General features: G+C 39.8%; 2 protein-coding genes across 11 annotated transcripts; one reads left to right on the plus strand and one right to left on the minus strand.

Moving 5' to 3' along the window:
* The first annotated feature begins 7117 nt into the window (after nt 1–7117).
* Nucleotides 7118–121125, plus strand: clip2 (CAP-GLY domain containing linker protein 2). Of its 9 annotated transcripts, XM_069184167.1 has the most exons (21): nt 7118–7219; nt 8960–9031; nt 19058–19160; nt 20291–20438; nt 46951–47094; nt 93708–93924; nt 97530–98098; nt 106640–106764; nt 107462–107675; nt 108304–108501; nt 109040–109143; nt 109952–110012; nt 110777–110881; nt 112927–113874; nt 114211–114268; nt 115123–115206; nt 115612–115768; nt 116968–117127; nt 117485–117673; nt 117940–118002; nt 118745–121125. In XM_069184167.1, exons 6-21 carry the CDS (start codon nt 93810–93812, stop codon nt 118754–118756), a joined length of 3162 nt encoding a protein of 1053 aa, XP_069040268.1. In that variant the 5' UTR covers nt 7118–7219; nt 8960–9031; nt 19058–19160; nt 20291–20438; nt 46951–47094; nt 93708–93809; the 3' UTR covers nt 118757–121125. The 9 variants fall into 9 exon arrangements, with proteins under 9 accessions (XP_069040268.1, XP_069040270.1, XP_069040269.1 ...); XM_069184164.1 differs by lacking the exons at nt 7118–7219; nt 8960–9031; nt 19058–19160; nt 20291–20438 and adding exons at nt 23077–23156; nt 28521–28649; nt 32735–32778; XM_069184165.1 differs by lacking the exons at nt 7118–7219; nt 8960–9031; nt 19058–19160; nt 20291–20438; nt 46951–47094 and adding exons at nt 23077–23156; nt 28521–28649; nt 32735–32778.
* Nucleotides 80956–84690, minus strand: LOC102683275 (zinc finger and BTB domain-containing protein 26-like). Of its 2 annotated transcripts, none has more exons than XM_015367742.2 (2): nt 84414–84690; nt 80956–83022 (listed from the first exon to the last, which is right to left on the minus strand). In XM_015367742.2, the coding sequence occupies exon 2, from the start codon at nt 82977–82979 to the stop codon at nt 81792–81794; it is 1188 nt and encodes a 395-aa protein (XP_015223228.1). In that variant the 5' UTR covers nt 82980–83022; nt 84414–84690; the 3' UTR covers nt 80956–81791. The 2 variants fall into 2 exon arrangements, with proteins under 2 accessions (XP_015223228.1, XP_015223229.1); XM_015367743.2 differs by lacking the exon at nt 84414–84690 and adding an exon at nt 83720–84397.
* Nucleotides 121126–123217: the final 2092 nt, after the last annotated feature.

Below are 123217 nucleotides of genomic sequence, written 5' to 3' on the forward strand. Positions count from 1 at the left end.
TCTATATATCTAGTTCTACATTTTTCAGTATTGTAGTCAGCAGCTTAATTTTATCTACTGTATGTACAGTATACTGGGAGGTACTGTATTAAAATACAACAAAGTTCCATTGTTATTTGGTGTGTTTTAATGCCTTAGGGTGTATATACTGTTTGGTATATATACAACCACCCTCCCCTACAATGATCTGTTTAAACCAATACATGTTTTTACGTATTAATGACATGTACTTTAGTTTCTTAGGAGGAATTTTTACATCTCTATGAGCCACAGAACGATATTACCAACAGAATCAAGCAATGTTTTCTCAAACCAATTACTACCGAGTATATAATTGAACAGACTTTTTTTTCCATCAAATTAACTTACAGTTTCCATGACACTGACATATGATTGCTCATCATCTTTGCATGCTGAAAGCTTCACATTTTGTACATGTAAGATGTGGCACATTAGCATTTACAATCCCCAATACACTCAATATTACATTCTGCATACATCACTCCCTGAACCTTGGATTTTGACGGCTGTATGCTTGAGTTCAGCACAATGGCCAAGAATCTTGCTGACCCTGAAGAAAGCACGGAAGTAGGTTTCCCATCAATCATTTACCGACACATCATTTATTTTCCCTTTCCTCCAAACGTAATGTCTCACAGTTTTCCATTTTTGAGAAAAATGGTGCATAAGGGGCTATCTGTTGGATATCCGATCAGAAGGCTGCCTGAACGAAAGCAGCACATACTATAAATTATACAGTGCATTGCACTCATTTTCATGGTGTCCATCTTGTGATATTACAAAATGAGGCACACGCATTTCTTTAAATTTTTAATTCAAAACCTGAATGCTCAAACTGAACACATATAAGAGTACAATAAGTGAAAGTAAATATCAGCAAAAACTAACAAGACAAAAGATGGTATACAGTATGTTAATTGCAGAAGTATTCATACCTGTGAACTCATTATTTGGTGGAAGCCTGTTTGGCTGAAATTACAGACATCTACCAAGTTTGTACACTGGCTTGATATAATTTACAGCCATTCGTCTTGGCAGATTTGCAGAAGCTGCATCTGTCCATCAATTTTCTAACCATTCACTGCTGGTGAGGGTCACAGTTGTAACAGGCTGAGCATTTCAGACCATACTCTCCTTCCCCTACAACTGTGTCCAGCTCCTCCTGGGGGATTCTGTCATGCCCTGTACACCTAGAGGGCGTTCTACTTCTGTCCTGTTCCTACTTCCCTGTGATGATTCATGTCTTTCTGGTGTGTCCTGTTGTGTAGCCTATATACTTCCTGCTCTGCTCCTGGCTCATACCGCCTAGTACCAGGTCACCTCTTCCGTGGCCTGAGGGCATGGGTTTCTACCCCGGCATCGTCTGACCCCCTGGCCCGGGCTAATCTTCGTGTTGCCTCTTTCACTGCCCCTTTCACAGGGTCTCTACTGCTCTCCTGGTCTTTCCACAACTTGCCCTTCCGACATCCGTGACGGATTCCCAGGCTCTCCCAAGCCAGCTGAGAGATATAGTCCTACCAGCTTGTCCTGGGTCTGCCCAGGGGTCTCCTCCTAGGGGGCCGTGCCTGCAACACTTCCCCGGGAAGACTTCCATGGGGCATCCTCACCAGATGCCAAAACCACATCAAATGGCTCGTCTCAATCCAGAGAAACAGCACCTCCACTCTAAGGTATGGATTGCAAAGCTCTTTACCTTGTAATGGAAAGTATGCCCAGCAGCCCTGTAGAGAAACCTCATTTCTCCTTGAGGTGTTTTTGAAATCTCATGGCTGAGACTTTGTTTGAAATTTACTACCAGACCAAGGGACCTCATGGAGACAGGTGTTTTTAATCTGAAATCATGAGAAACACCATTATTCTACACTGACAAGGGCCCCTCAATTATTTGTGTGGCTCATCAAAGTAATGTTGTGCACCTAAATAAATTTAGTTTTCCTCAGCATCTTCTTTGAATACTCATGCAATCACATATTTTCCATTTATTTTTTATATTATCTATTTGCTTTCTCCTTTTTTCCTTTGATTACATGGAGTAGATTGTATACAGTATATTGCCAATATTCATAGCACTTTCAAATAAGGTACCAATAATAAGGGTTAGTAAATGCTGGGTTAATAGTAAATTAATAAGGATTCATAGTTTATTGACCATGAACTAATAATTAATTAGGGTTTGACAGAAATGTAATAATTCCCTTATTAAGTTTGATATTCATGGTTTGTAAGGTTTTCAAAAAAGGAATAAACACACATTCATATGTTATAGAGAATGAACAACTTTAATATATTTCAGTTTATCTTTGCTAAACATGAAATGTATGCTCTATACTGTATCAGCACCTTAGTATTGATACTTTATTTGCAAATATTATAGTGCTAACCAAATCTTAATTTCTATTTAAAAGTGTCATGACTGCAAGCCTTGTGAACAGTATGCAGGGATATATATATACACAGCTGAATTGTAGTTTCTTTACAATGGAATGAACCTTTACCTGTCCCTTTGCAGCCTGTGTATGCTGACACAGCTCCCTCATCGAACCTCTCTCTATTTATCCTCAGTGTCACAACTTGGTGGTCCTGAGTCATTTTTAAATCACCAGGAAAACTTACCATCATCTTGTCACAAAAAGTTAAGTAGCAGGGAGGTTTAGCATCATTACCTGTTTCCATTATCTCAGTATGAATCATGCACAGGTCATCAGTAAAAAGACTTAATTGTTTGGCCCCAAGTGTATACATGATTTCTCGCCAGGCAAAAAGTCACTGACTCAAACTTAGGATTTTTAAAAGGCTAAATCAAGTCTGAAAATTGATGGTGATGGGTTTTCCACATTAGCATCAGAGCATGGCTCTGGAAAAGCAATGTAGCTACAACTGTCTGTGTGGATGAAAAGGGTTATGTTAAGGGCTGACTGCCCAACATTAGCATTGAATTATCATTGTGCTTTATCCGTTTGAGGGATACTGACTTGTGCTCCATTCAATCTTTGTCATTTCTGACTGCTGCACACATATCCCAGAGGCAGTATGTACTTCTGTGAAACTACATGTTGTGCCTGTGTGAAACGTACACACAAATCTATTTCTAGAAGTACATTAGAAAGTAGCCTTGGGTTTAACTGGTTTCTCCTCCTTATCTTTTATAGAGTATCTCCGTATATAATACACGGGGGCTAAAAAGGACATTTTGTTTTCTATCCTTTTCGAAAGTCTCACAGCAATTTATCCTTTTAGATTTTTTATTTAAAAACATTGTCCTTCATTCTTAAAAAGTCAGTTACAATGCAAATAAGATGCTGTTATACTATACAACAAGTCGAACTCGATTTATTTAGCCAGAGAAGCACTAAGAGATTTGTTATCTATCTTGGTAATGAGACAAGAGGACACCCTCCCCTGTGGACACACAGAATCACTGACTGCAAAGCATCTTAAAATAAAGTACAAATATTAATTTAAGACTTACAAATTAGCAGGGAAAAACATTAAAAATACGAGAACCATTATGGGACAAAGATTTAATGCTCTGGACCTAAAGGCTCAGCTGTCTTTGTCATTGGGTGTTCTTTGAATGAGAAAACCAAGATATCAGAGAGGGTTTATGTTTCTTTCTTCTGTGATCACTCAGTTTAGGGTAAATCCATACACTATACTAGCCCTCTTGAGTGCCTGGCAATTAATCACTGTTGAGCCTTCCTTGTCCTTCTTAGACCTGGTGGGCTTGCATAATCAATACATGCTCCTCACAGCACGGAAAGGAAGAAAACACCCTTCTTCTGTTAACATCTCACTACCAGCTCGTTGGGTGGGCAATCTGAGCTTGAATAATAATAGTGTTTCTACATCTGAGAGACACCTGCAACACACAGTCTTCAGGGAAACACTTTGCTCTGTACAGAAACTAAAGCAAGACCATTTTAAGGTTAATTTTGTGCAAACAAAGCAGGGTTCTCTGGTGATTCATTCCATTCTCTGTGTTAATTAACCACGTAGATTATTGATGCACACTGAGAAACAGGATGTTCAGTCAACATTCATTTTACTTAGAGACCAGGCAACACAGCATGAAAACTGAACACTACTAAAGAGGATAGTACAAGAAACAAATCTGGTTAATTTGAGTGTAAGCAAATCAGATCAATCAAGATTAGTCTCAGTCTCAGTCTCAGTATTTAAACTTTAATTTCAAGATTTTGTGCATATGCTCATACTTTACATGCCAGGCTTATACTGTATAATAATATATGGACCATATATTTTACATTTACATCAATGGGTTTCAGTGAATTGAACTTGTTTCGTAGAATTCATGTCAGCATACAGCATCAGTGTATACATTTATGTAAACACTTTCTTGAACATTTTCTGCAAATAGTATGCATGTTAAAATAAATATGAAAAAATATACTGTATATGCTTTTATGGCTGAAAGTTTAATTAAGCACTCAAAAGCCTAGAAGGTAATGAAACACAACTACACAGCCCTGGAAAACCACTGTTACCCATCTCTGCTCAAAAACAGGCTGAAAGCCAATTAAATAAAGACTGAAATGAAATGTCTTCACTTCATTTGTTTTGTTGTTTAATATCCATGTGAAGAAGATGCAAATTCTCTCATTACACAATCTGCCCAACATTGGAAAATGTTCTTCACAGAAAACAAAGTTAATCAATTCGTAAATACATTAATAAATTATAATTTATTAAAATGTAATACATTAATAAATCACAAAAGATGAAGTTGTGACCAGCTGACTTTCTTATTAACTACTAAAATTACTGAAGTTATGAAATGTAGCATGCCTTAAAGAATTGTTAAAGCACTGCACTTGGAAAAAATGTAATGCTATAATTCTCTCTGAATTCTCATTCTTTGTACAATATGACCTTCTTTAATAATCCCACAGCCTTTCATGACATTCAAGAGTAATATTAACCTTCTTAAATAAGGACTGTATTATCATCTAAAATATATAGAATCACAAAGAAAGGAAGAAAAAAAGAATTGGAATAAAGGGTTTTTTCAAAGACCATAATTCCATGAAAGTAAATCACTTTTTAACGTGCAATATACAATCTATATTTTCAAGCTTTCAAAGCAGACAAACAGATAACTGAAGGGAACTTAGCAAGGGGTCTCAACTTGCTACTATATTTTGAATTACAATCACAGCCAAAACTAAAACTCTAATTAGGAGTCTGTGACTAAAAACCAGAACACACAAAGTTCTCAAATCAAATACAACTTTTGAGTCACAGTTTAGCAAATTGTAGAAGTACATTTAAGTGACTTGACCACTTACAATATGTGACAAGCTAAACTTTGACGACAAGAACAGACCATTCAGACTGATCACTGTACCTCTTTTTCTTACATGCCAAGTGAAAACAGTATACTGAATTCCATTATCAAGGCTGGGCTTAACATTTCCCAGCGCTATACTGTATGTGCTGGTATTGCATTCCATGCATTGATGCAGAAAATACAGTACCTTGGGTGCCAAAATATTCTGCTATGTCCCTGCAGTCTGCTTACTAAATTTAACTTGAAAACCTATCAGCTCCTTACTGCCAATAAGACTGAGATCTGAATCTTACTGATGCAGGGATGCAGGTAGTCACAATGTAGTTTTGGTGACATCGATTTATTTTGAAATAAGTTTATTTCAAAGCTCCCTGGAGCCCTGAGTAGACAGACGCCAGCGTTCTCTCATGCGCTCAACTCTGAAGCACTGGCATTTCTGAGGCCTTTTTTACATTAGTTGTAGCAACAAACACCTGCTTGTCTCACCCATATACAGACTGCAATGTGTATAATGAATGCATTTTAACACTAGCATTCAAATGCAAGATTCTACAGGGCTCCTGGCAAGATTGATAAAGAGCCCAAAATCAAAACAAGTTGCTTATTTTCTATACAGTACATGAAAAAAAAAATTGATTCTGAATAAACTTTACACTGATTCCCCTTATAATTTTGAACACTTCAACCAGATTCCCATGATTAAACTCCATTAGTCTTCTAACTAATCTTTGAAACCTTGGATTGTATCTTCCTCATTGGACTTCTCTGTACTACTAATGCTGGACTCCAATGTCTTACAAAATGTACAGTGAAGCCTATAATGACCTGGTTCAGTATATCCCTTTCTTTTTATACAGTACTTTGGCAATAATCTTATTTCCTGGAATTTTTGCATTTTATACAGTATTGGCTAACAAAACAAAGTGAGTGGTTTGTAAATTATCAGACTGTATCATAAATACTTTCTGGATCTAGGCACTTAACAGTTTTGTTCTGATAGTTCAAAGTTTTCTTTGCTCACATATAGATATCTGTAGCAAACAGCATATCTTCATTAGTAAAGAAAATAGTGAAGCAATCATTGGGCTTATTTGCAATTTCAGTACTTTCAGTACTCATCAACACACATTATTTCACCCCTATAATTTTTAGTGCACCATACTGAACCCTCCTCCTTAACCTTTCTGTTCCTGCTAAAATACTGCAAGTATATTAAATTGATGCACTTAAAAGTACTTAATTTCTAATGTATTTTTAGCCATTTTTATTTACTGTTTCAAAAGAGGTAATATTTAGGTAGACAGCATACTGAGACACACATAATATGGGATGTTATAAACAAGTTGTCTTTTTGATGATAGAAGTATGTTTTGAAAATTGTTACCTATTATTTTTAACATCTGTGTGAATAGCCTATAGTTTAATGTTGCTGTTTCCTCTGGTGGAAATGTTTTATACAACTTCACACAAACCTGTACTGTATAAAATATAGAATATGCTAATGCATTTTATATCAATGGATTTTCTTTACCTACCACATCAGTGGTAAAACAGTAATACTTTGTGTCACTGATTAAATTTAAGAAGCTAAGCTAAGGAGCTTCTTCTATACTATTTTATTATTATTTTTAATATCGTCCATTTTTTAAGAAATAGTCAGAAGAGTTAATCATTTGTAACTAAGAGCAACCTTTTGTCCACAAATAGAAAAACTGCAGCTTTGAACCTCAAGCCTGCCAATGTTTTTAAAACTCAAATAGACAAATTTCCTTGTGGATTTTGCCCTTAACTCAGTTTTCAGATTACTGATCCTGGAAATGCTGCACTTTTTAATGTCTCATATGCTGCTATCTTCAAAGCTGCCTCTATGCAGAAGTATTTTCTCTTAGGGTAAGTTTCCTCTAGTCCTTGCCTTGTGAGGAAGATTTGAATGTTAAGTGAATGATTCTAAAAACATAACTGTATAAAAACTGAACGATTTCTGTAAAATACATTCTTAATTTAGAGATTTCTATGCTCAAGAGAAAAGATTGGATTGGTAACAGTTATATAAAACAGTCAGACATGTTCATAGTCTCACAGGTACTGTACCTCAATGGCACACACTGAATGACAAAACTATATGTATGACATAGCTCTACATATCAATTCTAACTCTCTTTACAGATAGGACAGTATAGTGGAATGCTAGTAAGAGCTACAATTGATGGTTATTGTCATTTGTGCAGTATGTAAAACTTTGAGAATTCTTCTGAACAACATGAATTTACAGTACACATAATATGATAAAGAACACAGGGTGGTTACCTGGGATTATATTCACCGTTAAAAAAAAAACAAGCAGTGTACCTTATGACTCTCTTTGACAGGTATATATTGGTATAGTACAACTACAGTAGATGCTGAAAACAATCATAAAAAACATTATGTCCAAAGTTTGACACAGGAAAACACTAAGCCAAAGGATATTGCTGTGGGCATTTGGAAGTATGTTCTCTAAGCATCAAAATTTGATGAAAGCGTGATGCTGTGCTTTGATTTTCAACATCAATTATGGATTACTGTAAGCACAAAGCCTAAATAGCAGTCACTAGAATACTGGGACTTGACTACTTAAGTGTACATAACATGAATTATAAATAAGTAATCACAATAGCAACATAGAGTTAAGCAAGAGGCTTTTGCAACATAGCATTTGCGTAATGCACTAGCAAGTCCTACTATGATTAATAGCCCACAAAAACTAAGAGAATAAATCTTACATACAACAGAAGACTATAAGACTAGAAGACTATTGAAATAATGTCAATGCAACTAATTCAAGCACCATCTGTATCCTGAGAAGACAGACAGAAGACAGTTGAGCAACTGCCACTAATCTGACACAGGAACTAGATGAAAAGAGTGGATACTATGGGGAAAGGAGAACAGGTGACAGGTTATTGCACAAAGGGTTTATGGAGTCTGGAATATGCTACCGTGCCATGTTTTTTAATCTGATACCCTGGCTTCTTTGAAGAACAAGCAGTTTTAGATCCCTTAATCTCCTTGCACCTAATGAACACGATGGTCTGAATGATCTCTCTTTTTAACCTTTCCTATGTTCTTATTAACTTCCGTTTGCTCCCTCTTTCAATAGTGAGCTTTAAGTTGTTTGTCAAGTTGACCTGAAGTGCAGACAGCAGTATAGCATTAAAGTTTTCAAATTATGAATGACAGCATCTAAATATCTTGTTCATGCTGACTTTAGATGGATCTAACAGATGTGTTATTGGGTTCAGAAATGTTTAATCGGCCTTATAATATTGGAGGTTCAAAATATTCTGTAATGCCTATTGCACACAACAGTAATTTAAACAGTTTTCAAGAGCCTTATCTTGTCAATTTCATTTCCTAGGGTAAAAGCAAACACTAAAACTGCTGTGTCAGCTACATACTGTAAATCCCATACACTACAACAGTTGAGTCACAATATCATAAATCGAGATCTGTTACTCTCAGCTCTTCCACAGTACTGTACTTCACGTTATAGTTTATAACCTGTGACTTATCTACCAAGTACAGTAACCTAACAGTAACAGTACTGTACTTGAACTGTGTGGAAAACATGTGTTTAACTCCCTTTTTCAGAACCTACCACAGATCAGCCTCACCTTTGCAGACATCAAGCAAATGCAAAACTAACACCAAAGGTTACATTTGGTATGGCAATACAATTTCTTCATTACCTTTCGTCTTGAACTATTTTTTCTTTAAAACAGAAAAATGTATAGACACAACCATATATCTGCATGCCCTGCTGTAACTAAGATAAGCTAATGGTGCTGAACTGCATAAGACCAGAGAGGTTTAAGGCTTAAATGTGCTATTAATCTTTCCATTTTGATGCAGAGCTCAAGTGCAATGTGTCACTGGGGATACAATGGAGCTAGTTTCAATGCCTTGATTATTTTGTATGTAAATGTCCCCCTAGTTAAAATGAATATTGTATTTACCTTTTGAAGCAAATTTTCTTTTTACCACCTTGTAGAACACACCAACAGCAATAAAACAAGATATTTTATTTTCTCTTTAGCTTTCCTGCATTTTGTTATTTGAAGAAAAAGGTTTCTCCTCCCACCCCCTTTGAAAAATGTCAAAATGAAATCAAGCAGAATGTGGTTGCATGTTAAATTATACAAGACCATAGTATTGCCTAGGCCAGTACCTGGTCAATGGCAGTGTTAACTCAGGGTTCTGGGTGATTTGGTTGTTTCATTATACAGAAACTCATCTGCCAGCCAGACTATCTCAGCTCATCCAATGTTCTCCCTCAGTGCCTATGGGGACCTGCTTCCTTGTTCTTTCCAACATCCCCGGGAAATGTTGGCTTGAAAATAACTCACTGGCATCAAGGTACTCTAAGAAAAGAACTGCTGGAGAAGAACAAGCTCAGCATATGCATATTTATGACTCCCTTCAGTCTACCTTCAGCTCTCCAATGTGCCGGTTAAAGTCAGGCAGCAGCGTGCATGTGGCTCGGTGTGAACTCTCTGGGCTGTCACATTGGTTTCAGACAGCATGACAAGATTTCCTTTTCGTTATGACGTTCTCCTGGCTCTTCCTCCAGTTTCAAGACATCTCTCTCTCTCTCTCTCTCTCTCTCTCTCTCTCTCTCTCTCTCTCTCTCTCTCTTGAGCCTATTGCAGCAATCAACAGGTGCCAGGCAGGATACACTCTGGGTGGGACGTCAGTCCATCTCAGATCATAATTATTAATAATACAATTTTATTTAACTATAATTTAAAAATTCCAGTTTACAGTGTTTTCATCCCAAAAGATCCTACAGAAGGTGCCCTTTTTCATCCAGCACTGAAATGCAGAACATATCTGGGTGACATTTAGCAGCCATTTTGTGCCTGCGGTCTCACTAACACCGCAGATCAGGTAGAAAGGAGAGAAATTACTATTTAAGGAGTCAAGAAAATAAAAGGGCCATATGATAGCTGATATTTACTGAATAATTTGGTTAAAAGGTTTTTTTTGTTTTCGTTTTTAAGATAACATTTTAGTAACTTTTACCTAATATTATACTTATTGGCTTAGGCATGATTTCAATTCAGGAACTTAAAGCTCAGCTGGACTGAAAACCAGGAGGCATTGTACATTAATCATGAGGACCAGGGCTGGTCCTAGCTAGTGATAAGAAGACACTGGACAGATGGAAATGGAAAATGACATTCACTACCTACTGTAACTGAGCTAGTGCAAGCAGTCACCGTGTGATCTCAACCAGTCATTCAATGTCACCACAAATTCGATATAATTAGCAGGGGTGAATGTCAGTTATCTTTTATAATACATGGTATCGAATACAAAAGTGATTAATTTTTTTTACTTGTCAGCACTAACAAATTGTTAACAACCTATTGGTACAGATAATAATTTGTGTTTATGCTTAGTAATGGTGAGCTAAGTACAGTATTTTAGTAGAATTGCTCACTACTGATAAAATGCCAGCTTAAAACAATATGGAAAACATACTTCCTAAATACAAGCCAAGAAATGATTTGAAATCACAATTTCAAATGACTACTGATAGCTATTTAAAAGTAAATAAAATTATGAACCATATTCCTATTTATTTGCAGTGTACTCTAAATGACAACAATTCATTCATAGAAAGATACAGAATATGTTTTATCCTAGTACTGAATCACTGGACTATAAACTATATAAATGAGTCTACTAAAAATTGTTTTCTACATTTTCATCAAACAGATGAAAGTATAAATACAATTTTACTTGACAGACGGAATTTGTTTCTGTGGAAAAATGAAAAATTGAATTTTACAATTCAAGTTTGAGAGTACTTCTTGTTCTGTTTTTAAGAAACACCCAGAAGTGCATTATCAGTAATCCATGGCAATAATATGAGTCATATTTATGACTGAAACAAATTAATAAATTAATTTCATAATCACAGCAACAATAAGAATTAAATAAGAATGGTAGTGATCACCATCAATAGAATCATCATAATAAAAATTAGAGTAAACAACCAGGTGATGACATAAAAGCATAATAATTATCATAATTACTCCTACAATGACAGTGACATTAATAAAAGCATTGAACAATTCAAGAAATAACAGGGCACATTAGAAAGAATCTGCATTAATTTCTCAGCTCATTCTCTTGCACTTGAGGACTGGCAAATGGGATGAAAGTTCTGATTCTCCTATTGGGAATCAGCAGGGGTTCTCTGGTAAGCAGAACTTCACTCGTCTGTTAATGAATATGGCCTGTGCTCTAGCTTGTGTGTGTGCCCTGCTACTGCTCTGCATTGACTGCTGCGGGGTTAGTACAGTTTCCCTGTCACAAGGCCGCCCCCTACTGCACAATGGAAAACAAAACTGAAAAAGTGGATACACAGCCTTGAACATTACACAGCACTGAAACTGCATGAAACTTCAAACGTATGGCTTAAACCAGCAGCACATGTAGTTAAACATGAAATATAACAGGCAAGAAAGAGGCAATTAATCTGATATTACAGGTTACCAGGCTGAATATAAATCCATGATTTGTAATATGTAGTGCATTTTCTAACCCACATTCATGGTTTTCAATTCATACCAACTAATCCAAGAAAGCAGGTATGCTGTTGGAAGCGTTGAGATAAAGTGTTGAGAATAAACAAAGTCAATGAAATAAAGCAGGAATCACACACTCCAAACCATGTTCCTCTTATTGTATAAATACTATACATAGCAGGATAAGGGCTATCATCTTTCTGATACAGCCAATACAGATCTCTGTCAGGATTAGCTTCAGCATGTTGACAATGCCTCAGGATATACTGATGTCTTGAGTGTTTCAGCTCTACAGTAGATAGTACTCTTCCCTGTGGACCACAGTTTCGAAGTCAGTGTCTCATTATTTTGACAGGGTGTCTTGCACTGTATGAGGTGAAATCTGGGATGAAATGTGAGACTGAGATCCTGTCTGAGTGTCATGGTCTCTTAGATATGTGGCATGGACTTAGGCATTTGTGTGGATGTACCTGTAACATTGTCTTGGTGTTATGAATGCTGAGGAGGAATACAAAGTGAGGAATGCCAATTTCACACAATTGATAAGCAGATATCATCGATTTAGCCGATTGTTTGCAGTCACAATGTCATGTTTAGTTATTTCCTCCTGTCTATAACTCAGACAGGAGAATGAGAGACTTTCTGTCTAATACTTATTCCAGGATTTCATTTAAACACACAGAGCTCCTGATCCCTCTAGGACTGAGCTCATCCTGAGCCTTATTCACGTGTTATCTAGCCACAGTAGAACATCCTTCCCTGCAGGATCCCTTTGGAAATTATCATCTTTCTGATGATGATATTTGAGACCACCTAATTTGCACAGTATGGCACTTCTGTGATGGGGTTGCTCTATGGTGCCTCTCTAATCATCTTTAGAATCATCTTCTATTTTTACACTCTTGAAAAGTAATGTGCTTCTGATATATTTCCCCTTACAGAAGGTTATTGGCAGCCTTCTTACAAAGCAGATGAATGGAAGGATGTAGACACAGATTTAAAGTACAAATAAATCAACCATCTTGTTCATTTGGTTACTGTTAAATAATGAATCATGGATATGAATATTAATGTCACAGTTGTCGGACTGGACTGTTTTGGACCAGATCACTTCCATTACTTTCCCCTGTCTGTAATCCCGTCCATTCCTTGATGTGTCTTCCCTGATATCCTTCTCTAGTCACTTCAGGATTATATCGTCATGCATTGGGTCTTTAACAATGCACTTCATGTGAGTCAGAACCGGCTCCCGTGACAACAAGATTAATTCCATCAGGGACTTCTTTTTACCTTTGACTACCTACAGTACCTGTAAAATCTGATCCCTATCGAGGCCATACGTTGACTGAGTTCATGTATTTCTGAAAATGACTGTTGGTTAAAGAAAAAGAAATTCAGTGTGTGTGCTTAGGGATCCATGGATAGAATAAATCAGTCTGTTGACAGCTTGTCATAAATCAGATGGTGTTCAGCCTTATTTAAAACGCCTTGTCATGGTTTTATTTTATCCTAATGATTTATCATTTTTCAGGAACCTCACAGAGACTTACTCTCATTTCCTAGTGTTGCAACAAAGATGTCTGCTTACTATACCATTCTGTTCTTAATTCCTCAGAGTGAAAGACTAGTTCATATCCACGTCTCATTGTTATTTCTTCCCTTACTTGTTGAATTTGCAGTGAGTCACTCCCTGCTCTTGTTTCCTCCCTTGTTCTTATATGAAAAACCAGCAAACTGTTTGAACAAAAGCAGCATTTTGAAAAGATTTATCATTGCCAGAAAGGGTAAGAGGAAGCAAAGAAGCACAACAAACCAAAGGAAGTAGTTAAAAATAGGCTAGAGGTCTTAAAACTCATATTCCTTCCATCCATTTATTTTTAACCACTTTATCGAATACAGGGTCACAGAGCAGCCTGAGCCTATCCTGTCAAGCAACACGGGTCAAGTCAGGATACACTCTAGACAGGATTCCAGTTCATCACAGGGCACACACAGAGAGAAACACACACACTCACACCAGGAGCAATTTTCCCAGAAGCCACAATGCCACCCCTTCATATACACTAGGTAATATCTTATTTCTTACTAAACAGCTTCTAAAACTTGGTTCTAATTAGTTCTTCTTTACACAATTTCTTACGAAAAGTAGGATGTGACAGCGCGGTGGAGTAGGTGCCGTGGCAAACACCGGTAATAAGTCAATGCCCTGGGTTAAGGGAAGTAAGCACAGGTGTGAGTTAAGCAGGGACCAAAATAATACAAAAAGAGGTGAAAAATAAACAAAAAGCAAAAAGAAAGTGTACTGCTGTGCCTCATGACCTCCAGGTCAGCACACCAGTGACCAGGCTGGATTTACACTATTTCCCCCATTTAATGGGGTCCAGTCTGGTAGAGCAGGGTGTGTAAGGCCAAAAAATAAAATAAAAACTTGAGGAAAAAGGAACAGCCTGCCCAGGTGGTACTGCACAGCGGATCAGGCGAAAAAAGAAAGAGAAAAGAAAAAGGACACCTTACGCGGGTGCAATCCCCTTTCGGGACTGTCAGTGTAAAACTCCCCCTTCCGGGGTGTCCCTGCTCATCCCCTCGGGGGGTGTCCAGTGTGCCTTTATAGGACCTGCCCAGCTGGGGCTCATCCTCTAGAAGCAAGGACAGCTGGGACTACAAAGGCGAAGCATCGTCCTTCTACCTGGGCTCCGCCCCCACAATGGGCACGCCCCCGCATAGTGCCACAAGGATAATTTGAAAATGTGGAAAAAGATAATTAGGGCACATTCATATAAAAACTCCACACCGATCCATTTAAGAACATTTTGAGTTCCAAAGTCTCATGCAGTAATTTTGAGATATCACCTATCTCTGAATAATTCAGTGTTGCATACCTAATGTACTCAGGCAGAAAAAAAATGGTGGGGGTCAGCAGCCATTTTTCCCCCTAGGAGCAGAGATACTGTACTTGCTCCCTGTCCTGTCCAGTTTGCTCCATTACAGAACTCCTCAAGTGTTTGAAAATTGATAATTACCAGGATCAACATAGCTTGCTGCATCAAGGAACTGCAATGGACTTTGGCGATTAGAGAGATCAAAGGTATATATTTGAGTTAATTACTAATTCATCACACAATTATAGAGCTGGCTGTTCCAGACACTTGCAGTAGCACAGATTGGAAATCTGAAATCTGAGTAACAGGATCCTAGACTACAGGGGGTTTAAGAATCCAACAGGTTTAAAACGTCTGTATAAATCACCAACACCTTTCAGATGTATCAGAAAGTTATTCACATTTTGAGTCACAGGCTCTTTTGCAAAGAACATCAGTGAGATGATAATGCACAGGAAGGAATACTACATGTATCTGTGAGTACTCAATGGACTGACCAACCTTAAATGAAGTGCAGTTGTGCTGGAGGGTGGAGGTCCTGAATGATTGATTGACTGGTATGAAAATACAGATTCACTGTGATCTCAGGGCACTGCATTTGACTGGTTAGGCTCTGCTTGGCCTAACCTCTAGTCAACTCATTGGGCTTTTTTATAAAACAAGTTCAAATAGTGGAGAAACTTTAATATTTGTGTGTCACTTGAACGAAGCAACAAGCAATATGAAATGAAGCAAAGTTCATTATGATGTGCAATAGGAAGATGTACTGTACCTACATCTTCCTACTGCACATCATAATGGACCTCGCTTCATTTCTTCAGAACTACTGTATGCAAGCCTGACCCTGTCAAAATATCCATGTCATGTTTTGAATTTTACTATTGCATTTTGTTGTTCTGCTAAATTACTGATTTTAGGAGGTAATCTGTCTTTTAGCTCAAAACACCACATCCTGTAGAGGAGCCACCTCAGCACATACAGAGGATCTGGTTCACGAGTTAATTGCGGTCATACTCCATTTGACTTCTGATGCAAAGACAAAGAGTGCACCGCTCTCACGGCTGTATTAAAGCACAGTTTGAAACCAGCTACCCTTGTAGCTCAACAGCTGAAACAAAGCCTTTTCTACTGAACAGCGATTGACCATACTGTTTATATTGTTATACTGCTTACACTGAAATACATGATGTCTGTGAGCATTTAATTTGATAAATTATTATAGGTAATTGCTTCCTTTTTGACAAATTGGGCAATTTTGCAGAAAACAGAAGTTGGCAATACAAATACAGAAAATGCAAAACAACACACATTACTTGTATGTAGCAATTCACGCCGGGATCTGCCAGACCTTTTTATATTCTAGCAACAAAGAATTATATTTTTTAACATTTTAACTGCTAGAACAATAATCAATGCAATGTCTTTAGTCTATCACAATTTTAGATGGATTTCTGAAAATACAGTACAAATATTGTACATTTGTAAATCTCAGTAAAGAGTTTGCAAGACTTCTTTTAAAGGCCATTACACAATCCAAGAGGACAAATACAGTATGTAATCTCAAATTCATAAGTCAGCAGCATGAATCAGTGCTGAATAGTTTTGCTGTTTTTCACTGAAGAGGTTTTTTTAATGTTTCTGTTTACTCAAAGAGACAGGAGCAGATCATTAATCTTGTATTCCAAGTAATATGAATTGCAGATTAATGATGTGATACAGCTTAAACTGGCAGAATTGCAACTTGGCAGTGATCTGGAGAAAGGTACAAAAACCAAAGCTCAAAACAGATCTGAAATCTTTATGATTAGCATCCAGAAGTAAACCTGCTTTATTACAACTGCTTTATAAATAAACCTGCTTTATTACAAATTCTTCTCATTGCTTCCAACTTGAGTCAGGAGTACATTGCATTTCACAAACATTTTGGCTTAGACGCTCAACAAGGCTTCAGGAATCCAGGTCATGCACACCCATCCAAAAGTCTTGAGTTCTGAGTGCAAACCCCTAAACTCAACAAAGGCTTGTAAATGAACAGAAAACCAAGATTCTGAACAACCCACCAGTGTTTGGGAGGAGGATCAGTCTATAGTGTCAGCCCAGTGGGATGCAAAATGACAGGACTGGAAGATACAGAACAACAGATCAGCATGGAATTGCAAAGTGGTCATTTAACACTAGCATGAATGAAGGATGGACGTTTTGAGGAGCCTGAAAAAGCTCATTAAACTGCAGTGCATCGCGGCTGCCAAGATGCAAATGCAGAAGAGCTCATGCTGGGGACCCCGACCCTGATGAGAAATGAAATGGGACGAAGAGCTCGGGGAGACAAGCAGGCAAGGAACATCAGTCACGACAGCAGCAACTCGTACTCCGCTCATCAGAGCGAGAATGAAATATTTACACAATCGGCGCAGAAAATAAACATTATTAAACAGTTAGTTAAATAACCAATTAGTTACTGGAACATCCAGGCAGCTGGGAATCACAGGAGTGCACTTTGCAAATGGTTCTTGGAAGTGAAGCATTTGCACAGCCATTACACATCATGCATTGGAAGTTGTTTGTTAAATTAGTCTGGCATAGCAAATACCAATGGACTCTTTATTTAGTTAATGATGGCCCCAACAGTGTTTCTTGACTCTGTTTCTCTATTTGCGAATTGTGAAACCTGGGCTTCTTTCCACTGTTTCTCTATGCATCCTGCCACCAATGCATTATTAATATGAGAAGGCCTAGAGAACACTGCATTCTTATCGGCAGTAATCAGAATTTGGAATTAATCACCATGAAGACTGAATTTAAATCAGGATTGTTCTGATGGGAACGGAGGGTGTTATTGTCTCAGGGTCCAATCAAATCTTAGACGGAAACCTGGATGTCAAAACAAAGAGCTGTTGTCCAGCTTGTGTTTACTAATGCATCTTAGCCTTTTTCAATGAAGTAGTAATGCAAATCAGAACAAAGTGTAGGGCCTGAATGATTGAGGCCATTCTCACAGGAGAGTACTCATGATAAAGATGGGTGTCAGAGAGGAGTAAAGCAAAACAAATTGCCCTAGTGAAGCATCTCCAGCAAGCTGCACTCATTTTGCAAAGCTGATTTAATTCTGTGTTCTGGAAAGAAGGTTTTAAGAATTCTGATTACCTCAGAGCATTCCAAAATTAAAAATCTGTCTTCCCCTTTCTTCTGGGAGCTACAGAATCAGAACAAGTAAGCATCTACGAATTACTGCATCTACTAATTTCTGCCTAGCATAAGCCAATAAAACAATTTGTTATTTAACTACACTACAGTATATGGTTTGAAGAGAAGCGCATTTCACTTAATCTGTACAATAAGCTGCAATTAAAAAACCAACTAATCAGAACTAAGCATGATCTTTTACTGATGTTCCAGAAATGTGGAATCATTTCAGAGTATTTCACCACTACCTCCACTGAAAAGGGGGCATTTAAAACAATGTCATCTCATTGGGGAATTAAAATAATGCATTGTGGGTAATGTACCATGCATTATAAACCCAGTTATTCAGTGACTTCATAGTTTGCGCAGTGTTCTAAGGCGAACAACACAAGTTTACTGGGCTCCATGATGCTCCAGGACTTTACCAAACCTCTTAACTCCACAACCATTTCTCATTGAGATCATCTTTTGACAGTATAATAAACCAGCCGTGGACATTAAATAACATGAAATACTGCAGGTCAACATGGTTGCTCAGCATCCCAGCAGTACAGGTAGACATGTATAGCAAAAACAGTAGATGCACGACAGTGCTTACAGTAAGTTACTTAAATATTGTAGTGTTTCACCCCCCCCCCAACTCCACCCTGAAATTATGGATTATGCCATTGCCCCATGACCTTGAGTGTAGAAGCTTCTCCTCCACCACTGTACCCTATAAAATGGGGGCTCCCCTTAATACTCGCTCTCTTTGCACCGCATGGCTAGTTGTGAGAAACTGTGCTCCTCCCTTCTCTCTACATGCATTCTCTCTCTGTCCCCTTATCTCCTCCTGGTGAACAGCACACCTCTGTAACTAAAAGGGCAATAAACCCTCTGCCTTTGTGAAGCTGCAAACCTGCCTCCTGCCTGTTCTCTATTGCCTTCCTCTCTGCCAAACTGGGTTTGGGCTGATTCGCCACTATGCAGTAGACATTTCCAAGCTACTTGAGAGCGTGCCATTAGATGCACAGAAACACCTGTTACAAGAGCCGAGGTCTATTGTACTATTTCACGCTGGTACAAATTCAGTCTTGCTTTCTATTGTTCAGGCAGTGACACTGGTAGGCCAGGGAAGTGATACCTGATGCAACAGCAAGAGACTGAGCTCCCTTCATTGCCGTCCTGTGTGGGGGGCTTTTTTCCATACTGCAGGTAGGAGTTATTGCTTTCAGAACGCCGGTTCAGATTTCTAGCAAAAGGCCAACTGCGGCAGATGCACTGAAAAAGGGGGAAGCTTTCAAATAGGCAGATGGGAGAATGGAAATGAAATGGAAGAAATGCTCGCACAAATGTCAGCATGTGGGCAGTTTCTTGTTCGGATAAAAAGAAAAACAACAAAGCATGGAAAGAATGAAGACTGAATCACCGACAAGAGCCTGTTAGGCAAAATCTCATGTCTCTCCCTCTGTGGTACATCACAGCTTGGCTGTGACAACAGAAAGCTCCTTAAGTTTCAGCTGAATGCCTTCTTACACAGAGGCAAAAGAAACTGAAGGGCACATAGGGTTTGTTCTCTAGCCTGTTGTTTTCAGTCAGGTATCCAGAGACCCCTGGAGGTCCTCAGAGAAATTACAAGGAGCCCAGGTAACTTTGGAATTGGACTTGATTTGAGAACACATACTGTATGGTGGACACATTGACAGACTTTTAACATTTTACAATTAATAATATAATTATTCCTTATTAGATATACCATTAGATTGTGTTTAAGCTGGGGTCTTTGTTGGAAGTGATTAGTTGGGTCCTGGAGCTAAAAGCAGCTAAATCCTGTGCTCTGAATATATGGGGAACACAAAATGTACCCTGAACAACAGCAGTCTTAGACCATTCATGTAACTTTAAGCACCACTGGCTTTGCCCTCAGCTATGTTTTCAGTCAAATTTAATTAAAACTTAAATGTTCAAATTTTTGGAGAAAAAATGAATGACTTATGTGGTGCAACTGGGCATACAAACACATGAGCTGATTAACATCTGGGCTGGAGTGTGACCCAATTTGCAATCACAGTCCCTTCACCAGCAAACTGAGCCACTTACTGTCTGTCCTTCAGAAAGTGGTGTGTGGGCACAAGGCTCACTGGACCTACTGTATCCCCAGGTGAATAATACTATAGTCCCTAGAAAATGGTTGTGTGTGAACAAGGTTTAGCTGGAATTACAAACATTAAAGTTTAACTTCACTCTGCAGTTGTGGTGCAATTTCATTAGCAACCCAGTATCTTAAATGATACCAATGTTTTTTCATATAAAGGATACTTACTGTATACAGTATCTCTCAACAGGAGCTCCAAAGGTTCTGCTTAGTGTGGTTTCTGTGACCCCTCTTTGCAAGAAGCTTTAAATCTGCTGTCACCTGTCACAGAAAACACAGAACTCAAACAGCTAAGGAGGACTAACATTAAAATGTCACTTGACAAGAAAACATCTTTGGTAAGACAAAATAATAGCATTGACATAGTAGCATTTCAATTCATTTTATATGCCTTGCTTTACTGTTACCAATGTACAGTAAAAAATGAATATACTTATATAATGAGAACATTGGAAAATCAGAAATTGGGAGTGTCCTGGATAATTCTGGAATGGTGGTGTCAATCAATTAGTAGTTCTGCTCTATGGATCAAAGTGGAATCAAAGTGGGGAAGCTTCATTTAGAACCCTGATTTCTCACAGTTTATCTGTAAACCACAGCCCATTCTTGAAGATAAGGCTTGCGGATTTCTGGCCTTTAAGATGGTGGCTCAGGTGGACAGGTTGTGCTTAAAACCGAATTAAAACCCATGCTTGAGCCATTTTAAGGACACCAGGCTAACATCACTGCTGGGTTTTTTTTTTGGTTAATGATAGGACAGTTTAACAGTGGGTTTATAGACTCTGTTGCCTGTCAATATCACTTGGTTTCCTCCTTGAATTGAATCCTTATGACACAGTGTCTAATTGTTGACATTAACGCAAAAGGAAGAGGATGTGAGGTAGGGTATGGAAGTTCTTCCATTAAATGATCCCAAAGGGAGAATAAAGCCTTGACAGTATAGACCTTTTCCTGTTGGATCTGAGGCATCAGTTATCATCTGTCATGCACAAAGCCCTGCATCGAGTTTTGTCGCACATACAGTACTGTAAGCATTGAAATCATGTTTGAATATTCATTTTGGGTGAAGCTGTATCTTTCAGTTGTTGCAGCAGCAATAAAGTAAATGTGACACTTCTCTTAAGAAGATGACAAAACCTTGAAACACGGCCATGCTGGGCACGCCAAAAATACGAAGGAGGTTCACACAGCTGTAAGGAGATTTACAGGCTGATTCAGAAGTTTAGATGGAAAGCTGAAAGCTTCCTCATTAATCTGCGATTGTCAGTAATTCATTCTGAGCAGCTGTTAAATACATGCACATGCTGAAGACCAATTTTAGAGAAACTATCTAGACAGAACAAAGCCTGTCTTTATGTTGAAATACTGTATTTGCACTACTGTGATAAAGTTGCAGTATTTATCAAATTAGTATTTAACTTATGTTCAGTATTTCTACCAAAACATGAATTTTCAGATTTGAAAAAGTGTATTTTTGCAGCTTTTCTGGTAAATCTACAGGACGTAGTGTTTTACAGGCAATAGATGAGTATTGTATTAAGCGTAAGCCATTAAGCAAAGGCTAATCAGTCTGTAAAGTGAGCTAATTTTGGCTCTTAACTAGGGGATAACTCTAGCATGAGAATCTTGATTTCACCTTTAACTTGTTAACCCAATAATTACTTTTTTATTAGATACTAAAAATTCAATTTGATTACTTTACATGGGCATCCCGTCCAATGTGTATCCCACCTTGTGCCTGTTTCTTGCTGAGAGGCTCCACCGGAGCTGGACGGATTTTAATATGTAGGACAGAAACTATTCACCACTGAAATACAGCGCCCACCTGGGTGAAGCAAATAGCCACTCTGCTTGCTCCAGCAGTTCCGAAACAGAGTACATTAGTGCAAGAAGTGAGAATTTACCTTACCCTACCAAAGGGGATCTTTAGCGATGCCATATTGAACAAGCCCATAGTGGAATTTAGCCCAAATGCTGGGATTAATTGTAATTCATAAATTTCTGTGTGTTTTAAGACATACTCAAAGAAAAAGGTCACATAGTCAATAACTATAATCCATTCATCTATTCATTTTATAATCACTTTATCCAAAACCAGATCACAGGGGAGCCAGAGCCTATCCTGGCAAGCAACAGACACAAGGCAGGACACACCTGGATGGGATGCCAGTCCATTGCAGGGCACACACAGACTTACACACACACCGGGGCCAACTTTCCCAGAAGCCAATTAACCTAACTGTATGTTTTTGGACTGTGGGAGAACTGGAGCACCCAGAGGAAACTCACACGGACACAGGGAAAATATACAAGCTCCACACAGACAGCACCCCGGTAATTGAACCCAGGGCCCAAGAGCTGAGAGGCAGCAATGCTAACCCCTGTGCCACTGTACTGCCCTCAATAACTATAATAATAACCAATACTTATTATAATCACTTAATGGGAGAAAAGTGTAGTAGTGTTTTTCTTATTCATTCTTGTCACACAAACACCTCCTGTGTGGGTAGTGTTGGCCGTAGGACGTTTTGTTCACAGAGAGAAAATAATACACGATGGCAAGTCAGTCAAGTCAATACTCTTCTCAAGTATTAAATAAACAAATAAAGCAACAACCTTTTTATAATATCCACTCACACCTTGCTCTTATTTCTAAACTCCTAACCCATGACTCCAAACGACCCCAAGTGCTCAACATACCCTTAAAATAGGATTTGGGTTGTACTATTATGGATACACTAGGTGTAAAACATAAAATTCACAAGAAACAACACATAACACAGTAGTCCAGACTACTTGGACACACAAATACATGAAACCCTTAACAATACACAGGACAGACATTCATTAGGTCTTCTATACCTGGTTGCCATTTTTAGCATTAGCCTTAGGCTCTGATAACCTCCCCTCTCAGCATTCCAGCAATGGTATGTTCCACTAGCTAAGTTTCAGGCATATTACCAGTCTCCTATGTGTTTGCAACCTTTTGACCTTTCTGAGGACCCCCTACAAACAAGTAGGCATTGGCTTCTCCTCTCATGCAGTGCTGTTAAGAGGTAAGCTATTGACATTCTACACTGTTTTGTTTCTTTCGTGCCATTTCTCTAAACATAATGTTCTCTACCAGTACTTTCTCCTCCTTTCCTCAACCTGCGTGTGTACCCACAGGCTGAGAGACAAACAGGGTAGATTGGTGAGATCTGATGCACTCTGGTGTTTTAGAAAAACATAAGCCTGTTAAGTTCTGCCACCCCTGTCCTAGCATGTTCCATTTGCCACAGTGACAGACTGCTCTGTCACAGTTTTGTTACTAGTAATGAAAATGTTAAAAACAATGTTATTTCCATTGCAGGTCCTAAAATAGAACTTGCAATAACTCAGGTGTTCCTGAGAGAACACACAATTTGTGAGGTAGAAGGTATAGAACCTCATCATACCTTCAGAAGCATATTTTCATGAGTTATTGAAAATGCTATTATTTTTATTGTTTTTATTGACACTAACAATGAATAACCATATAGAAATTATATTCTTTTGCAACCTACTCATTACTTGGGAAGTCATACAACCACCAAGAAAATCTTGGTCTTTTTGTTTGACAGAACTCAAGGGCACATCTCTCAAGCTTATTTTACAACATGAGAAAATGTTGGTTTAATTACAAAATGTAATTTACTTTGAATTTCTCATTTATTTTTCTCTTCATTATCTGCATTCTGATATTTTTTCAATTCATATTGGAATATTTGTACTGATATCCTTCAGAAACTGTAAATTGGATTTGTGTTTTTTTTCTCACTGCTTTCAGTGCACAGTATGAGCTAATTAAGTGTGGAACGCTTCAAGGAGTATTTGACCTCTCACTCTTTTTTCTGTTATTTCATGATTTCATCCTCTCTTGCATTTAACAATATGTAATCTGCAAACGTTTCTGAGGTTTCTGCTTAAAACATTTGTTCCAGCACAAAAGAAATCAATCTGTTTGTGAGGACATGAAGCAAGGGAATTTCACTAGGATTCTGTCACTAGGGAGCCCTCAAGCTGCTCAACCGGTGAATGCAGAGTCTATGGCTGGGCGGGGCTGGACATGCGAGGGCGGGGCTTGGCTGGGCGGGGCAGGACATGGGAAGGTGGGGCATTGAGGCCGTTGGGCAGTGTGCTCTGGTCTTCATTTCTCTCTTCGTTCTGGAGGATGTTCGCAGGCTTTCAACACCACTCTGCATTTAAAAGCCTAATTCATTAATGCCTTAATTGGACCAATTTGATAATTCTCATAGCTTTTCAGGTTCTTACAGTATGACCATGGTTGACTAAATATCCCTGCTGTTTGTAGGGCTCGAGTATTCTTGACTTTGAATACAGGAGCAACTTCTATGACTTGGCGAGAATTTATTTCGAATGCGTCTATCACTTTTCTTATTGATCACTCTGGTGTGGGCACTGGGATAAAAATGACTATATAAAGGCAATGAATTATTAATTATTATTGTTACTGTCCTGAAAGTATAGTGTACAAGGTGGGATTTTAACCTACACAGAATGCCAGTTCATTGCAGGGCACACAATTTAGAGATACCAATTAACCTTGTTAGTATCTGTGGAAAGTGGGAGAAAATGGGAGCACATGAAAAAGATGTAAACACTAGAGGAACACCCACACAGAAGGCAAGCATGTCTGGAATTCAGCTGGAATGGTAGATGGTGCACATTTCATATGAAAGCATACGTGGTCCTTATCTCTTCTCTCCTGCTCGAAGCAGTGAGCGGAGCTAATTAGCAGTTCATTATTCCGAACTGGTAGGCTATAAGAAAGCTCATTGGCATATCTCATTTGACCAAATATTAAAGAATCGCTGAAGCAAATTAGTTTCCAAGAAATAAGGACAAAATGTTATATACTGTACATCTTTTCCTCATCTTGAGTTTATTGTGGACTTCCTGACATTTAGCTATAAATAATATAAATATGCAAATGCTATTCTCTTAAGACTTCCACTTGTAAAATATGTAAGACAATGACAGAGCCATCATTTTTTCATCACATCAACTTCATTAACTGTGAGCAGTTTGGAACATGTATTAACAATATTAGACTTTATGGACAGCCAGTAGATGGAAGGAAACTGGAAAAGCCAAAGTCCAGATTGCTTCCCTTTTTCTGTGAGACAATGAAATATGACATAACTTGTGGAAGAACATCACAAACAAATTCAGCCCTTCAGATGAATGAACAGTTGGTTGCATTCTAATGATCTGATAAAATGCCAGCAGAACTGTGCTAAACCTCTAATAATTATCACGAAGGGGTAATAATTGGCTTTCAAGTTGCCATTAATAATGACCTGAATACTGCACTCTCTTTTCTTCATTTCTAAGCTTATGACATTACAGGATTCCTGCATTTTCATAGTGACAGTGACCCACTGGTTACTTCACTACACATGATTGTGCCATACTGGGGACTAGATTAAAGGCAATCTTCAGCCACTCATCAACAGCCTGTTCCAAACTTCATGGTGGTGTTTGGCAGAGCCCTTTTGGACCCAGCCAAAGGAAAGCTGTGAGCAAGGACAGGGCTGGCAAATGTGACAGTTGGATGGAGGCTTTATTTTAATGTGGATTTAAAACAGATTGATCCTGGCCTAAATTTAACAGGAATACAAAGATATGTGAAACAAAAGACATAATGGATCATTCTGATGTTCCATTAAACATTGTTTTAGGAGCTAGGCTTTCAAGAATTGGAAGAACTTTTATCAGGACAAGCATATCCCTTCAGCATAGGATGGAAGTAAAGAGATGCATTCCCCAATAAAATGTTTGCACGTAGCTTTTGAAAGTTCAACATTTAAATTAAGCAATCAATATGGGTAATGGCAAGTATTCACATGAAACATACAGCACCATTGAATGATAGCAAGTCTGTAATTATGCACCAACATTGACTCAATTAGTAAACCAAGGCAGACTAATTACATGATTTTTTTTAGACCGGTAAACGCATAATTACAAAATGCAAACCAAAAAAGTGAAAAAATGTTATTAAAGAATGAAGTGGTCACATCCTTATTAAATGGATTGCATTTATCTTTATAATATGTGGGAAAGGAAGACATCAGTTGCTGTACCAAAACATTTAACTTAGTACACATCAAGAACTGGCTTAATGAGGCTCTTGGGTACAAGCAAACACAAAATCATTACAGTCATACAGTGCCTTCTCATCTGAAATGTCCCATGTGCTCTGAATTTTTTAAGTGTCATGTGAACTACATAATAACACAAGGCTTAGCAGTTTCAATCATTTCTGCTGAAACAGCTCGGAACAATGTTTTTCAGTGGTGACTATATGGACTGCATTATGGACATCTTACCAAAGCATGCTTCATCCCGCAAGATAGGGGCCTGTCTCATGGTGACTACATCAGTACATCAATATAGCAGCCGCTGTTAGTTTTATTATACAACTGCATTTGTACACACACATCCATGCCATCAGTATGGGGAGTAGTGCCCCCCGTCCAAATTTGTAAGCAAAGAGCATCTAATCAAGAATCAGTTAGCTATGATAAAGGCACTGTGTACTAAGCAGCCCTTAGGAATTCTATATGAGATAATATATACAGTATAAATGTTTAGCGTGCACTGCCAATGAAATACATGCAAAATAAAGGAACTCAAAACCAATATTTTTATTTCCCCCCAGTGACTAGAATAAAAGCACAGAAACCGCCAGTGTTAATGAAATGTGATAAAGAATGGGATGTGTGAGAGAAATACAAAGAAGACACCAGGAGGGTATTATAGACTTGAGATTATAGTGCTGTGAATGTCAATAACCTACTTATTTAAGTAGGAAAAACATAAACTGCAGCACTTATATTATAGTGTGCAGGGCCTGTGCAATGTTTTACCATGTAATTATCCCCTCCAGTGACAAAAGCATGGGAATGTAGCTGTTAATCAGAGGCCTGACCTAAAGAGACAAGAGTAAGGAAACATTAGGTACAGTAGTATTACAATTGGGATAACAGAATTATTGAAGCTAGTTTAACCAGATCACCGGCTTTTTAAAAGCAAATGATCCCTCCTCAATGGCACATAACTGGAGCTTTTAAAGAACACTGGTCTGGACAAGCATCAGTTGCTGTGATAATAGTACATTTCTAAACTTACTGACCTGAACTTAAGTTTAAAAGTGTGATGTTTTTGTAAACAAAAAATGGCCTTTTTGAAGTAAAGTCCTTTCCAGGAAGGAGACGCATGCTGTGGAAAGAATGGTGAAAATGATACTTCTCAATTTAGTGGAAACAAAAAGGCGATTCTGTGTTCTGCAGGTTTATAAGTTTGAATTCCAGAGAGATCATTACAAATTGATGTGGGAGTCAAAGTCACAAACTTGACAAGATCTTATTGGAACCAGGAAAGCCTGATGTGGGTCATAGTAGTCTAGGGTTTGCTGTGCAGCGGTTGCACTGACCATTGTATTAGAATTTGTCAGCCTTGAAGGTCCCTGTTGAACCCTCTGACTCGAATGGTCCTGTACTCCGTTCTCTCTGTTAACTTTGGACAAGTGTAGTGTCAACAATTGAGCTCAAGTTTAAGTATGTTTGTCAATATGGAAGCCAAGGTTTTCTTACATAATCAAAAAAATGTTGACATTTTTGGTCGATTGTTCTCTAGATGTCTTTATTTTGCATCAAATCACCTTCTGCTGCAGACGATCCTGATATTTAAACAACCCCCCCCCCCCTTTCCCAGCCAAGGTCGTTCCTACATGAATCAATCAAAATGTGCCACATGCAGCAGTGCGAGATCCTGCTCCTTTCCTGTCTGCTCAGTCTGACCCAGTGCAGACCAGAATATCAATGTTCCTTAAGGTCAGGACCCCACGTGTCCTTGCCAAGCAGCGCCAGTGCCAGTGGCAATGTGTTCAGCGGACAGGCGAACTTAATTTGATTGCTGCTGTGCTGCGAAGCTCTCCTTATCTCCTGCTTCCACAGGACAGCGTTTTAAAAAGGCACAGTGACACACAGCCCGGGCAGCCAGTAATCAGCTTAAATTTGTAGTTTCTTGTTCCTCTTTATAGAATCAGTTCACCTTAGATAGAGGGGGTGGGGGTCTGATTGTCCACTGCAGCAAAAAGATATTGTGTTCATCCGTGTTATTTTACAAATAAATCTTTTACAATACTGCAAAAGACACAACTTACTGCATCTGAAATCTGAGGCAAATGTCTACATTATTTTTTTCAAAATGTAGATAGGTGGGAATGCAAATAATGTGTTCTTTATTTATCCAGTGTACACCGCTGCATCCTGTTATATTTAAGGACTTGACATAAAATTGTAGATTTACAGAACAGTGCTACTCATTAATTTCCTGATGCAGTCGTGCTCATCCCGGATTTTGCTCTGCAGGGCAATCTAGCTGCGATGCGGCAGCTGGCTACATCATTGTCAACCTGTCTCTCTGCAGCGGCTGCTGCAGAATTTCATCACCTGGACACTTGGAGCACCTGGAGTCAGTTCGCCACCATGCCTGTCCAGGTGCCCTTCAGAATAAATATCCGGGCCTTTGAGTTTCGATACACGAGCCCCTCTAGCTTTGTGTCTGTGTCTGTTCCTGGGTTTGGCTTTGCTTGTGTTGCCTTGCCTGCTTTCTGCGTTGCAACCTTCTGCTTCGTCTCCTGATTGTGTTCCACAGTCACCCGCCTGGCTTCATTTACTGTGCGTCTCTCGGCTTTGACCCTGGCTGTTAACTTGGACTGAAACCCAGCCGATCTCCCAGACCCTCCCTTGTGTACGTATTCTCTACAGCTACGACCCACACTTGTTTCGGATTACGACCCTGGCCTGTCAGCCTGTACCACATTCCATTTCCCCAGACTGCTCCAACAACATAGTTCCTGCACAGCCCTGTTCCTGCCGCACGCAGCCCAGCCCAGCTGTTCGCTGTCAGCCCACTGCTGGGTGTCTTTGGCCCAGCACGTTGGTTCTTAACATAACGGTTTCACTGCAGATTCCAGAGCAATTGTGTAAAAAAAAAAAAATCAGTGTTTGGGAATAAGGAAATTTTCCCAACACCAGAGATTTTTCCTCTTGTGTTATTTTCTTCTTGTATAACTGTAGACGCAAGCAGTGACCAATTTTCCAGTTTTTAATCCAGAAACTTTAATTTCTCTTCAGTGAATAGGCAGGGCCCATACTGTTCCCCATTCTTAAAACATTTCACTCAGATCTTGTAATAATGAATTCCTCTTGCATTTCTAAAACATCTGTTCAAAGTAGGGTTGACAAAACGTGGGAAAGAACGTGCTCAGAGGTAATGACAAGTCACGTCAAGGCTCACCTTGACTTGAAATGTGAAAAGAAATGTGTTGGATGCCTCCCCTGCAATACAGATACGAGATGCTCTCTGTTCAGCCCTCATGGCTGCCTCTTCACAGTCCTGGAAAGTGGAGGAAGCTGGCAGCTGCATACTGTCATCTTATTTTATCCAATTGAGCAAAACATGTCAAGTGGCCTCATTGTTGCAGCAGAACATGATTTGTAATGAAGGACAAATCTTTCATTGTCTGGTACTGTATATCCAAATCCTATACCAACATGTCAAGATGGATTGCTCTGCCCCCCTTTCCTATACTGTATGATGGTTTTTGCTTTTCTTTGTGAATGTAGCAGAACTGACAGTCTGGAGATAACTTATTCTAAATGATTCCACAGTTGGGTCCAACACCAGGAAATAGTGTGAACACCCGCATACAGTAGCATCCTAAAAATGAACCTTAAATTTGTCAGTAGTGGATAGACCTTAAACAGCAGTTCAGAGTTCAGGCACTTTTAAATACATTTGATTTTGCTTATGGTTTTGTTGAAGAATCTTGTGTGCTGTTTTCTATTTGTCCTGGGACAAAAATGACAAATTAAGTTCAGAAGCTTTCAAGACAGAGAACAGTAGATACTTGCAGGAATTGCAATTGTGTGGAACCAACTCCTTATTGCAGCTGACTTGTGTGGAATCCTTTTAGAAGAGGATAGGTTGTATTCATGCATCTTTAATAGCAACAACGCAAGCAAGATGGTCTGAATGGACTGAATGTGTATAAGCTTTCTACCATTCTTATAATTCTTAAGTATTACATTGCCACTTTTTCATATTCTCTTTTGTGAACGCTTCTACACTGGAATTTGTGGATAATACAACTGCATTTCCCTTATACACTGAATTGGAATGAAGACTTCCTGGGCTAAAATACATCAGAAACTAAATTATTCCCACCTCTTGACCCGTTTTGATGGATTCTCCTCATTTTAACCACATGTGCATCAATGTTGTCAATGGTTGTTGGTTAAGACAGCAACGTCTTAAGCTTTTATCCAATCTAACTGACAAAGTGCAAAGAGCAGCTGTTTTAAGAAAGCAACATTAAAACATGTATGCAGCCTTTCTAAAAATAAAGGAAGATTGAACGATTATCATAATGCATACCAAGTGGTGTGTTTTAATTAAGTAGTTCAACGTGATCCTAATTAATATGAGAGAGGAACAAATGTATTAGCTATTGTTTGGTGTAACTCACTGAAAAAACAGCCTGACTAAACCACCCCCCTCACTTTCTCAAGGAATGAGCTAGGGAGCCGCTGCAAGGGTGGAGATGGGGAGGCAGAAATGAGAAATGTATAAAGGGAAGTTCCATATACTGAATGTAAGAGAGGTTAGGATCTAACCTTCCTCCTGAACATTTGCTATAAACACCATTAAGCAGTGACCTACCACAATTATAGATATACCACATTCTTAAAAAACGTTTACTGTGCTGTTGTAGATACTGTAGTGATGGGTATCATTGATAAGAATGAAATGTGCTCTGTTTCTTGGAAAAGCTTAAAATTGAATCTGACAAATCCTGATTGGAAACATTAACTACTGTCATCCATCACAGGTATTTTTTTGTAATTCATTGGTGTCACTATCCAACCTACTGTATAGCATTGGGATCCAATGTCTTCTGATAGCTGGTACATAACTCCCATAAGGAATATTGTAGAGGATCTGACCCCAGGCAGAGGTGTAGAAGTGAAAAGGCGGCTGTATCGAGCTGTTACTCAAGCTAGCCCCTTCCCAGGAGGCCTTTGTTTGTTTTCACAAGCTTGTTACCTTCTGTCTCAAATATAGCTACCTACAGTAGTGATCACTTCTTGTGTCAGCGGGGTCACTAGGCACAGTACATCTCGCCACCACATCACCAGTTCTGCAATCTAGCCCCACTGATTGCAAGCACATCCAAATATTAGTTAAATTAGTTAAATTCACAGCTCCATGATTGCAGAAAACACACCTTACCAGTAACGTCTATTGATTGCCAGTCTTTGTTTTCAGCACGTCTAATTTTAACTAACTCCAGTATTGATCTAAATTCCCAGAGTTTCCCGTGAACTCACAACTATTGCTCTGTGCATGTTCATGTCTCAACCACCTAGTCAGTAAATGAAATCAGTATCCTAAACACGAGGCTAGTTAATACTGCTTCTTTTTACCTCATCAGAATTCATTAAAATGGGTCTCAAGCTTAATTGCAGCTTATTGTGGAGTGCTGCACAATTAATGGGCTTACTAGAAGGTTTAATTATAAATACCTTTAATTAGAAAGCACAGTATAGTGCCCAATGACAGTAATTTCAAGTCAGTGTGGAAAATACAGTGAATTGAATTTGCTTTGTGTTTTTATAGTGTAGAAATAATGCAAATCAAAGCTAATGTACATTTTAAACTTGAACAGAAAACTTTATTGGGAAAGTTACAGTTTTCTGCTGCTTCATCTTACAAAAATGTAATTCAGATATGATTAAGAGAACAGTAGACAACAATGTGTTTGGATTAATTTCTCATATAAAAGGCTGAAGACTTGGAATGATATATGCGGTATTATTTCATTTATTCTTACAAATGCCATAGTAGTAAATTCACAAGCAAATATCTTATGCCTTTTTGAACATAGAAGCCTTGTTTAGTTTCATCATGCAGCTGCTTCTCTGTACATACTGTATCTGCTGTAAAGTCACCAGTTGTTCCCAGGTCTTTAGCAATTATCACAGCATTTGTTTATACATTTCAACTGCAGTAAAGTGTTCCTGAAAGTGTACATTTATGTACTTTGCTTGAAATATGCCCTTTGTGCTTCTGTTTTGGAAACAGAAGCATCTCTTAGGCAACTTTTGATCGCATTGGGCTTCAGTCAGGGTCACATGGCCCTCAGGTAGAATTGGCTTTTTAGAACAAATGACCTTCGATTACTCCTTTTAGAAAAGTAGAACTCATGGTACCATGAGAATGGTTTAGAAGCCCATCAGGTGTGCAGTGCTCACAGATGTACTTGGATAATTGAGCTGACAGATGCCTTCTTTGGCTAATCCTGCAGGTGTATTTAACACCATTGAGTGCATATGGCTGTGATACATCAGTGACGGAACCAGCCATCCCTGTGGGAAGACAGCAAGACAGCTGGAACGCTATTAGCTGTTTTGACTTTCACTCCCATTGCATATGCATGAGCTGGAGGGCAACTCATTTGGCGGAGTGTTTAAACAGACACTCAGATTATCACGCTGTTTATTTTCAATTGTTGTTGCAGAACGGTGAAGATGAATTCATTTGAAAGGAAGAGAAGTGGGCAAGGTGGGTAGATTTGTTTTGGGTTTTTTTTTTTTTTGGGGGGGGGGTATCTACACACAGCAATTACACAAAACCAGCAGTGAATAAGATTGCTGCCAGGTCTGTGTTATTGATCCAGGACTCCAAATAAAAAAGTGCTATGTGAACATAAAATACATAAACATATATATACAGTACAATGCAGGGTATGTACTGTATATAAAACATAGAGTGTATAATTTTATGAGGTTGATTCTACTTTGTCTAGATCTAACAGTAGGTGTGCTATTAGCTACAACCAGGTACCACAGGTCATTCTGACACAAATACTGTATATGTAGTATATCAATTATAAAGTAGCATCTTAATACGGATTCCATTGCTGCTGCAACTGAGGAATGTCCCCTTCTGTTTGTCTTTTCGCATACCCCAGCTTGCTCTCCATGAGACACACAGGCAGGGAGAGGAGCTGGGGGGTAAAGGACAGGGTCAGCAATTTACAGCAGTTGGAGTTAAGGGCCTTGCTTAGGGGCCCAATGGAGTAGGATTCCTCTGCCGGCCACACATTTGTGCAGATCCTTAGCCACAGAATCATCGCACCACCCTTGTAATATATACTGTAGACTGGTCAGCACAGTGACCCCGTGATCAGCATTGCACCCTCACAGTCCTGGAGCCCTGCAGCATCTTTTTATTTTTGCAGGAATGCTGACAAATTAATATTTTAGGTGTAGTAATTAATTTTTATACTTTTAGAATAAACACATAAAAATCATTGCAAGCTCAAAACCATCTTCAAGTTTATGTACTGCCCATTGTCAATTCCACATCACTCAAAATGTTGAATTATCTTCCGCCAATATTATTTTCATGGGCAGAATGTGATGATCCATTATGCAATTGCATTCTCGGAGACTGTGTGAGACATGCTCTTAGCTACAAGCTTACTGTACTATCATCTGGATGTGAAGGGTATTATAAAAGATAAAGAATTGTAGGTAATAAATGAAGGGCATGACTTGATAAGTCAATCTAAAGGACAGTTTATGGCATCCCATATCAAAATAACTATTAGGTGTTATTTGCCATTAGGTCCATTAATTTGAAGCTCATTAGCTAGCAAAAGACAGGTTTCAGTTGGCTCTGAAAAATGCTTTTGTACAGCAAATGGACATTAGTTATCATCCCATCCAGGACTGTACCGAAAAGGCACTACGCCTCATGCCTGTTGATGTCACCCCCCTTGCACACTAATAACACACCCCATTACTCACTGTGCAAGACAGTGTCACTTTCCCTTCCATGGCGGGACTGAAAGTCATTACGCCCTGCTAGGAGCATAACCGCACTTGCTGAGCCTCTGGCAGTGCAACATACTGTGCCACGCAGCTTGTCTCTGTCTTGACACCACAGCTTCGTTCAGAGGAACCGAGCGTCGGAGAAAGCGCTCATCACCCGTGGCTGTCACATGCTCAGCAAAGACGTGCATGATGTACAGTAAAAACAAAAACTACGTGATGGAAAGGGAGCTCCAAAACGTAGTGGACTAGAAAACTCAAGAAAAGTGTGGAAATTGAGCATCAGTGTGTTATCCTGATGTTTCTGGGTGGCATGGCGTAGTGGTAAGCATAGGGCCTGGGGTTGGAAAAATACATTATGGGCTCCAGATGAATGCTGTCAGTGCTGGACTCCCTTCTGTTTCCTGTCTTTTTCCAGAAGGAAATACAGTCCAGCAATGATTCAGAGATGCACTGGAAGTGAGAGCCATATATTATTTAGTAGTTCAATGTTTTAAAACTTAGGAGGGTATATTCATGGTTCAGTAAAATAAATCATGGTATGACAAGAGTCCTACACACACATAACACCCCAGAGCATCCTGAGATACGTGAGTTGTTTTGTTTTACCCCATCACCTTATTCTTTTCTTTGGGGTGTTTTCCACAGCCTCTACTTGCAATCCAGGGACTCTGTAATATGGATTTGATTAGTTGGACTACGTGTGACCACACCTCCAAGACGAAAGAGTTAGTGCGATTGTGGGCCACCAGTTTAGTGTTGCTCTATAGCAAGTATCCTCGATCTGATTTTCAACATCCACTTTTTAGGTGTTTTTGGTTGTGCGTTCTCTCCATTTGATACTTAAAATAGAAGAAGTCTCTTTCAGGATTGCACTTGGTGCACAAGACTCGCAGGCTCATTTACCCATTTTACAGCCCTCCCACCTCTCAATGTACAGTCTAAAAGTGGAATCAAAAATGAGAAACAATGGGTTCTACAGTTGTGATTGTGAAGGAAATGTTGACAACTATAAGTAAAATGTCTGTTGGAAAAAAAGAAGCATTCGTTTTTATATAAACTGATCACACTCAGATTTAATATTGCAAGACTGCAAAGTGAATTTCAAAGCCCAAACATTTTTTTTTATATAGCAGAAAGCTTGTTTGTGACAGTACAGAGAGGATATGTATATATTTTTCATTTTTTGCTATGTTTAAATGTTTAAATATCTTTTTCTTGTAATCCAACACCAGCTCAGTCTGGTTCCCATCATCTCGGTCTAATCTGAATATTTCACTGTTTCAGATGCTTTTGGGGCACAGTGATATAAACTGTAGTTAGCCAGAGGCAAAACTATTATTTCCAGAAAGAGTGTGGATAGCTATCTCTTTAAGATGAAAAAGAAATGTTGTTGAAAGTATTAGAAAATTATTTTCCTCTTTTCTATATGGGTAAAGACTTAATGCATTCTTAAAAAAGGCCTTGCATGTCCCTGCAATTAGCTAAGTAATGAAATAAAAATAAATTAAGACTGCCAATTCTGTCATAATGATTCTGCTGAATACATGTTGAAGATTATTGTTCATCGCTCCATTGCTCAAGCCTTGTTAGTAAGGCTGGGTATTAGCCTGATAGAGAGCACAAAGCAGGCAACAAACTTTGACACATCTTATTGCGTATCAGTCTTTTTTATTGCAGGATTACAGAAGATGTAATAGGGATAGTTTTATATACCCTCAGAGAATGGCCTCCATCTAAAGGTTGCATGACTTTTCATTGAACCACAAAACAAGCAATAATATTACCAGAAAAAAACAAACTTCAGTTTTTATTGTGCCCTACCATGCCCAGATTACCTTGGGCGCCTTTACAAAGAAATCACAGTACCTAACAATACACCCAGAAAGAGGATCAGTAAGATAGAGCAGTGGCCACAAAATACAATTTGAAGAATTTAGATTTAAAATGAGATATAGTGGAAATATTTCTGATGGGTCTTGGTAGAGGGTTTTGTCAGTAAGATAATGTATACAGGGGGCTACATTCAGGGGTTATTTCAATTATGTGGTTTCCTCACTATTGAACTTTCTGCAAAATAATTTTATGGGCACTGCTGTTGTATGATTTTTTAGAAAGCACTGTGAGATGGTGTTATAATTGGATGCTCCACAAAGATGATTATATGACTTGATAGTTCACAAATATTCACTTTATAGTGCTCAGCATTCACAAATCACCACATTTAGAATAGGATGGGCCATGTTTCAGATATATAGTATGGTGCATCTACAAAAATATGCAATGTGAATCTTTAACTAAGCAGTTTGTTCAAAATAGTAGCCACAGTTTAGTTCTAAGATTGGGAGAAAATGACACATAAATAACTTTGCTACAGTAAGTCTTTATGGAGTGAAAATCTATGAAATTCTACCGAAAACTGAAGCAAAGTCCCAAAAAAAAAGCATATTTACCAGTTACCCAGAGTTGGTGCTGTGCACTGCAAATAGGAAGTAGAAATACTTTTTTCGAAATAACAATATCTAGGACTTGACTGAATTAATTCATCATCCAACGAGTCCTGATCCAAATGTAATTTGTTTTGCGGGGGTAATTTTCTTAGTGAGCATTTATCAAGCCAGACTTTGGAGCAGTTCGTTTAGCTCTTCCTGGAGCTTCATATTTCATCTGACAACATGCATTAGTGGCGTAGCTGATCATTAAGGGAAATAAATTCAGGTTGTTATCATTGATTAAGCTGATACCATGCCCTGTCACTGTGTGCTTGCTGGGGTCACTGAAGAAACAGAAAAGTGTGATTGTTTCAGTGGAGTCCAGTCCTTTGAAACTTTTCTTGAACAATTATTTTATGAACATTTATAAGAGGACTTGGAGCATTTTCTTTCATTAGAGATACAGCCATATTTTGTAAATTATTCTGCCTTTAAAAACAGTGATATATTAACAGGATATTTGCTGAAGCTCAAAATATATATACAGTTCACTATATAGCGCATTGCTTTACTTTGGTCCTTACTCTGGTGCTTAGGGGTCAAATTGTCATACTACACCCATTTGAAAAGTAGGTGCACCGGTAAAAACAAAAACAGAAATCCTATGGTGCACCTTAGTGTATAGTGTACAATGTAAACAGTATTTTGTACTGGATATTATTTTGGAATTGCATAGGGTATTCTATGAAACAGATTAGTCTTTAGTCTTTCTTCCTTGCCTTTATAAGTATTATTGGCCTTGTTAGTCTTGACATACTGCAACTGTAACGACAAGTTGTCCACTCCTGATCCTGGTGAGCTGCCCTGACACTGTTAAATTGTTAATCTCACGAGACATAAAACAATTTAATTGCGAGAAATTAAGCAGGTAACTTATGTTACCTATATAGGGATGTTATTTGACTGGCTACTCTTAATTACATCAACCAGGGTTAACCTCCATAAGAAAGGTAGCTTACTTTGAGCTACGGTCTTTCATCCATTTTTAGAGCACTGATTATTACTGAGCAGAATAATCCTAGAGCCACTTCCACGTTTTCTGCCATGGCAGAGAAAATTCTAAATACATGTTAATAAAAACGCTCTATTAAGATATGTACAGTATAAATGTACAGTATATGCCTCTGGGCAATTGATGTTATACAATCTAAAACCAACAGGAGAATCATGGTTTGATATTCAGGCTCAGTTTTCATTTTCCACTACTTATATTGAATGAATAATGTGCACTGTACATTTAGAAACTGGCTTCAAAATCTTTTTTTTTAAATTTCCTCCACCATATGAATCATATGCTTCAGTTACCTTTAATTCTCTACCAGTCGGGAGTATGCTATTAACAACTGATCCAAATACAGTACATAAACGCCTGGGCTCTTTTGTCTTATGAAGGCTTTTAAATTATACAAAAAGTGTTCCAAAATCGTTCATCAATTTTAGAACACTTAGTCTAAAGATACAGTACATGTTAATACTCCTCATCTGTAATTACTGTACATGAATTCAAACTACAGAGTTTCCAAAGTAAAAATAAAACTCCTTCTGAAGACCAAGCTGTTAAATTACCCCTGTTTCAAAATTCAATTGAATTTCAATTGGGAAGTGCAAATAAATTGTTTTGCTTGGCTTAATTTAAGAATCATTGACATTTTTCCATGTAAGGATTCTTGTTTAATGTGCTTGTTGTAATTATCTGTAGTTTTCTTTTCATATTACTGTTTTATTTTAGCAATGTTTTGTAATAATACAAAAGGATGACAACATTCTGCAGTTAAACAATGAAATCCTAATTGGTTTTATCTACCAAGTAGTATTAAAAAAATAATTAAGTCATCTAGCCTAAGCAGACTCCTTGCTTTTCAATATATTTTCCTTACATTAGCGTAAAGAATATTATTTGCAATAATATCAAAATCAAATCGGGCATTGCTGCCTCTCTGTGCTGGGCCCCTGGGTTTGAGTTCAGACCTAAGGAGTTGTCTGTGTAGAGTCTGTTGGTTCTGCCTGTGTTTGCTTGGGTTTCCTCCAGGTGCTACGGTTTCCTCCCACAGTCCGAGGACAGACTGGTAGGTTAAATTTCTTCCGATAAACTTGTCTCTAGGTTTGAATGTGTGTCTGTCTGCCTGTGATGGACTGGTGTCTTGTCCAGATGGTACTCTGCCTTGCACCTGCTGTTCTCCAGAGTAGGTAACAGCTCCCCTCCGACCCTGCACTGGGAGAAGTGGTAGAAAATGGATGGATATTTTTAGTGCCTAAAAAAAGGGTGACACAATGAGACAGAAAGAAAGAGCTTTCCTAGCCATCAAGGCTCACTTCTTCCCTAAAAGCTAATTTTAGTAACTTTATGTCAAGCAAAAAGATTGATTTCTGCAGAATGAGTGATGACTAATGGATTGTTCTTTGTCCAAATAATCTGTGTTCTATGGTTTTTTTTTAGCCTAATTCTAAATGCTTAAGAGATGTAACTGAGGTTAGGTAAGCATTGCAAATCATTATCTGTGTTATCTGTGCCACACTTGCATACACTAACAAGCTGCACAAGTAAAAACACTTTAACACAACAGCTGCAGCTCAGGATTGTCAAGGGGCTTGTGCAGCTGCTGCGTTTGCCTCAAAGTGCTCTTAAGCACTTTTCACCAGAAATAAATCAGTACGGTGGCCCTGAAGTGCAAAAGACAAGGAAATTAAACAAATTCAAACTGAACTCTCTTTTTATTTTGCTTCTCACATTTTTTTTAAAATGCACTTCAGGTTTTTAGTTTGTACGCCCATGCTTTTTAATTTGAGCATCCACATTTTGTTAGGATTATACGACCTCACCTCATGTGCTTGTCCATACTTTTTAGAATGCACGTCCACACTTCTTTAATTTGAACGTCTACTCTTTTTTAGTTTGTACAACATCTTTCAAATTTGCATATCCACTCTTGTTTGCCCCTATCTTTTTATTTGAGGTACTTATGTTTTATTTGCTTGTCTTTTGTACTTCCTAGCCACCATAGATCAGGGAGCAGAATCACACTGACCCCTAAGAACCACCCCTTCTGTACATTTCAGTGCGAGCTGAAAAACGTACCAGTAACAGTACCTGGCATTTGCCACACATTGAGTTTTTCAATAAAATTTATTTAAGATGCCAGTTCTAATGTGTCTTAATTTACAGTGTTATTGAACTCCTTGAGCACAAAGCATTACCAAATATTCACAAAGTAACTAATTCAGTTCTACGAAGAACAGATATTTCCACCCTGTAGCCCTCTTGTTTTTGTGAAAATGTGATGTTGTACTGTACTGTATACTGTATCTGTATCCATACTATTTTTCTAACTGCATTTTTATTAGGCTTCAAATTCTTCACAAGCTATAGTATAAGCAAACACGATTCACAGAATAGGATTTTGTTACAAACTTACATTCTTCAACCCTGCTGATCCCCTGCAAAAGTATATAATTGTAATTGATTCTTTGTTTTGAAAAGTGACAAATATATCAGCTGAAAGCTCAGGCTCATAGATCATGGTACAGTTTTAAGCAATATTCTTATCAAGACTGTGTAAAGCTTTGTTAGAAAACGTGCTCAGAAGCTACAAGGAAAAAATATTTATGGCTGAAGGTTGTGTTTGTTTTGTAAAAAAAAACTTTATGTATAGACTGCCTGGTAAACATATTCAAGCCCTTCCTGTGGTGTTCCATTTCGTGAAATAATAAAATGATTCACATACAATATTTTAAACAATATTTTTATTCTAAATCTGGATGCTTGAAATGAGGACTTCTAAAAGTATACGTTGCAGTAAATGTCAAACAAAAACTAAGAAGAATGAAATATGTGGATTGCAGAAGTATTCAGGCTCTCAAGGTCAGGTTTTGATGGTTGCAGCTTTAATAGCCATTACATACGTATGCAGGTCTTTCTGAGTAAATTGAGAGGTTAATGGTTGTAGATTAAAATCTACCATTTAAAGAATGGAATTCAACTACTGTTAGTTGAGTTCATTACTCCAGATCCTCGTTCTATTGGAGTGAAGGTTGACTGACTGAAGATGAAGAATTAGAAGGCAGTTGATCAGTCTGAGTACTCTATTGCTTGGTAAAGAAGATGGAGACTGAATAGAGTGATTCATATATAGTATAGTTGTACTGTAAGTAACATGATAGACAGCCTATGAGTCTAGAAGGCCATACAGTTTCTCCCAAGAGAGGAGCAACATGGAAGACCTGCAATCCCAGGAGTGATTTGAAAGAGAAGAATCCCAGTTAAAGTGCAAAGAACTAAGGTGATACAATGGTAGTGTTGGGATCATAGTGATATGTGCTGTTGTTCAGTATATCACAGTGGTATACTGAAGATCCTCGATGTCTTTTTAACCCACCCTGTCACATGTCATGACATCTTAATATCCCAAAAAAACAGATACTCACAAGAAGCTGAGGGTTGTTTCAGCTCTGGGATGTTGTGACTGCTGGAGCTTTCTAGGTACTCGCTGGCATGTGACTCTGGATTACAGTGGCTCTTGTCTAGGAGCCTAATTGTTTTTGGTTATTGAGTCTGCTATATCCCCACTTATCCCATTATGATCATTTTTATACGACTTCTAATTCAATGAGTACTGTAGCTCTTTAAAGAAGCCATTGAGGAAGGCGCAAGGAAAACAGGGATCACTCTCTGACTGGAAGGTTACTATAGAAAACCATTTAAAGAGAAGAGGGGAAAATCATTATTTCTTTAATAAAAGTGACCTCCGCATACATAGCAATGATTTTATTACCAATGGAAGAGCTGTATAATGCAAGAGGCTCAATAATTGCTTTGGTTTGTGTTACCTTAGACTCCAGCAGAGGACAGGGCTTTTTGAATGTGTGTATTGAGTTTCATATTTATTTTTGAAACACTACTCCCAAGATGGATTGTCAGTGCTTTGTTTCACAAAACCAATGTATTGGAGGGTGAAGCTAAAATGGTGTGTATTTTTCATGTATTCTTTATTTTTACTGTGAAATTAAAATAAATATATAATTGTATCCCTTTTGTAGATATGATCTCTCAGGTTTAAAGAACCGATCTACTTCAGTGACATTTGATAAGGGATTCAAAATCGTATTTTCAGAACCAAAGGGGTGCTGGCTGATAAAAGTAAAGATCTTCTTCTTAAAAATATTAAGAGTGTCAGATGAAACACTGAAATTTCAACATAAAACTCCAAACTTGTGACTTAGTACAAACAAAATGCTTATATTAAACTGGAGCAACATCTTAAGTAAATAAGGCTCCAATTATCTAATTAAGATGAGACAGAATGAAAACCAGCACCTGTGTGGGTCACCTGGACCAGGATTAGGAACCACTGCCTTAACAGGGTAAAAAAGAGATAAAGCACATATTGTAACACACCTGGGTTCAAGCCAAAATGCAGGAGAAGTTACTGCAGTACTTTTACACTAGGTGCAGATTCTAGAATGAACTTCTAACTTCTGCAGCATTTTAAGTTCAAACTGGCCATGTGAAGCTGACTTTCCGAGAATGATCCAGGAATTAGATAATAGCTATTTACTGGTTATCAATGGCATCTCTGGAAGCCTTCTGCATTGTATTGTGTTTAATGCATAAGATATTACCAGAAAAGTAAGATTTAAGTGATAGATGGACTCAGGAGGCAAGGGCTGTAAATTACAATAAAGCCAAGAAATAACCAAGCTGCTTTCAATCCTTTGCTCCTGGGAGTCAGCCTGCTTAAAGAGTCCACCTGCAGACATCTCATCTCTGCTTAGTGAAGTAAAAAACTCCCATTTTGGAGGGCAGCCTGTGTTAAATGCCTGGCCACTCGGAAAGCTTTTTATAATGCCTGCAGACCTCCAAGAATGTGTTCCCTCTGATGCGCACCTAATGGCTTCATTAAAGCGAGGATCAATAAGTTAATTTTATTCACTCCACTCACAGCTTGAAGTGTTAATGGCTCATTCTGAGCAATCTGCAGAACAGCTGCTTTTGTAAAACTGGCTCTCGCGTGCTCTCACAGGCACCCCGCTGTAGGAGAGGTTCGGGCTCCAGTCCTGTTTCGACAGGAGTGTGGATCCACAGGCACATCAGTACAGGGCAGAAAAACATTTTAGGGCTGCACAGCACTACAGAGTATTTCATTGGTGGAGAAGTGTACTTCATCTGCCTTTTCCTATAACTTTGTTTTGCGCCTATTTTTTATATACAGTATATACTGTAATGGTCTTTATATTTATATTATTTAAATGTTCTTATGAAATTAAAATGTTCTTATGAAATACAAACCATTAAAATAAAAAACTAATCCTGGCTTTTGCGATAAAAGTTCAGCTTAACTTTAGTCAGCTGTACCAGGTCTTAATTATCTAAGGGACACAGCAAATTGGGGACATCATTTAGCAGTTCTCATGACGGGCACCTACAGGATTAAGTACTGTCTGTGGAGTAAAGTTGCACTGCCCCTGCTGTCAGTTTATCCCCATTCATCAATTTTTGAACGTTTTCTTCCAATACAGGGTCACTGGGGAACCAGAGCCTATTCTGGCAAGGAACAGGCGTAAGACAGGGTACACTCTGGATGGGACACCAGTCCATTGTGGAGGAGATAGACACACATTCATACCAGGGCCAATTTTCCTAGAACCCAATTATCATACAGTACTAGCATGTTTTTGGTCTGTGGGAGGAAACCAGAGCGCCCAGAGAAAATCCACACTGACATGGGGAATACAGACAATAGGACACCAGGTCTGGAACAGAGCCCAGGGCCCCAGCCCTGCAAGGCAACAGTGCTAACCACTGTGCCACTATGCTACCACAGGTTTTTCCCATTCTCCAAAAAATGATAATACTGTCTAGGTAAATAATGCACTACTTCTCTTTCTGGAGATCTGGGACAAATTAAACTGTGTCTCTGTTTTGTATCAATAATAAAGACAGCACTGTCACACCAAAAAAAATATCATGCTGAATACTGGTAAATAGGAGGGTTTTGTTCCAGAAGCCAGAATAACACTTGCAAAGTTTTTCACTCTGTTACAGGGTGAAGTTCTGGAAAAATAGAGCTAAACTAGAAGAACACTTACAAAATCATGGCATGTTCTTAAGTATTTAAACTAAGTAAAAAAAATAAAGAAATGTAGGTACTGTAGGCCAAGCGATGCAAACCCAACTGGAATTATGGCAGTCCAGTCCCATGGGATTGATGACAAGCAACAAATTGGGTCTTCAGCTTTAAGTGTCATTCAAAGTACTCTACCTCCTTCAGTGATGCTTTAGTTCAGAAATTCAGGAAAAGAGAAAGGTATGACACCTACTGGTCTGCCAACACCACTTACAGTAGAAAACTTTTTTTTCCTAGAGGCCTCTTATTCCACTAGTGATGAGTAATGGGTCTTGATCACCTTCTGATACCAGATGAGATAAGGCTTGAAGGTGGTAATGCTTCTGTCAGCCTATTGAATCACAACAGACTGATCACAGTTGGGACTTGGCACTACTAAGAAAATGGAGTTGGCTCTGCTTTTTGAAAAATAGACAGACACAAATGAGGCTCCTTATAAAATGCATCTCCCTTTATCTAATACAGCTTGAGCTGAGCTATAGTTATAAGTCTGCAAAGAGTAGAACAATCAAATTATGGAACATTAATTCCATATTAAAATGGCTGTTCCCTGGGTCAATGAATTATAATGTGATCTATGCCAGACATCTTGCAATGAGCTACTATGTTCAATCTTTAATAAAATTAATGCATTTATATTTAGAAAATGAACCCATCCGCTCTATTAAGTCTCTAAACATTTTTTGTGAGCCGTCATAATGAATTTGGCACCTGCCCCAATAAAGGCCTTTCAATTTATTCGGAAGAAACATCACATTTTTCCCCCATTTCAATATTCCCCCTTCTGTAAGTACTACTATCTTTCATTGTGGCAATATGTTTGTTTGTTTTCCTGCCACTCCACTGCAATGCCTTGTTGGACACGCAGCAGGGGAGAGAAGAGCAGACAAGTCAGAGGGAATGAAGTATTCATTACTGCTTTATCAAAGATAAAGTGGACTTCAGTCAGCTTAAGTGCTCTGCTGCGAGGAATGAGTAAATTCGACATTACCCATAATTCCCACATGGGGCTGCTGAGAAAAGAGAAAGATTACAATTGAGATATTGCTTTGACCCCTGGGTAACTGGCGCAGGCTTTAAACTGCACTGAGCGCCGAGAGAGACAATCAGGATTGAAGTTATGAAGGGCTGTTGGCAGAAGCCCGTGCGCTGTCAAGGTGTCTGTAACTGCAGTGACAAAAAAGTAAAAACTCTGAGCCCAGTGGTGCTTATAGGAGCTGTGCCTGCACTCCAAGGACTCCTGGATTGTCCTCCCCAGGGGTGCTTAAGCTCGGCAGCAAAGTTCAGTGAAATGCAAGAGACAGAGGCACCTTTCTGAACCCTAGGGAATCGCTAACTTTGCCAAAAGCAAATCAATTCTCTGAGAAAGCAGTGTTTGTACTTAGCTGGTGCTGGTGTTCTGGGTTTCAATAATCTAAGATCGTTCACTTGTGTAACCAGCTGCTTGTTAGATTACAGGGAGAAATACTAGTTCTTTATTAATTTGTCTTTATCCAATGTTCAACATATTCTATGCTTATTATACCACCATTACATTGCACCATTAAGACTATAACTGTACACGGTACAAAGCATCACATCACTTAGGGTTCACCACACAAGCATTTTTGTTTAGAAACAGCACAAATTATGGCATTTCTCTATTGCTCTCCCAGACCAGAACAGAAAACTATACATTCTCAAAATCACTATAAAAAATATTTTAAAAAATGAAATGGCAATGATAAAATACTTTTATATTTTAAACTTCAGCAATCTTTCTAAACCTATTTGTCAGAACATCTTCCTCTCCCATAAGATCGCTATAGAAATCTTAGTGTAAATACATTAGAACTGCAATTAATTCAGTTCCAAAGAATCTAGTATACATTATTTTAGTCTTTGGTATATTTGCTGTAAGATACATACATATGCATATGCAAAACATTCTATTTAAATATAAAACAACACAAATATTGTTTTTGAAGGTTTGCTACACACTAGAGGCTGATCATGCCTCAGCATTAAATGACTGATTAATTCAGCTCCCAACAGCAGTGCTACCTTTGCTGTGTTACAGAGGGAAAACTGGGTGACACCTGTTGCAATTTACAGGCATCTAGTCAAACCCTGTGCCCTAAAAGAAGTGGAATTTGTTTATTGAGAGTGATATGGTTCCTGCAAAAACATTTTTAATATTGAAAGAATCTCGTTACAGACTGAAGCAAAGGTAGCACACTGCATTCATTACAGTCTGGGAACATTTGATTCCTACCTATGGATTAAATAGGCATGTCTGGCTGGTTGTAATTGGCACTGGCTTTCAGACTTATATTTACCACCAACTCCTGTATTTACAGGGGGGATAATTTCCAGTTATTCCAATTCTTTTGTGTTACTGCAAATAACCCAACCAGAGCAGATTACTTTTCTCTCATGGTTGCTAAAAAAATTGTATTTGCATTTTCAACCATTACTTCAAACGATTTTGGCCACAGCAGTCAGAAGGATCTATGGGTAGATGCATTTGTTTTTGGATTCTTAAAAGGCCAGCGTTTATGGCATGATCTGATCCATTTCACAGTTTCAGTACACATCTATTGTAAGTTACTAAGACAAATTGCCTAGCAAGTGGACTAATAATAAGTTTGATGTTGATTAGTTTTGTTCAGGGAAGTCAAAAATTGTTTGTTTACATGGCTGATTTTGACGTTGGCGCAGATCTTAATGAGTTTACCACCCTGCTACGTCAAACCCTGTTAGTTGTGGTGAGAAAGCTTATTAACGAGGGATGCTAACTGTCTCTCAGAATTAACATTTCCTTCCGTTTTACGATAACAGGCAGCGTCGGTATCTGTTTTCCAATGTGTTTGGACATAGGATATTGCTTTCCATTGGTGAATGTATTATATTGCTTGTCAAAAAAGATTTCCATCAAAAGGGTCAGGTACAGGAAGGACAGCTGTAGAAGTTGTAGAAGCATAAATACATTTCAGAATACACTGTGCATACAGTACCAAAGGCATCGTTTTTCCTGTATGCAGTTGACTAGTTTCTTCAGTTCAATGAGTACATTGTGCAAAGCACAGTGCATTGCAATCTGAAACAATACAAGGCTCAACAACAGATTTATAGTTGTAATATAAACAGTTTACATTTATTTGGCTGACACTTCTATCAAAAGCAACTTACATTTGAACCAATTTCTACAGCAGGGAATTTTGCTCTATCAGTTCACGTGAAATTCCTTTCTCAAGGCTATAACACCTGGGATATGAACCCATGAAAAAATCTTCTCCTTCACAGGGGTGGGGCAAAGTTGTTATGGAAGCCGCCTTGGCACAGAATCGTCTCCACACTAAAAGGACGATCATGGACAGATGGAAGCAGGATGTTATACATAGCTTTGGGGATGCTTTAAAAAGGAAGCCAGGAACTGACAAGGACAAGGTGAGCCAAACATCTTGAAATCCAAATCAAATGCCCTTCAGACATTGTGAAGTAAAACTCTATTGGCATCCTGAGCATTGTAAACAGAATAAAAAACCTAGATCTTTTGAGTTGTATCATTAATATTACAGCTGAAAGGGGAAAAAAACAGAAATAGTAATCCGAAATACATACGGTATACTGTATATATTTTGTGTGCACTTCTTTAGGTTCTCAATACAGTATATAGAAATCTGAGCATCCCAAAAAACATATCATTTACATCTACAAAAACTAATACAAATCTTTTTTAGCAGGTACACTGACATTTTATCGAACAGACATGAAGCTTTTATATCCATATTCATTGTGCTGATTGACATTCTTCATTCATCAGGTTGATATATACAGTAAGAGATGTACCATGAATGTTACAGTGGGGTCACTGCTGGAAGCATTGAGAGATGAGTATCTGTGGGACATGCTTTACACCAGGTTGCAGATGTTGTCATATGGGATTCTGTCCCACTCCTCTTCAAGAGACTGGACTATATGTGCCTGTTACCTCCACTCTCATCTCCGCACATTAGCTCATTCAGTGAAGCAGGGCATCCTCAGCACAACTGTCACATTCTTGTCACTCAAGAAAGCCCCTGTTATATTAGCAGTTTGATAACGTTCATCACTGCACGCCAGGAGAAGCCTGCAGGAAGGGCAGTAAGTGAGGTCCCAACATGTTATCAGTTTAACACTGTGCACTTCGGTTGCCATCTATTACCAGTGGTTTACTGTACTGACTCCAAACTCCTGCCCAGATGATCACACTTGGACCCCCTTGTCGATTGGTCTGTTGTTGATTCCACATCAACAAACCCTCTAGCAATAAAGTGGTTGAAAATGGATGGTTGGAAACATAGATGCTAAAGATACTCATCATCAAAAACATTCTCACAAAGCCTTCTGTTTCCGTAGAGAGGGATGGAGGGAGCACGAGGTTCAATGGTAGAAAATCTGTATTCTTCACACACAGCATTGTAAATGTACTACATGATACATGAAGCAATAGAGATAGAACTACATTTTCTTCAGATATGTTGTAAGTGTACAAAAAAACAGCTCTACCTTTCCTTATGGATTAATTAAGAGATCTTGTAACTTTTGCCCTTTCAGGCATACCTGGAGCTATTATTTTGTACAGTGTGTAAGAAGCGTCTTGTTTGATATTCAGTGCATGCCTCAGAGAAGCAGGTGAAGGAGAAGAAGCATCACCCAAGATTCCCCAGCCCTGCACCTCTTTAAAAGCGTTCTCTTGCTGGTGGCATTCCCTTTACTGGCATTTTCATCTGACTGGACTGGCCTTTAAAGTCTTCTCCCCTCCTGCTTCTAAAGAGAGCCCGCTTTCAAAAGTTCACAACCACTGCACTAAGGATTCAGAAATGCCTCTATAGCCTCGCAGACCTGCAGACCTCACAAAACTGCTTCTTGTTTAATTTATAGGTTATTTCATGGAGATAAAAAAAAATAAAATGCGCTTCATCCAATTCAGGGTCACAGGTGAGCTCCAGCAAGAGACTGGCACAAGGCAGGATACACCCTGGACAGGTCACTAGTCCATCACCGCACACACACAGACACACACATTCACACCAAGGTCAATCTTCCCATAAGCCAATTAACCTACTAACTAACCTCTTTGGACTGTGGAATTAAACCCACACAAACTCCAGGGCCTCAGAGCTGTGAGGCAGCAATGCAAAGCACTGTACTGTGGTGCCAGCCTTGCCAACATTAGTATCACGATCGCTAGCCCCTCCTCTTAAGGGAGCTCCAGCCCTTCCTCGTTCCCTCCCATTGTCTGCACCTGTTCCCTATTCCCGTTCCCCCTTAAAAGCCAGACGCGGACCTCACTCCTGGTTCCTCATTGATTTCCACATCATGAGAGCCCGGGGTCCTGCTGCGTCTGGCTCCGTTATGCTTTTAATTTTCTGTTCCTAGTTCCTGGTTCCCCTCGCCGGTTCCAACCCGGTTCATGTTTTAACTCCCTGGATGGATCCCCTGGCCTTGGACTCTACCCTTTGTCTCGGATTACTCTTTTGGATTTCCTACATGGATTGTTCGCCTGGACTCACTTCCCCTGGACACCTGCACTGCATGGACACGCCCCCCGTCTCCAGACCCTTTTCCTGCATGACTATTTTTCCCCCTGTGTCTTCACTATTCTGGATCGTGTCGTCCGCATAGGGCACGGAAAGAACTGTTCGTTACAATTAGTGTCTTTAAAATAATCCATCCAATGTTCTTTACAGATAAATCTTACTTTAACATTCAATACAGAGAAATAGAAAAACACAAACATTTAATTAGGCAAAAGGGAGAGATTTCTTTTAATTGTTTAGCACTGTCCTATAAAAAGGATCTGTATTGACCATTCAGGAGTAGAATGAGAAAGAAAAGCTAAGAAATGAGTTTCTGCCTGCACATCGCTGAAGAGAAACAATTACAATTGCAAACATATGCTCATCAAGTTTCTAATACTGTTCAAAACAGCAGACTATCTTACTCAACTGTGGTAGGAAAATGAACTGATACTTTTTAAAGGGACAATAAACTTTGACATTTTAGCTACAAATTCAGAAGTCTAAACATTATCAGACAACTCCAAGATACCCTAGTGGAATTGTATTTATTTGTTTTCTTGTTTTGTTTTAGGGAGGACCTGTGTACAGCTCACTTGTTCTTTAAAAGTTAAGGGCACCTTGAACAGTTTGCGCAGTGATGCCTCTACATCCACTAAACTGCCTCCCCACGGGGAGTTGCTTGGCTGAACTGTGTGCAGTTTGCACCTTCCCTACAGTTGTTTGAGTAAATAGTTAATGATGTTCACTTTGTTTGCAAAATAAAGATTAAATTATTAAAGGATAAAAACAGGCAGGCATCTAGGATGCCTCAGAAGTATAAGAGCATTGACCTAAGGGGATGGAAGGGAAACCAAAATCGAAAGCAAGTTGTTCCCCCACTTTTCGTGTTTTGCCAGCATGTTAAATCTGACACTTCAGCACTTAAAGAAATGAATAAACCCAGCCTGGATTATTGAAGACACTCTAGGGTAAATTGAAGAGAGTGTCCTGTGTTACCTTTGGGATTCCTAGCCTTACAAGCAGAATGGATGTCACGCAGTGGCCCTCCGATGGGTACGAGAGGCCTTTGCTTTTCTGATTCTCACTTAAAACATTAATCCTTGTTTCCATTTCTTTCTCCTCTTAGTACCCAGGAAAGGTGCGGGATAGATAGAGCAGCCACATTGAAAACATCTATATTGCATAATTGGTGCTCTTTCAAGCCAAAGAGCCTGAAGCACTTTGCAGCAACCCCCTTCAGTTAAAGTGCACAAAACACGTGCAAGTCCAGGCGCTCCCCTAGCAGAAGACCACAGCCGCTCGGAGATGTTGTTTCACGTTCCAGCTCAGCCTTAAGGGACAGTGGAACTGGGAGGATTGTGGAGAGAAATCACCCTCTGTGGTGTGAGAATTAATCAGGGAAAGTTAATTAATCAGTTGCCCAGCACAGTGACCTTTGCTTGATCTTGGTTTGACGTAAGCTGCATTCAATTCTTTTTTAATGAAACCGAGACAAACTACTGTGACAAGCAATAATCTCCCATGAATATATGATGTACATGCAGAGTGCACATAACTATGTCCTGAATGGCAATATTGATCAACATCACAGCAGTGGCTGTTACATTCCTGTATTCTTTACAGTAAAATTGAATTACATTTACAGCTTTTGTATGGTTTCCTAAGGCTTCACTGATTTCTTCAGAGTCTTGGTGCCTCTTTGTGGTTTTCAATTACTGTTTGTTTCAGGTTGGAATTTTAGTTTCTTTAATAAAATAAAACCGAGAAGATATCTCAGAGAATTTTTTGTGTGTGAACCCAAACATAATGTAGGAAGTCAGTTTAGGTAGTTTATGCCTCGAAAACATTGTCTGAGGATTGTTTCTTATTGTTTCTTTCGAGTCACAGAACATCTTGCCATTCAGATACCGTATTAGGATTTGTACTGAAAGCTGTTTCTGGTGGAAATGTTCACTGGAGTGGGTAAACTGAACCTCAGCAGTCAAGGGAGATCGAAAACCAGAAGTCTTTTCTATGGTAGATTTTTTTAATATCTATAAAAATGCAGGAGTTGCAGTTTTGTGTCCATTTTGGGTAGGGAACTTATAGAAAATATATGCATCAAAACAGGATAAAAGCTAGCCTTATATAATTCCCTCACCTATGATTTTCATGAAAGGTCTGTCTTTTGTCTTATTCCCCTTTCAATCTTTCTCCACAGTCCAGCTGTTTTCTGCTGTTTTGTACTGACACAGGAAAGCTGGCTGAGCTGTTTCTGCACAATCAGATACTCTCTGCAGGTTCAGCCAGGGAGAGTTCTTATGAAGTTCATCGGGGGACCTAAACCTGATTTAAAAACTACAATTAAAAACAAAAATAGGAGCCTTGCTGCTTTAGTCCTCTGTGTCCTTTTGGTTCTTGCAGCCTTGGGAAGTCTTTCCAACAGCTGTTTTCAAGTTAGTTTGGCACACGAAAGGCTAAGCAGGAACAAGAGCCAAATCCATCAACTCGTATACAGTATAAAGCAGAAGAAGGGGAGTTCATAGGAAAAGTACAGGTGTAACACATATTTTAGTTAAAAGTTCTCGAAAGCGACTTACAGTATAATCACATCAAATCAAGATGCAAAGGATGCAGATTAGAGTTGCATAAAACAAAAACAGCCACATAAATACAGTAAGCAGAGTGTTAATCACAGTACGAGTTTGGATGTGGCTTAGGGCCAAAGAGTTTCAGTGCTGTTTGACAGACAGACAGCTGCAGTAGTCAGTTAACTGGGGCTTAGTAATGGGCCTCTGGGGTCAGGTATATTCTGAAGAAACGAGTTTCAATTTCTTCTGAAAAATAGCAAGTGAGTCTGTGGTTCTGACGATGGCAGGTAGGGGGCAGCACGCAGAGCAGTCGCGCAATGGGTCCTGTGGCCCATGTTAAGAGACGGCCTGAGCTATCAGATCCCAGTGTCCTAGCAGGACGAACACAGGCTCGGAGAGTGGTCTGCTTGTGCAGTTTCCTTGGAAACACTAGGAAATCTAGGTCACATATCCATTCTGGTCTTCCTCTTTAGATGGAAAACGCCAAAAAAAGGCCTTAACCTCTAACCTGAATGTCTTGTCAGTAGAAGATGTCTATGAACTTTGAATCTGGATTTTTAAAGATGAAGAAGGGAAGATTTTCAGTGAGCAACATTAGACTGCAGAATAGAAGTGAACAATAGATGAGCTTTTCTTACTTTTTGTACAGCAAAACAAAAATTTAGGCCTTTAAGAGTAAAGGACCTGAAGAATCCCTGAGATGGCTCCTTGTATGGACTGGGAGTCAGACAAGACTGCTCCTGACAATGGTTTGCTACTGCCACCTAACGGACCAAGGCAGAAATGCAAAAAGAAAACACCTGGTGGACAAAGCCAGACCTCACCAGATTTACAGGGAAGCCCGACAAACCTCTGTGCATACAAACAGGATAAGCTGTGTGCAAGCAGCAATAAAAGGGAGTCACTCCATCCCCTCTCTGTACACAACTCTTCTTCCACACCCCTGCCTTTACTGAATGTGATCTTATAGCCAACATGACCCCTTCATAGAGACTAGATACAGTAGGAGAGTATAATATATGACAGTCCTGCCGAACAATAGATTACATCACATGACACTGACACAGCGGAGTTCACACCCTCTCAGGAATCAGATGAGGTTAGGATTTTAGGAATACTGAAGTACCTGTGATGCCATCTGGAAATGGTTATAAAATATTCTGAATGTTATTTTTGAGACATACGCTATGTAGCCTCCAGGAATACTGTACTTTCCCACGTCACAATGTAATTGATAGCATAACAAAACACCTCATCATATTAAGAAGGTGTTGATTCTGCAGCTCAAATGTCAATACTATGGGCTCTTGCTTGACAAGTAGACAATGTGTAACGGGAGCTGGTGCAGAGGCTTGTGTAGTGCGTATTTAGGACCCTATGCAGACGGTAAAATCCGGAAGAGACTGGAGAAGGGCAACTGGTAAACGCGACAGGATCAGGACGGGATGACTGACAAGGGGGCGTGGAGCCGGCAAGCAAGTCCAAAACAATCTGGAAGGGGAAACCAGGTAGCAGTCCAAAGTCCATAGCCGGGGGATCCATCCAAACAGACACAGGAAAGGGAACAAAGATTGAAGGTGCGCCGATGGTCAGGATGCCGGGGAATAAGACCTGCCCTCGGGCTGCCCGTGAGCCTCTTGGAGTCCATCTTCCAGTGCTGAGCGCAGAGGCACAGGGTTTAAATAATACACACGGAACAAGGGACAGGTGAACGGAATAATGAAACTAAAATACAAAAAAGGGTCAGAGCCCCCTCTAGAGGAGGGATGATAATGACAATCCATCAGTCCATCAGTGTCAAGTAGCTATTCATTATTTACAAACCAGATTGAAACCCTTCCTTATTTAGTGTCTACTATTTAGTGGCTTGGTCCTTGATTTCTTCAAAGAGGCAGTTTGAAACAAAATCATACCGTTCAAATAAAGAAAAGAACATTTTCTCAAATATTACACAGAATTTCTACCCATGTGGGCAATTTTCAGAGCACAGAAGTAATTCCAGTTTCGATAATTATTTTTGTTAGCGCCATTTATGTCTTCCTACAGTCCATAAAGTTTTATTTATAAGTCTCCTAAATTCTCCTAATGTCAGTTTTACGTTTTACTGCAAATTTTCCCTCACCACACAGGAGTCACATTAGTACTCAGTTCTTTCCTCTACTTTAATTGTTATATGTTTCTCTGTGAGCTGATTCTGCAGTTCCATGTTGTAAAACAATTTAATTGCTCAGTAGGTTACAAGTGTGACTTCTGGTGTGTTTCTTGCTCAGTGATATGGAATTCCAATCACATCTAAATACTGCTTACTTTGCCTTACAGCTCATCAGACAGATGCTTGGCAATCTAGCTCTTATTAGGAAATTATACCAAAATATTGCACTGACAGTTATCAATAAATACTTGCAGTCTTTAATGCAAATAAGTATACAAGGAATGGATGAACTAGACTAAATGCTCACTGCTGCATGACATACAGAACACAATTATATCTTTATTCAGGTGGTTCAGACACAATAGTGAATGGACTTCCTGTTAGGCTGAGGAAAGCTGAGACCTGCCTTTGCAATCACATATTCATCTAGGAAACAATCTTTACTTTAGTAAACAAGATTTACTTACAGGATCATATGTGCAGTATGAAAATCAACTGTTTGGTGGCACAGAAACTCTAAAGAAAAAGCTAAAAGTCACTTTGGAGGAAAGTATTTATTTGGGGGTAAATTCACTTCCCACAGCTATATCTACTACTGCGTATGATGAGCTTTAACAAAGACAACAGTAAATTCAGATCATAATATTTTGAATTATCCATGGTAAATTTCTGTTCTTCAAAACACTTTAAATTAACATGGAATCTTGTTTTCTAGAATGTGTAGTATCTTCAACCTCCATCTCCCTTCTAGTCTGTCTGATATTCTCATACAGAAGAAATGTGAAGTAGCAAAAATCCCATTTCTTTTACTACGTTAAAAGATGCATAAAGTTGACAAAGTCAGGGACACTTACCCAGAGGAAAAATCATATAGCTCTGTTTCATACATTTTCCACTGGCAAGCTGGAGTAATTTGCTCCCACTCGGCATATTGTTTAAGCATGCCATCTGGTCCACACTCAAAATGAAGTTTTGCACCTCTAGGGTTGAAGAACATCTGCATATTACCGAAGGACCTCAATCTCATCATCAGCCTATTAAAAATGTATCTATTTTTTATTAAATTGTAATAAGTGTAAAGAAAAGATCTGCTTCATTGGAAAAAGCCTTCTTCACCCTCTGGAATTATTATCCTGACCTTTGAAGACACTTATTCATTCTAAAGGCCACTCTAATTTTCTTTGAAGGGAGCTGTGCCTTCTTTCCAAAGGTCACGTCATCTGAAAGTGCGTAGCACCTTCCTTCAAAAATGGGATGAAGTCTTTTTCTCCTAGTTCATTATTTGTTTTGGTTTACATTTTTTGTTTCTGGAAAGACAGTAGGTGTGCATGATTTCTCCATTTTTTAAACTTGTCCTTCTGCTTGTGTTGGCCTTCTAGTTAAGATACAACTTTGCATGAAAATTATGTCCTCAGTACTATAAGTTTAGTATTAGTGAAAGCATGTTTATGCTCCACACCAAACACAGATCAGTGATTTTAGAAGCTGTTGATCTTGGAGCACATCAGTAGTCCAGTACAGCAAAGATTACTCTAGTGTTCCAGTGAAAGTTGTTCACCCAGAGCAGAGGTTCTGAGGCTCAGACTTACAGTAACTAGTTCAAAGTGGGGACACCTGCAGTTCTCAGTAGCTCTGTAAGATTCTAATGAATGAGTCAGAGGGACAAAATATGTCTAGAGTACTTGGCGTGGCTTATGCAGAACCCCGCTCCCCAGTGCGAGGAATGAGCTAGAGAGCTGCTGCAAGAATGTAGATGGGATGCAAGAGTAATACTGTACACAAAGGAAAGTCCTAGGTGGAAGACGTATATAGGTAGGCAAGCAGAAGTCAGTGAGATAAGGTTCTAACCTTCCACCATATTCTGTTCTAAACTGCATATGATTAGGAAAAGTAGTTCAAGTAGTTAGCTGCGTCACCATGCATAGGCCTCAAAGGAAGAAGTAAATCCTTACTTGTTCCATGATTAGGAAATGTTGGTTAGATTCCTCTTGTTCATGGTCCAACAATCACTCCTGTAAATGACTCCTGGTACCAGCAGGCTGCTGTGGTGTATTTCAGGTAATGAATTGCTCTGCGGGTGGGAGCAGAACATGTCTTTGTTCTTTCACAAGCAGTTAGAGCACATTCTCTTACTGGAGAATCCAAGACTTAAATCAACTGGCCAGGGGTTTTTTCACTGAGGGTAAGAAAGAGTGTCACATGAAACTCGTATGTAAATAAGGAAGCAAACCAAAGCTAAAGTGAATGTGAGACAACCCAGTTCCATTTTGGATGCAAAAACCACAATTCCTAAAGAAGGTCCAGACAGAACCTTTTGCCTTTTTCAGAATAGATATAAAAAATAGCATAATGCTGTATATGCCAATAGTAGCACCATCTTATAGTAAAACTCAAGCAATTCATGTAAGCAGTTACAAAGAAATAAAAGCAATTTCCATCCAGCTTGTGCTTTTATTATGGCAAGTCCACATCTCCTAAATGCTCTGGGCCAGGTATAGGCACACCGAACAAAAAGGCCTTAAGGAAAAGTGCTTTCATTTTACTTTTTATTTCATGACTTCAAGGAGAATCAGTTATGAGTTCTAGTTCTAAGTCATGGACTTCTGTACTTGGCATAAAATGAAACACTTGAACTGCACTTGAAACTTGGACTTGCTGCCTGTTTGGCAAGCACTGAGCACTTCTTTAGCTGAATGCATTTTCCTTAGGCTTTCATTCACTCCTTTTTACACTAATAAGTTTGTTTGGATTTTTTTTATAAACATGCCAGAGTTATTGTCAAAGGGCTACAGGCATTTTCTCTCTTAACAATTTTCAGAGAATGAAAATTATTTTTCAATTCATTCCATGAATAACATTCAGACTAACAGTGGATTATAACATGTCTCACTGAAAAAAGACACATCACAACAAAACTGTTCTCCGTGGCGTTTCCTTCTTTACTGTAATTAACTATTCCTTTCTTACACATGTTTAAAACTAGATGGACATTGTTTTTCTCTGTTCATTTCTAATATTTTAATACCTCTGTATTACTCGTCATTTGCATTTTTAATTATATGTTTCTTTTTTACTGTATCTTCATGTTTTCTTTTTTGTATTTACTTGGCAGAGTATATTTTGTGCATTGTCGTGGATTAGGGTATTTTCTAAGAAACTAAACACTAGTTAATCAAAGGTTATGCTGCACATTGCACTGAAGATGTCTGCTCTTTCCCTCAGAAAGTGACAAGGCAGCAAAGTGGCTTCTGAGCAGATGGGCATAGCTTAGATGTCTTGCTCCTGCGTAAGATGCATGTATGTCTTTAGAGAAATACTGTACAGCATACAGATTTTGGATACTGGGGTAATTGGTCATTCATGACAAGCCATGATACACTTGTGCAACTTTGACTGAATGCACAGGTACTGCATTGGCTCATTAGTGAGATAGTTGATTGGGCACAGGTGATGAGGTGATATAACACGATGAATGTCCATCCTGGTGAAAATCAAGACAAAAACAGAAAGGAACCAATATGCTCCAGATGTCATTATCAAATGAATGACATCTTTGTACTCAGTAAAGTTGGAGAAACACATAAGTGTGGCCTTAGCAGTGGAGTCAAGTCCTCTTTAGAAAGAAATCAGGGTTTCATGTAGACTACCTGAATGTATGTCATTGGGAGCACTAAAGATGTGCAGGATGAAACTTTCATGTCTGTGCGCAAAAAAACAAACCAATGGGGAGATCCAAATGTGAAGGTCTGAGCAGCAGTGTCTAGCCAGTACAGAAACACCACCTGTAGTGATTGATGGCGCACACATTACTCACCTGTACTTTCACTGTAGACCTCCTGTTGATCAATCCTTTAGTGATAAATCTTAATCTTAAGCATAATGCATTTACAAATTTCATGTCTGTTGATTAAAATATCAGCACATCAGTGCACATTTTGTCATTTTTCAGGTAATAACTTAATGAATCGGTTGTAGTCATAAGTGATAAATTTCTTCTGATGCTCAGTATATTGTGAAAGATTGCCTATATTTTGGCCTGGTGCCGTCTGCAATAAATGAACACTTGTCAGTGATTCTTTGTAGTGTCATTATCTAGCAAATACATACTCACAGACAATGTCTGGAAGGTATTATGGTTTGGACTTTGATTTACAGTAACTGAGAGCATATATAGACACACAGAAAAGACATTAAAAGAGGGGTGTTACTCTAATGTTACTTTATTTCACTCCAATTGCATTTTCTATTACATGTCATATTTTGCACAACTGATAATCTGTTGCTGCTGAAATAGGCTTTTGAAATATTAGTATGTAATTCATTCTATACAGCACATGGAGATAATTTAGGGAAGTATTTTGGTGATGCACAAGTTTTAAAAAATCTGCTTATTTTGTAGCATTTTACTGCATCACGTTATGTTAGCTAGAATATTTACTTTCTCAGTTTAAATTTAAGCAAAGAGAGAATGTAATTAAAACACTGAAACTCGAATAGGACATGCGACAAAGAAATTAAAAGACTGCTTCTACTGTGTAATGTAACATCAAACAGAATTAGTAACTCTACTGAGCAAAAACTCAGTAGAGTTTATACAGCTCAACAGCTTGAGATCTATTTATAAATTGCAAATAGCTTCCTAATGTGCAAGATACTGTGTTACTCACCTAAGACACCTCGTTTTTGGTGCTCACAAGTAAACAAACCTGTTATAAAAAAGGGTTGTTCAGAACCTTAATTTACAAGAGACCTAAGGCTGACCTTTATATTTTTAGCGTCTGATCTTTTTGTAAGTTTTATTACATTCAGAAATCACAGGAATAACAGAGGATCAGGCTGTACTGTTGTAATGTTATGAGAACATCTCCACATCACAAAAGGAGACGGTATGGCCTATTGTCTTTACATAGACTGATTTCCACACCAATCATTACCAGCTCATCTAGGAGACACAGACACTTTCGGAAAGTCTTTAAGTAATCTGAGTTGACCTTTGTTTATATATTCTAAATACAGTACGTCCACCTATTCCAGTGCCAAAGAATCTGCACAATGTAAAAAAAAGGAAAAAAAGCTTAGTATCAGCCACTTATTAGATTCCAGCAAGTGAAAATGGCAGGCTGTTTATTTCTTCTTACCAAATCACTTACAATTCAGGGTAATTCAAGTGAAATAATAATAGCAATGCCCTTTTCCTCTTCTAATCTTGACATTCTTACACCATCTCTTGAACTGCCAAAACTGTTAACATGGGCTTTTAAACATTATACCCATATACAGTACACTGTATTCAAGATGACTATTCTAGCTAAACAAAAAATATATATCTTTGGAACCGATACACTAAAGAGCAGAATGTCATTTATTTAGGGTATTAGAATGATGCATCCAGAAAATCTAAACGATTATATTAAAACATGTCCTTGTAACACATCACAATAAAAAAATATAGACCAGGTTTTTAACTTTAATAGATGGATATTACTTTAGTTCTGATATTTTCTGCTAATGTAATTTCCGTATTTTATTTCTCTTGTTCTTTATTTCTCTTCCAAATTGCATATCAGCCATTAAAAAAGAGCTTGCATTCTAATTCCTCATTAAATTGCCTATTTTACTTCATTTATCTTGAAATCATTTCTGGGTTTTTTGTGTTCATCAGCCATGAGACTTCAGATGATAGGTGCTATTGTGGGAAATTGGTTATTATTACTGGGACTCCAGACAGGTAATATGAATCAAATTGAGGAAACAAAAACTGCACCACTTACCAAATAAAGAAGAACAGGAATCCACTGCTGCAGACAGAATTAAACCCTATCGAGATCTTAATCAGGGAAGATAATACTGAGTAGATGAAAGCATATTAATGTAAAACAAAATGTATTGCTGCTTTTTTTTTTTAGAAAAACAGTGTGAAAATATGGACAGGATTAATAATATTGCCAATACACTTTGAAGTGTGCCTTTGCAAAGCAGAACATTTTAACTGAAATAACTGGTAAAGAGGGAACTTATTTGGGAAAAATAACTAAATCTATGTGCAGCCTCACAATTTTAGTTATGTGCTTATAAGTTAGAAGCAAAGGAACAAGTAATAGGTTTATTCCATGCTAAAAAGAGAAGAAAGAAAACACAACGATTTGGCCGTGGAGCCTTCTTCAGGTGTGAAAAAGGTACCCACCTGAACTATACGTTAGAAGTGCAACTTGGGCACCACAGAATGCACAGAATACTGTATGTGTGCATACAGTAAATGCCACAGCATAAGAACTTCAGATCATGTGAGCTCTCTGGTCAGAATCTCTGCATGGCATTGAGAGTCTGCAATGCAGCAGCACTTGACTGTGTCAGAGAACCAAGCGTATGGCTAAAAACAGCAAATGGGATGAATGAGAAACTCATTATGTTAAAGCTGACAGTAAAATCAATGGCAAAGGAAAGTAGTGGAGGGGGAAATCTGAGTCTGAAGCCATAATCAGGACAGAAATCTTTAAAATAAAAGAGAGAAGCTTCTTTGTAGATAGGTGTGTTGATATATGAGGAGGAAGAATTGCCTGGCAGAGGGAGAAATTATTCTCTACAGTACCTGGAAAAATTTCTAATTTGCGTGAGTACTGGCTGCTCAGATGAACTGTAAATGGCGTTTTGAACATCTGAATCCTATTTATTATATCATTTGACAAAGTGAGCCCCTGTGGCTTTGAGCACTGCTGTCACAAAGAGCATGGGATTATAGTACGAACCTACTGGATGAGGCGTTTACATTACAGAGAGACAGTTCCAAATAATATCTACAGATGTCACATAAGCCAAGTAAAATTGGCAAAGACTGCACCATGTGCGCTAATCTGCAGGCAGTTTCAGCAAGATTGTGGTCACAATTTTCTAAACATGTCGTTTAATCGAAAGTCATCATTTCCTTTTATGCTCAACAAAGTTAAAGAAATACTGTATCAATACTTCCAGCTTCAAATTTCCTCATTTGGCCCAGAGCATCTGCTATAATCAATTTAGTTCTGTGCATTTCCATTCACACAACACAGCCGATTCTGTCATATCGCCTGAAGGGTATAAAGGTTGTCACATCTGTTGTCTCACATTCATCTGCCCATTTTCTGACCACTTCATCCAATACAGGGTCTTGGGGGAGCCAGAGCCTATCAGAACAGGTACATCCTGGAGAGAACAATGCTCCATCATAGGACACACAGACACAAACAGGCACACACTCACACCAGGGCCAGTCTTCGCAGGAACCGATTAACCTAATAGTATGTCTTTGGACTGTGGGAGGAAACGAATACATTTAAATTAAACCCTCTTGAACAAAGAAAGAACATACACTACAGCCTCCATGCAGATAGCACCCCAGGAATTGAACCCAGGGCCCCAGCACTGCATCACGGTGCCACCCTGCCTTGCAGACACACACACACACCTTGTGAAAATCAGTACAGCACCTGTACACAAACATTGAAGCACGTGTCCATGTTTACCACAAGGAAGGACTGAATACCATAAAATCCTGTCATCTCTGCATCTCTCCCAAAAATGTCTGTGCCAGGATAAGTGGACACCACCCCTTTTCAAGTTTGACCTGCTCAAAAGCAAACATTTTCTCTGCATTCAATCATTAAATTATTTCCTCTTGGGAGCACAGACTGTGTGGTCATGCCATTTTAGTCTGTTTACCAATTATCATTGCTATTGCTGCACTGGGGTGGCTTAATGACTTAATTGATTTAGAAAACAATCAGGGACAAAAATCAGTTTCTCCAGTCACCTGTGAGTGTACTCTGAGAGAAGGACTTGTGGATTTGTGGTGGTAATAATAGGCAGGATGTTTTTTCAGCTCTGTACACGTGAGTTTCTCCCTAACATAAATATAATATATACAGTTTTTCACATCTTTCTTCTATATTCTTTTTTCTTTTTCTCTTTTTTTAATGTCTCTATTGGATGCTTTCCAAAACAGATGTTGTGAAAATCTTACCTATAATTTAGGAATAGCCTCTGCTGCATTAAGGCCTTGTGTTTACAAGGGCTGGATGACATTCCTCTGCTTGCTGTTTGATCATAACCCCGGCTCTGACTTTATGGGCCCAAGCCTCTATGTTGTGGACATCCAACAAGATATACTGTGCAATTAGATCAAAATGTTTCATGGTTCTGCAATGCAGTTTAATTTCCCCTGTGAATCAAGCTAAAACAACAAACCTCACTTTGGCAGGCTTAATTTAAACTCAGGCCTCTGGAGAGTTCATACCTGAAATATAGGCTTTATAACCTCATAGCACCCTGACACAGGACACTTCTTATTGTTGCCTATTTCTGCTGTCCATCTGAACTACCCAGGTACAATTGACATACTACCCAACTTCAAAGACATGTCTGACCTGGAAGGTGTGAAGACTACTGTAGATTTACTCACTCTTGAAGATGAACAATGTCTCTTCTACTGTCACTAAAGAGAGCCAGAACATCAGGGCTTTAGTGTCAGTAGAGTGCAGTCAATACCTCCTTTTTGTTTTTTGTTTCCCAATACAATAACAAAATTCTGAACTCTGAGAAGAACTTTGAATTTCACCCACATTTAGAATATCTTGTTCAGTCTCTTGTTGAGTTTTGGTTACCATTACACAACAAAACATCTATCTCAAAACATGCTCTGGAATCACTCCACAGAAGAGGGATTAGATTCATTCCCAAACTCAAAGGAATGTTCTTCTCTGATAGGCTAAATATTTTGTTTTTGAACAGTATAAGGAAACCTGATTCAATATTCTCAAAAAACATTTACAAAGTCAACTCAGTGGACTTCTTCAGAATCAACAGTGAAACTGTACCAGGGTACACAAATAGAAAATAAGCATTTTTCAGACTAGGAACAGCTGTTTATGTAAACAGTTACAGTACCTTGACTTCCTTCAAGAAATGGACAATATAGACAAGAGGGGAAACTGATGGTCGTTGTAAAAAGTTGTCAAAAGCAAAGGTCTTGAACTCTGTAATCAAAGTGGTGCATCAGCACATCAGCATTATCATAACCGGAACTGTGAACATCTCCTTCTCCCTGCATAGATAATTTAATGGAAACAAGCATGTTGAAATTGAGAGTGGCCCTAGGTAGCAATGTGTTCCTACTTCTTTTTTAGCCAGCTTTCGCTGCCATAATTGGAGTGGAGATGTGAGGCTGGTGGGGGGTTGAAATAGTCTAAATAGGATCTGTAATTACATGTGGAGAAAGCTGGGAGTTTGGTTGCCTGAGTGAGCTGTAATTTCTCTTAATTGACTTACCTTGCTGACTGTCTGCACCACACAAGAGTCCCATTTCAAGAGGGCTGAAATGTTGGAGAAGCAAAACAATTAACCCACAAAACATCCTTTGACGCAATCTATGGATTATTTGTACAGTATATATCCCATTGAAATGATTGTACAAAGTGTTAATTTCTGAAGAGATTTAATCTGATCTGAACTGTAGTACAACAGATTATGCAGCAGGGGTGCTCAACTACAATCCTGAAGGGTTGCAGATCAAAATGTTTTATAAATCTTTGTAAATCAGCAGCACCTTTAAAACTAGGAACAGCTTTTAAACCACTTCCATTAAACCACTATCAAGTTTTAATTATTTTAACTCTATAAGAGTGTCACGGATGTCAGAAGGGCATGCTGTGGAATGACCAGGAGGGCAGTAGAGACCCTATGCGTAGCGGTAAAAGGGGCAACACAGGGGTTAGCCCAGGCTCAGGGGGTCAGACGATGTTGGGACAGAAACCTATGCCCTCAGGCCACGGACGTGGGGCGACCTGGTACTAAGCGGGTCTCACAACATCCGAACCCTCAATGCTGAGCCAGGAGCAGAGCAGACACAGGAAGTAAATAGGCTACACAACAGGACACACCGGAAAGACATGAATAATCACAGGGAAGTAGGAACAGGACAGAAGTACTGTAGAACGCCCTCTAGGAGTACAGGCCGTGACAAAGAGCTGGAATGGAATACATTTGTTCTCCTAGACTGGAGTTAGACAACTCTCACAAATGGATTGTTCTCGTATATCTTTTCCAGATAACTTCATAAAATATTTTGAACACACCTATTAAAACGTTTGATTAAAAATGACAATTAAAAATTTAAATTAAGAAAAATTCACCATTATTTATTGCAACCATTCAGCATTCCATCTTGCCAGATTAAAAATAACAATATTTACATATAAATACATCATTAAGGCACAGTTTTCAGATCAAAATGAAGATGTGTCCATGTATCTTGCCATCTGGACCATTACAAAACAGATAAAATGTGTATCCTTACAGTACAAGCTCATATTCACTTGTCCAGATGGTGGCCTGCAGAAAGGTTAATGTGATCACTACGTTAAGTTATTTAATGTATATTTGGATTTCCTGCATATGAATACTGAAAGTAATCAGTAGTCTGACTTTATAATTAACTAAAAGTTTGATCCCCCAGGGTTAACAGGAATCTTTTCCCACAAAAAGTTGGAATTATAAAAAGATGTACAGTAGTTCTGCTTTTCTTTGTGAGCATCCGGTGGTTTCAGTGCCATAATTCTCATGAAATCCTTTAGTATCACTTTAAATGAAGCTGTGTTTCATAAATTGATTCTTAACAATTAAGACACTTTTACCAGAGTGGTTAATAGTGTATCTAAACCAATGCATTTACACATTTGGAAAGATTTCTCCCCGCCATTAGAGTGGAGATCCCCAGTCTTGATCCTGTAGGGCCAGTGTGAATGAACTGTAGGTTTTTAGTCCTGTTGAGGTATTAGAAATCTCCAACAGCTTCTTACTGGTTTAACAGTTTCTTCCAGTTCATTTGGTATTGATGCTTTAAAGAGATCTGGGAAACCTGAATACACACTGGCCTTCCAGAACCAAGATTTGGGATTTCTCACTTAGTATATGGCTGTGGTTTGGGTGGGAAAAGATTTTAATTAGCCTTGGGGCTCATTTTTAAATTACTTCTATCATTTGACAAATGACAAGTAATGTTTCCCATTTTTACAACATCTGATAAGAAACTATATTTATTCACTCGCTTCATGCTCCCACAGCACAGTCGACCAGAGAAGAGAAGACAAACACAGTGCTTCAAGCCAGCTGCGTGTTCTCACACTGCAGTGCTGGAACTCCAGAAGTAGTCTCAGCAGTGTTTATTTTTTATCCCTTTATTTCATCAGAAAAAGTCAATTGAGAACAAATTCTCATTTGCAATAACAGTTTGTGGATCCATTTATTTATATAGCATGATGTTTACTGAGTAATTTGAGTAAAGATATAAACAGCAGTGTTCCACCCAGGGCTTGAACCTGGGGCCCTGTTGTCAAGGGTAGTAGCCACTACTTCATGCTGCTTGCTCATGTACCTCCACTGGGACTCTCCTATCCATTGCAGCATAACAGCTAGGCCTGAATTCCAGCTCCAAGGATTATTCAAACACAAGCAGCACAATTATGCTTTACTTATTATTGTTGCTACTACATCTTTTCTTCTTGTTGGTAACAATGCAAAGAATAATTGCTATTACAGTAACTATTATAATAGCAATCACTGATAAAATGTCATGTATATAATATTTGGCTTTCAGGTTGCTATGCGTGCATATAAAGCAAATGAGAATTAAACTCATGTTACTCATGTTCATGACAACATTAAACTTCAATGTACACAAAGAAATTGTCTGTATCCGCCTAATCGTATGTTTATTTGATAAGCCTTCCTAAGTGAGCATGCATACAGTACTTGTTGATAATTGCGTATTCCACTTTGTTGCACAAAAATGAGTTCTGCTTTTCAACACTGTTCTGCCAAACAGCCAATTCTGTCAGTGCACTCATGCCTGATAGAAAATAATTAAGTATCCTTTTCTGCAGTACCCAGTGACCCACACAACTTTCTACAGCTACCAAGAGGTTGAGCTCAAACACAGGTTCCTTTGAGAACTGACATGCCAAAATGCTTCAGTAAAAGCCTCAGGAAAACTTGACAGGTGAAGGAAATGCATTTCCATAAATGCCAAAAGAATGAGCAAAAACACAATTCCAGATTAAAACAAATGTACAAATACTCAACCTACTGTATATATCCATCAATTTTCGAATCACTTTTTCCTGCTCAGGGTTTTGGGTGAGCCAGAGCCTATCAAGTAACTATTGTGGGGAAGACACACAGTCACACTATGGGCTAATTTTCCCAAGAGCGAATTAACCTACCAGTATGTTATGCACTGTGGGAGGAAACTGGGACACACAGAGGAAACTGAGTGTACGTGAATATGGGGAGAACACACAAACTCCATGAACTGGTCCTATATATACTGTAGTATGTTTGTTCAAATCCATTTTGAGACATGCTTTCCTGCAGTTTCTGAACTACATTTTAATCAATACTAATACCACATTTCAGAGATGTGAGAGGTTTCACAAAGCTGGCTCTGGTTAGTCCCTTGAAGGGTGACATCGGACACAGATGATGACAATGAGCTGAAGGATCTTCTTGTGGAATTGTCTTTCTCTGTTCACACTGAAGAAGAATAAAACAGGTAACAGAAGGGAGAGTGTGACACAGGACAGTAACATCCTTTATCAGAGTGCAAGTCGTTATAACGCATTTACAGTACTTGAATAAAAGTAACAATATGAAATGTAACAATATGGAATGATTACATAAGAATAAAGCTTCAGAATATCCAAAGAAAAAGACAGGTTAACAAATTGTTAAGCCATGTTGTAAGTGGTGATTCAGTGGCATCTTTTAAAAGAAGGCTTGATGAGGTTTCTTGGATCAATAACACTTCAGATAGTCACCGGCTGGAAGATCAGTTGTTTCATGTAAGCCATATGATTCGTCCATTCTGGCACACAAACAGATCAGTGCTGATGGGCTAAACTTTAACTCTACCCATAGTTCTGTGAATGGATTGTCAGGGGTAAAGCTGACAGGAGGCTCCTTGACTACATGGTCCTGCATGGTCCACATGCCAGCATCCACGACAGAAACCTGGGAAACTATGGGAATGAAGCTCATTAATCAGGGTTGTGTCTGTCTTCTGCTTAGTTGAAACTCTTCTTTATGAGCACCAAGACCAGCAAAACCGTTTGCTTGCTAGAGGATGTTTAGAATATCAATTGCTTAATGTCTTTCATCTTTTAAGAACAAGTTAGGGCTACAATGTTAGGCTTTTTGAAGATTGTTCCAATAAGAGCAAATAGCATGTATAACAAACAGCAATAGAATGTGCACGAATATACACAAGTTATATGGCTAACAGTTTAATTTGAAAACCACAGCTTTAAAATAACATGCCAACATGAACATGAAGCAGCACGTGAAGCAGCACTGACTGAGATCTGTCTGTGTTCCTCAGTAATCCACTCCAGGAGCTTAGATACAGAAGTCCCTGAAGTTCAAAAAGTTGTTTTATACTTTTGAACTTTAAAAAATGTAGAGAACACAGGTCTACCGGCTCAAGAAACGCCCCCTGTCAAGTTCCTTATACGAGCCAATAAATGTTTCCATGTTAGAAGGAGTCGTGGTATAAATGCACAGCTTTATACACCTAATAGATCCTTATTCAAATTACATGATGAACCTGAAATGAGCAGTTCACCAAGTTGAAGGCAAACAGGCGGAAAGAAAGTCCCATTAATGTCGTCAGGAGCACATGTGAATGTTTCAATTAAAGCTTGAGTGACAACAGCAGGCCAGAGACAATGTCTAAATGGAAGTTTGACGGTCAAAGCAGTCCAGGCTCTTCAGTCAGTGGGTGATTTCTGATGCACAAAGTAATCAAACGGGTCAGTAATGAAACCCCATTAGTGATCGATGCATCAAGACATATGCTTTGTTCTCCTGCTGCTGTTTTTTTTTTTTGCAGTTTTCAAGTCCGCTCAAGCATTAATCAAATGTTCACCACCAGAAAAGATGCCTAATGAAGCACAACAAATTGCTCTTTCAAAATCAGGCTACCATAGCATCCCTCAAGGGCCTTAATAAACAGAAAGTCAATCTAGTGACCAGGTTTATAAACTTGTTCTCCAACTGGAGCTATGAAACAGCTTGAGGTCAAGGCAGTCACTCTGGGGCCTTCTAGTAAGGTCTTAAGGGAGCTTTTTTATTTCTCTGAAGTTCTTTTCAGTTTTTTTTTAACATGAGTTGGTCTTTTTATATGCAAGTCCGCCCTTTTATTGATTTCATAGAGGTGGAGCATGAACAGAGATGAGCAGAGCAAAGACACACAGGAATTTGCTTGGCCCTGCACTGACTATAAATTCATAAATATGGGATGTCTGACAGATGTCTGACAACTTAAGACTGTGTGCAGAAGGTCAGTCAGTTATTTGTGGATTGACTCCTGTAATTTTTCAGTGTTTCAGAACTGATGCATTGTTATTTAATCATTTAGCATTTGAAAATTCATTTCCAGTTCCATCCACTTTATCCAATTCAGGGTCATAAGGGAGCCTTGGTACACCCTGGACAGCATTGCAGTCCATCACAAGGCACACAAATTCACACACACATACCAAGGCTATTTTTTTCAGAAATCAATTAACCTACCAGTATTTCTTTGGACTTCAGGTTGATGAGACCTACACGAACACTGGGAGAACATACAAAGTCCATGCAGATAGCGCCCCAGAAATGGAACCCAGCTCGCCGGCTCTGCAAGGCACCACTGCACCACCATGACATTCAGTTGTTCAGTCTAAATCTAATAAGGGCAAAATGAGCTGATGAATATAAAGAGATAGAGTGCTCACTACTTTTTCTTTAACTCACCTGGCTGAGAAAATAGTCAGACACCAGCGCATTCAACAAAGAGGTGAGAAAATTGAAATGAGAGATGGAAGTTTAACAGAAAAATTCTGCAGGGGTGGCCAACCCCTGTCTTTAAAAACCACAATCCTGCAGATTTTACACATTTTTCTGATGTCAGCGATTTGTAAGTATTTGGAAACATTAATTTTGACCACTTAAAGCAGCTGATTTTGTCGATTAAAGTAGTTTAAAGATCATTTGAAATGAAAACCCCAAGCTCAGCACTTCAGACAATGATTGCACTACTTAGTTTGTGATTTGATCAAAACATATTTTCCAAGTCTTTATAAATGAATTGTTCATTGGTGACAGATTACTTGTCTTATTCAATGAAGACAGACAAGCGCTTGCAGACTTTATAAATAGGTGAGCTAAAGACAAACTCCCTGCAGGGGCAGAATTGGAGATTCCAGTAGCAGATCATTTATATTTAATTATAAACATGATTTGCATTGAATACCACTAGTGAACTGAAACCTAAGAGATGCATTTTATGTTTAGAGAAAGGCAGAAAAGATCAATGGAATATTGAAATCTCTGTTGAAATCTATTAATTTTCCAGTAGAAATAGTATAAGCATCTGATTTATGATGCACAGACTTTTTCAACGCTCAAATATTACAGCTACAGTACAAGATCTCATATATTTGGAGTAATAGCAGGACAGCCTAACCATATAGATGAATTAACAGTTTGCTCAGGGAGCTAGGTTTTAATATACTTTACATTAAAATAAACAGAATTTTTTTTTATCTCTTTAAGAAATATATCAAAATATTATCTCTTATAAAGGAATATATCAAATAGCCCACTTTTAAAACTGTGTATGTAAATATACTTAAACTGTTACAGCTTACCTCCATAACTGCTGAGCCTGTTGAGTAAAAAAGACTAGTCCTGTGACTTGTGCAGTTCTAGAACACCTTTCAAGTTTCAGCGGGATTATAACACTGTCACATACTAACAGTATATACTGAAAAAAAAAACATTTTACAATCCACCTCTCTAAAATCTCCCCTTCAGATTCTGCACCAGCCTCAGTCAACTGAGCCAAGAGCCCCAGATCAGTCAGGCGCAGTCAGAGCAGTAACTCATCCGATTCCCTCCAGTAGTGCTCTGGTTCCTGTACTTCTACCAGAATGAAGTCAGTTTCAGCTCCACTGTGCCACCTTGGTCTGGACAGTGATTGTGGGGCTCCAGGATATTCATAGAAAGGGAAACAAATGTTGTTCATGACAAGCAAATGAAAGCGGCAGCTCAACAATCAAAATATTTGCATGCTGTTTTCTTTTTTTCTTTTCTTGTCTGAAAAGCTGCCATCTAACTTCAGAGTGTATAAGCAGTGGCCATCTAGAGAGCAGCCCCTTTACCCTCTCAGTCAATAAGAATTAGCCTAATGTGATTCATAAACTCCCTGGATTAACATCTCTTGCTTGTGATTGTATTTATTTTTTGTTCAGTTGCGGTGATTTTCTATTGCCCCATAAATCATGCAGCTCTTTCCGGGAGTTTCTGAAACTTTTATTTTTTCGGGCTCTTGTTTCATTAGCTCTTAATGATTAAGACTCAGGGAAGGTTATTGGGAATAATGAATCTCAGCAGCGCCTGAGACTGTGAGAATTAATCATCATGCTCGAGCTTTTGTTTGTGTACAGGCTGGACAGAACAGCTGTTGCTCACTTTGACCCCTACAGACGTTGTGGAATAACTAAAGGAAATAAAGGCATCTTCTTGGTAACGTCATATTTTTCCATCCATTTTCTTCTAAGTAAAAGTTTGAGAGGAAGCTGGAACCTATTGGAGGAAACAAGGCTGGATATATATACACACACACCAAGGACATTTTCCTAGAAGCCAATTTGACTAGTAGTCTTTGGACTGTGGGAGAGAACCAGAGCAACTGGAGGAAACCTGGAGAACATACAAACTCCACACAAACAGGAATTGAACCCAGGGCTCCAGAACTGTGAGGAAGCAACATGAACCACTACACCACCCTGCCATCCGCTTCATATTTATCCCCAAGCAATACATTTGTTTGCTGTATTGGCTTTTCTGATGTGAAAGTCCTCAGGGGGTACATATGGACGTTCCTCCTATCCTCTTGTCCAATTAACATTGACCCATACCCCTTTTTTGTGCTATTCTTTGGTTTTGTTTTTGTGCCATCTATCATATCACTGGATTCCCAAGGTTCTGGGTCACCAGAGCTGGAACTTTCTCTTGTCTTTTGTAATATGTTTTGAAAGTGCAGCATAAAAGGCGACGATACTAATTAACCAGAAGCATTTTTTGTTCTTGAGTGGTCCTTATCTAAATGGAAATTTCACTTAATCCCAAGAAAAAATGTTGAACACCTACAGTGCCACAGCTCAGGCGAACCTTTGCAATCATCAGATATACAGTAAAGCATCTTGTAAAAAGGTGCTTCCAATTTTTCCAAATGAGCAATAACAAAATCTTAGCTTGTTAAATCAGTGACTAAAACTTTGACTTGGAACACAATCTTCAGGATTCATGCAGCCTTTTCAAGGATAAATGTTTGAGTTTATGCAAGACTGATTTATGCACTCACTAAAAAAGGCAGACATACAGTAAGTCCAATTGGTATACACTGGTCTAAGCACAGCTAATAGTGTGTACTGAGTTTCTTTCACTTTTTTCTGCAATTTATGATTAAGTTCTAGGAGGCATGGACAAGCAGCTTTTAAAGTGAAGGCACACAGAAGCTTTAACCATTAGTGGCAGCGAGAAAACATTCTACTCAATCATCCATCAACCATGTTCTTGCACTTTTCTGAGAACCTTTTGTTCCATCCCCCATTAAAGTACATTAAACGCTAACCATAATGTACTTCTAGACTTCCATTTTCCAATGCCGAGTTTAAATTCAAATGGAACGACTTTGATTTATTTTTTTTCTCCTGTGTTGGAAAGCACTCAATTCACCGCATGTTCCTACGTGGAACATGAAGGAGCCCATTTTTGTAACCATTAGCCAATAATGGCCCCGTGTCTGTGAAGCTGCTTCATCAGTGGCTGAAACCCCAGCTGATCAAACTGAACCCCATTAACGAGGCTGGGAGAAAATGAATCAGGAGACACTTGATTTACAGAGGGAACTCTGAAAACTGTTTTAACCTTTTGATTGCCCAATGATCGCAATTTTGGGAAAATATGAATTCTGTACTGATTGCTTCAGGGAAGCAAGAGTATTTTGCTTAATCCCTGCCCCAGTCTCCCCCTGCTATTAATAGTACAGAACATCTAGCTTCCATTCAGCCCCTAACCCATTCCTCTTCCATCTCTACCAATGCAGTGATGTCACTGAGAGGCAATTAATTCCTAATGTTTCTGCTGGTCAATGACGTAAAAGGCTGTAATTTGCCTTTATAATTCTATGTACTTCATCTTTGAGTGCATTAGCTGAATATATACAGCCCTGCAGAGCTTATTCTTGACTTTGCAGAGCATACCTGATCTTTCAGCCACAAGTTCCCTGTTTGAAATTAAAAACTACAGTATACAGTATGTCTTCCATTAGTTCTGCTGGTATTATTGTGCATACTGATTGAAATGTAGAATCAGATTGCTGTTCTGCTTTTCTTTGATTAGAGTAAGGTTTCTAACAACTAAACATATTTTAATTAGTGCCTGAGCTTTGGATAATCCAACATGGTAAAAATGTAAATCTCTTTACTTGTATTCCTATACAGAAATGCAAAATCAGTACCTGAATACTAATTGCAGAGCTTTCACTGTCAGCAGTGGGAATAAGCCTTTCTGTTTCTCGTGTGTGACGTGCAGAGTGACCCCGGACGTTCGCTGCTTCAGTGCAAAATGTCCTTGACTTGCCAGGATCGTGAATGAAGGAGACACAGATCCCACACTGCTCATCTGCAAAAAATGAAATTTGAAGCCCGGCTGTGTTCCACATCTCTGCTATAGGTTCAAATCGTGTGGGGTGCGCTTTCATGCTGATTGCTTCAGTGAAAGGCCCCAGCTGTGGAAAAATCTACAGGAATAATTCAGTAGCCAATCAAACCCAATCTTCAATCTTTGGGAGGTGGGAAGAAATATGATACCTGTTGAAACCCCATGCAAACACGGGCACCTACGGCAGGAATTAAACCCATGAGCTTTGAGGCAGCAGAGCTACCACCTTGCCACCCTGGTATAATTATCTTCGTGTGGGCCCTGTTTCCATGGTAATTCAGTTGATTCTCAAGAAGAGGAGGCTGTTAAAGGATTAATTGAGGTTAGGAAGTGTTATTGTCATGAAGAATAGTGGTTAAGATTTCTGAATTCAGAATTGAAAGTGTTGTAGTTTCAGTTCTCGTAGGTACAGTAGCACTTTCACACTAGTTGCTTCAGTAACATGCTCAATAACTGTGTTCCACACTTAAGGCAGTGCTATTTTTTCGTGAAGAAAACCATACATCAAAAATGCAACGGCTAGAGTATGTACAGAGTATATATATATTTATTTGAGAAAAATACTTTAAAGTTTTCAGGGTTAAAATACTTTCTCACTACACGTTCAATATTGCTAAATATTCCACATGGAAAACAACGGGATAAGAATGTTGTAAATTGAACGTTGTAAATTTAATATAACATGCAGTCATCGGTAACCTTTCTTCAGTATGCACAGAACTGCGTTGTAACCCTTCAAAAAAGGAGACAGCTTAAACACTGCCAAAAATAAGACACAACACCAGCTCGTATAGAATATTAACGTTAAATATTAAAGTAAGTCTCACTCCTTGTTCATGAATTTCATGTTTACAAAAATCGTTTAATATCACTCTATATATATAGTGCATACTGTGTAATACATACATATATTCCTGCGCAGCTTTTAGTATGGATTGTCTTTTGCCATTTCAACGTACCAGTATCAATATAGAATGAGCAAGTGGTCTGGAGGGTCACAATACAGAGCACTGTTATTGCTGTGGTTTTTTGTCTGTTCTTGTTTTGCCTAGGGCTATGCCTCTTACTGTAAAAAATCTGCATGCTGTTCAAATTTTCCGAAATCAAAATCCAGATGCTGTAGTTTTATAATTCGCATCCTCAGGGTCAAATAATTCCCGGACACTTCCACTAGTAATTTCTCCATTTCCGTGCTAATTGCGCTTGTGGGAGAGGCAGCTTTATTGATCCTGTGTTCTTACTGGTTAAGGGCGACGGGAGAAAACATTAATTTCCGATAATGATTTCACAGAACGGCTCAGGTTTGGTCAATGATTTTTTTTGCCTTTCGATATTTGGATGAAGGCACTAGCTAAATAATAATAAATAACAATAATACTGTACATAGGACACACAAGATCAGAAGGGTGTTCAACATCCGGAAAGCCAGGTGCATAATTTGACCTTCACACTCATCTGCCAGCAGGGACAGCATTTCAAACAGAGTAACGACTTAGCTGTCTGCGGGTCACTTAGTACTGTATTTGTTAGTCACTGGGCATTATTGCTGCTCTTAAACACATTCCATCTATTCTTCTGACTTTGTATGTACATCTCTATACAGGTCCGCACTGTAGAAGTCCACAGAAACCTGGGCTGTTTGTTTTACACAAGTACAAAATAATGGGTTTTGTGGCTGTAATTGATGTTGTTTTGTAGTCAATTAAGAAGATTCATAATAGATAAATTGAGTCTGTTGGTCTTACCTTCCTTCAGTGTCTTTCAGCTGTAACCCTTTAATCACGACTAAGTGCTATGAATTTGATACAAATGTTTTCATGCTGTCAGCCAAGACAATTTCCAAACAACTTTTGTTTGCAGTTTTAGACAAGTGCAGTTATCGCCTTGCACCACAGGACTGCTTTGTCAAAAATGATTTAACCCCTGGTCTCACTGTTACAGCTAGCAATTAACAGCCTATTGATCTGAGTGACACAAACCTCCAACCGAGTGATTGTTGTTGATCTTGGTGCACAGAAGTTTAAAAGCTTTGGTAATTTCATATTGTATAAAAGTGCTTTCCAGAAGCAGCTAAATTCATCTTGAAAAAAACAGAGTAGATATTCCAAATGTTAGTACTATGGTCAATCCAATTATTGCTTAAACTCATTATGAGGGTTCAAATAATGCTTAAGAAACATTCTACAAAAATTTCAAAAATAACTTTTTGGCTCTAGTGTAAGTAACTAGTAACTATTTTATTTTAAAACAAACTCAAACAAATAACATTTAACAATAACAAATAATAACCAAATTAAAAGGCTATTTTTCCCTTAAAAGGCTCATGGTATCTGAAAATTATTTTAAGTGTTTAGTGGTACAAAAAGAGTAGTTCTGGAAAATATTTAGAGTATAAGAAGTAGAAATACAAGCTGGCATATTTCTACACATATTTAAAACCTTTCAGTGGGGCAAAGGCTTAAAAGATCAAATCAGCAGCAGCAGTAAGGGCTTGAAATAGTATATTCACCAAATAATTCTGGATCTGAAGCTTTGAAGAATTGTGTTAGAAATTAGAATAAATGGCACATGCAAATGCCTACAAACCCCTAAATCCACAAGGGTAAATTACTTGAAAGCAGTTTAAACAGCCAAAGATACGTTATCTCCACCTAAGCCATTAGTCATGTACTGAAACAATGCTCAATTTGAGTATAAAACTCTAGTATTAAACTAAGTAGCGCTCCATCCATCCATTCTCTATCTATTTTATCCAATTCAGGGTCATGGGGGAGCCAGTGCCTATCCTGGCAAGCAACTGGCACAAGGCAGGGTACACCCTGGATGGGATGCCAGTCCGTCACAGGGCACACACAGGCAAAAACACACACATACTCCACCAGAGTCAAAGCCAAATAAACCACAAGCATGTCTTTGGACTGTAGGAGGAAACCAGAGCATCTGGAGGAAACCCACACATACAATCTCCACACAGACAGCATCCTAGTAACTGAACCCGGGGCCCCGGTGCTGTGAGGCAGCAATGCCAATCACTGAGCCACCATGCTGCCAACTATGTAGTAGTATAGTAGTTTGATATCTACTAGGTTATTGTGCTGTAAAACCTTAGAAAGATGAATTCTCTGAAGTTAACTGATTGCTTTTACAAAACTAAAACGCTTTGCAAGTATAGGAATGAAAAAGCCACATTCCAGTCTTAGTTTTCCTATATATACATTTCTAATAACATTTCTCTATTAACTGAAAGTCTTGCAGATGAGAAAGAAGAATGATGTGAGAGAGTTAAAACATTGAAAATGCTCATGCCTCTTAAGAAGGGAACTTCAGTATACTGTTTGTACAGTATCTGAAAAAAAACCCTTGGCACACACGGAGAACTCCCTGTTCATCAAAGTGGTTTAATTTCGGGGGGAGTATATTGTCCATTAAAGCACAAAAACAGCTAATGTCTATACCAAGACACTGGCTGCTTGCCATCTGAATCTGTGAGTGCAATTTTTGAATGCCAGGGATCGACAGCAATTTGAATGAAAGCAACAAGAAGGCCGAGCTAATTGCATGGAAAAGGCAGCATTGAAGCAAGTGTGACATTCCTTCAACAAATTAGGTCCAGACACTGAGCAGAAGAAACACTGTCTCTCCTCTGTACAACATGGCATGAGATACCATTGTTTGCAAAAAGAATTCAAAAATAAAAATCTAAAGTGTAAGTATCCCTAGCAAGCCAGAAAAGGTTTGCCTCGATGATAAGCTGTGACATAATCACCATAGTCTCTCAAGAGGAATAACTGTCTTGTGCATGTCTGCTCAGATCTTTAAAAGGCGGTGTTTGAAATCAGGCAGGCATGATTTACCAACCTTGACACCAACAGCCATCTGACAAGAGGAAAAGGGACACCTTAACAATCAGTACAGACAGCCTGGTGATTGTGCATCTTTAAGTGGCCAAATCAATGAGCTTTGAGTGGCATCAATAGGCTGACTTTGATTCCCTCTCCCACCATCTATTTTCTGTGCCGGCTGTTCTAAGATGCACAATTAGCTCAAGAGATCTGTGAACAGACTGCATGATTAGTCATGCAGTGGGGCTGCGTGGCACTGCCTACCAATGCAAATATGACACAACCACTGTGTGCAAGGCAGTGGAATCCAAAGACAGGATCCTGCTCACAGAGCTGGTCTTCAGATCTTGACGCTACTAGGAGTTCAAACAAGACTTTGTGGTACAGATGCTCTCCTATCAGCACTCTCGACAGACATCAATAGCTAAAGACTACTAAGTCCAGAAAGAGTGGGTTTATGCCGTCTATTCAAATTACATGAATAATACACATCTTCAGTAATCCTCACTGGGACTCTGGGATGGACTATCCAGTCCATGTATTCACTTTCCATAACTGCTTAGTCCAATATAAGCTCACAGTGACCCGAATGGGCAGATAAAGACCACCGGGAGAGATACACCCTGGACTGGATGCCAGCCTAGAGGAGTCTACAGTACATATTGCTTTTAACTTAGAATTAACATATCAATTGGAGTTTAGGCACTCCATTGTACACAGTTATTGCTGGAATGTGCATTCTGTAGGTATTGAATCCCAATACATTTTAACGATTTAATAAGCTCATGAACCGTGCACTATTAAAAACAAATATTTGTGTTCATTGATTTTTAATGGAAAATCAATACTTTCCCAGAACAGCAGATAATATAGGATTCTTTTATTATGAGGGGAAAATTCTTCAAACTAGACTCAGAGCTGCATGTTTTTTGCAGAATTTTGCCCTGGGGCTGTTGCTCAGGCTGGCTGTTTCATTGATGTGAATTTACCACAATCCCTGCTTTTCATTTTAATTACAGACAACAAACAGAATAGATGTTTTCTAATAAGATAAAGTCTATTAGGATCTCATTAAAGAGGATGAATAATTACTTGCTAAGTTTCCGCGCACACAGAATACGTTTTTTTTTTCACGAAAGATGTACGCACCTGACACAACGTGATAAGACAACAAAACAAGCCAAAAAATGTGTGTGGGATGAGGGATCTGATTCAAAACTTAATGGAAATAAAATTAAAATAAGTACCTGTGACCTGTGATTCTCCTGTGTGTTTAAACATTGTATATTTAAATTGCATCTACAGTATTCCCAGCAAGCCACTTACAACAAAATCTGCAACCCAAAATTACCCCCCCGTCCCCCCAACCTCAGCCACTAGTACGTTTTTACAATAGTTATTCACTTCAGGAGTACAAGAGAACAATGTAAGACTGAACACTCTTTGAATATAAAACGGTATCACTTTGAAGTGAGGATTCAGAATTCCATACAATATGATACTGTATACACTAACACATTAATATGTGACATTATACACTCGTACCAAAGATTTTAATTTACCTTAAGACATTGTTATCACAATTACTTAGCATTTTCATTGTTTCTCATTCAAATGCATTCTGAATTTGATTCATTCAGTAGTAGCTAAGACCGGGAATGTTAGACACTGTAAGCCGACAATGTGTAAATATCTCCTCGGAACATGTCCTAATCTTCATTGATGTTGACCTAGTTGTCTCACACGTGAATGTTAGTTCTGGCCGGAACTGTAATTAGTCAAATGGCCCCCACACTAAGCTTTTCAATCCATCCAGCCATTTTCTAACTATTCCTTCCAGTTCAGGGTCGCTGGGGAGCCAGAGCCTATCCTGGCAAGCCAAAATGATCTAAGCCCTGGTCTCGCGGTTCTGACTAGCAGCTAACGGTGGTGAATGACAGAGGACACCCTGGACAGGACACACAGACTCCAATCCCTTCAATTCCTTCTAAAGAAAACATTGGAGACAAAAAATAAAGAAGTACAGGTACAAAACAAGTCAAGGCCATGCAGCATAAAGTAGTAATGAATGCCTTTGTACGAGAATCCACCCATCCTTTTTCTAACTATATACAGTATAGTCGTGATTGAGCCAAAGCAAATCCCAACAAATAACAGATGCAAAGCAGGATACTTTCTGGTTTTTCTAAGTGTCGTTAGTTGTATTTTCCTGTTTCCAGTATGATATGTATACGTAATCAAATCACCAGTTAACTGTGATGGGTTTGGCAGTACCCACAAAGGTAAAAGCAATCTTACCTTTTATCAAGAACCTTTAATTCCCAGATGGAGAATGTTTATTGACAAGAGATGTTGAATATCTAGAAATGTGTTATGTGTTTCAACAAATGACTGTTGATTGCTTCATTCTCCTTAGAAATGTGTCTGTCAGTAATTTAATTGTATTGAGAGAGCTGGCAGGTTTAAGAATTTTGCATTATGCATGCTAATGAGTTAAATGGTTGTGTGGTGCTGCAAATTTGTCAATTGTTTTCATAGTCTAAAAAATATACGATGGCAATCAAAGAAAAACGAATTGGTTTTCGATTTGGTATTTTATTTAAAAGAGTACAATTATGAGAAAGATGTCTGCTAAAAAAAACCCTTGCTCATTTTTATCTGCTCATTTCTAAGACAAAATAAAATTTCAGGAGAGCAAGAGCTCTCTCCACTGGTAAAAACAAGATACATTGTAATTGTTATAATTGTCAGCTTTGCCAGAAAAAGCTTTGAATGCAAATACTATATATTAGCCTTAGTGTAATAAATGTTCGTTTTCCTTTCGGATCTCATATATATTGAACATTGTGCATTCAAGACCAATATAACCTTTAAAACTGAGGCATACCTTGGTGAATTAAATTATAGTAAACTATTGATAAAAAACTACAAATACAAACTGTTCCTAAAAGGAAAAAGACAAAAAAGAAAACTCTTTCCCATTTTTCATATATTTAGTTATATTTTTAGAAGATGGAACCCATGCATTTTCTGTGCTGGGGCGTTCCATACATACTGTTGGCATATTTGTGCTATTTAGGTCCATTTTTGTTTTATTGCACTATGTATAGTCAATTTGTCTTCTCTTTGAAGATAACATCTGTTAGGTGAGGAAAATTTTTTTGGGTATTATTACTTCTTTGTAGAGTGAAGGAGTACGAAGTCAATGCCCCCAACATTTTTATAACATACTGTACTTACAATATGGAATAGTCTTCTTTTAAAATATCCAGGTGATTATTGCAGTACTGTGAGGAAATAAACAGTAGCAATGTAACAGGCAGTAAATTCCATACAATAGATGAAAAAAAATGAAATCTGAGAGCAAAATGCTGTTTGATGTGTATTAAATGCAACATGAATGGTGATGTTCTTTTTACCTGTCCTGAATACTGTTGGTAGAACTCAACAGTGTGAAATACAGCTGTTATCCAATGATGCAATGCTGCCCTCCAGTGGAAAAAGAAGACTTCTTTCTGATAAAAGAGTTGTGGCAGGCAAAACAATTTTCAACATTCATGTGCTAAACTCGGTAATCTAGTGTGTCAGCTTTTGTTTATTAGCTTTTGTTAGAATGCAGTGTTGATGTTCAGACTAAGCCAAGATGCTCCACAGTTGCAGTAGACATCCCAGCTTTACAAATGAGTAGAGGCCTTTACAGGGTCACAGATCTGACATTTGCTTGCAATTGCCTTGAAGGGTAATTCCTATACTTCTGATCAGATAACATTGCAAAAACCGTGCTAAGGTCTAACATGTACGGGTATATACCAAATCATAGGTAAATGCACCCAGAAGTCAGTACCACTCCAATTATTTGCATTTATGGTTAATTGTATTATAAAACCCATTTCTATCCCAAGGGATTCTGTTTTAAAGCTGTGTGGCTGTGTGTGTCCAACAGCCATCCTGAAGCAGGAATCCTCTATAGTTTGTTAACATCTCAAAACCTGTTTTAGAATATCTATCCATCCATTTTCTGAACAGGTTCATCCAGTACAGGGTCATGTTGGTGCCAGACGAGCAACGGGCACTAAGCATGGATACATCTTAGGACACACACAAAACTCACACTCACAACGGGGACAATTTTACAGAATACAATTAACCAACCAGTATGTCTTTGGATCCATGCAAACACAGGGAGAACATAAAAACTCCATGCAGACAGAACCCTATGAATTGAACCCTGGACCCCAGTGCTTTGAGGCACTGCAAGGCAAACTAGCATGCCACCCTATATAAGGACACTTTTTCTTCTTTACTCAACGTACTGTATGCAGTTTACTGACTCCCATGTGTTTAATCAAGTTCCTCTAAATTAACATGGTAAAAACTAAATTCAATTGAAATTTACTGTTTATTTGAACAAAGGCACTGCAGAATTCTTTCAAAGTGACACAAAACCCTACTGGTATGTCTTTTCATTGCACAAAACAGTTTGACGAACATTTTCTTATGCTTTACTTTATATTTCAGCTGTAAAATGTGTGTGTTATGTGTGTGTTTACATACACCAGTGGCACACAGCTCCAGTTCCAGAGGGTTTAAATGTCTGAGATGTTGTTTCCCACCTTCTTTCTTAATGACCTAACAGAGTTCATATTTAGCTTAGGTGGACCAATCTAAAGGTCAAAGGTTTTCAGCTACTGGAGAGCTGAACTCCGATTTCTTCGAATACCCTGTCCAGCAGGTTTTTTTGGACACCATTAAACCACCAGTTTCTAAGGATGAAACAATTTAATTGTGATCAGTTCAGCACAACAGCTGTACTGTGATCACTTAAGCAGGTGACTTTTACTAACGTAAAAAAAAAATCCTTAAGCCCTCAAGGAACAGATAAACCAGATTACGTTTTAATGAGTTGATTACTTATTGATCAGTAACAGGTACTCCCAATATCTAAAGAGAAGGACATTTAAGACTAACTGTATTTGCGTTCACCAGAGCAAGACCTACCGAACCCTGATTTACACTTTCTCAGAAACAAAAACACTTTTACATAAATCATGCATAACGATTGAACACAGACTACAACTCTGTACAAACTCTGTAGCTATACATGTTTGTACTAAATGTTTGGTTGTTCTTTTAGTGTCTTATTAGCACCGATTTCTCTGGTAAAAGAGTTCAGCGTGAATGTTAAGGGAGCATGTGGCACCTCCACTGAGTTCCAGTCTAATCAGAGCACAATCTCTTCAATCTCATCGTTGAAGCTGTCCGAGCCGGTCTTCCCATGGAATTCCCGCAGGTGGCGCCGCAGAGCTGGCTTATGGGTGAACTGCATCTCGCAGTATCCGCAGTGATGCGGCCGGGCGCCACTGTGCAGATTCATGTGGTCCTGGAGGGAGACCTTCTGGGAAAAGACCTTCTGGCACAGGTGGCATCGATAGGGCTTGAAGCCCATGTGGCTGCGCACGTGACGCTTCAGGTTCACTTTCTGGGAGAAGGTTTTCCCACAGCGCAGGCACAGACACACTTTGTGCCCCCTCATGTGGACTACATATTTCTCCAGCAAGCGGAAGACACGAGAGCAGACTCGACACTGGTAGGGCCCTTTAAACAGCTCTTCCTGGGGAGCTGCCCTGGACCCCTCAGCCTTGGAAGAGCTCCCATCCTGGGCAGAAAAGGCAGAGGGAGGCTGCAAGCCCTGAAACTCCAGCTCACTATTCAATACGACCAGGTCTTCTGCATTGACCCACTCGGCCAAGCGGTGTCCGGAATCCACCTGGCTGTAGACCCGGGGAGGTTCCAGGGAAACCACTGCACACTCGTCATCCTGACCCTCAGAGGATTCAGCCTTTAAGTCCAACTTAGACGGTTCCAGAGAAATGTGTGGAACTTGGTTAGCTCTGCTTCCTGTGTCCTTCCTGGCACTGGTTTCTTCCACTTCCTGACTGGCACCCTCTCTTGGGGAGTGTGGCTCCGGATCCCAGAAGGGAAGTTTCTCCTGGGCAAGGCTGATGCCACTTACAGAGAAGTTGGGCTCCAGGTACTGGCCTGCTGCCTGTTGGCACTTCTCCACAACATGCCCCATCTGCAGGTAACTGGCTGCCATGAGGTAGCTGATGAGGTCTTTCAGAGGGAACTCCAGAACTCCGGTATAGCAAGACTGCAGGAGATCCAAAGCTACTTCTGGCCTCTGGCCCAGAGACACAGAGGCCTCCTTGGAGTCCTTCAGCAGGAACTGGTCCCTCAAGAAAGAGGAGGAGGCTGCCAAAATCACCTTGTGGCCCTGGAAGGCGGTCTTGTTGACGTGGACCGTTACATCACAGAAATGTCCGTGTTCCCGCAGCATGTTCATCTTCTGCAGCATCCAGTTGCCGTAATTCATGAAACGGAAGTGGATGTTGGGCCCCTCTTGGGCCATAGTGGTCAGAGCTGCTAAACAGATGACCTGGAGACGGGCTGTGCTGGAAACGAGGAAGACGGAGACATTGAAATAAAATGGCTTGATAAGAAATATTCCAGACGTTTTTCATTGATTTTGGATTTTCATGGATCTTTTTTTAAAAATAAAATGTTGGCACACTCATTCACAGTTGGTAAGTACCAATCCAAAATGTCAAACCTGGTCAAACCAGACCCATGTCTATTATATGAGTCAAACTAACTTCAGTAACTTAGACTCCTATAGTCCAAGTGTGACTCAATGAGCCTCAGATTCCCCTTCAATCCCTGAATCTCAGGATCACCAAATTGTGCCCATTTCCAAGGGTATGTTCAAACATTCAGTACATAGAAATATTACACTGTTTGAATAAATAAGAGCTGAGTAGCATCCACCCATCTCCTAACAGCTTCATCCAATTCAAGGTAACAGGGAAGCCGGGGCCTATCCCAGCAAGCAACGGGCACAAGTTAGGATACAGCCTGCGTCACAGGGCACAAGCACACAAACACAGACACGCACACACCCACACCAGGACCAACTTTCTCATAAGCCAATAAGCCTACCAGTATGTATTTGCACTGAGGGGGGAAAACCACGTGAACAACAAACAAACTCCACACAGACAGCTAATGCTGACCGCTGGGCCAGCTGAGTAGCAGTCCAGCCTAATCTTATGGTGTAACAAAGCGAATGAAACTGAAGAAACGCGTGCTTACCGTCATCACTGCTATCAGACACATAAAAATAATCCTTGAAGCTGTATTAGTCCTGTTTAAACTAAACCGAAGGTTTTACCTGTAGAAATCCCAAATAACATGCTGGTAAAATCCAAATGAGAACAACTCGGGGTTAAGAAAAAGAGTGGGGGAGGAAACAGAACTTTGCTGGTCACTGCATGCGTTTGTGCGACTTCCTATTTTATCAGTTTTATGTGAATGTTACAAATTATTAGATTGCGCATTGTATCCAATTAGTATGGTTGCTTACACTCGAGACCTCAGGTGGAATCTAGTTTCTATAGGTTTCTTTTGGTTTTCTATTGTACCTGCACTATCCACCCCAAAAAAGATGCGCATTTTTTTAAAGTCAATTGACTAAATTCAGCGCCATTTGTTTATAATGTGTCGTCAAGATTTTCTCTTATTTATTGACAAATCCCATGCATTTGTAATTACACGTGGTGTACGTCTAACTGCAGTCACTCCAGATCAGCCCTGCAAATCGGCGCTGAATCGAGAAACAGTCTGATGAGGTTGTAGCGCGAAGTTGGCGGTGGCACAGACTCAAAACGACCCCGTTAAGAAAACAGATCCTTTGCTAATTCCGTCATTAAACTGAGTGTGGTACTAAAAGCAATACAAGAGATTAATGTATTTCCAAAAGAATTGTAGATTTTATAAACAAGCGTACCGCGGTAGTGACAGGCGTTTCTCTGCTAGAAGCTTCTAGCCGATTCTAGCACTGAAATGGCAGCGGCGCTGTGAGATTTAAGCATTTTTCATCCCCTGTGCTTAAAACGTCGCATTTAAGTTAAACTCTCGGCGTCCGTTCTTGTCTTGTTTTTTTTATTTATTTTACCTTGACGTCTTCAATTCAGGTGTTAATTATACTTTTTGAAATTGGACTTAATTGGTTGCAATCTGGTTAAACCGCACACCATGACAAAAGCTTAGGTCTCTTTTTTCTCTATATTTAACATAATGCATGCCAGGAGTGCCGAGCGGAAGTGTTTTTAGGCATTTAAGAAACGGTGTTTAAAAACTGCTTTTTGTGTCTTGAAGAAGACCCTCTATGCATTTATTCATGATGTGCCAATAGGCTGGGCATTTGCTTTAAGAAAACTATCACGCGATTGTCTTAAACGTTTAAATACTGTACCTTCTGTCTTTTTCTGCCCAAGACACTGTTCTTTCGAAGATATCCAACAATTTAATCAATAAAGTCTCTTTTGATTGTTATGTTGAATTGGAATTGTAAGGCATAATGCATATGCAATTAAATATAAATAGTAGCTCTACTTCTTTTAGGATTTAAATACTTAAGTGTATATTTTTAAAAACCTGTTATCGTTGTGCTTTAAAAAGGGTTTCATTCTGTAGGGTCCCTAATTCCACAACGTGTACTGCGACCAGCTAATGGTTTACAGGCTTTTCCTAAACTCACGTTGCCTTGTTGTGATTTTGTGGTTTGCACGATCCCCTGTTGATTAAACTGTGATTGTTGTTTGTCTGGATTGCAGTTTTCTATTAATTTAACTTCATATCTAAACAAATATCAGTTCTTATGGGTTGTAATGAAAATCTGGTGTACAAACTCCCGTTTTTCATGACGTACAGTACTGCCTAACTAATTTCGCAGCCCTAATGGGACACCGGGAAAATGCCTATTGGATAAGGGTTTTCTGTTTATTCAATGATTGATTGCATACTTGACTGATGAGATTGAATGTCGCTAATAGCCTAAAGCCTGATAGCCCTGATAGTCTTAAAAAGCACTGCTTAATTTCCATCCTAAAAGTTGCTCTGATTTCCCAGCATATTTTTGTTTATAAAACATATATTGTCCACTATCCTCATTAGTGAAAAACTCTAAGTTACAAACTTTTTAATGATATTTTCTGCAATGCAGACAGGATGGCCGTCGTTTTGATACCTAAAACTCATACCTTGTATTATCCAGTCTGCTTTTGAAAGCCGCACGGATTCATGCAGTTCCAAACTATCCCCACTAGATGGGGCTCTATTACCACATTTGAGCGAGAGGAGGCGCGTGTCGCTTGTAGAACTGCATTGAAAGAGTTAAAAAGAGTCATTTATTTTTTGGCTGCTTCTTTAGTTTATGACTGGAACTACATCACTATGGATTTCAATGATCTATTAAAGTAGCCATCAGCTACAGAAACAGCTGTACCATAAAATCATCCAATACCATTGAATTTGAAATATGTTGCTAGTCATGGATTTGGGGAGATTGGCCCTGGTGAGAGTGTGCTTGTGTCTGTGTGTGCCCTGTGATGGACTGGTGTCCCATCCAGGTCGTACCCTGCCTTGTGCCTGCTCCCCAGTGACCTCGACCTGGAAGAAGCAGTTAGAAAATGGATCGATGAAAGCTGTGGAGAAGTGGGCTGTATCCTGGGTCAAACATTATTCGAAACAGACTGGTCAGATTGGTGCACTTTGTTGTTCTGTCCTAATTTTAGTTCTGCCTCCTTGTGTTTTTAACCCCTTTCAAAACTTCCATTTTGAACTCCCTACTTCTCTTAAGCAAGGAAGACTGAAAAGATGAATACTACTCATTTGAAGGTACTGGGTTACTGGCTGCAATAGTCATGTTTACGTTTATACTAAAGGCACCCAGTCCCAGTCCCAGAAGGCTGGTATGTCTGCAGGATGTAATTGTCTCTTTGAAGAACTAATGTCTAAAACGCTGGAAGAAGCAGTTGAATTTGTCCATTTAAGACAATCATGAGCTAATTTACATTATTAAGAGGGCCCTGGGTTCAATTCTTAGACCTGGGGTGCTATCTGTTGTCTGTGTGGAGTTTCTTTGATCTCCCTCTGTTTGTGTGGGTCTTCCAGGTGCTCTGGTTTCTTCCCACAGTCCAAAGACATACTGGTAGGTTAATTGGCTTGTGGGGAGATTGGTCCTGGTGTGAGTGTGTGCGTGTTTGTGTTTGCATGTCTTTCCTGCAATGGACTGGCATATCATCCATGGTGTATCCCACCCTGGGTCCACTGCTTGCTGGGATAGGCGCTGGCTCATTAAGATCATTAAGAGATGATTTGGAATGAAAGCCTGCAGACAAACAGGACTAGGAATAAACAGAATTCTCCTAAAGAATACATGTCTTTTGCTTAAATCATCTGTATTTCCAGTAATTCACAGGTGTTTCCAATTTTTAGAAACAGGTAATCCATCAATCTAATTGGACTGCGACTCCAGGGTCAGGGCTGAACACTCCTGACCAAAAGCCTACCACATAATAATAGCAGTTCTGGAGAAACAATCTTTGTGCACAGTACAGCCAAGTTTTAGATGAGCAGTTCTTTGACATTTCTTTGACAAGTGACATAAATTGTTTGCTTCCCTTGAGATCTGTAAGTTGCCAGTGAGGCCATGAGATGGAGTGACGCCCAGTACAAACAGGAAAAATAGCTTTATTGAGACTGCAGAATTAGTCATCCCTTTCACACAGAATGACTTTGGGTTTTGATGCCACATACAGTACGTGCCTATTACGACAAGCGAAACAGTTCACGGTGATTTTGAAACGTGTGCTTACAGCGAGAAGGAATGTGCTGTTGATTTTAAAGCATTCCTTAATTGTTACATTTGTGGACTGAGAGGAGGAGGAGAATCACAGACGTTTCCTTCTGCATCCTGCCTATAATGTCATCCTACTGTAGTTCAATGTCAGACGTCCTAACAGAGTTAGTTGAAGAAATGTTATTTCTGAATCTTTAGAGAAAGATCAGCTAAAGATTAAAAATGCTGTTGTTGTTTTTTCCTTTTTTATTTTGTTTGCACTGGGGTCTTTTGCACTGATTGGGCTTGTTCAATTCTCTGATTGTGTTTGCTTTAACCAAGGTATAATATAAGTGGGATTAAATGCAAATACAGTAACTTGTATTTTTCTCTTCTGGTAACAAAACTTTTTGGAAACTTGTTTTTATCTCCTGGTTGATTTGCATAACATATTCTTCAGAACTCTTTAAACTCTATTATGAAAAGGGCCCTTTATATGTTTGTTTTTAAGAAGAATGCTCTGTTAAGGGATTGTTAACCCCCAACTTATGAGAATGCTATTAGCCATCTGGTATAACATACAGTACTGCCTTTACTGTTGGAATGGTCAAAGAGTCAAAGTCTAATTTATTTATTCGTCTCTGGTATGTTGTCAGTTTCCCATTTCTGAATCTTGAGGGCTCAGAAAGTGTCAATATGACTGAAAAAGTGTTTTTTCATTAATCCAGTTATTTACTTGTGAGATTTGTGTGACAGCTGGCATGCCATTTCTAAAGAATGTGTGGCTCATCGTTTTTGTTTTTATTTCCCTCCCACCAGTTTCCTTCATTCATGCAAGCAGAGCTAAAGGAGACTTTTATAAAGGAGACACTTGGATGAAACTCTGCCTGCGGTTCTGTGTTGTTTTGGGGGACCCTGCTATTCAGGGTAAATACAAAATAGCCAGAAACGGATATACATTAAACTCGTTCTGCAAAGTTGGGAAGTTAAGGAAGCCTCAACCTACAAATGGTTCATTTCTGAGCTGCAAACCTAACATCACCGGAAATCGCTTCCCCTCAGAAAGCGAACATCTGTTTCTTAAGTCAGATCATGGCATCTAGCGCACTCCAGGCTGTGCGCTCACAGCCCAGGGAAAAAAGATCACTTCCTGTTTCTGCCTGATTCACCCCCTGAGAACCCTCACTCTTCTCACCCCACCCCCATCCGCACTTTCCCATGAATAAAATACATCCCGCTCTCCTCGCTTAAGACTGACCGGCCGCCCTCACTAAACCAATCGCGTTTCCACGCTCTGGTGATGCGCTGATCTGAGGAACTGTCCGAATACTCTGAATTATGTAGGAAACTCCAATTGCTGCAAGTTTCAAGGCCTTACTTTTCGTGCATAATTTGAACAGTGATGTTGATAATAATAAAATAATAATAATAATTCCGTTATTTCGGTGTTACTCTAAATCAGAGCTAGCCACAGATACTAGTGCTTCCTGTCTGCTTTGATTATACTGTATAAGTGAGGCAAGTGCACACGGAAACTGATATTGGGAGCACTTAGAAATCCAGAGATCCATTTTGGATAGAGGCAGAGACTTTGCCATCATGCACTAACACGTCAGCGTCATGCTGCAGTTTAACAGAATATAAAGAATACATACAACTGGCGAGACTCCGAGGGGCAAATACATTGTGTTCGATTTTGACAACGAAACGGAGAAGCGATGTATGCTTGTGTCGTCGTTCTTAGGTTAATTTCAGTGTCGGAAAACGAAAACAATTTGACAAATCAGTGTGTACCCAATTAAGATGTGGAAGCCGTTATTACAGTGCTTGGGTGTAGCCTGAATCCTAGAATTCAAGAACGGGACCCGATGCGTGTATTAATCTTTTATTTCTTCTGTCACCTGTGTACTGCGTACTTTGCAACCTTATTGAGGTGACCTCTGTCTATGCCAACATTTGCCCGGGTATATGATTGGTGATCATTTGAAAAAAAAACAAAAGTGGCATCAACACGATGTATTGTAGGTCACCTATCAAAAATGATACAGGTTTCATTACACTACCCTAAGCGCGATAGAAATGTATCCATTCACCAGCGTTCAGGCTGGAATTCCAAAAGCCCTCTGCGCATTTAAAACTCAATGAAGTTAACAGTTAGAGGCCTGGAGTTTTTTTGGGCATTTCAACCCTTACACTGAATGTACTTCTGAACTACAATACACCGTTATGTGTTAAGCTGTACTCTTTCGCCACATCTCCATCCTTTCTATACACGAGTTCTGGGTACGAGAAAATGAGCACATTGTGCAGTGTGCGCTTTGAATTGCAGCAGCTGGCAGAGTTCCTCGCTTCCTCCCTCCTCGCTTGTCTTCCTTCTACTTTGTTTTCTCTTTTGTCTGGCTCCACCAGTGCCGGAGGGACACAGTCAACTGAATCAAAAAAAAAACGTGAAACGAGTCCGGGTGACTGAACTAACTGGGAGGGTTTCGCCGAAAGGGGCAAAAATACAGAAGCCCCCCTCCTTTTGCGAAACAGCACAGGAGCGCACAATTCGGGCTCCCGTCGCCTCCACAAAACCGAGGCGGCTGGGTTACTAAAGGCGCTGCTGATGCTGCGTTATTCTCAAAATCTTGTTCGTGTCGCCCGGACAAAAGCGCCGGCGACGTGGAGGTTATCGCCATTAATAGGGAGCGCCGAAGAGGTCTGATCGTGGGCATAATTCTTGATCAGTGAGATGACTCGGTAGTTCCGTTGTTTGGACACGGTACTGCGGTTCGCATCTTGCCACACGCTTTCTTTCAGCTTCTGCTCAGCATCCATATTTTTCGCATCTCTGTAGCTGTAGGGAGTGGCAGGGCTGCTGTTGATCTGCGCGAACCGCCGGCTCTCGGTCCACACTCGCTCCCTTTCCGCAGGAGCAAAGCAGGGGCTGCTGGCTTTCGGACGGGTTGCCGCGGCACCTTGGATGTTTGGAGGTAATTGTTATTTGTTTTTTTATCCTTTCGCGGTACCCCCCAAGCTTCCATGCGATTAGATGTACTATGAAGTGAAACGGGATACGCAACCAGGCTGTAATAAGAGAAACAATGGACAAGCTTGAATGAGGGGGAACGGAGAAAAAGGCATTCTGTATATACTGTTCGTTTCTGTAGCCTCTTGTGCTCGCTTTTCGCGTAAAACGCATGTTTAAACCTATGACATTTAACCATCGCAGTAAACCGCAAATTTGCATCGCATGGCGTTTTGGACAGAAGTCCTGAGATTGAATGGTTGTCACAGTGCTGAGGCATAGCTTCTCTATTCCTGCAATGTATGGTGTTTGCCCTTTTTGTTTCCGCAGACAGAAATTAGGCAGTTGTGTTTTTTACGCAACAAATGAATCGCTCCCAACAACTGCAAGGAGCTATCTTTCGAATATAAAGGAAAACCTGGTCATTATGACGCCCTTTTTTGTATCTACTGTAGGTGATGACTTTTAATATAAATAGATCGACCTGTACGTTTCATTAAAATGTATTGCTGTAGGGAATACGAACAGGAAGCTCTACTGAGAACCTCTAAAATGCTTGGCTCTTAGTGAAAGGTTGGTTTGTTGTTTGGATGTCTGTAACAGCCATGTGCCAAATTAAGCGGAGAGAGCGCAAAGATGTCAGGTCATCCTTCATGCACTTACAGTAAAGTGACAGTAGATTTTAGTTTATGCCATCTACTGTATGCAGCCCATCCCCCGGCGTGAATATAATTTTAAGGAGTAAGAATCACAGTTTTCCAGTGAATTGCCGAGTAAAATACGTTAGAACCCGTGTCATACAGTGAATAATGAAGAAACTGCGTGTCTAATGTTCCGAAATTGATGAAGGCCGATAACGTGCCGTTTTGCTAGAAAATCTGATAAAGGTATGATTTGCCTTCTAGCAAAGACAACCACGGGGTTGATAGAACACAAACTGTCACACTATTTAGTCATCGGTTCCTGTTTTCTTTGACTTGAACAGGACTGCTGGTCCATAGTCCAATATATTATTGAAACGATAAATATTGTTGATCTAAACAAGGAAATAGATGCAGTATGTTATCAAACTAAAATGATGTTAAAATAAACAAATCTCTCGGTTATTTTGGCGCAACCTGGTGTTTAAGGAATACATTGTCAAAAACACAAATGTTATGGATTGCTCTTTATAACAAACATTTTCCTGACAAGGGATTGTTTTCAGAACAGTTCTTTCAGCGTCTCTAGACCATTATTTTTCCTTTAGAAAAGTTTGAAAATGCAGCCAAACAATTCCTGAAGCCCATACAATTGCAAATATTGTGTTAAAGTAACAAACAATAACGTTTCTTTTGTGATACAGCATACGGCATTCAACATATCATGTTGCTTATTTTAGTATCAATGTACAGTATGTTGACAAAGTTGTATCTTTTTAAGGCTATTTTAATCAATGATGTTTATTTTACTAACATTAAAAGGTTATAGCAATCAAAAACAATTGTGTTAGTATGTACTGTAACACTGAGGTGATAAGAATGACTAAAACTAACTGTGAACTAATTATTACATGAGACAGTAGGGTATCTTGAAGCCAACATTATACCATCATTGTCTTTTGTACTGAGTTTTTGTTTTGTTTTTTTGTGGTGTGGAATTTACAATGAGTTCAGAATTCAGTCCTGCATTTCAATAATCAAAGTGCCCTATCTGGGACATTCTAAAAGGGGTGGGTTGTTGGCCCTCTTTTTAATCCATTTCTCTCTTTTTTTGAGTTATGTTAACTTGAATAACAGGCCAATACAAAACAAACAAACACAGATAATGTCTGAATCTCCAAATGCAATGTGTCCTACCAAACAAAACTGCAGGCACTTCTCAATTGCTTCCCAGCCATAAGAATGAAACTCATTGATCTTAAAACTTCCTTTCGCTTTCTCCTAATTTTTTGGTCCAGTCAGTTCAAGCAGAATTTAGCAAGACAGTGAGTTTAAAACATGATTTCCAAACTCATTTGAATGTTATTCATACAGTATGTCAGGTTTATTGTGGCTGTGCAGAAATGATTGGGTAAAACACAGTTCTATTGCTGAGTATTTTAATATTGCCCTTTCGTGTTTGGAACCAACGTAAGAAGATTAATTACTCCAGATACAGACTGCTACTCTTCACCAGAGAATACTCATCTGCAAGGATAGCAATGCTTCTGGAGAACTAACCCTTTTCTAGTAAGAGTTGTGCTTTACTTTTTGAGTCTTGCCCAATGACAACAATGCACTAGAAGAGACTTCCCCTCTCTGATCTCTGAGAGCTGAAAGCATAAATGATAATGATGTCACTCAGCGGGGTTACCCAGCTGAATTAGTAATAGAATTAGTACTGTGTGATAGATTAAAGGAAAGTTGTAGAAGTAACATAGAGATTTTGGTGTCTCTAGGGATGGAGTATCATTGAATCATGGTTTGTCTGTGAATGTTTGATCAGTTGTATTGGATCATCATAAAAGCAGAATGGCCGAGAAATATGTTTGGAAGCAGAAAACACAGGAGATATCAGTATTTTTAAATACATTTCATATTTGTACAGTATGTGTCAGAATTAATCTACACATGATCCACAAAATCTACTTTATTGGAGATGCAGACCACAAAGTAAAACTTTAATATGTTTGCTATATAATATGTAACTTAAATATGTTTTTAAACCAAAAGGTTTTTCTTTTTTATGTTTTTTTCTCCTGGTTGTTATACAGTACTGTATCTAGTAACAAGGTGATAGTTGACTCTTGACCTCTGATAGAAATGATACTGTGTATATTGTACTTCATCAACAAAAAGCACTAAAATTGGTAGTTGTCCAATTGAAGAGCAGGCATTGCAGTCAATGCCCTGCTTCAGAGAGATAATGAAACTGCAGTGCCAATGCTATCACTTGTAACTGCAGGTTACTTTGTCAGGGGAGGAAATCAAGTCTGGAAAAACGCATTCATTTCAAGGTCATTTAAAATGAGTAAGTACTCTGTTATTAGTTGTTATACACTGTAAGTGCATATAGAATAAAACATAGATTTGACTGACACTTGCCTTGTGCACATTTAAGGTCCTATAGCATTATTCATTTCTAGCCTAATGTCCTGACCAAATTCTACTTTAGGACTAATGAATCAAACAACCCTATATTTCCCCCTGAATTCAAGTGGGGAAGTGATTTCTCACTGTTGCACATGATCTGTCCGTCACATCATCCAGGTGGGGCTGCACACTGGTGTTATTGGAGAGTCCCCACTACCTGTAAAGCCCTTTGAGTGGAGTGTCCAGAAAAGCACGATGTAAGTGTAAGGAAGTTTACTGGAGGACATTCATGGTGAGACATAACCCATACAGCTGTATGGTTTTAGTGTGGATGAAGCTCAAAGAAATAGCCCAGGAGAGACTGACAGACCTGAGCAAGTTGTCTTGTTTCCACAGGTGACAATGAGAGGGGGTGGCCAACACCGCGAGGCCTGACATGCTGACCGAAGCCTCCAGAAGTAGGGAATTTTCTTGAGCACCCGTATCCAGAGACGAGCGATGAGCATGCTGAAGCCCAGCGGGCTGAAGATCCCCGGCCGGGGTCCGAAGCACTCCAGCCCGGTCGGACGGTCGTCCGCTGGATCGTCTTCAGGCGCACCAACACAGAAAGAGAGTAAGTCTTGTTTCATCTGGACCCTCCGGCGGCTGAGGAGGCCCCATTGTGTTGCCTGGAAGGGGCATTTTGTGTAAGTTGCAATGTAAAAGACTAAAAGGGTCAGCCAGTTCATTGGAAAACAACGTCCACAGTTACTTGTCCTGGGTTTACCACAAAATCCCTGCTGAATTCTAGATGATGTCAGATTGGGAAAATGCTCATTCTCACCCACATTTTCTTTCCATTACACAGTAGAAGAAAATTTGGATTTGCTACCAGGACACAGAAAAATGTGTCGACAGTTTTCTGGAAGCATTTACATGTGGTGTCACTCAATGTTTAACTGAATATGAAAAAAAACTTAACACAGATTCACGAGAAAGAAATAACACCCAAGGTGTGCTGTAAGTATACTGAAGCAGTTTCCCCAGCAGCTTCAGACAGAAACTCAAATGCATATTGTGTGGTGATATTGATTGCCTTTACCACCTTGTAATATTCTTCTGACTATTCTTAAATTTTCTTTATGCAGCAGACCTGTTCTCCCCTCACACAAATGATACCTCTTCTCCATCTCATAGTTGTATCTTCCTATATGGGCAGAAGAACATTTGTAGGTCAGAAACTGTTCCCAAAGCATCTGAAATCTAGTGGGACTGAGATAATGAGAGTTCATTACTGTAAGTCTTCATTAGAAGTTAGCTCTTCAAATCTAAATCTTTCTTTTAGTCTTTGTTATCATTATGCTAACTGTAGGCTATAGTATGTTCCAGACTCTCAATTTCCCAGATAAATATTTTCAGGGAATAAATAAAGAGTTCTTATTAAACCAGTAGACTTTTTAATATCACCCTGTTAGATGTTGTTCCTCAGTGATTATATACTATTGTATCAAGACTAAAACTACATGTTGTGCTCTTGCATGTGGGGTGAGTTATTTTTAAACCCTGTTTGTTCTGAATGACCTATCTAGCTTACAAATCCACAAAACGTGACCTGTTTGGCCCTCCTGGTGAAATCAACATGTTGTGATCTTTCGCCTCCATGTTTCGACTGGTTATTAGACCATGCCTAAAGCATTTTCTAAATGAATTTTGTAATTCTCCGGCATCTGAGTGATCACAGATAGGATTGCTAAAATTATTATAAAAGGATTTATAGCATCATAACAATTTTATAAAAAATGTGGTTATCTTTCAGGTAAACACATTTTCGTTTTCTTAAATGTTATCAGCTCTTAAATTTGCCACATTATTTAATACAAAAACAGACATTCCCCAGCTCACATGAACACACAAAGTCCCTCATCCATGCCCTTCCGTGTTACTCAACCCCAGGTTTCTAAGGTCCCTCAAAACAGCTGTAATGACCCCTCTCCCTGCAGCAAAGCTTTGACTGCATGAGCAGAAGCAGCCCTCCCTGCTTCTGCTGTCCCACCAGCTGGGAGTTCCATAGAAATACAGGCCAGGCTTCTGGGAAGCCAGGAGAGCGAATCCAGCGTCTCCCAGTGCAGAAACTGTTAATAGGTTCTTCTTTGTCTTATTATACAGTGTAAGAAAATACATAGCTGGAGGAAGCCAGTGCCTTTGTTTTCCCTCTGATATGAAGCACATATTACATAATTGTGGCCTTCTATCACTGAAAAACTAGCTCCTTTAACAGTTTCTTTTAAAAAGAAATCAAAGCCAGTCATGTCAAACAATCACTCCGTCTGGGTCGATTGATTTTGGACCTTTACAATGAATACTATTAGATCTGCCAGTGATTAGTTGACGTACAGTTGAGTCACGCAAACTTCTGCAGCGAGAGAGGGGGGGTAGAGTCTCTGAGCCTTGTTCCCAGCGGACAGCCAGTGCGCTCTTCTTCAAGGAAGTCGGCCCGGCCGGTTTCTCCACGCAGGGCTGCCCGAGGAGCTGGGGGAAATTGTTGTGTACTGTTTTAATGGTGGAATTCAGCAGGCACGGCGCTGGTGGGAGGCGGCCGGGCACAATTAGAAAATGGGGCCTGTGTTCTCCTTCGCGCGCGGCTCCTTTTCCTGCTCCTCCTGTCGCCATGGCAACCCCGCCCAGGCGCGAGTGCTGCGCCAGCATTCAGCTCGTCCAGGCTCGGCCGGGGCGTCCAGAGGGCCCCGCTGTACTGCGGCGAGCGGCCTAGTCGCCATGGCGCGCGGCCAAGGCCGCCGTGCTGGATCTCAGATAGGCCGAGCTTTCGCCTTCACCACATGGCTCTGGAACGACCTCTTCCTCCAGTTCGTGCATGGCTGTCTTCATAAAAATGTTACCTTTTTGAAACACACCAGCGTCGGGATTTGGGCACTGTCTCTCCTGTTGTGAACTGTCTTCCCCTTTTCCATTCACAACATTTTATCATTATTTTTAAAGTGCTCCGAATTCACACCACTGCTGTACAATAGGTGACCACGCGTGCGGTGTGTGAACTGGCGGGGAGTCTTAGACATTCAGATACCATCCACACAAATGGTTTATTTCTTATTGTAATCTTTGCTACAGTGATGTGCTTTGTCCATCGTTGACTGAAAAAATGACCCGTCATCATTTTTTTCAGAACAACATTTTCTATTTTTGTATATGACTATGTCATGGTGCCGTACAGGACAGTTAGTGGCATTGCTGCAGGCCCTGGCCATCTGTTTAGCTGGGAGAGCTCTGTCTGGCCAATCCCAGCACTCCTCCTGTGCTATAGCTTGGGCAATCCCAGTCACAGCTGCCTAGTGACAGTACCTAGGCTTGACCTTATGACCTGGTGTCTGGGCCATAAAAGTCAACTTTAATTGAGAATGTTTAAGTGGGGGCCTGTGTCAGCATTCTTTTCCTGCAAAAGAGTAGGTAAAGGTTTAGTCCACCATGAATAATAGAATGGAGAAACAACATTTCAGCTGTTAATCCTTCTTCAGATGTTTGTCAGATTAGAGATTCTTTTGTATAAATTACATATAAATTCTTACAAGTTTCAAGTTATAATTGTCTTCCTTCACGGATATTATGTGAGGTTGGGAAGGACAATATTCTGGCAACAACAGTAGTAACAGTTTGAACACTAACCTTCAGTGATCACAATGTCCAGTAGTTTGAGGAGGAGAAATGTCTGCAGCATCAGAGGCCAGAGGCCCTGTATTTGTTATACTCTCAGTTTATGAAAAGCTCTTTCTTCTCAGACCTCACACCTGGAGAATGCTCTTTCTGTATATTAAAAATTCAAAGAGATCTGTCATACAGTTCCTTGCTCTTTAGTATGGGTTGCTTGAAATGTGTTGATTTGGTTTTGCTAGATGTGGCAAGCTTTAAACCAGCAGATGAGTCTATCTGGGTCAGATTCTGAGATACTGCAGATGAAGAGGTTGAAATATGTTTCCATGTGAGCATTCATTATACTGCAGGGAACAGAAAAATGACATTTTGGCACTTTGTATCCTGCCATATGATCCATGTGAGTTTAGCTTCGAGGTCACAAATAGTATTTTAATGAGGCATACAAAGATATTTCATGTTCAGAATTACAGTGACGCTTGGAAATCTAGCACTTGCTGGAGTGGGATTACACAGGAGACCCATGTTCATTATGAGATCTTATATCTTAATGCTCCCTGTCTGTTTTTTCCCTAGGCCCCCCTCACAAACAGGCGGCGGTGACGTCAGGCAGTGCCGCTGAGAAACCGGGCTCCAAGGTGCCAGAGGTTGGCGATGACGTGCTGGGCGACTTTGTGGTCGGCGAGCGGGTGTGGGTGAACGGAGTGAAGCCGGGCGTCATCCACTATCTGGGGGAGACCCAGTTCGCCCCGGGCCAGTGGGCAGGCGTGGTGCTGAACGAGCCGGTGGGCAAGAACGACGGCTCGGTGGGCGGCGTCCGCTACTTCGAGTGCCAGCCCCTGCAGGGCATCTTCACGCGGCCCTCCAAGCTCACCCGGCAGCTCGCGGGCGAGGGGGGCGAGGGGCTGTCGGCCGACGCGGTGGCGGCGGCGGCGGCGGCGGCGGCGGCGGCGGCGGCCCAGAGCCTGCCGGGTCACGGCGCCCCCGGGGCTGCTCCGGCCGCCCAGCGCGTGGTGATGCCCCTGCGGGAGAGCGTGCTCAACAGCTCGGTGAAGACGGGCAACGAGTCGGGCTCCAACATGTCCGACAGCGGCTCCGTCAAGAAAGGGGGAGACAAGGACCTGCGCGTGGGGGACCGAGTCCTGGTGAGTGCGCCAAAACGGAATCCTCGACACTCGAAGCCGCCGGTCCTGATGGACGCTCAGATTTCCAGGCCTCTTGGAATCTCTGCTAATCACCCTTAGTCTCCTTCTTACGGGACTGCGTGTCAATGAGTGTATTTCCACATGTTTGGCTTGTCTGGAGTAAATAATTGGAATAATTCCCATCCTATAGGATATTTTCTAATGACGGTTCCCACCGTGCCATTGTGAAACCGTTTTCCAGGTGTGGCTTCATTCCACTACAGGAAACAGGAAAATGAAAATAGAAAGAAAATAGAAGTATTAAGAATTGTGTCTGTAGCAGCCTGGTGTAATGTAAGGGTCACTTTGCAGGGCCATTGGTAATTCCGTTTCATCTTCAGCAGTTTATGAAGTTTTTCGATTTAGGTCAGAATTATTTTCACACCCCTGCCTCCTCCCCATTTTTAGCTGAGATTTAAGGTGGTGCAGCATGCTCATACCTGTGACTCAAAGTCCTGTCTAAATTTCAGAAAACTGCTTTTCAAGAACATTTTAAAATGTTCGATGCCACATAGTCCAGTCTTGTTCCCTGTGCTCCTGAGACAGGCTCTGGTTTGCTACAGTATAATCTGTACTAGGAATACACAACTTTCAGTCAATGGATGTTTAAAATAGTGTATGATAAAATAAATAATATTCTGTCATAATATTATAATATTATAGAACATATTTACACTATGTAACACTATCACGTGTAGTAGTCTAACATCCAAACATAAATACAGGTGTCAGAAGATGTTTATAAGACTTACCTTACCTTACATAGGACAATTTTGGTTTCCTACAGCTGTGTTCTATTTTCTGCTTAATCCTTAGGGGTTGTTCTTGGTGAGCTGGAGTGTAAACTGACAGGCACACTCTTGGACAGGATATCATTCATCGCAGGGCAGAACTAACATGAATTCACTTAGACGGGTATACAGGGGGGAAATGATGAGATACGGATGAACCTGGAATGTATGCTTTTGAAGAGTGAGATGAAACAGCAGTAGCTGGCAAAAATGTGTACATATATATGAGGAACATGCAAACTTCACAGGGTTTATACAACAGACTGGAATCAGTTCCAGACTCCAAGACTGGTGAGACATTAATGTCTATCACATCACCATGCTACCCACTGATGCACAGTACATTCAATTTATTAAAACATGCAATTACCTATTAGGTTTTCCATACATTGTAGCCTACTGGCATACACATGTGATAAAATACATTACTTTCTACGTGACCCAGTCACAAGACAATTTGATAAAAATACCCTTTATATAGTCAGACTAACAGCTACAGGGTGGCTGCATGTACAACAGGAGTATGAGGCAGGGCATGATATACTGATTCCAGCAGCACACTCTCTGCCAAGCTAGTACACTGGGAAAGAGCGAGGAATCCACTTACCACCCATGGATCAGGTGCTCAAGAGGAGCCTTGTCCCACTATTCTGACTCCAAGATTCCCGAGAGCTGATGCATTAGCTATCCTCACCACACTGCCTTTGGATTTTTATCCCATCCCTCCCCCTCTTCCCTAAAAGCCTTACTAGTGTCTGATCAATAGGACCTGTCCAGCTGGATTAATGACAAGACCACCCTGATGTCTGCTCATTGAATTACAGCAAGTGGTTTTTATAGACACATCAACCCGCTTGTTAGAATGAAGCGGTATGATTTCGTGCACCCTTAGATACATGAGCAACATCCACAGACCCAGCAACCCGAGGCCCTGAAGCTTTAGAAGGTATCTGCTCAGGCACTGGCCTGGCTTACTGTAGTCAAACTCCTGAGACCTGAAGGGATCAGCCTACTTATCTGGGGGTCAAATGTTATCTTTACTGCATTCAAAATCTCTTGTATATTAATGCTGATTCAAAGTTCACCTTGATTTTTTTAGAACAAGCACTTTCACCTGCAACAAAATACTCCACCCTATATACTCCACCAAAATACTCCTTACAATTCTATGCCTTTTCATGTTAAGACATATCTGACATTCATCTAGTCCTCACCAAGTCTCTATAGTAGATAAATTTTAACTAATGTGAATGGTAGGTACGTCTCTTTTCAGGCCATAAAGACCCATTGGGAATGGGGGACAAGGGCCACCATTTTTTCTCAACCATCCAACACTGGAGGTGGAGGTGATGTGGTCAGCAGATCACATCAGATTCTGTAGTATCTTCTAACAGATAATGGACTTATACAGTATGCAATTGCTCCTGTAAAATCCCATCAGACTATTTACTGAGAGCATTCTGATCAGCTTATTGATTGTCACATCAGTCCAGTAGAGCTGATTGAACCACTCTGTTTACAATATCATTAATCTTACTAAGCTACAGTAGCTCTCTCTGCAGCAAAATGAACTCCACAGTGTTCTGTGTCTTAAAGACGTGAGTTTTTAATCTTCTTCAGTTTTCATCCTGCATTTTGTAATTTTCAGACATTTGTTAAATAGGCCAAATGTTATATTTTAAAGTCAGCGTGCCTGTTTATAAAGCATTTAAAAGCATTTTCTGTGTTTGCAAAAACATATACAGTCCATACTGTATAGGTTTATTGCTAATGTAAAAAATCTTATTCTAACAAGCCAATGAAATGTTTTTACTATAGGAAATGAGTCAGGTCTGGACTAGAAGATCTTGTCAAACCAAAGAAAAAAAAAGATTCTGCCTGCAAACTATTCTCTGGTATTTCACACAGACCTATCTTATTTCCCTGACTGTATCCTACCCTCTTAAGGACAATCCAATGTCAATTAAATGACTGCAATAGAACCTCAAGTATTGCTTTTGTGTTCTAAAATAAGCCTAGCAATTACATTTTCTCTTTTAGGATATTAAGGAGGAATCACAATGCAAAAATTACACACACAGCCCACAAAGACAGGCATTTTTCTGCATTTACTGCACATCTGACTAGTTACAATGAATGCATTCCATCTTTTACCCACTAATTAAACAAAACTGCAAGCAGTACACTGCCAAATTGATATTTACTAATTTTACTGAGGACTGTAGTGCTTGCTGTAGTTATTGGAATGTTTTGTTTTGGGATGGAGCATTAAGGGTGTGCCAAAGAAGTGAGGTGGCCACGGTATTATTTAAAATGACGGACTTTGGCTGAGGATGCGAGAAAGTGGTTGATGTTTCCTGTTTCCAAGGCATTGTTTCTGTGAAAATGAAAAGCTTGCTGCTGCACCAACTTTCCTCAAAGTGTATCTTTACCTAAAGATTTTTTAAATACTAATAATAATTGGGTGGCATGGTGGCGCAGTGGTGCCTCCCAGCGCTGGGATGCTGGGTGTATTTCCTTGTTTATCTGCGTGGAGTTTGCATGTTCTCCCTGCGTTCATGTGGGTTTCCTCCTGGTGTTTCATCCTGCAATCCAAAGACATCCCCCCAGGTTTATTTGCTTCTGGACTGTCAGAATAGGCTCCAGCTCCCCCCCACAACCCTGTCATGAATAAAATATATGGATAGATAATAATAAAAATTTCAGATTATGCACTGAAAGTAACACTTTACCTTATGTGGTGTAGTCTTGTTTACTGTGAGTGTACAGTATGTGTACAGGACGTGTACAGTAAATTAACCCCATAAGTCATTTTACTTGATCATCTGGTATAATCTTCTGTCTGCCGGTTGGAGCATTACCAGCAACCATATAATCAATTTAGAACTTTTAGACATCTTTGCTGCATTTAAAATGCTTTAGGGTTTAAATACTTCTCTTCAATCAGTTCAATCAGAGTTTTTTTTCAACAGAGCTTTCTCCCAGGTCAGAGGGGTTTACTGTTAGATAACGTACAGCATGAAGATCTTAGTACAGCACTAATATCTTTATGAGAAGCATGTTATATCTTTATGGGAATCATTTCTGTGCAGTTGTGGCATATTCTGGCAGAGGAAATGTAAGCTCTGCTTTGTTTTTTCTCTGCAACAAACTCTGAGATACAGCAAAAAACAACTTCCACTGAAGTGCATTTGTGTAATTTGTAGGGGATTCTGCTGAGTGTCCCTTTGCCCAGTTCTCCTCAATCACGCTGACAGACAGTAAACAGGATGAAGCTAAGACTTACAGTACGCAGAGCTCCCTGACCGCAAATCACTGAACAGTGTCAGATCTGTTGATCTAAGGTGGATGTGGGGGAGAAGGGCTGTGATGTATATTCCAAGTCACCGATTGGTTTTTAAGATTTTGCTAGTTGTCTAAGTGGAACCCACAGGGATATTCCTACGAGAGCATTTTATTCATTCTCATATACAATTGTCCTTCTATTGTACATAGAAAGCTATGATCATGGAGAAACAGGAGGAAATTATATTCCAGGCATTAGAATCGGGTGAAGAAGGCTCCACAGCCGAAAAGTTGTGTTTTCTTTCTTCTCTTTTCAGCATGCAATGAACCTATTACTTGTTCCTTTGCAGTCTATGCATGCTGACGCAGGCACCCACCTGAACTATTAGAATAGATGACTCTTTTTGAACCAGGTAGTGAGCATGTGGAACTGACTGTGCTCACCAAACCATTTGATTGAAGCTGATTCACCAAAGCCTGACAAGAGACTTAAATATTCTGAGACGGGAAAGACCCAAGTTATCACACAATCACACCAGTTACTGGCATAGCTGTAAACCATAGGAAACTGGAGGGAAAGGCACTGGGTAACCCAGAATGCTGGCACCACTCTAGACATATTATTTGCAATATGCGATTACAAATAATATAACCTGGTTGACAGTATTTTCCATGTGTCATGCCAGTGTATAGAGTTACAACTAATACCCAGAGATATTGTAGGCATTGGGATTTCAGTGACAGTTTATAATGCTTGTATTGTTATTTTTACAATACAGTCCTTCTCACTTTTTACAGGTTTGGATTTAAGCTCTAGCTGAGAGAACTAAGGTCACCTCCACAAGTGAGAGCCAGGCAGCAGCCAGCAAGGAAGCTAAACTGATTACTTCCACAGGCCTGATTGCTTCTTCGGTTTGGTTTTAATCAGCATTTGAGAAGTGAAGAAAAACCACTCTTAGGGCATGTCACTTTGTCAGCAGCCATCATATCTAATCCAGTCCAACTTAGAATCACCTCTCATCTGAAGTGTTTTTGGTTTGTCTGCTCAGCAGTGGTTCAGAAGCTAATGGCAAGTGTCTGCTCCAACGAGCCTTTTAAACCCTTTCTACACTGCCGAATGTTTTGTGTTTTGCTTACTTCTCAGTACTTTTAGTAGTGTCAAGGATTGTGTATTAAGATTATTTGCAGCAGGAGAAGGAAATACTTTCAGACCCTTAGGGGAAACGTTCATCTCCTGTTAACTGGTGATTGTGGGTCAGGATATATTAATAAAACTATCAGCACAAGCTGCAATCTGCTGGGAGAGACCTAGCAATAGCACAAACTTGACCTGATGAAAAGTATTGTATGTCATGTGTGATGTGCAGACAATGGAGGCTTTATCTTGAGTTTTATTGAGGAAAGGGAGAAGGTGACAGCAATAGTGAAGCAACAGTAATAAATTAAAAAAAAACAGTGGGGATGTTATCAGAAAAGATGCTATATGTTGTGATCACTTTCTATTAAATTATTCATGACCTGTTATCTTTTAAGTTTTGTTTCTCTAATGTCATGTTCATTAATAAAAGGCCTGAAATACAGAGATCTGAGCTCCATGCAAAGAGCTCACAACCTGATATTAAACCGCTTAAGTCTTATGCAACATAAAATGGCCTTTTAAGTCTTAACATCTGCTTTGCTACCATGCAAGCTTATTTCCATAGTCTCAAATAACTCACATTGCTGTATCAGACTGTATCAGTAGAGTTGTCATCGACTTTGATAAAAGGAATTCAGCAGTGTACAACCTTTATTTGATGTTATTTATTCATTTTCTGAATTCAGGATTTCCTTCCAGAATGTTGTCAATTATTTTGCAGTACTCTCTGTGTCACCTTGACATTAATGTAGCTCAGGGAAGGTTCAGCCTTGCTTTCTTGGCCAGTGTCCACATCAGGTTAGAGCCCTTCCCAAAGTCTTTTTGGTTTTGTTTAAATGAACTAAAAGTGGGAGGCGGTATTGTCAGCATTGCTGCCTTGCACTTCTGGGGCCCTGGGTTAAATTCTGGATCTGGCATGCTGTCTTCGTGGAGTTTGTACTGTACATTCTCCACATGTTCATGTGAGTTTATTCCTGGTTTCCTCACACAAAAACACACTGGTCTGTTAGTCAGTTAACTGGTTAATTGTGTTCAGGGAAAATTGCCCAGGTGTGAGTGTGAATGTCTGTGTCTGTGTGAGCTCTGTGATGAACTGCCTTCCATCCAGGCTGTATCCTTCCTTGTGCCTGTAGGCTCCAGCTCCCCTGTGACCCTGCATTGAAAGCAGAGGTTTGAAAATGATTGGATATACTTGAAATTTATCTTCAGAGCTTCCTAAGTATGTCTGACTGCTAACAAAAGGGATCCTATGAAATCCACAGTAATAAACCTGTGCCTGGAATCGGACTTGCCTGAGAGGCACAGCTGGAAACAGACTCTCAGTGACATCAGGGTGATCTGCAGGCTATTTTTACCACTGGGCTCTTATGAACAGCTTACCCTGCCCTTCACTTTCCCTTCCTGTAAGGGCTCGCCATCTGGAAACCACTGTATGTCCAGTGCCAGATGACATAACCACAACAGTACCGTGGAAGAGTTAGCCATGGTGTTATAAGCCTCCCAGGATGACGATGTCATCACTAGTAATGTGTCATTCGCTGGTCCTCCCAGTTCCTGGAGATTGCTCATCAATTGCGGCAAATGCCAGCTTGCATTATTGGTAGTTTCTTAGCTTCTGGAAGCAGATACCTGCCATCAGGGAACAAAAATATTTCATGTGCTATTATGCAATTACTACAAAATTATCACGGAAATTCATTATCTCTTAATTATGAGATGCCAGTGATCAATTGAGCATATGAACAACCTATTGCATTGCACAATGACAGCACCTGGAATGTACTGAGAGCTCAGCTCAGCGTTTAGTGTTTATAACAATGTCCAGCACTGCAGAATTGGAATGGATGTGCCTTCGACTGGGGTTTATTCATACTGAAATGTTACAGTTTGTACCTAATGAGAACATAATCATTAAAGCCGTGAGGACTCTCACATATATCCTTTTAACTGCTTAAGACTGAAGGTCTTTTAATGATAATGTAGGTATTGTATGACAATTGTGCTATTGTGTGGTTATCACAGAAAGTATGAGATAATGTAGTCTTGCAATTATGAGGTAATACAGTACATGCAATATTTTGTCTGTTGTGGCAGCAATGTGCTTCTGTACTTTCTAGAGTGCGAATCATGGTAAGGTCATGGAAGCATCTTGTTGTTCAGTCACTGTTTTTACTGCTTTTTTATCAGCTTGGAGATATTGTCTAAATCACAGCTCTGCAACAACCTTCCCATGAACAGGAGGCCTGTGGAAGGTTCTTTTCATACCGATTGCTTACTGCTTTCCTATCCCACCCCCCTGTCCCAGGTGACTTTCTGCTGGAACAAGCTACCTGCTTTGATATTAAACACAGACAAAAATCTTGTTAACATGGTGAAGTGTGAATTGCTGTCAACTGTATGTCATGCCTTAGAATCTACACATGCCTTGTAAACCAACATTAATGAGGTGTTTGAACTGAAAGTGATTTTTTTAAAGGCAGTCTTCAAATTTTGCTAGCTTACCTGTGAAAGTTTTTTAACAGCAGACAGCCACATAGGTGACAGCTGGGATTTCCACAAAGTATTCTAGAATCTAGATCATCATCTTAGTTCTTGAAAACGTATTCAAATCTCACGTGTGATTGTTCAAGAAATATCTTAATTCCTATTCCTGGAATCGGACAAGCGCATACGCGAGGCTGTTTCACATTTGTCTGCTTTGTATGCATGAATGGATGATGAAGTCACAAATGGGAAAGAAAAGACATCTCTCATGTGACCAAAAACTCTGAATAACTTGATGCTGAATAATCTGAGCTCGTCTGACACCAAAGCAGTGTTGGCTGGTGTGTGTTTTTCACCACTGGTATGACTAGTGTAACTAGATACTGCAATGTGCAAATAAAATGTTCACAGATTAAATCTGCACTATTATATTTCTTTTAAACTTTCAGGGAGGTCTTTAGATTCTTATATTTCGTTTCACTGTTGTTTCCTAAAGATGATGGCCATAGGATTACAAATCAAGAGATGATAATTCACTGGATATTTACTGGTGGACATGTAATAGAACTAACACAGGAGTTCATATTCTCATTTAAGTCTAAGGTTGTATACATGTCTTTTGAACTATGAAATTGAATGCAAAGCAGATTTGTAGTAATGATTGTTTTATATATATATGTGGATTTAATGTGAATTTCATGAAACAGCATGGTCCTGGGGCCAGAATGAGGGGCGCCACTACACATAAATGCTGAGACTGATTGTTTTCTTTCCTGGTGCCCTCACGGCCCTCTTTCCCTGCAGGTGGGAGGGACGAAGACAGGTGTGGTGCGATATGTGGGAGAGACTGACTTTGCCAAGGGGGAATGGTGTGGAGTCGAGCTGGATGAGCCTTTGGGAAAGAACGACGGCGCAGTGGCAGGAACCAGGTGCAGTGTTTTCTTTCTGTTATTATTAGTTTTGAATCTGCGATGGACTGATGTCCTGCCCAGGATGGACCCCGCCTTGCGCCTGTTGCTTGCCAGGTTAGGCTCCGGCTCCCCTGCAGCCCTGAATTGGATGAAGTGGTTAGAACCTGGATGGATGGATTTGTTGTAATCATATACAGTACCCACCCCATTTTTGTGAGCATCCCTTGTTTTAACATTCAGCTCTCTGGCAACAGCTTCTGCACCTGTGTGGGAGAGAGTGAGACCCACAGACCTGCTCCTCCAACACGCCCGCCTGCAGAACCAGCTTTGCTTAGAGCAGTGCAAGCTCCTCAGTGACTGGCGGGAGAATTTGAGCTGGTTGGAACAGCTGCACATCTCTAACAGGCCTCCAGCCCCCCGGACTGTCACAGGCGTTGCTGAAAAGCCAAGACAGCCCTGGCTAACCATTCCCCACCCTACCCCTGCAGTGCTCCCTCTTGGAGAGCTCCCAGGCTTAAATCTAGGATAGGTCTTTAGTTGCACAGTTTTACATATGCAGCTAGCTTTGAAAAAGTAAGTCCTCAGACAAGAACTGGAGACTCATTCTTGTGTCTGTTCTGTGATTTTTGTGTCCTGCCTACTTTCATCGGGGCTGAAACCCCACCCACCGATGCTGACTCCCGTTTCCCCGTGATTGTGTGTGCCGTCTATCCAGGTACTTCCAGTGCCCCCCCAAGTTCGGCCTCTTCGCCCCCATCCACAAGGTGATCCGCATCGGCTTCCCCTCCACCAGCCCAGCCAAGGCCAAGAAGAGCAAGCGCATGGCGATGGGGGTATCCTCGCTGGCCCACAGCCCCAGCAGCTCCTCCATCAGCTCTGTCAGCTCCGTGGCCTCCTCGGTGGGCGGCAGGCCCAGCCGCAGTGGACTGGTGAGGGACGGGGGTGTCTTCAGGTCTTTAACTAAGCAGGGAGACAGAGGTTGTGTCTGCCACAGCTGGGAGAGCCAGCCTGTAGGCCTCAGGGAAAATGGTGTGATCGCAGTGGTCATGGAGGTCAGTCACATCCGTTATTTAATCAGGAACACCACTAAGATTTCTGAGGAGAATGAACAGGGAACATCGCTGGCTGCCTCTGGTTACATTTTTATATTGTTACAAAAACACCAGTCTTACTGCACAATCATCTGGACTAAAGACACTTGGCTGTATCTAAGTTAATATGACATGCCTCTTAAATGTGTTCATGTGGAAGATACTGGGTTTTTTTAAATTATCTTCAATATAATTTTTCATCGTTTTCATATTGAAATGCATCTAAATTACTGATTGCATGTCATTTCTCTGTCACTCTTCTATGGTTCTTTCACAATAAACCACTTCACTGTGACTAAGAACCAATGTTAATGGCAAAAAGAAAGACCCATGCAATGCTGGTAACTGGCGTTTTCTTCTGTAAGTAATATCTTTAGACAAACACAGGCAGGTTAACATGTTGTTGAAATTGCACTGATTCAGATTTTTTGGGGGGTTATACCAATTCCTGTTCCTGTGTTTGCAGCTGACGGAGACCTCTTCCCGCTACGCACGCAAGATTTCAGGCACCACAGCCCTGCAGGAGGCACTGAAGGAGAAACAGCAGCACATCGAGCAGCTTCTGGCTGAGAGGGATCTGGAGAGGGCTGAAGTCGCCAAGGCAACCAGCCACATCTGCGAAGTGGAGAAGGAACTGAGCGTGCTTAAAGCTCAGCATGAGCAGGTAAAACTACTACAGAACACTTTGCAAAGGAGCTTCTTGGTTCAGGACTTTGCACTTGCTTATGACAGAGCTTCATTTCTCACCCTTAAGAAACACAGGGTAAAAAAATACCACAATCTGTGCATACAGGATGTCGCATAGTGCTGAAAGAAAAATTAAAGCATCAGGAATTAAATTGGTGCTGTTTTTTATAACAATTATTTCAGGACATAAAAACATAACAAAAATCATAACAATGCAAAAATATAAAAAGGAATATTTCCCACAGAAAAAAAGCAAAGAAGGGAAAACAGAAACAAGAGGAAATGAGCTATTTAAATAGACTTTGTAAATAAAAAATGTCCCTCTTTAAGCTGACAGTTTTTGCCCTACAGCAACGTGGTTTATCTGTACTTTCTGTAGTGAAACAAAATAAAAATATAATCGTTTTGGGATTGATATTGTTTATGAAATAAAACAGTGTACAATCATGGGTTTACTGAGATTTGTTGACAGGAACATTTTACTCAAAATGAAATCTCTCCTCTTTCCCTCCCAGTATGCCACAGAGACGGAAGCCAACCTGCAACAAGTGCGCACCCTACTGGCCAGTGCACAGAAGGAAAAGGTGGAGCTCGCCAACCAGCTTGAAGAGGAAAAAAGGTAAGAATGGAAAGACAGAACCTTTTTTACACACCTTCACTCGGACCCTGGGGGACTTCCACAGAGGCTGAGGAGAATGCAAATGTATTTGTTGTTAAATTGCTGCATTTCTCAATGGCATAAACACATTAATGGTGATTCATCGATTTCATATCTGTGCGATGGGCGACCGGGTGGCACTGTGGATAGCATTGCTGTTTCACAGTGCCTGGCCCCTGGTTTAGTTCCTGGGGTGCAGTCTGCTTGGAGTTTGTATGTTCTCTTGGAGTTCGTTTGGGTTTCCTATAGGTGCTCAGGTTTCCTCCCACAGTCCAAAGACATTCTAGGGGGTTAATTGGCTTCTGGGAAATTTTCCCCTGGTGTAAGTGTGTGTGTCCGTGTGTGTATCTGTCTGCCCTGTGATGGACTGGTGTCCTGTTCAGGGTGTGCCCTGCCTTGCACGCATTGCTTGCTGAGAGGCTCCATCTATCCTGCAACCCTGAATTGGAAGAAGCAGTTAGAAAATTAATGGATGGATGTCTTTGTTCCCCCAAAATGTAAATATTTTTACTTACATCAGTGTTTATTCATAATTGTGATTTGTGTAGTTTACTTCTTTGAAAGTAAACTCCGAAGCTCAGCTTTTGAATGCCTTCCAGACATGCAGGCTGGGGAAATGGAGATCAGGTTGACTCTGCTTTGCAAGACAAGCTGAGAGACGTTTTGCAAGAGCCAGACTGGTCATACTTAATGCCAGCCCTAGATTTCAAACTCTGCAGCTGTACTCTGCTCTTTGTTGACAACCGGTGGTGATCTTGTGTTATTGCAGGAAAGTGGAGGATCTTCAGTTCAGGGTGGAAGAGGAGTCCATCACCAAGGGAGATCTAGAGGTATTTGAAACCTTTTCCATTCAGTGTGGCTGATTCAGCATCAGCATCTGCAAACCTCACCTGATCTTTCCCCCGTGCTGGACAGAGAGAAGATTATATGATATCCTGCTATTTGCAAGTACTTGTTTTAAAACCAAGCAGTAATCTGCCTTTAGTGTATATCTTCTCTTTAATGGAAATGATCTTTCCTAAAATGAAAAGGCAAATATTTACAGTTCTCACAAGATATAAGTAGTGGATAGAGCATTTCGTCACACAGTATGATGAGAACTTTATGGTCAGTGTTTCCCTTTAACAGCTAACTTTAATATTCTTTCCATTCCTTTACCGATAATTTATTACTTACACGATGTATGCAGAATTTAAACAGATAACTCCACAGATCTCCATATCATCATAGTGGTAATTGAGCTTCATTTTGCTGCCAAGCCATGCGCATGCAATATCTTTTACTGTAGCAGAAGGTCAAAGATCAGCTGTTATCTACTACTAACATTTCTGCTTGGTAATACATTGTTGAAAAATTAATCTGCTGAGTGTAAGCAGTGTGTCACGACTTTCTTCTTGTAGAACAGATTGTTCCTCGTCTAGCCTATGCTAACCAGATTGCATCCAAAGGGTTCTGTATCTTTCTGTGGATGTCATCAGTGCTAATGAAACGGCTTCCAGATTTCAGCGTCCCCCTCCTTCTCTTGCCTGACTCTCTTTCCTGTCTGTCCTCCTCTTTCTGCTTCCTCTGCCTCTCCCACTCTCTCTCTCCCCAGACTCAGACGAAGTTGGAGCATGCCCGCATACGGCAGCTCGAGCAGAGTCTGCAGCTCGAAAAGTCAAAAGCCGAGAAACTGCAGAAAGAATTAGAGGAAAAGAGGGTAACTCAAAGCAGTCCCACTGCCCTGGCTGAGAAACAGGCTGGCTCGATTGCTTTCCGTTTTGCTTTGTTTACTGGGGATTTTGCCTTCCATGCCCACTGCACATGCTTGCTGCTGGCTTGTTACCAAAAACCTGATCTCCAACCTTCAGCCTGCACCTCACTTCTGTTTGCAGATGTTTGGAATATTGATAACAGGGAGTCACATTGCAATGCTAAATATCTCCTATAGAGTACGTTGGACTCCTCGTGGATCATGTCCGTCTAAAAGGAGGCTTGAGCAATTTTTGGTTTTCCCTTTTCTATTTTTCCTCTTAATTAGCGAGGGTACGGGAGTATTTTCCATTTGCGCCGAGAGAAGGCTCTCACTTAATCAGGTGAAAACCACACCAACCTGTTTGTACTGTACATCTCAACAAAGGCTGAAACTTTTCAGTCTTTAAAAAGGCAGTTCACATATTATTTCTTTATTGATTGCCTCTGATTTTCCTACATTAATCATTGACTTCATTGACAATGACCTAAGTGATTGCCAAGCTCATCTTAACAGAACACTTTTTGGGAAGCCTTTGTCTTGAATGCTAGTTTTTCTGCCTGTTTGCAAGTTATGAATTACAAAGATGTTAGCATTGTAATGGACCAGACAAAAGCTCCCAAGAAATATTAGTCTTTGGCATGTTTCATGGGCATATTCATCACAGGCCTTCATATCGTAGCTCCAGATTGAGACCATCATACCCTTGGAGAAAACACATGCAATACAATGCAGACAAACAGTTCAATTACAGCCTTTTTGACAGTGCCTTTTACATTCCAAGACCACAGAAAACCTAGCAGATAACTACTTCCAAGTAGTTCTTCCAATTAAAACTCCCCTAGATTCCTAGAATCCTAACTTTGCTGGGCTGAATCCTTGCTGTAATGACTGTACAGAGAAGTTATCTGACCAAGTATCACAAAGATTTATTACAAGGCAGGAGCGTGTTATGGACAGGAAGCCTGCAGAATTGTCTGTATTGCTGGGAACTGCAGTACTGCTTCTGTTTGCTAACGAACCTGAGCTGTTCATTAGCCATCCAAGGTTTGGGACAAAAAAATAAGGTAAATCTGCTGTCCCCCCTTTCTCCTGTCTTTTCTCCAATTCTGACTTTGCTTGCTTAAACCACATTACGTCATGTCAACATGCTGACACGTTACGTCACAAAGCTTATTGTCATGTCTGGTCAAAGGGATGCTAAATATCAGAAGGATAAGTCAGTTCTTAAATCTGTTCTGTTACCATTTCCAACTGCACGTCTTCTGCCACAAACCTTTCCTACCCTCACATGTAGTACAAGCCGGTACATTCATGCTGAATGGGTTTTCTTTTAGCAACCATTCGGTTTGTTTCAAATGCTTCTGCACTGGTTTTGTGGAAGAAGATCCAGTATTTCACTCTGTGTTGACTGCCTGCTTGGAAAGAGCTATGTTAACATGACTGGCTTGCTTGGCTTCTAGAACGCTTATTTCTTTGTGACTTGCTTTTTCCTATGCTGTTCTTGCTGGTCGAAAGTCAGATCTGCTCAAAATCCATTAAGGGTTTCAAACACAGTCTAAAGGATTCATTTTCTAAAAACAGGAACATTCTTCGAACAGGGAAACTATTCATAAATGAATGAATGACTGTATCTGTTTTTGTCAGTATTTTAATATTTGAAATAGACTTTAACAGGAGATTAACAGGAGATCATCTTGGGTTAAGTTAGAACCTGGTGGGGAAAAAATACTTGATTTTTCAGTATATTGCAAAAACCTAGTAAGTTATTCTGGCACAAAACAATAGGCAGTCTTGGTTGTTGTAACTCATAGCATGAAATTAATATGTATTTAGAGTTCAAAACTGTGTTTGTTATGTTTTGATTTAAAATGAAGCACCTGAGCATACATCTGATTTGTTTTGCAGTTTTGCTACTCCTCAACTGTTTGGAAACACATGCATTTGATTTGACACTCTTTTCTGATGTCAAACCCCTTCCCACATGTAATGCGTGTTTTCTTTATTCCCAGCAAACCACCGTGGAGGAGAAGAGCCGGGTCCTCCAGCTGGAGGAGGAGTTGGTTCTGCGAAAAGCGGAGGTTGAGGAGCTCCAGCAGAGGCTGAGGACCCCCGGCCTGGCTGATTCGGGAGACCCGGGGCCGGGGGTCAACACCGAGGCCTTCCTCCTGCGGGAGCAGCTCCTGGCGGCAGACCGCGAGCACCACAGAGAGAGCAGTCAGCTGCGGGAGAGATATGAGACAGCCCTGAGCGCCAGCCAGAAGGAGGGCGAGCGTCTGAGGACGGCCTCAGGGAAGCAGGTCCAGGAGATCAGCGACCTGAAACAGAAGCTTCAGCAGGCCACCCGAGAAAACATGGAGATGATGGACAGCTGGAAGTCCAAGCTGGACAGCCTGGTGTTGGACCACCAGCGTTCACTTGAAGATCTGAAGGTCTCCCTGACTGCAGACGGCACAGGTGGCCAGCACAAGGAGATGGTGGAGCTCAAGGCTGCCCTAGAAAGCCTGAAGATGGAACATCAGCTGGAGCTGGAAAACCTCAAGGCCAAACATGAGATTGAGATGGCTGTGTTGGTCAAGGAGAAGGAAGACTTCCGGGCCAGACTGCAGGAAGTGCGGGACGAGATGGAGGAAGGCAACGAAAACTGGAAGAGGCAGACAGAGGCCAAAGCTGGGCAGCATGCGCTGGAGATGAAGGAGGCAACCGACAAGCTGAAGAAAGCTGAGCTCCAGCTCTGTGACCTGGAGAAACTCCACAGTGAGTACAAGGAGCAGGCCCAGGCCATAGAGTTCCTCAAGGAGCAGGTCTCACTGGCCGAGAAGAAGATGGTGGACTATGAGACCCTGCAGAAGGCTGAGGTACAGAGCAGGAAGGACATGAGGACATTACAGGAGAAGCTGAGGGTGGCTGAAAACCAGCTACAAGCCATGGAGGCAGACCACACACCTCAGGATGCCAATGTAAGCCAGAATTGACCAAACCTGCAAGCATCTGTCTATCAGTCTGACCAAAAGGAGGACTTTACATAAAATTGACAATATTGTGTTATATTCAGTTATTTCCAATGATGTAGAAATGTGCTTTATGAGAGTTAAATTCATTTTCGAATAGGATTCGAATAGGGGTGAATAGCTTTGGATCTCCAGCTTGCATGAGAGCTGTGGGGGGGATGAGGGGGGTCTGTAATTAAAAAAGGACAAATGACAATTAAACTTAAGGACAGAGAAGGGGTGTCTAATGTTTAAGGGGACACCAGCAATGAAAAGCTTCTCAACAAAGCTACTGTTTCCTTTTAGATGATAGAAAACAATGACATCTCAGAAGAGAAGATTAAATTGAAACAGAACTTGGAAGGTAAAGTAATCAAATCTGTTGAATTTATGAGAATCGCCAAAAGGCCGTGGTTTGCCAGCGAATCGAGGAGCTAGGCCAGCAGCAGACCTGAACGGCCTGAGGGGTTTATCTTCAGGCAGCGTTCTTCAGGAGGAAACTAATAATTGGTTAAATGATGTAATCAGGAGCTCAAGTGGAACGAAATCCAGAAGAAATATCTCTCAGGACTCTAAGCCTTATCTATACCTCTTAGGATTGTATATACTTAGACCAAATTACCTTTAATTTGTGAATGAACCTTTTATGAGATATCTCATCAAAATCTTTTAGAACTCTTAATATATCATATCAGAAGCTCTTTATTGTTTGTTCGAAAAATTCAAAAGGGTAAAAAAGAAATTCCTTTTTTAAAACCATGTTGGCTGTCCCTTAAAATGCCATCATTTGATTAATATTTTTCTAGTTTTGCTTTACCAGCGACAGAAGTAAAATTGATTGCATGTTAGTTTCCAGATCTTGTAGTGTGCCCCATTTTATGAATTGGTCTTATATCTGGAATCCTCTTGTCTGTGATTGAATCATTTCCTTAGTCATAGCAGAAATATCCCACTTAAAGGTTTATGAACAACATCCCTCATTTCCTTAATGACAACTTGGAAAATACCTTCAGGCCCCAGTGATGTATTAGTTTTAATCTATCCTAGGCCCTGTAATCTCTCAGGATCAGTTATTTTAAAACTAAAATCTTGTTTTGCTTTGCCACAGTTAAACTTCCTGTGGCACCAATTTAAATAACGTAGCATAATGCAGTCTGGACAGAGCACTATGTACTCCACTAAAAATGAAGCCCTGTCATGTTTGTCTTCTTCCCACAGAAGCCCTGGAGAAGCTCACAAAAAGGGAAAAGGAAGTGTCCTCTCTCACATCCCAGGTCGACGCTCTCAAATCCCAAGTAGCTGGTAATTTCTTCTGTCTGTCCTGCAGTACCTTGTATTCTGCTATTCCATCTGATTCCAGTCTCAACAGGGACAAAACTAGAAACTGACCACACACCACACACAACACGATAGGATGTACAGCAGCAATATGGAACACGGTTTTTAAATGGTAACTAACTCAAAAGTAGATCAGGAAGATAAATACAGAATGTATTGAGGCCAGTGCATTCCTCAGTATTAGTGACTGTGAAGTGAGTGCTCTATATTGTAGGGTGCACACGCTGGTCCTTTGAGTGTACAGTATATCAGAATTTGATGATTTATAATTTAATAAACAGAGCCATTCTTTGCCCCATATGTGTGTTCTAGAAAATGGCCAACTTTATAAAACTCTGTTCTCAATCAAGCTCTGTTGTTCTCCCACAGGCCTGGAGAGCAAGTGTCGATCTGGGGAAAAGAAGGTGGACAACCTTCTACGGGACAAACAGCGGATAGAAAAAGACCTGGAGGCTATTACCAGGAAATCCCATGATGCCTCTGGACAACTGGTCCTCATTAGCCAGGAGCTGCTGAGGAAGGAAAGGTGAGTTTTTCCTTCCTCAGTTTTGTTTTCCTTCCTGAGGTTTCAACCTTTTCTGTGCTTCTGGGGTGTGATTTCTGTGTAACTCTTGCGTTGAGGTCCAAAACCCTCACCTGGTTATTGGAACCCTACTTGAAATAAAGGAAAGTAATTGAAACATATTACCTGCCACGTCAGGTTTTTTTTTTAACAGAGTAAATCCATAAAATCCCACGTATCACTTGCCTTTCATTCTTATTTTCCTTGGCTGAGATATATTCTTCTTTGTTTTCCCACGTTCCCTTGCAGACTTTGTATCTGAGGAGACGTTTAAGCCTGGATCATTCTGTGACAGATTAGGCTGTGTCTGCAGAATTCATCTTGGTTGTTTAGCAAGCTGTGCCACGTTCATTCCAGCAACCTTGAATCACCTCTTTGCATTGTAACTTTCAGGCATTATTGAACGTCCTGCCTGCCAGATTCCCTCCACTTTGTTTAAAAGCAGTTAAGGTAATTAGGACACTTAGTCTGATTAAAGCTTAGACTAAAATGTCAATCTTCATCTTAATCGATACTCGCTTGGTTCAGCATGTTTTCATTTTGGAGAAGGAAAGGACAATTCTAGGTTGCTGATTGCAAAGCAATTTAAACTAAATATAATGAATTATAGGCACATACAGTATCTTAAAAGCTTCCATTTGGATTGTGGGAAGCGTTCTACAGTCTGAGGACCATATTGTAGAACTAGCCTGTGTCAGTCGCTGATGTCGGTCAGGAGGTCACTCTTTGGTCACCCAAAATTATCTGAGCAGTGATCAAGCTAGGTTGCATTAAAGGTAATCAAGGAAAAGATTGAATTCCTTTTAGCAATAATGCATTTATTAAGAGATAGTGTTCCATAATCTACATTGTGAGAGGAAGCCATCAGCAGAACACCCACACATCTCTCTCAGACAGGTGTAGGAGTGTTGTACCAAGTCTCTTTTATCAGTGAGGCTTTCAGTAACAGGACCTGATGGATTCATTTTCCAGCTTTGCTAAATATAAAGTTATAAGTTTATTTCCATCGATGATCAAGACCGTCGTAACGTCTAGCATTTGACGAGCCAGCTGAATGTTGTCCCAGGATCAAATGCAGCCTGCATCTTTGAGAGCGACAGTATGGATCGGTAACCATTCTTAGACTCACAGGGATGATCCGTCTGCCTGTGTCTCATTCCCAGAAGCCTGAACGAGCTGAGGGTGCTGCTCCTGGAGTCTCCGCGGCACTCCCCTGGCCTGGACAGGGACCTGGGCCGCGAAGTGCACAAGGCGGAGTGGAGACTGAAGGAGCAGAAGCTGCAAGAAGACATCAAGGGCCTGAGAGAGAAACTACTGCTGCTGGTGAGGCTGGGGGACTGCAAAGTTGGGATCACTAAATATTTAGTGGTGGAGCACTAGGATGTTAATTATCCCTGTTCCTTAGGCAGAACACAGGTCTTCATTGTTGACTGACATGTTGCGAATGATAACTGTCAGTAGCCAACGGCAGTGTCTTTACGGGGAACACTGGAAAGGAAGTAATTACCCACCATACAAGCTGCTTTGATATACCTTATTGTGCTTTAAGATTGTGCTCAACCTGAACGCTTGAGTGATCAGAATTGTGGAAGATTGCTCGTTCTTTTTTATTGGCCGTTTTACAAATTTGTCAATAGATGTCTGGAGACATTTACAGTACGTATTTAAAACCTTGCTCAGGATCGGGAGAAGTCTTCTCCTGACCACCGCCGGTACTCCATGATTGACCCCTCGGCCACGGACACGGAGCTGAGCCGTCTGCAGCAGAGGCTGCTCAGTACAGAGGACGCTCTGCGAAACGCGCTGGAGCACAACCAGCAGGTGGACAAGCTGGTGGAGGCCATGCGGACTCGTCCGGACAAGACCCAGGTAACCTGGGAAGGCTACTCGTCTTGTTTATAGGAAGGCTAGAAATGAGAGGAGGCCATTCAGCCCATCTAGCCTCTATGGGAGAGAATAGTTATTGACCCGGGAATCTAATCTATCATATCTATAATATATATAGCCATGACTGGCATATTCTCACAACCCTAGGGGGTTCATATTCTGGATATACAGGAGATGCCAGTGTCAGTAGCCAGAACTCCTGGGTTGGGGAGTCCTCCCTCATGCCTAAAGCTGTGCATGTCTTCCAGGCTTTGGGCAGCTCAAATTCTGCCAATGGGATTCACCAACAGGACAAGCCCTTTATACAGGAGGTGAGTAAGGCATTACCAGGGTTTGGAGGCGAACACTCCAATCCTCTTCCACATGGGCTCTCTCTTAAAATGATTCAGCTTGGAAAATATTCACTACATGCAGTGTTACATGCTATTGAGCATGTGAGTGTTCATATTATCAAAATAAGAGTGGAATACTTGCCACTAGTCAGAGAAAAGTCACATGGAAGGCTATCCAACTTGTAGTCAAATCTTCAGGCAGCATTTTCTGTTCTTGGATACTAGATATATTGTACTGTGTTTTTATTATTATTTTAATTTATGCTGATTTAAAATCTGTGGATATTTTATGTAGATGTACTGTATTACTATTTAGCAACTGCTCACTGCTGATGAGGGTCTTGGTGGTCACAGGCTGAGCAGAGCAGACCAGACTGCCCTTTCCCCAGCAACAGTGTCCAGCTCCTCCTGAGGGGCGGTGCCTACAGTCTGGGGACTTAATCTCATCAGAGGTGGCACAGTGATGCAGTGGTTAACATTGCTGCCTCACAGCACTGGGGCACCGGGTTCATTTCTGCACTTTCTGCGTGGGGTTTGTATGTTCTCCCCATTTTGGTGTGTTTCCTCTGGGTTCACTGGTTTCCTTCCACATTTCAAAGACAAACAAATAGGTTAATTGGCTGCTGGGAAAATAGCTAAGAACTAACTTACTGTATGTGGTATCTTTCTGAATTCATTTGACTAAATTATCTATAAACCATTCAATATGTTTGATTTCCAGGAAAAGCACTGATAAAGGAAGAGAAGGTGACAGGAAGAGAAATCAAGTCACATGTCTTCAAACTCGAGTCTCCAAAGGCATCTTCAGAGAGACTAGCCTCACACTGGGACAGTGGAGAATTGCTCTTCTGACTCACTGGCCTCCTGAAGTTGCTTTAAGGCATTTTCTATTTCCAGTTTTACCAAAATCCTGGGTCTGTGGTTTAGTATTAAGAAATAAGTGATCACCTTTTTGATTCCACAGACCAAACTAAATAGCGTGAAATCTCACATCCACCTTGATATTCCTGAAAACTGTGATGGATCAGACTTTTTCAGGGTACAGTTCTCCCCCACCATAGTTTTCAGATTTCCGACTGAGAAGCCTGGAAATTCAGATGAGCTCTAATGGCATTAGTACTGAGTCAGAAAGCTGGATCCTTGTTTGTCTCACAATTGACACCAACGACTGGAAGAGCTATCCCTTCCCTCTCCAAGAGGTGTAAATTGATACGTGCGGGTGTGTGTGTATCACCAATCACTGGGGCAACCTCATCATTGGGATGGAATCAGTTTAATCAAGATTTTAACTCACACTTGTATTTTATTTATTTCTTGCAATAGTGAAGCACTTTTCAAGTGTACTCTTCTTAATCTTATCTACATGGGCATGAGATTGACACATGCAGATTTAGAACAACCTGCAAACCTTTACTTTGTCTACAGGAGCTATGAGGCCTAACATCTTTTCCAGTTGGTTCTGTATCTACATGTGAATTATTTTTGAGGTACTAGATTTGTCTGAGACTCTGTTTTATAAGAGTTGAAATGTTACTGTTATGGACCTGTGCATAATGCTTTATCCAGCCTGAACTGAATTCAGCAGTGGAGATGAACAGTTTATTCTAATAACTAACCATTCTCAACTGAACTCCACTGAACTCTGCAAAACTCTGTGCTCGACTTGACACTGGCAAACCACTGCAATTTTGTAATCTTAGAAACTGTCATAGGAAGGATGCCTTTTAATTTAAAATGTCAGTATTAATTGAAAATCCTTTAGTTCTGAACCTTAATTAATGGGTAAATGTCTTAATGTGAAGGGTAACCAGGTAGCCAAGTCATAATCTCATCTAATAGTATGGCACCAAAATTTCAACAGAGTCTATGCTTATATGTCTGTCTTTCTACATTCGGGGATGTTCTACACAAAAGTGGGCATTACAGTACATACAGTACAAGTGAGCATCATTCCTTTCAGGAGGCAGGCTGCCATAAACATGTTGTGAGGGAATAGGATTACCTCCTGAATGGCAAGTAAAACTCTTGTAACATAACAGTCTAGTGGGCTTATTTTGGGCCAGGATTGCCATTTGGTCAGGTGGGGCATAAAGGAAACACGGGAACAGAAGTGCCAGGAGGAACCCAAATTCTGATGCCCACCTCCTCCCCCATTCAACAGGAACAGAAGGGGGTCCTATGTGTACCCCTCACCCAACTATTTGGTGAAATGACGCCAGTCCAAATAAAAACCCAAAAGATGCAACTCGCTTAATTTATTTTTGCTCCAGAGAATACGAAGACTGCAGAAACATAAGAACAGTTCCAAACAACAGCAGGCCATTCTGCCTAACGAGCCTGTTTGGTAGTTAGTAGCTAACTGATCCAGGGATCTCGTCCAGCAATTTCTTGAAAGAAGCCAAGGTGTCAGCTTGTACCACATGGCTGGGTAGCTTGTTCCATACTCCCACAACCTGTTGAGTAAAGAAGTGCCTCCTGTTCTCAGTTTTAAATGCACCTCACAGTTGAAAGAAAACCAGGAAAAGTTACTAGCAGCTGGATGCAGAAGACAACGAGCTTAAAAGACTTTGGTTTATCATCTTTTTATGATAATTGGAATCTTGTGTTACGAAAGCTAACCATTAACATTTTGTACAGCTCCCATTCTGTCTTTCACATAGCAACACTATTCTCTCATGAGGTCCTGTGATGACATGTTCTTACATGCAGCTTCTAGTACCTTCCAGAATTCATTATGGGCTAATGAGCTCCAGAAGCGTTGAATTAAATTCTCCAGAACCAAGATGCAAGAAATTCATCTGTCATTGATTTGATAACAATCAAATATGTAACATCTTGATGAATCTGTGAAGGAAAAGGAAAAGATGTCTTAAACTTGAAACCAACAGGGAAAACCTAAAACCAAGGCAAAATGACAACAGTCAGAGAGCAGGGGTATCCCTAGTCTGGAATTTAACGTATCTGTAACTCTGAAGTCAACCAGTTCAAGATCGCAGATGTAAATCCTGTCATTTCCTATGGTACTGTATCTCCACAAATCCTAAGACTCCTCAGCTATTAAATGTTAAAAGTAATGGACAATAAAAAAGCTGCTGTGTTTTATGTGCAAGGTTATTGTTTTTTGTTTCAGTATGATTTATGTGTGAATGAGTGAGGTGATGTTGTGCACCTCTTAGTTTCCCAGCTCACCAGATGCACATTTTTAACTTCATTCCCATGATTCCTGATTGTCACTTGCTGATTGTAGGCTCTATATCTCAAAGGCTTTCACTAAAGCACAGTCAAAAATACTGATCCAGTAACCTTTATTCTTAGAAATAAGAATGCTGTTATAAGCTTATTATTTGTAATGTAGCTATAGTTTCAGAGAAGAGGTAATTGTTAAGAAATTGTGAAAAATGACTGTAAAATCTACAGTATATTGGCCATCCATGATTAAGGTTAATTTTCTTTTTGTTTTTATATGCATAAAAGAGATAACATAAAAGTGGTATACTATATATTTTCTAAAAAAAAAAGTGAATAAAAATCCTAAACCACTACCTGTAACATCAATGGCATATTTAGAATGTAGGGAGGAAAGGATCCACACCCTCTAAGTGAAAGTAAGTACTGTCAAAAATAGTTTCCTTCATGCTGGAAATAATCAGCTCTGTTTCTTAGGCAAATGTTTTTCCAAGGGAAGCAACCTGTTTAAACTGAGCCACAGATCAATAATGTTTTTGTGCACTTCCAATTTAAAAATATGATTTTATCTATGGTGAGGGGTAGGAATAAAACATTCTGTTTTATAAGTGGGATAAGAGATGAGGGGTCTCCAGTTAACTGGAATAATATAAGGATCTTAGAGCTTTTAGTATTTCAGCTCAGTTTATTTGTTGTACTGTATACACAAGTGCAATGAATTACACCTTAATGTTTTACCTAATTTTCTGGGCAATAAAAACATATATATCCAGCTTTTTATATCACAAATGTTACAGACAAAAGACTTATTGTTGCTTGTTTATATTGTTGCTTTTCTGTAATTTTTTAAAAATATCAAATTTAATTAGAATCTATACTTCTATACACAAAGGTAAATTAGTAAACAAAGGTGAATTTGTGAGTTAGCTACCACATACTTGCTTGGGATGGTAGTCCTTCAGTGAAACCCAGACTGCTGCTCCAGGTCATGTTGGGGGACAAGCAGGAGGTGATGTCTTCCTACTGGACCACAATTTCCAAATTATGTCCCTATGTGGTGTCCAGAGGCACTGGGCTGTGGAGGCCGTCCTTAGAATAAGATGTTAAATGAGGTCCTGACTTGTTGTTCATGGCATTTTTCAAAAGAGTAAGGGTTTTAACATCTCTGTCCTGGGTGAATGTTAAGGGCTTCTACAAAATGGCCTTCCTTACAGTATGTCAACCAGCTGAAGCAAGCTCTTTTTTCTCCACCTGAACTGATCGCTAGAGATTATTATTAACAGCTGAGGAGGACACATTTTTTGATTAATGCCCTCTAGCTCCAATGCTTCTATAAAAACGCCATTGATCATTTGACCACTTAAACCAAATCAGGATGGAATCAGTTAAAGACTACACCAGTGAGAGCCATGTGAATTATTGTTCAGTTTGTATAATATGCATTAACAGCTGCAGTGCACTCACAATTCAAAGATATACAGTAAAAAGACTAGAATTTATATCAAGTGCTTTGCAAAAACCTTAAAGTGTTTATAATCTAAAGCTTTATTCAGAAACTAGCCTGTTAAGTCATATTGTAGAAGCGGAGGTTCTTGGGGTGCTGTATGGTTGTTACAGTGCACTTTCTGTAACATATCCGCAGTTCATAAAATTTGGATTGCCCAAGACTCGGATTCGCGGAACTTCAACATATGCAAATTTCCTTCCTTGCTCGTTTCATACAACCACATGAAGAGACCAACCATTTAACTGTAAATCGCTCAGTTTGTCTATATTTCAACATGCATGTTGCAAAATTTAAATTGGCAATTGATGGATGATAATCGTCTATATCGATAATATATTTTTCGTTGTTATACGCGTTAGCAAAAAAATATTCAAACCCAAATTGCGTCTTTTGCTGCTTTTAATGCAGTTTACATATTCATTTGGGATCGTTAAAAGATACAGCTCTTCCTACGCCTTAGAGGTACTGCAAATCTAATGCTGCAGATGAAACTCCTGCCGT

Source organism: Lepisosteus oculatus, chromosome 26 (genome assembly GCF_040954835.1).
Source record: "Lepisosteus oculatus isolate fLepOcu1 chromosome 26, fLepOcu1.hap2, whole genome shotgun sequence".
NCBI lineage: Eukaryota > Metazoa > Chordata > Actinopteri > Semionotiformes > Lepisosteidae > Lepisosteus > Lepisosteus oculatus.

Bases quoted from the DNA above. Each gene is read 5' to 3' on its own strand.
- LOC102683275 (XM_015367742.2), bottom strand. From the start codon at position 82,979: ATGGCCCAAGAGGGGCCCAACATCCACTTCCGTTTCATGAATTACGGC.
- clip2 (XM_069184167.1), top strand. From the start codon at position 93,810: ATGAGCATGCTGAAGCCCAGCGGGCTGAAGATCCCCGGCCGGGGTCCG. The intron at 93,925-97,529 runs GTAAGTCTTGTT...TTTTTTCCCTAG, and splicing joins CGCACCAACACAGAAAGAGA to GCCCCCCTCACAAACAGGCG. The intron at 117,674-117,939 runs GTAACCTGGGAA...CATGTCTTCCAG, and splicing joins CTCGTCCGGACAAGACCCAG to GCTTTGGGCAGCTCAAATTC.